The sequence below is a fragment of the Schistocerca serialis genome, chromosome 1 (genome assembly GCF_023864345.2).
Source record: "Schistocerca serialis cubense isolate TAMUIC-IGC-003099 chromosome 1, iqSchSeri2.2, whole genome shotgun sequence".
NCBI classification, from domain to species: domain Eukaryota; kingdom Metazoa; phylum Arthropoda; class Insecta; order Orthoptera; family Acrididae; genus Schistocerca; species Schistocerca serialis.
The window spans coordinates 523,080,114-523,202,009 of record NC_064638.1 but is presented as its reverse complement, the minus strand read 5'-3'; the positions used below and the strand labels follow the sequence as shown (position 1 = coordinate 523,202,009).

The following is a 121,896-nucleotide window of genomic DNA, read 5'->3' as shown; positions in this document are numbered from 1 at the left end:
ATCAGCTTCATCAAAACAGAGATCACAGACTGCAACTTAATTGGTGAAATGATAATAGTTAATTCTATAAATACGGTAACATTTATAAAAAAAATTAACATCAACAAAACAATTGGCTGGAAATGAAGAGACAGGAGGGAGGGTTTAGGGGGCAGGCCCGTACTCAGGCGGTGCGCCACGCCCCCGGCCGCGCCCACGCCCCCGGCCTCTGCCCCGCCCCCTCCCCCGCCCCCGTCACCTCCGTCCTTCCGACAGCCCTATGTTGCTCGTCGTCTTTTCGAGGTAGGCCAGTGGACCCTGCAACGGACCCTGAGGGGGGAAAGGTGGCCCTCCCCCTTGTGGGAGAAACACCAGAGGGCCTGCACCTGCCATGCCCTGCAAGCACACACAAACAGTTCCAGTGAGAAACCCACAGGGGGCTCACTGAAACACACAAAAACCAAATGAAAACAGAACTTAAAGAAAATAAAAAAGAACTGATAAAATTAACATGGATTACAAAATTAAAATAATAAAAAAAGCTTTAAAAATAGAGAACAAATGAAGAAGGAAAAACCATAGCGTTCAATAGATGTATAATTACAGAAATAAAATCTCTAATTACTGGAAAATATTTCTGTGTACTTTAAATTCATGCAAGGATATACCTGTAACAATGAATATATAACTGTAATAGTATCATCAAACCATACTGAATGCATGTAGGCTAATTTATTTAAAGGGGAAAGCACGCCCAATCTGCTCAATTAAGAATTTGAATAAACTACATAAGCTTTACATGAAAATAAAATAGTTCAATACATCATACTCTCAAAGTCATCCATAGAAGTGAATGTGTTAAACATGAAAACAACTGACTAAGACCTATGTGCTGCCTTTATATTTACTGCAAACTAATCTCCAGATGCGATTAAACAAGCTGAATTTAACTGCAGCTATTCAGAAGCATGAAAACATTTATGATAAAAATGTACTCTAACAATAGTCAGAAAAGCAACTTCACCAAATATGCTTCACAGACATCTGGGACACTTAGGAAATCCATTGGCACAGCTGTCTTCCAGATATGCACTGAAGATTTGATGGCCACACTTCTATTTAATATTAAAAACATTATTTATAACATGCCATCAAGTATGTAGTTTTTCTTATTTATTTAGCTTTGCATTTCTGAACAGTAACAGAATAGCTTATATGAATCTAGTTAGTGCTTATTTATAATAATAAATGTTTAAAAGGTACCTGTCATGTAAGATGCTGACTTTTCAACAATGTTTCCATTGTCTTAAACAGGTTAAACCCTCAAACTTACAAAATTTATTACTGTGTTTAGTTCAATGAACATTAACATACAAGAAGCTACAACTGAGTTTATGAGAAGCCAACTCTGATGAAGTCAATAAATATCTAACATCAAGAATATGTATTTCTTTTGTATATACTGTATGCATTCTATAATAAGATCCCTGTCTATTAAGTAATTAATAATATTTCCATCTAGAAATTTACCATTTGTGCTATTAGATGTACGTAACAAAACTACCGCCAATAACAAATTTTATTAGATTTGTAGTTATATATCTGATTCTTCACGTGAACTATACATGTGCATTTTCTTTCATGATACAAATGGCAGGTTGGATAAGTGTTTTTTTTTTCAGTTTCTATAGGTAGCATGCTCTTATCAAGGACTATTTTCCCACAGTGAACTCATATTTCCAAATTTCTCTTATTTTCAAGATGATAACCAGAATATCACTGCCTGAAATCTCCATATTCCTGTATCATATCCTTCGCCATTTCCCATTCCCTTCACACCTCACAGTAAGTGATGCCAATATTGTGCAACAAACATGGAAGTAATAGTAAAAAAAGGAAGCTGTCATCAATCCGAAGATTTGTTTGAAGACCACAATGCTGTACTAGGCATGGTCCTGTCGGAGGCGGTATGCCGTTACCTACCTTCAAACTTACTTACCCTACCAGTTACAGGGGGCCAAAGTTTCACAAGGGATCCATACCATGGTATAACTCAGTCTTTTTCACATAAAAAAAACCTCCCAGAGGTGGAATAAGTGATAAAAAAAAAAGGATAAAAATCCTACAATTAGCCTGGGGTCAAACCCAAGACCTTTGGATCTATGGTAACACCAATATAATCCTTTTTCTTAATTTTCACCAAGAATGATAATAAGTAATGAGTATTCTCTTCCATGATACTGCACTGGATCCTGGATATTCTACAAAGGGCAATGCCAACTAAGCAGAATATACCTGAGCAGCAGGACATTTCATGTCAATTTCATGGGTACAATAGTCATGCAATATGCTGAATCATAGGTAAGCACAATTCAATGCAGGAACAGTTTGCTAACTTGAAACAAAAGTCAGCATATGAGATTTAGGTGGCACAAATTTATTAAAGGCAACAGCAAGGAGCTGTTTTAAGAGATATGCATGATTGTAGAGAGAGTTTGGAAGTATATCTTAATAAAAGCAATTTTAAATACAAACAGTTTCAACAGAAGTTCTTCAGAAGTTATTGTCATGCCTTTTGTGATACATTTATTCTTCATAAAACTTTCAGTAAATGTGATTGTTAATTACTAGATGGATTTGTTACGACATGTGCACAGATTGAGGAATAATATAAAACATACCTGTTGCTGCATCTGTTGCTGAAGTTGCTGTTGCTGCTGCTGCTGCATTTGTTGCAACTGCTGCTGCTGCAACTGCTGCTGTTGGTGTAACTGCTGCTGCAATTGTTGCTGCTGCTGTTGCTGTTGTTGTTGTTGTTGTTGTTGTTGCTGCTGCTGCTGCTGTTGTTGCTGTTGCTGGAGATTAGGGGCTGCTGGAGGTTGTGGTGGTTGTTGTGCTGTACCATTGGGTATTCCTGAGGATGCTGGAGACTTGCCCCAACCTTGCAGGTCAGCCAGCATATTCTGCCAGACAGTGATTTTCTCGTAGTGCCTTTTTATGAGTTCTTCTTTGCGCATTAACTCCACACGCAGTTCTGTAACATCCTTGAAAAATAAAAAGGTTGATTAATTTTGAGTTTAGGATTATTAATTTCCTAAGAAAGGTAAGAATCAGTCAATGATAGCTGGGCAAAGAAGCAACCAAAGGTTTTTGTGGAACTTTGCTACTACTGCACTGCACACCACTATATGAGCATATGCAACATTTCTTGACAAAGCATTGCAGACATTTTCAAAGATACAAACGCCATTAAATTTAACACATTTTAGAGAACAAGGGCAAAGACAGAGTTAAAATTATATTGTGTCTAACATTTTACAATCACATTAAGCTTCCAAGTTGCACAGCTCTGAAATGGGGAACTTCAGTACCCTGGGAGAAGAATTAGATAACTATTGTTCAGAAAAAAATGGGTGATGATACTTAAATGTTTTTACGCAGCTAAATGTACAGTTTTGATACAAAGAAAAGAAAATAATATACAATCAAGTTTTTGCAATAACGAAGGAAGATTATGGTTTAAATCCTATTGACAACAAGATGATTAGGGACTGGAGTGTGAGGTTGAATTGGGAAAGGAAATTGTCAGTGTGCTTTTCAGAAGATCTATTCCATCACTTGCTTTAAACAGTTTAGGGAGACCAAAGAAAATATAAACCTGGATGACTGGATGGGGATATAAGATGTTCCCTCCCAAATGCAGCTCCAGTGCCGTAACTACTGCACCATTTTGCTGGTAATAAAATACATAATAAATTGATTAGAAACAGGCTTTTGAACCATCAATTTCACCAATACTACTAAAGAGACAGCAAATTAACTTTAACGGCATGCAGCTAACTATCCCCCTCTCATTCACCCTTATCAGGATATTGCTAGACTGAAGGCACCACTTAACATCCTTTCCACACTGACTGTTTCTCACCATTTCCACTGGAAGAAATAATAAAAGCAGAGACTAACTGGTGTTGGGAAAAAATAAGAAAAAAAAAGTTTGATAACAACCCTGTATGATGCATTGCAGTGGCTCGTGGATATTTACTCACTTCTGCAGCAATAATCCACATGTATTTTCTGAAGAATCCAAAAATCTGTTACTGTTACTCAAAAGTGTGTCTACCAGTACCAGTCCTGCGATATCTTTTGGCAATGGTTATAATGTATACAGTCATCACCATTATACATCACCTACAGTAATTCATATTTCCTAGAAATAAACTGCTTTCAGCTGTATGTGAAGTTTTCTTTTTATTTACAGGCCCTCAATCAGTTTTGTGATATGAAATCTCATCTTCAGGTGTAAATCTACAAGACAGGAAACAACATTGACATTATGATAAAAAGCTGGATACCTATCCCATTAATCAATGCTCTATGGCAACCAATAAAATAATTACACATCTATCAAACATTAAGCCCATGTAAATGTAAATGTCGTGTGACTGGGGCCTCCCGTCAGGTAGACCAGTCGTCGGGTGCAAGTCTTTCGATTTGATGCCACATCGGCGACTTGCACGTCGATGGGGATGAAATGATGATTAGGACAACAGAACACCCAGTCCCTGAGCGGAGAAAATCTCCGACCCAGCAGGGAATCGAACCCGGGCCCTTAGTATTGACATTCTGTCGCGCTGACCACTCAGCTACCAGGGGCAGACATTAAGCCCATGATACAGGTGGAGTGGACTCTATCTTTTCAAAATGAAATACTGTTACCTGCAACAAGTAGGACATCATAGATCAATCAATATAGGTATACTGCATATACACGAATTCGCTAAAAATAGGGAGAAGTCTAACGGTAATGAAACCACGCAGCAGGTGTTCGACGAGGCGAAAGACGAGTTCATTGGTTAGCACAGGATTCCAAACTTTGGCGCAATATCACAGAAAGTAGGTGAAAAACTAAGGACAAACAAGATAAAGCCAGCAATCTTTATTCCACAGAATGAAGGCCAAAGACTTGTACATAAACAGAGGAGGCTTGCGAAAAACATGATGCTTCTGGTGTATATTACATAAGTTGCAACAACTGTCCTGTCAGACATGTGGGGCAGACTGCAAGAAGGTTTGGAATTAGGTTCCGAGAACACCTAAGTATGAGGAATTCAAAGTTTACCTCAAGTAACCACTTATGTGATTCTGGCCACTCCATACAGGGTTGCCACAAGTTTACCCAAGTGAAATTCCCTTATATTTCCCTGATTTCCAGACAATTTTTAGCATTTTTCCCCAACAAATTTTGACATCAAGGGCAAGTTAAGACATAAGTTAACACACTGTCTTTGCAGCTATGGTACAAGATACAATAGCGCAAATAAGGAAATATCTAACAAAAACTTGCAAGCACATGATGTTTACTGATACGAGAGAAAGTATTATGTACTAACATAACATCTTTTGTAATGAACTGTTTTTAGATGGAGAAAGCAAGACAAATGGTAATGTTTTCCATTTAGACCACTGATGTTATTTTATTTCAATAAAGTGAAACACATTTGGTGACAAAAATTTCCTTGGATTTGCAAGTCAGATTTAAAATACTTTCACTGAGGCCTCTTGAAAGAAGGGTATAAGTTGGGGAAGAATTGTGTAAACCAACACTGTAGGTGACTGCACTATATATTGGTTCTACTATGTTCATTATCGTTGGTTATTACCCACTGTGTTATACCTATTATTTACCATGTATCTTGTGATCTTCCTTTCGAGAAATCTATGAGTCACCGACTGACAATCTTCTTCTTCTTCTTCTTCTTCTTCTTATCGCCCATACTTTCCAACATATAAAGTACTTTTGAAGTGCCAAAATATACTAGAACAAATAAAATGTCCAGAAAATGCCATACTGTAGAACGTACTTGTGGTGAGACAGTCGCATGTCCTGAAATCCATCACCCATGGCCTCTGGCATGCTGATGAGCACCGCAGTCCTGGGTCCATGGATAAACCATGAAAATCTGCTGATTTACGCCACACCAAACAGATCCGGCCTGCAGGGAGATCGGTGAGACTACATCCAATGGGCAGGGTCTGCACATTAGTGGGAAATGAATGGCTTCAGATCAGTTACAGATACCCACAGAAACGGTCTGTTGTTTTGGCCTGTTGTGGAAATCCACTCATGTGGCCAGATATTCACGAGCCAAAGACAACATGTTGTTGAAATGAGAGCACGGTGGTCAATCTATGCAACTGATAACTTGTTCAAATACTCTGAGAATCAATAATAATGAGGATAGGTAGCAACTCACTATAAAGACGATTGCTGAGCCACAGGCAGGCACATACAAAAGACAATTACACTCTCTCAACTAAATTTTGAGCCATAGCTTTTGTAAGTAAGTGACAGCATACGTACATTCACACAATCACTCAGACACAACTCATCCACACAGGACGAGCATCTCCGGCTGCTGCGTCTACAGTATCGGAGAATCAGATCCAAACAAACCAATCCTCATGCCTCCCTGCCTCTTGTCAGCAGCTGCTAAGCTAGTGGCAAGAAGTGGTGGCAGCACTGACTGCAAGCTGAGGGGAGTGGTAGGAATGAGAGAAGCAGTAGTAATGAGGAAGTAGGGAAGTAGTGCACATACTCAGCTGCACCTAGCCAACAATGATGCATGTCTCAGTAAACAAACCATTTCAGCTACTAAGACACAAATGAGATTTTTTTTTTTTTTTTTTTTTTTCCAAAGTTCCTGACGTGTTTGAAATTTCTTGATATTACCTGACTTTCAGAACCTGTGGCAGCCCTGCCATAACAGGTATAGCCAATAATTTAAAAGTCTTACACAGAGAAGTAAAGGGGTAGACAAACATTCTGGAGGCAACAAATTATGTGGTGTCCAACGCTGTACCCCTAATATGTCCTCAATACGGACGTGGAGTTAAGACGTTACAATATACTATCTAACTTTGATTGCCTTTCAAGGACATGTCATAGTTTTTTGGCTGTTTGTTTATTGATCCTGAGCATGTTGTATGATTTTGTGTCTGGTCTATTTGGTTTCAATTTTTTTATGCTGAGATATTTTATAGTGTATACTGTTGTACTGTGTAACAGGGGCCTCAATCAATGCCATATATTTTGATAAGCATGAAAACATTTATAACTTTCCCTGTTATGTATGTGGTGGCACTAGTGCCCATGAGCATGCTGACTTGCAGTGCGGTCCTGCTCAGTGAGATGGTTGGAGGGTTGCTGTTCACTGCTTCCTGGTATGAAGCAAGTTCTCTTAACCATGAGCTTTCAGCTTCGCTAACTGGGACTTTTCACCTTTTTTGTTTTCTTATTTTGCTCTTGTCATTGTACGTAAATTCACTTTTAACAAGTCAATTTGATCTGATGCCCTGCTTGTCGTGGGTAACAGTATTTATTTTGAGAAGGTCGAGCCCCCCTTCTTCCCATATGATGGGCTTAATGTTTTACTGACGTGCGAATATTTCGCATTGTTTGTCATAGACCATAGATCATTAGGATAGGTATTCAGTTACTCATCTCAATGTCTCAATGTCAATTGTTTCCTATCTTGTACGTGTACACCAGAAGATGTGATCTGAAATCATGAAACTGGTTATGCTCCTGTAACTAAAAAGGAAAGTTCATATACAGCTGCAAGCAGTTTATTTCTGAAATATTGCTGCAGTTACCCTCAAGAAAAAATTATTTCTAACGGACTGCCTCATGAGGCTAACACGATACATTCAGGACATATTTTCATCTCCTGAACTAGGAGAAATCATTAGTTAAAGTGCATGCTAATACTATTTTTTTTTTTTAAAAAAAAAAAAAGACATGTTTAACAAAGAGGGTTTTACCTACATATAATAGATATCCATTTAAAAACCGAGTTGCATGGCCTGCGAACTGCATAAGAGGTGCTATGTTCTACTGTATCAGGAAAGAGATGTGTCACTTGTTTTTTGTTAGGGGCATACATCTGTTACATTTAGAACTTGCAAAGATAATAAATACTAAAAAGTGGCTCTGGGCCTGTGAGCATATGTTGCCAATAGTCTTTAAGAGCAAAATAGCTTGCACTCTTGTCAATAAGTTGGGTGGAATGGGTATACATGATAAAAAGGATGAGGAGCATTTGCTTACAGGATGTGATTTTTAACTTTTATCCTCTGATATGTAACTATACAAACATTATGTTTAGTGGCAAGGAAAACAATTGATTGAGAACAGGATTGGAGTGTAATGTACATTGCACTAGCCTGCAACTGCAGGTAATAACACAAAGTGCTCACACAAATGTGGCATTGGATAGTATAAAATTCACCACTGTGGAACACAATGTAGTCACTGTTGGAGTTAGTGATAGTATCAAGGGCATATGAAGGAAATCACAAGGACTGGATAGGGCAATATATTATGAGCAAAGTGTGGAGGTAACTCTCAAGAATACTAAAAATGAGTTAGCAGAAAATCAAATACTAATTGTCCCAGCTGATAAGGGCAAAGATATAGTTATTTTAGAAGAGGGTCACAGAATGTTGAGAAAGTCCATCAATTCTTCACAAACAACCAGAATGATGAGTGTTTTAGGGATTCTATGCTGAAATATTAGAAGATATTTTCAAGGACACTAAGATCTTCCATGAGAAGTTTCAAATTAAGAACTCAGCTCCCATGTACTCTAGACCACTTAGGCTGAGAGCCACGATTAAGGTACACAAGATAGGGCACCAGAGAGACCTATTGTTAATGCAAGAGAGGGTTGGGTATCAGACTGAGCAAGCACTGGAAAAATATCTAAAAGAGCATTATTCTCACACAAGTAACTTCTTCAGTATTTGTAATAGAGAATGGTTAGTTAATAAGCTATCCGATTTGAATATTCCGCAGGGCACACATCTGGTATCGTTAGATATAAAAAAATGTATATTGATGTTCTGGTCGACACTGTACAGGATAAGATTGATCACAACTTGAGGCATTGCAGTGGATGGCCCACAAATGAGATTGATGACACCCTGACACCCTCAAGCTCCTCAGTACAGTGCTCAGCTACAATTATTTCAGGTTTGGTAGTCATACCAACATTCAAAAGCACGGCCTGGCCATGGGCTCCCTGTTGTCATATTGCATTGCTAATATGTTTATGACTAAGCATGAAATTGATATTGGTGCTCTGCTTCCCATCTATGCAAGTAAAATTGTAGTATGGTGCAGATGTGTTGATGGTTAATGATCCCAGTATATTGTGCAGTGTAACAGGGCATCAATCATTTCCATGATATTTGGATATGCGTGAAAAGTTTGTAACCTTTCCCACTAAGTGTGGTGAAAATAGTGCCCTCCATGACACACAAGCATGTTGACTTGCAGTGTGGTCTTGCTCGGTGAGGCGAAGGTGAGTTACTGTCCGCTATTTAGTAGTATGAAAGTAGTTTTCTTAAGCCTAGGCTTTCAATGTTGCTACCTGGGACTTTTACCTTTTTTTGTTTTCTTATTTTGCACATGTCATTTTTCGGTAAATTCACTTGTCAGTTTTTCAACTGGTCAATTTCATCTGATGCTCTGCTTGTTGCGGGTAACAGTATTTTATTTTCAGTTGGCTGAGTCCCACTCCCTTCCATATCATGGGCTTAATGTTTTACTAACATGTGAGTATTTCATATCAGCTGTCATATAGCATATATTACCAGGATAAGTATCCAGTTTTTTTTTTATAACAACCTCAATTGTTGTTTCCTATAATGTAAATGTACATCAGAAAATGTGAGCTGGTATCATGAAACATGTCTTCCTGCAAATAAAAAGGAAAGTTCACAGCCAGCTGAAAGTGGTTTATTTCTGAAACATGGATTACTTCAGCTGTGGCTGCCCTAAAAAAAAAAAAACTGCGTGTACAGTAATTCACTACTGGAATGCAAGATGAAAATTGTAGGGAGTTGCACAGCAAACATAAAAGATTTTTTGTGGAGAAAACCTATGCTCTTGTTCTCAACATGTCATACTACTTCAGCAATGGACGTGACAGAGACTTGCAAGTGCAGTACTCAGTGATACGGAGGGGCGGTTGACACAATCTACGTTTAAATTGCAGTAACGACTGAGATGAGGTGGGTAAATCATAGAAAATAAAATAAGTGTCTTTTATACTTTCACCAGAATGTAATTCAAATATTAGCAAAAACTGTTCTTTTGCTTATTTCTGTTGGATGTTATCAACTCATTTGTGCTTTATCAGGAGATAAAGGACACATGCAAAAGACCAGCAAATGTAGCCTCACTCAATTTCTTGGTATGTTTATAAATTTCTTTGCAACAAGGCAAGAAATTTCAAAAATTGTCTTCTTGTTTTAGTCCAAGACAATGTAATGAAAGACATTTTAACATAAAGGCAGCACCTAACCAGAAAACAAACCCAGTGCATCCACAAACTTTGTATCAGTTATGAGTGCAAAGAAAAAAATGTTCCAAAAAAAAAAAAAATGTCCTGGTTGTGTTTTGACTGTGGTATTGGTCTGTGTGTTCCAAAGCATACCATACTATGCAAGAGGTAAGAACTATTTTTACAAGTTCTTTTTTCCTTCTTCAGGATAAAATACTGTGTATTCTGTTATTTATAATATACAACAAAGAGACCAAGTTTGAACATTTAGAAACACATCCCTAAAATTGATAGCTTTTTAAAAACTTTGAAGAGAAATACTAGTTGTTAATACTGCACCTTCCCTTATGCTTGTCTACACAGGATATAATTATATAATGGGTGTAAGTGTGAAAACTTTAAGTGATACCTTAATTTGTTCACATATTAATGTGTGAGGGGGGGGGGGGGCGGTTAGTTGTTTTTTTCTCTGCGTCAGGCAGTCTTCCCACAAGCATGTGACAAATGTTATGACGTTCTCTGCATGGTCATAACTGCACCACTAAGTGGCCTACAACTGTCAGTGAAGACTAACCATTTCATGTCCATGTTCCTACACTTCTACACCTGACCTGCTAGCTGGGGGCAAAACAGCTATTAATGGCTTGCTCTTGCCCCACATACTTGGAGGTACTATTAAATGACCTGTTTGTAAATATGAATATTTATGTGTGTGTTTGGAGTGAGAGAGAGAGAGATTGATTTTTGATTGAGATTTTTACTTTAAGTCTTAACTGGTATCTGAATTTTGGCTGCTGCCTCCTTGAATGATCAGCTTCTGCACCAGTTGTTGACGTATTGCAATTTGGAGGAAGTTATTGTTCTTTAAGGTTTAAAATACAACTGTTAGTTACTTGGCCGTATAGCTTTGAGCCCAAGTTTTCGTAGCTTTTCATACCAAAGGGACCACTGTTGTAAGTAAATAAGATCAAACAGCAATCTGCTTTTCGTGAGAAAAGGAGATTGCTTAGCACACAAACTTCCTTCAAACTACACATCCTGCTACATCAAAATTGGTCAGTGGAGTTTATCACCACACTATTGGACAAGAACATAAACCAATTACTGTAATTAAGAAATTATGGGAGGGTGTTACTTATTGAATGAAAACTATACAGAATGCATTTCTTTTCCTGTATTTTAGTGAACTTTGTACACTTACAATTCTGTCGATTGATAGACTGCGACGACAACGAAGTTCACCTCCTTTTCCAGAAACAAGATATTTCTATTCTTCACTTCCAGAAAATTTGTATACATAAATGTTTGGCAACTCTTACGCATATTTCACTCGGTTTTATCACTAAAATATCAATTTTAATTAAATGTAACAATTCGTTCTCAGCGACGGCCTAGCAACACATCCTCTTTCCACAAGATACAGATTAACAGTTCTCTTTTTTTTTATAAATCAATTGTCTTTTTTTTTTTTTTAGTCCATACTTAAAGATTCACAGCTACTATTGTTGCGGGGATTGCATGCTAAAGAGTTTGTTGCTGTCCAGCTGCGCTTCGCTTCACTTCAAGCACTTTTTGAATCAAATTTACATTTACGGTATTTACATACATTACTGAGCTTCTCAGAATAAAATCAGCCACAAATTAGTTTAAAAAAAGGGGCAGTGAGGCTCACATAACATTACAGTACCAACAAACCTAAAAACATACAACTTGCAATATCTATAATTATTAGTCTACAAATGACATGACTACTGATTAATGTTGTTCAGTACATCGTCCTCAGTCACTGGCAGAAATATTTGCTTTCATTCCTGTTACACCATCTCCAATCAAACAAATATCCAACAACTAAAAATTAATATGTATTTTTTCATGAATTCAAGACGCCATCAGATTTTTTGTTTTATGTTCATCATTCTTCTCCCAGGTGTGTGTGTGTGTGTGAGAGAGAGAGAGAGAGAGAGAGAGAGAGAGAGAGAGAGAGAGAGAGAGATTAGGTGCTCTAAAATTACAAAATTACAATAAAAAGAAAGGCTGTGACCCTTTCTGGATAGGGCACTACTAATTGTCAGCAATGATTACCCTATGAAAGAAGTATTATCAGCCATCTGTCAAAAAGAACCAACAATGAGTATTACAGGCAATGGTACTGATATTTTCAAGAGTAGGGGCAAGCAGTATCCAGGTCACATGAGAGCTGCCTAGAGGCCCTTGCCATATCTGGGAGGAATCTCTTCCTTATAAGAATGCGAAAAGTATATAGAATAAATTTTAAAGTCTGAACCAAATATCCTAACACACAACTCTATTCCCTATTTAGTGTTGGATCTCAGAGTAAGTGACACCCATCTAACCCTTGCAGCCAACACTTGCAGTGCCATAATTTTTACTCAAGAACTATACTTCTGCTATACTGTAAATCAACATTTTAATGGTTTAGTCTCACTAGGGCCTTCACAGACTGAGAACCATCACCACCTTGTCCAGAAGCATATCCCATGACTCACCTACTAGTCTCTACACACCTACTGTCTGGCCACAAAGGAGCAATCCTCTTGTGAGTCAGTACCACCCAGAACTGGAGCAAATGAATCGCATTCCCTGTCAGGGTTTCAATTAACTCTCATTGTGTCCTGAAATGAGGAATATCCTCCCCACCCTTCAATCCAGCCAATGCATAATCCTTGCTTCCAAGCCCCTTGACACATGGCTCATATCCCTGACCTAGATGCAAGGCATACCCCATACCTCCTCCTGCAACCACCTACTCCAGTCCTGTCAATGCCATCTCCTACCCCTCAAAAGGAAGCATCACTTGTGGAAGTAGCCATGTGATTTACAAACTTAGCTGTAACCACTGTGCCACATTCTGTTTGTGCCTGACTACTAACAAGTTGTCTTTCCACATAAACAGCCAAACTATGGCCAAGAGATAGCCCAAACACCCAGTTACATGATGTGCTTTGCTTTAAGGGGACCATGCCGTGGTTCAGGTAAAAAAAAAAAAAAAAAATCGATTTTCGGTTTTCATCATATTTTGAAAGATTAAGGTTTTATCCAAGTACTCTTTTCTTCTGAGCATTTAAAGAGCATTTTCCTACCACATGTGTTTATGTGCCACGCCAACTTTTCTGCATATATTTTAGATCTTTATATTCCCTACATTGCACATCAGGGATTTTTTTCTCTACTCTTGAGTGTGTTAGCTATCCTTGGTATGCAATGGTTGGTATTCTTTTGTTTCTGCTGTTTGTAAACAACACGCTTTCAAACACACGTTTAGTTTTGGTCAAGTGTGATTGCAAGTAGTAGATATACTTACGTTTGCAGTGCTTGTTTGTGTGTGTTTTGTTGTGTTTATTGAAGATGGCGAAACGTAAAGGCATTTTCAAGAAACGACAATTTGGAGGAAAAAAGTTTAGAAAGCTTTCTGCACAAGAGGTTATGTCACTGTCACCTGGCAACAATGTTTCTAATTGTAATTCTTCAACAAGTGCATCATCAAAGAAGCTCTCACCATTTCAAGAGAGTTACAATGAATTTACTGTTAAGTGACAAGGGGTGCAGTAACATTATTATAAATTTCAGAATATTATCAGATGTAATTTCTAAATTTGTACAATGTAGACAGTGTGGTAAGTCACAGAGTGTGAAAATTAGTGAGAGTGCCAGTGGGAGAAAAGGCCAATTGCTTTGGATTTAATTTGCACTAAATGCTCAGCTGTGATTTCATTTATGAGTTCTTCAAAACCAGATGCAAGTGGCCCTTATGAAATCAATACTAGATTAGTTTATGCCTAACGATCTATTGGCAAGGGCATGGCTGCAGGCAGAACATTTTGTTCAGTTGGATGTTCAGATACTGCAGTTGCACTTGATGGAAGTTGGCAGAAAAGAGGACATACTTCTCTGAATGGAGTAGTGACTGCCACGAGTGTAGACCCTGGTGAAGTGTTAGATGTGGAGATAATGTCTAAATATTGAAAATGTTGTAAAGTCAATGAACATAAAGAACACAACTGTGTGGCTAATTTTAGAGGAACAAGTGGTGTTATGGAAGTTTATGGAGTACAACAAATATTTCATCGCTCCGTAGAAACAAGAGGCGTACAGTAGGGCTCAGGCAACTGGAGAATCTTATCACCAGCATTGTCTTCCTGCTGCTGTTATTACAGCAATTAAACCTATTTTCAGAGACTTGGCTCATCCAGACCTTCTAAGAAAATGTCTGCATGGGCGGACACAGAACCCAAGTGAATGTTTCAACAGCATAATTTGGAACCGCCTTCCTAAAACTGTATTTGTAGACATGCATACAATGAAACTAGGAGTTCATGATGCTGTTATTACATTCAATTGTGGTAATATTGGAAAGTATTGGGTACTGAAAAAGCTGGGACTTAATCCTGGTGAAAATATGATCACTGGGCTGCAACATTGCGATAAAATGAGGATAGCCAATGCAGACAGGTCTGCACATAATATGTGCCAAGAGAGCAAGACAAACATCCAGGAAGGTGAAAAAGAAGCTGGAAGATCCGCTAGAGGCCAAAGAAGGGCTATCATATGCAGCAGGGCAGTTTTAATTAACTGTAAGTAACAAATTTCAAAAGTGTTTTCTTTAAAGTCAATTTCCCGCAAACTAAAATTTTCACTACATATGCCCCATAATATCAGAAATTATCACAGGTAAATGAATGAAATTTTCAAAGACACTGCATAACATAAAAAGCCACCTCTGGTACTACATTCATTTATATTCTCCCATTAGGAAGTTCACAAAAAATACTGTTGCAGAAAAAACTTAATATTTTTTGTTAAGAAATTTAAAAAAGTATTTCTTAAAAACTATACAATGGATAAAGTAGATTTTAGTATACAGTTGACTATTAGCATCATCTAACATACAGTAAAAATATTAAGGTCCTGCATCAAATAGTTTTTTCAGAAATGGGTCAAATACTTGCCTAAATTAACATGGGTTAGATAGGCAGGTGGTGGTCCCCTTAATGACAGCTTCAGTGCCTATGCCATCTGGATACTCCTCATCAACACCAGTTTCTCTGAATTGTGCAGGTGGAAACTCTCCTTGCAACACATCCTTCCCCATCACCTCCCAGGCCTCTACCTTCACAAGTTCCTATCTTCCACTTGCTATCCCCTTCCCTGCCCCCATGCCAGTACTACAGGCAACTTCTATATAGCAAAAACACATGCAAGTTCTTTGTCATTCTCTTCTTCTCTCCTATCACCTTCCCCACACTCCCCTCCTCTCTTAGCATAGCAACCTGATGCTGAACCTGGCAGCCCTATCTTGCCCTCATGACATCCCTGCATGCTCCCACAGGCATCACAAGTATCTTCCCCATCCCTACCCTGCTATCCTTCCTCCTCCCTGCCACACACCTCTTCCATATCCCCACTTCCTGCCCCAGCTAGACTAGTGCTCACCTCAGACGCAATGCAGTCGGTCAGAGATGAAAGTAGTTTTGCGTGCATGAGTTGTGCTTGTGTTTCTTTTCTATTTCTGATGACTCCACGCTTTCTGTGTGTGGTGAATAGCAGTCTATCCTTTCCATATTGTTATCCTATCCTGGAATTTCCATTGTATGTCATAGTCAGATTTACACATAACATGTTTTACTGCAAAGCTTCATTTGAGCAGAATGATTGTATTTAATGGCAGTGTCAACATTTAGATCTTTTTGTGTATGGCTAGTGTGTCTATATTACAGTAAAAATAGCACCACTTCATTGCTAACAAATGCTAAATGTATCCTGTTCCAAAAATAACTAAGTTCAAAAGTAAAATAAAACACTTCTTGTATTTTATCAACTGTTTATCTGTCGTCTCTTTCACACCTAATTGTCTCTATAATTAATGAGATGCTGAAATTATTTTGACCATGTCACATACTAGACATAAGCTATATAACTCCAGCGAAGAAAGTAATGTTTGTTATGCTTACCAAATAAAACACCCCCACCCAGCACTTACGTAAATCAGCACGGAAATGCACTCTGATCTTTGATGAAAAGGATCCTCTATGATTTAGTGGGAAACATTTTCCAAATACCGAGAGTAACACTCAAAGAAATGCATAGTCATCAAAAAAGAAGTCCGAAGGCAGAACATGAAATATACTGCTATGTGTTGTGCCATGTTTTGAGGTTTAACATATAAAAACCATCAACAACTTCACAGGAAAGATGATGTTACATTGATACTGTTCTAAAACTAAATGGGGAAAAAAATCAGGCCAAATCAAAAATAAAACAAAAGTGTACATCTTCAACTTAGCCAGTGCAAGTCCACAGCACAGATGGAAAATACAGGGTGTTAGGGATGTAAGTGCAGATCAGAGCTGCCTCCAAGGTGTTGTCATATCTAGGACGAGTGTTTTCGTCATTAGACTGAGGACAGTGTACTGAACAACATTACATCAGTATTTACTACATTTGCGGACTAATAATTATAGCTATTAGGAGTACTCTGTATTTAGGTTGTTAGTACATTCAAGAACTCGAGGCGAGAGCAAGCCATTAATGTTTATTTTCCCCTTGTTAGCAGGTAAGGTATTGATTTTTTTTTTTTTTTTTTTTTTTTTTTTGTGGTTTTTAGGGCGCAAAACTTCTATGGTCATTAGCGCCCAGCCCGTGACGTAGAAAACAGGAAAAAAACGAAATTTAAAATCAGCAGCAATGGGAACAAAGTCATAAAATTTGAGAAACTAAAGGCAGAAGGAATGCTTAAAAATCCACTATAGAAAGGGGTTGGTTGTCCCCAAAGAAAGCTTCAAATGACTGACGTCATTTCACTGTCACTAATAAACCGTAGAACGCGGTCAGCTGAGCGCGTGTCATCTGCTAAAATCGACGAAAGATCAGGCGATAGCTGTAGACGGGAGCGTAACGGATTAAAATAGGGGCATTCAATTAAAAGGTGTCTGACCGTCCACAGCTGAGAGCAGTGGGGGCAGAGTGGGGGAGGATCACCGCTTAAAAGATGTCGATGACTAAAAAGACAGTGCCCTATCCGGAGTCTAGCTAAAATTACCTCCTCCCGACAACGCGTTCGGAAGGAAGAGGTCCAAGCGCAAGGAAGGGCTTTCACTTCCCGCAATTTATTATGGGGAAGTGTTGACCAATGCGCATGCCATAAATGAGCAACTTGGCGACATAAACCGCTCCGTAGATCGGTAAACGGCAGAGACTGAATAGCTGGCCGAGGAAGAGAGACTGCAGCCTTGGCCGCTATATCGGCCGCCTCATTCCCACAGATACCAGCGTGTCCCGGGAGCCAGAGGAACGCCACTGAGACGCCCCCCAGGTGGAGCAAGCGCAGACAGTCCTGAATCCAGTGGACCAGAGGGTGCACAGGGTAAAGAGCTTGGAGACTTAGGAGAGAGTTGAGAGAATCTGAGCAGATTACGTACTATATCCGCTGATGGCGGTGGATGTAGTGGACAGCCTGGAGAACAGCGTAAAGCTCCGCAGTATAAACCGAACACTGGTCGGGAAGCCGAAAGTGATTTGGGGTGTCGCCAACAATATAGGCACTCCCTACACCTAACGATGTTTTCGAGCCGTCGGTGTAAATAAATGTGGCTTCCGTCATTTGCGCACATAGAGCAGCAAATGCCCGACGGTAAACAAGTGTAGGGGTACCATCCTTGGGAAATTGACATAGGTCTCTGAGCAAGTCGATCCGGGGACGGAGCCAAGGCGGTGCTGTACCCCAAGTTGTCAAGAAGGTTTTAGGAAAGCGGAAGGAAAGAGAATGGAGCAGTTGACGGAAGCGGACTCCCGGGGGTAGTAGGGAGGAGGAGCGGCCTGCATACCGAACATCAAAGGAGGCGTCGAAAAAAAGGTCATGGGCTGGATTAGCAGGCATGGAAGACAGATGGCTAGCATAACGACTCAGAAGGACTGCCCGCCGATTGGACAGCGGAGGTTCAGCAGTCTCAGCATAAAGGCTTTCCGCAGGGCTGGTGTAAAAAGCTCCAGACACTAAATGTAATCCACGGTGGTGGATAGAGTCGAGACGCCGAAGAATAGACGGCCGAGCAGAGGAGTAGACTATGCTTCCATAATCCAATTTCGAGCGCACTAAGGCGCGATAGAGGCGGAGAAGGACCACTCGGTCCGCTCCCCAGGAGGTACCATTCAGGACACGGAGGGTGTTAAGGGAACGCAGACAGCGAGCCGAAAGATAGGAAACGTGGGAGGACCAGCACAGTTTTCTGTCAAACATAAGACCCAAGAATTTAGCGACGTCGGAAAACGGAAGGTTGACAGGACCTAGATGTAAGGAGGGCAGAAGGAACTCCTTACGTCGCCAAAAATTAACACAAACGGTCTTACTGGGTGAGAAACGGAAGCCGGTTTCGATGCTCCACGAGTGGAGGCGATCGAGACATCCTTGAAGACGTCTTTCAAGAAGGCTGGTCCGTTGAGAGCTGTAGTAGATCGCAAAATCGTCCACAAAGAGGGAGCCCGAGACATCAGGAAGGAGACAATCCATAATTGGATTTATGGCGATGGCAAACAGTACAACACTCAGCACGGAGCCCTGGGGTACCCCGTTTTCTTGGGAGAAAGTACGGGAGAGAGTAGTGTTCACCCGCACCCTAAATGTGCGCTCTGCCATAAATTCGCGAAGAAAAAGGGGCAGCCGGCCTCGAAAGCCCCAAGAGAACAGTGTGCGGAGGATACCTGTCCTCCAACAGGTATCGTATGCTCTCTCCAGATCAAAAAATATTGCTACCGTTTGGCGTTTCCGGAGAAAATTGTTCATGATATAAGTGGAGAGAGCAACAAGATGGTCAACGGCAGAACGATGCTTTCGGAATCCGCATTGGGCTGGTGTTAAAAGACTGCGGGATTCCAGCCACCAAGCTAAACGGTAATTCACCATACGCTCCAAAACCTTACAGACACTACTCGTAAGAGAAATGGGGCGATAGCTAGAGGGGAGATGTTTGTCCTTTCCAGGTTTCGGAACGGGAACGACAATAGCTTCCCGCCATCGCCTGGGAAAGGTACTGTCGGTCCAAATTCGATTATAAAGGCGAAGGAGGTAATGCAGGCTATGGGTTGATAAGTGCAGCAACATTTGGACATGGATACCATCCGGTCCTGGGGCGGAGGAGCGAGAAGAAGAGAGGGCATGTCGGAGTTCCCGCATGGAGAAAACAGTATTGTACCTTTGTGATTTTGAGAGGAGAAAACAAGATGTCGCACTTCCGCTGCACGTTTCTTCGGGAGAAACGCTGGCGGGTAATTTGAAGAGCTCGAAATCTCAGCAAAGTGCTGACCCAATGAGTTAGAAATTGCGACGGGGTCCACTAAGGTATCATGCGCGACAGTGAGCCCAGAGACCGTGGAGAAACTAGGCGTGCCTGAGAACCGTCGAAGCCGACTCCAAACTTCCGAGGAGGGAGTGAAGGTGTTAAATGAGCTAATAAAGAATTTCCAGCTTGCCTTCTTGCTATCGCGGATGACGCGACGGCATCGCGCACGGAGCTGCTTATATCGGATACAGTTGGCCAAAGTTGTATGGTGACGGAAAATGCGAAGAGCACGTCGCCGCTCGCGTATTGCGTCACGGCATGTCTCGTTCCACCAAGGAACTGGGGGGCGCCAGGGCAATTCGGAGGTGCGTGATATTGAACGTTCCGCAGCTGTGAGAATAACGTTGGTAACATGTGTGACCTCATCGTCGACGCTGGGAAAGCGACGGTCATCGAATGTCGCTAGAGATGAAAAAAGTGTCCAATCGGCTTGGGCAAACTTCCAGCGTCGCGAGCGCATATATATGGCAGTTGAGGCTGCAGTCTAAGAACACATGGAAAGTGGTCACTCGAGTGTGCATCATCAAGGGTGAACCATTCGAAGCGCCGAGCTAGCGGAACAGTACCGACCGCAAGGTCCAAATGAGATAAATTTGCCGTGGAGGCAGACAAAAATGTGGGGACCCCAGTGTTGAGGCAGACTAGATCCGCTTGGTGGAAGACGTCTAGCAATAGTGAGCCATGTGGACAAGGATGTGGAGATCCCCAAAGCGGGTGGTGGGCATTGAAGTCCCCAACCAGCAAATAGGGGGGTGGAAGCTGATCAAGAAGATGAAGGAGATCAGCTCGTGCCATTGGTGTAGACGATGGAATGTATACCGTACAAAGAGAGAACGTGTATCCAGAAAGGGAAAGACGGACGGCGACAGCTTGGAAGGAACTGTTTAAGGGGATTGGGTGATAATGGAGAGTATCATGGAGCAGAATCATGAGTCCTCCATGGGCTGGAGTGCCTTCAACAGAGGGGAGGTCATATCGGACGGATTGAAAATGAGGGAGAACAAAGCGGTCATGGGGACGCAGCTTTGTTTCCTGAAGACAGAAGATGACCAGCGAGTAGGATCGTAAGAGGATCGACAATTCATCCCGATTGGCGCGAATGCCGCGGATATTCCAGTGGATAATGGACATAGGGTGAACAGAAAATGGAGGAACGTGACCAAGGGTGCTGTCAACTCAGCGACTGCTCAGAGCTTGCGACCGACAGCATGGAATGGCATTCAGTCGAAGGCAGAAGATCCTGATCCATAGGTTGGTCAGGAGCAGCTCCTGCCACCAACGATTGGCCAGTTGACTGGCCACCAGCAGTGCGCCTCGGCGACACAGGAGATGGCCGAGGGCGATTTCCGCCAGGTGGTGCTGTAGATGGGACACGCCTTGGCGGAGAAGGAGAGGAACTGTGTTTCTTCGAAGCCTTCTTGGAAGTATGATGTTTAGATGATGGAGGAACCGATGGTTGTGAAGTTGCAGTACGTAAAAACTCTTCACGAGAATGCTCTTTTTTCGAAGACTTGGCGTCTGACTTTTGGGCTCGAGATTTAGCAGAACCCGACGAAGGGTGAGCCATAGAGTGGGCAGGCGAAAGTGGTGAGGTTGAACGGGCGATCTTTGCGCTGGCCGATCTGACGACCGTGGTACTAAATGTGAGGTCGCAAGTCTGCGTGGCCGCCTCCTTTGTTGGCCGAGGAGAAGCAACGACAGTGCTGTATTTTCCTTTCTGAGACACGGTGGGCTGTCGACTGGCGAGTAACTTTCGAGCAGCAAAGGTCGACACCTTTTCCTTCACTCTTATTTCCTGGATGAGCTTTTCGTCCTTAAAAACGGGGCAATCTCGAGAGGAAGCAGCGTGGTCACCCATACAGTTGATGCAGCGAGGGGATGGAGGTGGACAAGCACCCTCATGGGCATCCTGGCCACACGTAACACATTTGGCCGGATTGGAACAGGACTGGCTGGTGTGATTGAACCGCTGACATCGATAGCAACGCGTAGGGTTTGGGACATAAGGACGAACGGAAATTATCTCATAGCCTGCTTTGATTTTTGATGGGAGTTGAACTTTGTCAAATGTCAAGAAGACAGTGCGGGTTGGAATGATGTTCGAGTCAACCCTTTTCATAACCCGATGAACAGCCGTGACGCCCTGGTCAGACAGGTAGTGCTGAATTTCTTCGTCAGACAATCCATCGAGGGAGCGTGTATAAACGACTCCACGCGAGGAATTTAAAGTACGGTGCGGTTCCACCCGGACAGGGAAGGTGTGGAGCAGGGAAGTACGCAGCAATTTTTGAGCCTGGAGGGCACTGTGTGTTTCTAACAACAGGGTGCCATTCCGTAATCTGGAACAAGACTTTACAGGACCCGCAATTGCCTCGACACCTTTCTGAATAATGAAAGGGTTGACCGTGGAAAAGTCGTGACCTTCGTCAGACCGAGAAACAACAAGGAACTGTGGCAACGATGGAAGAACCGTCTGTGGTTGAGACTCAGTGAACTTACGTTTGTGAGCAGACATAGTGGAAGGTGAGGAAACCATTGCGGAAGAATCCCCCATGATTACCGGCGTCTCCGATGGCGCGCTCCTCCCTTGTGGGGGCCCTCACCGAGGGCACACCCGCCTTAGGTGATTGTTCACACCTCAGGTCACACCTCCCGACAAACGGACGGAGGGACCAATCGGCACTTTCGGAAGGTATCAGCTCGGGTAATCACCCCTCCCTGGGCCTGGCCGTTACCAGGGGGTACGTACGTGTCCTACCTGTCTACCCGGGGCGGGGAATTACGCGTTACCCCGTCACCGGCTACGCATGGAAGTGCGTGGGCCGGCCTTCAGACACGCACAGGGAGGAAAAAAGAGAAAGGGAAAGGAAAGAAGAGGGGGTCTCAAACGCCGCAGCGGAGAAAAGGGCAAGGAGAAGAGGGAAGGAAAAGAGAAGGACAGAGGAAGGACGAGGACTTTTAAGTGTAGAAAGCAAGTAATTTGGAAAAGTTTCGAGCGTCCGTCTCCGGACGTAGGCACAAACCATACTCCCAGAGGGGGAGAAAGGGAAGGAAAGAGTCAGAGGTGAGGGGGGGGGGGGGGCGAAGATGGGGGACGGGGAGGGATGCGGAAAGGGAAGGGAAGGTATGCAGCCCGGAAAAGAAGGAGGGCCACATTAGCTCGGGGTCCCGTGCTCGCTACGCACGTGTCCACAAAAGAGTTGTGGACCCCCTGGGGGGGAGGTAAGGTATTGAAATGTTGATGCACAGACACAACATTGAGAGTCAATACTGAGAGGTGTAATCCACTTGGTGGTGCAGTTATGACTATGCAGAAAACATCAGGTTGTAAATTATGTTATGTGCCTGTGGGAAGACTGGTATACGCAGAGAAAAAAATAACTAACACTACAGTGGATAAATATTAAGGTATCAATGAGCACAATATCTGTACCTATACCCCTAACACCCTGTATACATGTGGTGTAAAAGGAATTCAAACACCCGTGATCCTAACTTTGAACATTCTCTCTGAATGAATTACTGTCCTGATAAATGTACAAAACTCACAGACTACAGATACAGTAATGTCTATTTTATATGTGAAGTACAAAAATTAAAAACACAGCATACACTTTATCACTAGAACAATATTATATGCAATTTCCTGTTACCAATTTGCAACTACGTATTACTATATTATTGAAGTATTCAGAAACCTTTATTATGTGGTTTAAAAGGAAAACTAAGTGAAATAATCTGGAGTTGTGCTCAAAATATAATCGTGGCTGATAGTGTGTTCTCTGGCACACAGACTTCTTCCTTTCCAAGTTGTTTGCAGAAGAGTTTTTGGCTGACACAGACTAACAGGAAATGAACAATAACTTTGAATCCTACAGTGTATACTTCCAAAGTTACATAGAAAAACAAACAAGTTAAGAATTGTTGTGCCAAATAAAGCTCAGTTGGAGATAGGCAACAACTTCACGTTCACAAGAAATGATTCAAAATTACAGCAATCCTTTGATTAGCTACTACATAAGACTGATGCATCTGTTCGTTACCAACACTGTTTACACAATGTACTTATTACAGGTAGCCTGTGATTAAGCCTTCTGTTTTCTACAGTCTAACGAATAAAATACACATGAAATTACCAAACAGCTCTCATGTAACGTATTCAACAAAGTGAAACAAAGACATCTAGTATATAATTTTCTTCTTCAAATGATATAGTAGGAAGTTTTAACCTACAAAACAAGCTTAAAATTAGCTGTGGTTTGTTTATTGTTTCTTGTATTTCAACTAAAAGGGATGCATGCAGAAAGGCAGTTACTGCAGGCAAGGAACTAAGACAGGTCACTTTCATCATAAGCTACTGAAATTGTGTATTAAGCTTCTGAAAATGTTTTCGAGAAAACACATTTAATGACTGAGTATGTCAAGCAACCCATCTGTAGGGATTGGAAAAAATCATTTTATTTCATGGGCAAATTTGGTGTTAATTTTTGCTAAATTTAATGTGTTATTTTTTCTGTCAAATTTTGTGTTGGTTTCTGCCAAATTCTGTGTTTCTTGCCAAGTTCGGTGTTGTTTGTTTGTTCTTGCCAAATTTCATTGTGTTTTTTGCTGATTTTTGTGCTATTTGTCAAATCACAGTTTGTTACCAGGAATTGAACTGATCACACATGGACCCCCAGCCTTGAGGAGATTAAAAACCACAATGCAGTTTTAACATGCACTATCAGTTACGAAAATTAGTAAACTGCCATCTTTATTTGTATAACATTTTTATACACTGCAAAATCACAAATCCCCAATATGTCATAACCACACCCTTTCACAGGGACCATCCTGGCATTTGCCTGAAGCGATTTAGGGAAATCATGGAAAACCTAAAAGAGGAGGGCCGGACACAGCTTAGAACCATTGTCGTCCTGAAAGTGAGGCCAGTGTGCTAACCACTGCACCACCTTTCTCGGTTTTCATTCTCCTGATCTGCAGGGCCAGCAGATGTGGCCGAGTGGTTCTAGGCGGGGTCTGGAACCGCGCGACCGCTACGGTTGCGGGTTCGAATCTTGCCTCGGGCATGGATGTGTGTGATGTCCTTAGATTAGCTAGGCTTAAGTAGTTCTAAGTTTCAGGGGACTGATGACCTCAGAAGTTAAGTCCCATAGTGCTCAGAGTCATTTGAACCATTTGTTTGGCAGGTTTCTCTATTCTTTGATGAAGTTTCTTTTTGTTAAATTTTCTCCTTTCCTTGGAAATCCTTTACATGGTTAATTTAATTTGTGAATTTACCTCTTTTGGTAGTGGTCTTTGTAAGTGTAACACATGTGAAGTTTCTCTGTACAGTAATTTATTTTTTGTTGGTAGAATTTTTGAAGATTTGTTTACTTAAGTGTTTTCTTCCACTTGCTTTGCACACCATCATCCTCCAAGAGTAACACATTCTCAATGATTGTCATTAGTATTACTGATGAAATCCATAGATCAATAGATATAGTGGCTAAGCAGTAAATTGATTCGGGATTAAGAAATGAATAGTACAATATTTGTGGTATATGCATAGATGGTGAAGGGAAGCAGGAACAAGATACAATAAATGTTTAGGAAACAGGAAGAAAAGGACTAACAGTCAAAGTGTTTTCTGTACAGAGAGGAAATCCACCACGAAGCTACAGTGCGACTATCTTGTGGTTCCATCACTACACTCTACATTTGATGTATATCAGTGATTTCTGTATGTACCTCCAAAGACAACAACTTTAACATTTTGTACAGAGAAATGACACTGCAGCTATCCAGATTTGAAACCAGTCCTCTAATAAATAAATCAAACATTGTAGCAGTTTGGTGGTTTCCTTCCTCTATTAAATTATCTGCATAACTGTAGACTGCAATATATCCCACTGTGGGAACACATCAATAAAACAGCCAAGGTTGAGATCCCAGAAAAATGAGCTACCTGTGGTTGATACATCAAAGCTCAAATTTAACCTTGAAGGACACATAGTCAAGAACTGAAATAGAAAAAGTAAAACTGTCATTCACCTAAAGGTTGGTTTGAAAAATGCAGTGCTTTACCTACAGTTGAACGTAGACTCTTAACAAGCTTAGAAATATGGAATGCGGATTTTAGACAACAGATGTCCCACCGATGCTGTTTGTGCTATAAAGATTTAACAATGCACCATGCTGTTGTGTCATCAACAAGTGTCAGAAACACTAGAGTGACAAACTGGAAAAGTGTTGCACAGTGTTGTGTTCAATATGCTGAAATTTCTACCGAATGAACAGCATAAATTTTTTTTTTCTTTTTTTTTTCCATTTGAAGAAAACTGCTGCTAAATCATACCACCTACTTCGAGAAGCTAACGGTGAATATTCTCTATTGCAAGATACACGTGAACAATGGTTTTGGCATTTCAAAAATGGCGACTTTGATGTTGCAGACAGGAATGGGGGAAAAGAAAAAGGGACAATGTGGAATCGGAAGCATTGTGGAACGAGGATGATTTGCAAACACAAAACCAACTTGCCGAGCAATTGGGTGTCAGTCAACAGCCTGTTTCCAATCAGCTACGAGAGACAGGAAAGATTTAGAAGACCAGTAGACGGGTACCACAAGTTGAGCGACAGGTAAATGGAAAAGCACAAAAACTCATCACATTTTTCTTACTCGGTACAAAAGGAAGTCATTCCTGCGTCATATAGTTACAAGGGATACAAAGTGGACTTATTTAGAGAATCCCAAGTGCAAAAAGTCATGCGTAGATATAGTCACACCATCCACAACAACCACAAGACCGAAATGCTTTAGCAGAAAGACGATGCTCTGTGTTTGGTGGGACCAGAGGGGTGTGCTCTATTATGAACTGCTAAAACTTGGGAAATGATTAATACTAAATGTAACCAACAACAACTGACTAATCGGAACTGTTCACTGCTTGAAAAAAGGCCACAATACCAAAAGAGGCAACAGTCATTTTCCTTCATGACGATGCTACTTCAGATATGGCAAAACCTGTTTGTGACACATTAGAAGCACTTGGCATGGAAGTTCTACACACTGTGGCTTACTCACCACACTTGGCTCCTTCAGATTACCATTTGTTTGCATCAATGTGTCATGCATTCGCTGAGCAACACTTTGGTTCATGCGAAGATGTGAAAAAACGGCTCGAATGTTTTGGAACAAAAGGGGAAAATTTTTACAGGTGTAGTATTCACAAATTGCCCAAAAGATGAGAAAAATGTATAACAAACGATGGAGCATACTTTGAATAAAGCACTGTTTATCATTCTCCTGAATTTGACATGCTCTTAGACAAAAAAAATCTGCATTTCATACTAGTACACTTGATAAACTGTTTGAGCAAATAACCAATTTTCACTTTAACAAACATTGCCAGGGGTGAATGAAGTGAAGAGAGCTAAAAAATCTTAGGGCTGGCTGAGAACTTAACCCTAAGCGTTTGGATCTGTAATCCGGCCTTTGAGCACTGAGCCACAGCAGTGTGTGAAGTATTAGACCGCAAATGTGAAGAAAAGTATATTCATTTATTAGAGGGGGGGGGGGGGGGGAAGAGGAAGAGAGAGAGAGAGAGAGAGAGAGAGAGAGAGAGAGAGACAGACCACTGGAATAGCAATTATGCAGAATATGAAAAGAAATGAAGAAAAGGGAAAGGCATCTTAGGGGCACAAAGAAAGAAAACAAACCAGGTGGATGTTGCCCTGCACAAGTTGGCTCATGATCTGAACAAGCCAGATAACTGTGGTGCTGGAACAGGTACTGGTTTGGGCACAGGTTTCTAGTTTTGTTGTGTGCCTAGTCTACTACACTGTATACACAATATGAAGTGTTTGATTTTCAAATTGTTGTCCCCTCCTAGGAGGCTACAATTGGCAAGCGGTGTTAAATCTGTTTTACTTTGAAGCATCTACTCATCGAGGGATCATGTCACACAGTAGAGTGAAAATTGGGTAACAACTGTGTTGTTAGTGGATTGGTGATGTCAATAGTAACTTACTTGTGTTGAGAGTAGAGTTTTAAAATACTGATTATGCCGTAGTGTGTGCATGCACTGAAATATCGGATAGTGTCATCACCTGACAACACTGGAAGCTAATCCACTCTCATCGCATAGTGCACAAACAACATATATAGATAAAAAACGTTTTTCGATGAAAGTGTTTCAACATTGAAAACATCAGCTCTATTGAAGGAGAGAAATGGTTTTAGATCAAACCAATACCAAATGCATAAAGCAAAAAAGGTGGTGTGCACCTTCTAAAAATAGTTTAATGACTATATATGTGTGCAGGATTACATATTTTCCTGAACAATGAAATAGTTGATGTTTTAAAATGTTTGGACAAGCCTTTCTTTGTTCCTACAGTCTGAATCAGGTAGTAGAATTCATGACATGAATTTTGTCAAGAACAACAACTACAAATTTTGTTTCGTCATTAATTAACAATACTACTAGCTAGTTTATTAATGTTATACATTCTGTCTTTTTGTAAGGAGGACAGTTCCCACAAGTCCCCTTTTAACAATCAGTAAAGGTAGTGGTCCAAGTGATTCTACATTAAGCACATACTTCATCTAATCTAAACACACCAATGATTATTTAAAGGTGACGTTTCCTTCTGTCCAGAGACAAACCATATATGCTCATTGTAAATCATCCTAATACACTACAAACTTATGCACAAAACACAGCAAACAGCACTGTACACACACAACTAAGGGGGAAATGTGTAAACATACATGAACATCTGTGAAGCATGGCTAGTTAACTGAGACAAGAGAACCACCTGTGTAAAAGGGGCTGATAAACGAAGATGTTTGATATCACTTTTCCAACTCGGAACCAAACTCTCACCTTTCAAAGTAATCTAGACCAACAGATATGTTAAATATGAGGACGCCATCATATCTAAGATTCTGTATTCACATTTGTTTGACTTCACTAATTCAGATCCAAAATGTCACCTTACAACCCAACTCAAACCTCAGTCTATGCTACAATTCAGTCTATAGCCACAATCTACATTACAAAAATTAATATAATGGAAAAAATATAGTATGTATTTTGTTTGCCCACACACAGAAACATTCGTTTCAGGAGAAAGCTGTATCTAGCTTCAGTATGTTTAGTTCACCCAAATGGACTTCCGTGGGTCGAGTAACAAACTAAAGAGTAGATAATTGAAGAATGAATGTTTTCAATGACTGTGACTGGTTCTCAGGGAACAAACACACTACCCTCCAATCAGTTTGAAAACCTAACCAAGTACACCCAATTATTCTAAGAAAAATCACTACTGCAAACAAAATATTTGTTGCAGTATTCACAAAATAAAGGAATATAGAAATAAATTCCAAGCTGATACTGTAACAGCTGCTGGGTGTTCTGAATACCTTCAATTCAATGTGTATTGCAATTAGAATGACTGTAGATTATACACATGGTAACACATCGTAAATACACGATTCTGCAGCTTGAAGAATAGAAGTACACTAGCAGAAGCCATTTCGGGACAACTGTTATTATGTGTAAACAGACCCTACAGAAAACACTCATTCCACCACATCTACCACCCAAACTGAAAACATTCCTTAATACTGAATTAATTTTCTAGAATTTGATCTAACAGATTTAAAATACTTACATTTGTCTTGAAAAGTATCATTGTTTACAAAGTACAAGTCGAGTATTATTTAAGAGATGTGGTGATCTGTCAAATGTATTATATATTACCTCTTTCACAACTAATTCTGGCTTCAAGGCTGAGAGTAAAAACCGTTTCTGTAGAAAAAATGCTTCCATCTGACGGGCCAGATCGATAAAACGCAGGATTGTGTGATCAACTTCAACTTTAATCTCATCTTTCTCCATAGCCGGCACGGTCTCCTCTTTCGTAAGTACATTCAAACATGACTGAAACAATTGGAGGGAAATGAAGCCAGCACTTAAATGAAGCAAATACAAGGTAATTAAATTACATAAGGCTCACAAACCTGAAAAGCTTCTTCGAATTCATCAACTAAGTTGCCATTACCATTTGTTGTCGCCGCCATTTTGCGCTCAGCAAACACTTCGGTAACCGAAGATATGCCAACTTGCACTGTTCTTCACAAGAAGCGTCTCGCGGGCCCCGAGGAATCATGACATCGTATCATGGCGTGACGTCGTCTCTCATGCTAGCCAATATCGCTGGTAGTTTTCGAAACGCGGATATTCTTTGAGCAAGATATGCTGATGCCTTGTGGATTTGTGTATGATGGCGGGATTTGTGTGCGTTAAAGCTTTTCAATCACGGAAAAAATTGATAATACTTGCTGCAAAAGCACATGTTCGCAGAGGAGAAAGGATAGTTTACATCTACATCTACTACATCTACATCTATACTCCGCGAGCCACCTTGCGGTGTGTGGCGGAGGGTACTTATTGTACCACTATCTGATCCCCCCTTCCCTGTTCCATTCACGAATTGTGCGTGGGAAGAACGACTGCTTGTAAGTCTCCGTATTTGCTCTAATTTCTCGGATCTTTTCGTTGTGATCATTACGCGAGATATATGTGGGCGGTAGTAATATGTTGCCCATCTCTTCCCGGACAATGGACGGTAAGTAATTTCCATTAGTAATCTTATCATGCGCAAGAAAAGGGACTAGTGCAGCAGGGGATACAACCCGTCGGCTTTGAACAATGACGTCACAAGTCGCCAGAGAGCATGTATTACAGAGATGAAAGAGCTGAGGAGAATGTTGAGAAACAAAGGAATGCGAGAGAGATAAACATTGATCTTGTCAAAAGCGTAAGTGTTTTTTGACTTTTTAAAAAAAAAATCTCATGAGATAGAATAAACTGATCCTACTTTATTAAGCAATATCTTGTCAAAAGCCGAGAAGCGATTGTTCTTAATGTTCTAGCTCCCTTCAGTAATCTTGTGCACCATACACAACAGATTCAATGCAATCTCTCCTCTCCACAAATTTGCACCTCGGATGTGTTATATGTCATTCCAGACTGTAGCGCCTAGAACCGCTCGGCCACCCCGGCCGGCGAACGCAGTCATTTCACACTTCTTATTCACTGCATATTTGTGTGCTATATCTAATACAGTCACCTTTTATTTTCTCATCTTTGATCTGGAACACGTGTCACATCTTACTTGTTTTCCTAGAGCAACTCTAGGTTTACAAGATCCACATTTCAGAATTCTGGTAATTGCTAGTCCTACCTCATGCTTAAAGTGTGGGTTGATAGCTGTCTTTTCAGATATGATCTCATCAACTGCCATTTCAGAAACTTGAAGCAAAAATGTGATTATTCAATTTTCTGTCAGTGATGAATATATCACTAATGTATAGGTATGTTCATGATGGTATAGAACAGTGCAGGGCCATCTTCTGGAACACCTGCTGGGTAGACTAAACTGTGCACTTCACATCCAGTGCATCAATTTCTTCATAGATCTAACATTACTGATAGGTAATACAGGGTTCCCAGGACTTTGTACTGGGACAATTTCTTTTGTTGATTTGTGTAAATGACAAAATACTGCTGCTCAAATTCAAGGATCGTTCTGTATGCTGAGGCTACACCCATTGCATGCAAGTGTAAAGATCATGAGCAACTACAAAAACTATGAAACTGTATTACAAATGAAATAATTCAGTATTTCTATGAAAGTCATCTCATTGTCAGCACAAGATAGCAGCAGTAACAGATTTTCACCCCACAAGAGAGATTTTGAAATTCAGTTGTGCACTGGAACTGATATTGTCATCAAAGAAAACTACTGCTTGGTTAAAGTTAAACTTTCTATATTTAACATGTTATAACATGGAAACTAATTACCGTACAAGAACATAATTTGGTAGCATCAATGACGAGGACATGTGGAAGAGAAATAATGCAGAATCAATTCAATTGAAACACTTTTAATGGGCTGCTACAGTACACCATACCATTACATACCAGTACCATTACTGGTGACGGTGATGGAGGCTGTTATGAAAAGCTAGCGATATCATTCAAATCTGATATGGCAAGTTAACAGAACTTTTGATCCATGTGAGTAAAATTATTGTGTAAAATCGATAGTGCAGCTTCTTACAGAAATCTCTTCAGGGCCTTCGGAGTCTTTCATTTACATGTCAACATATTTACTCCCTAATAGTATTTGTTGTTCATAATAGGGGTAATTTTACTCTGTTCAGTGAAATGAACTGGCAAAATACGGGAAGGAAAAACAATGTCCACGTAGACTATACATCCCTGCCTACGATTCACAATGGAATTTCAAATGCTGATCAAAAGTCTTTAACAGGTTGCTGCTAGACATCAAGCAGAAAACTGAAAATCCTAAGATATTAAAAAAATACAGAGTAAAATAATTATTTTATTAGCCTCTCCTCAAGGATGCATATGCTAGTTAACATTAAGGTTCAAATTAACAGTGTTTTAATGTTACCATTATATGTCGGGCTGTCAGTACTCATTGTAAAATTCTGAAATGCTTTGCACGAAGTATGAGAGAAAAACAGCACTTGAATAAAAAAACCATTTCTAGCTTTCAGGGTCAATACTTCCTTCCTCTGGGAAGATGAACATGTTTTGTGACTGGAAATGAGGGGAAGATCACTTAGACCACCCGTATAGAACACTTAAGTGACACATTCATGAGTACTGCTCCAAAAATTTGAGATCCAGGTCAGATTTAAGCAACACATTGAAGCAACTCAGAGGCTAGATGCTAGATAGGGTACCAGTAGTTTCAAACTGTGTGCGAGTATTATTTTGTATAACACTATTGAGAAAATTTAGAAGGCATGAGAAATCAGGGCTCTGATAATAGACAGCATTTCTTCCCTCTCTCTATTTGCAAGTGGAACAGGAAAGAAAATGATTTGTAGTGGTACAAGTTACTCTCCACCAGGTACCATCTGGTTGCTTGTGTAGTATGTATATACACAAAAATACGGAAGAAAATTGTGACTGCCTACTACATTAAGAAGTAATAGTTGAACTAACCTAAAGCTTCGTGATTTACTTCAAATGTTTTGTCTCACTGACACACTCTGACAATCAGTGACTTGCATCTATAGCAGTCTTACAATTGGGAGATTTTTGAGAAACTACATACAGGAAGATGTGATTGGCATATTGCTGTTTGTTTACAGGAAAACAACGATCAAAATTTAAGCAAATCGGTAACACACACATGGCAAGAGCATATATCTGGGCTAGAGCACTATACTGGATTTTGCCCCCTCCCCCCCTTTTCCCTAGAAACCTTGACTGGAGTAATAACTTTATTTGTAGCATAGTCTGAGGTCTACATTAGGTTGAAAAGCGATAATTTCGTTGGCAATTGTGGAACACAGCGAATGAGAAATAAAGGTTGTGGTAACAGACAGACATGTGTCTTTGCCTAATATTTGTTTGCGGCATATTTAAATGCACTTTCCCACATTTAACGCATTTCTCATAATAAAAAAAAATAAAACTACTAGGTCATCCCCAAAAAACATATATTAGAAAATGAACAAGCATCCGACGCGTTTTGATGCATATTACGTACAGATATCGTACACAAACTGGAAAAATGCAATGGGTGTTCCACTAAGCATCCTTTACCATATTTGATTCGTTTTTCAGCATTTGCTACTCCTGGTATGGGTTCAAAGATAAATTCGTGCTCAAACGTCTCAGTGGTAGTTAGCCTACATTAGTAAGCTGCAGTTAATGCGTTAAAAACATTTAGACACATTGTCCGCATTGCGTATGTGTTATGCTATAAATCATTCTGCCTTTCGACCAATAATTTGTAATCAGTTGGCTTCAATCAATTACGTACGACTCTAATATGTAACTTTGACTACGCTGCGGATTTATCATGTCACCATAATCCAGATTATTCGCATTTAAACCTTCTTTCTACATTTTATTCTGTTAAAGGAAGCTTCATTCAAACAATCTGGATTGCTTTGACATTCCAAAACAACAGCTGAAGGCAGGTCTGTATAAACCATGGAGGTAATTCTTACCTCCATGGTATAAACGCTGTAGCCAACATGTGACGTCACTTACGTCAACAGCGTTGTTTACAGGTCTAGTCAGGAGGCAGCGCTGTCACGCTTTCAGCCTTTCTGATGACATCATGAAGCGATTCCTCGGGGCCCGCGAGACGCACGTGTTCTTCACAGGGCTGGAAATGTAAGACACACAATTTGCCTTGTGGACGATTAATTATGGGTGTTTATTGTTCTGTTTAATGGCCTAGTGAGTTTATTAGCAGATAGGGCGAAGCCTCAATTCTATCATATAAGCTACATGATTGTTCTGTAATGATAACGTCATAGTTTAACATAACAGTCGTGACACTCACTGCTGTTAAAGTTGTTACCGTCTGACAGCTGGTGCGACACTAGCGCTCCAAGCGGTGAGAAAGGAGAACTTCAGATCCGTCTAATGTTTGTTTTGCTTCCCTTTCCTACGTGATTTAAGAAATATTTGAATTACTTTTTTGGCTTCGAGAGTTTGTGTAAATGTCGGAAGGCATAGATGTTTCTAAAAATGATTCTAAAATAAGCGCAAGTAGGCATAAAAATAATGAATCTAGTCGCAAGTTACAATACATTCGTGAAGAAACACTTGTGACTTTGGATAGAACTGCAGCTTACCGCGTAGATATCAACGTAATATAAGTACATAGATTCACACATAAGAAACCACCCCAGCTAAGATTGTGTTACCTATCACCATCTCAAACACTGCCCTCCCTCCTTCCTTTCAGTCCTTGCCGCCCTCTACAACATAATCCTTGCCACTGGCTTCTACCCCAACCTGAGGAAAACCTCCCATATCCTGATGTTCTCCAAACGCAACAAGCCTTCTTCTGATGCCTCTTCCTATCACCCTATATGTCTCGTTGTTCAGCAAGCTCTTGGAATCCATCCTTACCTGGCACATCCACCGCCTCCTCCACCAACACCACCTCCTCTCCAACACTCAGTGTGGCTTTCGACCTTCCTTCTCTGCTGATGACCAACTCCTATGCCTCACTCATCTCATCTCCCTCCAGCTTAACTCTTGTCGCTCCACCATTTTCGTTTCCCTTGACCTCAAAAAGGCCTACGACCAAGTATGGCATCCCAGTCTCCTGTTTAAACTCCAGACCTGCGCCCTTCCTGTCAACTATGTCCGTCTTATTGCCTCCTTCCTCTCCTGCTGCCTCTCCTACGTTACCATCCACAACGTCGATTCTCACACCTTCTAACCCTCCACGGGTGTGCCCAAGGGCTCTGTCCTCTCCCCTCTCCTCAACCTCCAGTACACAGCAGATATGCCCCAACCCCCCACCCCCCTCTGGTCCACCTCCTGCAGTATGCCCATAACATCGCCTTCCTCGCCCTTGCTCCTACCCTTCAACAGTCCCAACACCTTCTTCAGAATCATCTTGATCCTTTTACCACATGGTGTAACCAATTGCTCCTTAAAATCAATCCCTCTAAGACCCAGGCAATCATTGTAGGTTGTACCTCTTGCTCCTTCTGGCTCCCTGATTTTTTTCCCCTTACCATCTGTGCCCATCCTGTCCGCCTCTCCCCCACCCTAACCTTCCTTGGACTCATCGTTGATGGTCACCTCATCTGGATCCCTCATCTCCACTCTATCTAATCTGAAGCCCACAACTGCCTCTGACACTCTAAACTCCTCTCTGGCCGGACTTGGGAGCGGAACCCCTCTACCATCCTGCACACCTACAAATCCTTAATCTGTCCCATCCTCCCCATCCTCTGTTATGCTAGTCCTGCCTGGAACCCCCCCCCCCCCCAAATTCTATAAGTCCCTCCAGATTCTCTAGTGCCATGCACTCTGCCTCGCCTTCCATATATGCCTCCTGTCCCCCACGTGGATCCTCTATGATCTGATTCCTTTCCCCAATCTGCTCCTTGTCCTCGAATATGTCCGCATCCTCTACATCTCCCACTGACTTGACCCCCTCATCCTCTGGTTGCTCGTCTCCAACCCCACCCACTGCCGTGCCTTCACTGTTGTGTCCCCCCTACCCTTCACCTCTACACCATCTCCTTTCCCAAGGTGGCTTCCATCAACTCCCCCTCCCGGATGATGCCCTCTATCCCTCCATTTATCCCTCCTATCAGCTCTGATCCTCACCTTCCCCTCCATCCCTCTGTCCTTTGTGTGAGCTCCCTCTCCCTCCCTTCCATCCTGTTTTTTCCCCACCTACCCTTTCTCTGACTCCCTTCTATCCCCTGAGTCCTTTTGCCTTATCCTCCACTGCCTTCCCCACTCCTTCTTGTGTCCGCCTTGCCGCCCTTTTTCTATGTCCTCTCCCTCCATCGGCTCACCCACTCTTTTTTCCTCTCCTCCCCCCTTTTTCACTCACTGGTCTGGGTCCTCCCACTGCCCCCATCTGCCGCTGTGTCGCCTCTATAGTGCTGTTTTAAGTGAATGTTCATTGTTGTGCGTCCCCTGTCAGTGTTGCGAACAGCCACCATACTGTTGCTAGTTGTGTTTTTTTTATCTCGTGCAAACAGAAACCAGACTGTCACCGTGTTTTTTTAATTGTGCCTGTCTACTTACCGTGTGTCTTCATCCGCATCGTCAGCACTGTGTTTTTATATTTCAACTTCCGCCTTTTTATAGTTTTTTACAATGTCACCATTTTATCATCTGTTTTTATTGTTTTTTATATTCTCATTATGTTTTTTAAACTTTTCTGTAGGGTGTAGAGCGGCCTATTATGCTGCTGCGAAATGCAATAAAGGGAAAAAAAAACACATAAGAAGCACAGACATGTACTCTACACGCAAAAGGGATTGAAGCCCCATTTGTGGTTCTGTAGACTGCTGTGTTTCAGTCACTGTCGCCTGTTGCCACAAGTAAGACCTTTATCTTTATATTATTCTAAGTGGGGCAAGCAACTGCAAAGTTTATCAGTATCAGAGAAATGCTGTACCTTCTGCATTGAAAGGTGGAACATATTGTCACTGATCCCAAATTTAATTTGTATCCCTTCCGCATACCTCTGTAATGAACACACTGATGGAAACATAAAACAGCATGCAGCTTATTTTTGTCTTTCCATCGTGCAAATGGTATGCTAATTTGGCGTAACAACAAGTCAAGGGCATCTTTTTTTAAATATCAGGGCCCTATAGTCTTCAAAATTTGTTTGTCCTTCTTCACTTGATCCTTGTGATACAGTTTCTGTGGCTGTCTCTACTTAAAATGAGAGGTAATTTCCTTGTCCCATAATAGATTTACATGAAGTCTAGCGATCTGCACATTCTGATACTCCACACACATTTTCTAGACAGATATAATTACACCTTAATTTTACCACATCATCGTCAAAGCAGGTCTGTGTTGACGATTCAGGTGAATCTGGTACTGATATATGGAGAGCTGAACTGGCTTCTTCTGTGCCACAGGAGTGTTTTAAAGCTTTAGAGAGATTGTCGTATCTTTGTAGCAGGTTCCTTTTATCGTCTGTTGAAGTGACTTATTTGCAATGTCAAACAATTTGGTTAACTGCATTCCACATTGTCTGCATTAATGAACTGGTTTTGTTCGACGTGTATAGGGCAAAACTATACATTATTATATAGGTAAAAAGGGTCATTTTTCATAAGATGTTCTCATCTGCTATTCATTATCCATTTTCTACTTCTAAAATGGAACATCAATCATCAATATACATGTAGTTTGCAAGCGAATCCTGACGATACAGTTTAATAACATGATATATACCTCTCAGAGTACTTAGGAAACCTAAAAAAGACAGATGTTATCTTCTTTTTGTTGTTTCTGCAATTTATTGCCCTACACTTTGTTCCCATTCATAAAAACCATTGTACATACCAAAATAAACACCTATTCGCTCTCGCTTTCACGATCGCGCCGAACTCAACAGTTTAATTAACTTCTCATGATTGGGATTCACAGTCATATAATAGTTCTTAAAAGACATCATAGTCGCCGTTGACTGTATAAAATATTTATTATTACTATTGCAATTTCGGCCTTATGGCCATTTTCAATTAACACTGCAAAAGTTACATAAACACAAAAATACAAAAGTGAAGCACAGGGTGTATATAAATAATAAAGCAAACATTTCATTAAGAAAGTAGTTCAATTACAAAAATTGGAGAGAAATTTACATTACTTACATTATTATCCGACATGAGTACATGTCGTCGTCAAAATGCAGCCTTTTGACTGTGAGAGTCCCACAAGATCCGATGAGTAATGCAGTAATATCCCATATGCCTGGCTAGGCATACATTTGATTAACTTCTCACGGTTGGGATTCACAGTCATAAGGTCATAAGGCCGAAATTGCAATAGTAATAATAAATATTTTATACAGTCAATGGCGACTATGATATATTTTAGGAAATATTATATGACTGTGAAATCCCAGGTAACTTTTGCAGTGTTACTTGAAAATAGTCATAAGGCCGAAATTACAATAGTAATAACAAATATTTTATACAGTCAACGGCGACTATGATGTCTTTCAACAGTTTAACTTAATGGCCGCTTGGCGCACTGCTGGCGCACTAGGCAACAAAATCGAGGCGAAGTGTCGCGACTGTTATGTTTTTTACTAGAGTGGCAATATCGTATTATACAGTATCATTGGTGTCACTGTAGCCAGTAGTTTAGAATGGTAATATGGCAGTGAGTGCAAAGGACTTGTGAACGGCTGTTTATTCAATAATAAAACACTCGTAAGAAATGGGAATAAACTGATACAACTACGTTATCTTCAGAATTTTGACGCAATGGTCAATACATGCATCGTGTTTGACTGTAATTTTTCATACAGCAGACGGAAGATAATGAAATTGTCAAGTCTCAATGCATAACTACGCATTTTTGCTGTTTGCTGTATTTAAACCTAATCAATCTCATTACAGTTTGTCTTACCCGAAATTCCTTTAGCATTTAACTTAAATAGTGTATGTCTACTTTACATGGCTTACGCAGCTTAATGATGTGCTTTTAACCAGTTTTGATCAAATTCGGCTTTTCTCCGAATTGTATGCTCGTTATGAAAGTGTTCATATAAGTAGAACGTATTATTCGTCGTTGATAACAAGCGTCTTTATTCATTTGAGTGTTCCTACAAAAACTACAGTCTGCTTTAAACGTGCATATATGTAAATCGATGTTCTTCTCGTAACACGATTCTACGTCGTATGTGTTAAACTGAACTAGTACGCAAATATTTGCTCAACTCAAGAAATTCTTTAAGCTACCTCATAAAGCTTAAAATGCCGTTTCATTTCGTATGGTGGCATTCACACAGGCCAGTACGGAACGGAAGGGGCCTCATCACCGATGTTTCTCAGGAAGAAAGTTTTGTTGTTGGCGTTGGAGTTGTTAATGGTTTGAGGAGGGGGGAAGGAACCTGTATCATCGTCTGCCAACATCGAAAGTTACGGTAATCTAATTTTGGAATGCACCTTCAGTAGTGGATTTATGATTTAGCATCTTCTTATTCATTATTTTATAATTTTGCTACGTTTTAGTGACAAATTGCAAATGTTACATAACGAAATGGATATTTTTTCCATTGAATGTTCTTCTGCATGAGAGACCAGATTTTTGGAAGCGGAAGTTGATTTAGGTTTTACAATAACTGGATGCACTGCATACGTGAAAATATAAACTGATGAAGCACTTTTCAGTAAATAAGCTTTTATTAAGTGAAGAAGTAAGCTCTCTTTGAAGCAAAAACTACAGTTGCATATGACTTTATTTGCTACACAGTGGGGAGAAAATGGATAAAGTGAACAGGCTCTATGTATTCTGTATAAATATTGTTTTCATTTCTCAGCAGTTTACCTTAAAAACAGAGCATCTGTTATGAAGTTTGCTTTGGTCATTGGTGAGTGCACTATCAACAACAAGAAGAGTATGTACATGTTAACAGTAAATATTGCAGTTAATTATTGCTAGTTTTCAGATACATAAAACCTGAGATAATACAGAGTATCAACCAGAAGGAAGTAACAAAAAAGTCGGGTAGACAAATAAAATATAAGAAAAGATAGTCCACACTTCAGTCCTTCAATGACTGCTTCGAACATTCGATTAATTGTGCTGGCACAAAGACACCCCCCCCCCCCCCCTCATCCCCTTCCTCCCGACCCACCCCAGATAGAGTGGACTTTCTGGTCTAAAGGGATATTTGTAGTATACAATTGTACCAACACTAGGCTGGGCTGGAGCTCATACAGGAGGTTGAGCACCTGATTGCAGTGGAGGCTGGTCATTGGCACCATGCTCTCAATCTCGTCCACATCGTGTGGTGTAGAAGTCAGGCAATGATTGGAAACCTGACCCAAAGCAATATCATCTTTCTAGCAGATAGAGACGTCTAACTTGTTCCAAGGACATCATTACATACACGCATCAAAAAAATTTTTCATCATGCGGGTTCTCAGAACTCCTGATGTAAATGTAAATGTCGTGTGACTATGGCCTTCCATCGGGTAGACCATTCGCTGGGTGCAAGTCTTTCGATTGCGCGTCGATGGGTCTGAAATGATGATGATTAGTACAACACAACACCCAGTCTGTGAGTGGAGAAATCTCCGAGCCAGCCGGGAATCGAACACAGGCCCTTAGGATTGACATTCTGTCATGCTGACGACTCAGCTACCGGGGGCGGACAAAACTCCTGATGGTAGACGTTGACTGTGGATATTGTATCACAGACACAGTCCTTTGACTGTTCAGAGATGTCACTAAACCCACCCAAAGACGTAAACAACCACGCATGAGCAGCGCCTATCAGATGGAGGGGGGGGGGTCTGACAGCCAATCAGTTCCAATCATTCCATCAGGAAGGAGGTTCACGGCTCATGTTGTCTGTAGCTCAACCATTCCTAGATGGTCAATACCGCGGTTCGATCGCGTCCGCGTTTTTACTTCGTCCTACGAAGGGACCTCAACAATTGAAGTGTGCAGGCATCTCGAAGTGAACCAAAGCAATGTTGTTCGGTCATGGAGGAGATACAGAGAGACAGGAACTGTCGATCACATGCCTCGCTCAGGCCGCCCAAGGGCTATGACTGCAGTGGATGACCACTATCTACGGATTATGGCTCGGAGGAACTCTGACAGCAACGCCACCATGTTGAATAATGCTTTTTGTTCAGCCAAAGGACGTCTTGTTACAATTCAAACTGTGTGAAACAGGCTGCATGATGCGCAGCTTCACTCTCAACGTCCATGGCGAGGTCCATCTTTGCAGATGGGCCCAAAAACATGCCAAATGGACCGCTCAGGATTGGCATCATGTTCTCTTCACCGATGAGTGTTGCATATGCCTTCAACCAGACACACTGTCCAGCGAGTGCAACAAGGTGGAGGTTCCCTGATGTTTTGGGGTGGCATTATGTGGGGCCAATGTACACCACTGATGGTCATAGAAGGCGCCGTAATGGCTGTATGATACCATCCTCTGACCAGTAGTGCAACCATATTGGCAGCATATTGGCGAGGCATTCATCTTCATGGACAACAATTCGCTCCCCCATCATGCACATTTTGTGAATGACTTCCTTCAGGATAATGATGTAGCTCAGCTAGAGTGGCCAGCATGCTCTCCAGACATGAACCCTATCAAACATGCCTGGGATAGATTGAAAGGTGCTGTTTATGGACGACGTGACCCACCAACCACTCTGAGGGATCTACACCTAATCGCTGTTGAGGAGTGGGACAATCTGGACCAACAGTGCCTTGATGAACTTGTGGATAGTATACCATGATGAATACAGGCATGCATGAATGCAAGAGGATGTGCTACTGGGTAATAGAGGTATCGGTGTATACAGCAATCTGGACCACCGCCTTTGAGGGTCTTGCTGTATGGTGGTACAAAATGCAGTGTTTGGGTTTCATGAGCAATAAAAACCGCGGAAATGGTGTTTATGTTGATCTCTATTCCAATTTTCTGTGCAGGTTCCGGAACTCTCGGAACCGAAGTGATGCAAAACTTTTTTTGATGTGTATATAGCATCACTAATATCTTCAAAGAGTGTTCATCCCATGATAATACAAGATCAGGGCTTATGCACAGTTTTTGTAACACTGACTGGACAGCAGTGGTTCATATTTAGGCATTGTGGTACTGCAGCACCCCTTATTTCCACTTGTTATTATCGATAACATTTAGTATAATCATTCCTTTCTTTAATTCTTTATTTATAGTTTTACAATAGGTAGTATGATCCTTAACCTTAATGTCAGTAGCTATCGTCCAGTTCATCAAAAAGATACAAAACTCTTTGCATGGGATGGTGTGCTTTGGAGTTACAGTGGCATAGTGTTTGGCTATTGTGTGCATTTGCACATAGGAAGCTGCACACGAAGCTGTGAGGGATAGAGAACACTGTTGCTCCTGCAGTGCTGACCCTGGCGTATATTTAATTCATTCTTTATGTTTTTTTATTTTACAGAAAACTTTAATCATGACCTTAAATTACCAATAAATAAGTTACATGATTGATTGTTAGTGAACTCTAACAGCTTAAGTTTTCACAGCTGTCTCTATATGAGTTTCAGTTAAGAAAAAAGGACCTTCAACACCAGGTATTCTCGTTTCTCAGCTTGGCATAAGCAGCAACAAGAAATGTATTTGTAGCTCTATTTTTGAATGGTACCAACGAAAAGGTTGGCTTTGTGGCTGTGAAGTAAAAAATCTACTGTTTTGCTTTCTGTGGTTGTACCTGGAGGTGATGTAACATGGACAAAAGATGGTTTTAGGAATATAAACAACATGAAAGAAAAGAAGTTAAAGATGCATGCAAATGATGTAGTTACACTATGACTTTTAGGAACTGTAAGTATGAAGCAGAAACTTAGGCATACAGACAAAAAGTAAAAATTTGATGGAGCGGCTCACCCAATATTTCCAGCTATGAGCTACCACTGATCTCATTGGTATCTGTATGCAGTTTAACATGAAAACACATCTGTACATCCTAGTGTTAAAAGACATCTGAGTCTGTATGTTAGAATGCTGGTGGCAGACGAAATTTAGAGATGCAATACTTGACTTGCTGCAGAAGATATGAAGACTCTCATGGATGATATCCGTTGCTTTAAAAATTCCAAAGGAAGTCTGACAAGTTCACCAAACATGAATTCTGCTGCAGAAACTCCAATTTCAGGATGTGGTACACCATGGGGCTGGGTGCTGAGAGCTGTTTGTTGTACCTAGATTTCTACACTATGTCACCATCTATGCAGATTTATGCTTGTCAGATGGACAAGTCATTGTTGAAATAATGCAAGAAATCAGTGCCAAAATTGAGTTCTGTGATATCAACTATTAGGAAAGCCGCCTATAATGATTTCTTGAAACCTATGTTCACCACCCTGGTGTGTTTACCAAACGTAAATATTCTGGTGTTGTTAGCAGTTGTTAACCAATAGTTGGCCAAAGATTTTTTTGTCCTGATATGCTGGAAGTAAACTAACATCTGATCCAGAATCAACTAGATGTGCGTGCAAAACACTTGTGACAGTGATATACAAGTGATACACATACAAGTGATGCACTGTACCCTACATACTGCACCTGGTGTGGAGGTAGCCTGTGTCAAGGATGGGAGAGGGGGCTCTGGAAAGGAGGCAGTTGGAAATGAAAGAGAGCAATAAAATTAACTTTTGATTATATTCTGACAATACAGTGTGCATTCTGGCTCATCCAGGCTGGACTGTAGGGTCGTTCTCCAGTACGAGTGATAAGGCCCCTGTACACAGGCAGATGTAGCTGCTAACCTGCCTGCCAAGTGGATCTGCCCTGACCCATCTGCCTGTGTGAATGTGATTGGTCCAGGTGTGTTGGATTGACCAGTGGACCTCTACCTGCTAGCCTCAACTGCTACCCACCAACCAACACTCCACTGGTGCAGCCAGGTAGGATCTGCCAAGCAGTCACCAGTGTCCACACAAGGTCGGACTGATTGGAGAGTGTTTTCATGGACCAATCAGGCGTGAAGAGGCATTTTCAGCGAAATAAAGTGATAGGAAGGGGATAAAAAGGTGGCTTACCTTCGAACTAGCCAGTGGGCAGTTGGGGAGGGCAGGAACAGAGGCAGATGAGCGTCTACTCCATCTGAAAGTCATGAGTAGAAAACAAGAGATCATCTGCTCTGTCTCGAAGCTGGAAACCAAGAGAGTGAGTTCAGTGTTTCTGCTTCCCAAGACATGGCCAGCAGCAGCCAAATGACTCCTCTCTTACGCCTCCCTGTTGATTAGCCTGAAGCATGTGGACTTCAGAGCATTGAACAGAGAGCTGAAAGCATATCAAGGGACAGGCCTGTTGTTCATGTAGGCACTGCAACAACTTATACTGGTTGCAGTTACATGCATGAAAATAAAATTTTAAAATGCTTAATGAAGTATCAGTAAATCGCTCCAATAATCCAAACTACCTTGGCACCCTGTACAGTAGTAACAACACAACTTGGCACTTTTCTGGGAGCAAGGAAGCTGGTGGAAGTCAGATGACTTAGCGGCGGTAGGAGTTGGTTCTACCTGTTGCCAAGCATAGCTAGAAAAAAATATAGAGTGCTGCGGCGATCTTCCATTTTACGGTGTAGCCATTGTGAGATGGGTCCCTCCCAAGGGTACACGTGAAGAAGGGGCGCAGAAAGTAATGGAAAAACAAGCTAGAAATGAAGATGGTTTAATAATTGCTCATAGCACGGCGCGCATTGTCACTAAATTTAAAGGAGAAAGTATGTGAGAGTGCAGTGGAATGAGATGCGTATTTTAGAAAAGCTACACAAAGTCATAATTTCAGTTACATGATTATTTATTTCTCCACAAACTACACACAAATGAAAACTGCTTATAAAATTGTTTAGCAGTCTGTTTATTACAGTTCTGATCCATGTTGGTAGTGTTCTTAGATTCTCCAGTCATGGTACAAAACAAAGTCTCATAAAGAAATTCAAACCAGTGACACACATTTTAATTTCCCACCTGCATAGGATGTGAGATATTCTTGACCTGAGAGAGTATTACGACTGGGCGCCATCGTATGTGGAGAGCAGAATCAAAACCCTGTGAGTCCAGAAAGTGAGGAAGTGGGGTGCACATGGTTGCTAGGCGTGGACAAGAATCAGTTAATACTTTGCCAAAATTATATAACCACATGTGGAATTCATTGTCCTGGTATCAGAGGGAAGGGCCTACAATGAAAAGCTGCCTGAGTTAAAATGGGCAGCTGTACATTCAAGCCATGCCGTTGGGTACACCACTTGTCCTTTTCGGTAAATGAGTGCCTGCAAGTTATTTGCAAAATGCGATGCAAGACCGACTCATTGTAATACGCCCATATATTGCCGCTGGAAAGCCATTGGGTTGCATCAGTTATGACTCTGGGTCCTCTTTAGAAAACACTGCACCTTCACTGAATTAGGAAACAAAATACTCATGAAGCCACTGTTACTATTGCTCAGGGCACACACACACACACACACACACACACACACACACACACACACACACACACACACACACACACACACACAAGAATGGTGCCATCTACAGCTAGGAAAAATCTGACGGAAGTGTCTGTTTTCACATGTGGTGGTGAGGGAAAAGACACTGCTGTCAGCAGTTTCCTATTATGCAGAGGCTCTTTGGAGAAAGTTCAGGTGTGGCTGGGCAGATAGAGTCATCTGCTAGGGCAGAGTGTGGGGTATGAAATTTAGAATTTTGAGGCACCACATAGTTTCCCCCTTAGTAGAGATGGATACTGGGGTGGCGATGTATGAGGGAGTCAGTCACAGATATGAATATCCGTGGGAGAGGTGCATGGAGACACTGATCTGACCGCACTTTGTATGGACAATGCTCATCATGTTGGCAGAGTTGTGCAGCATCGTGGCTTGCAGTGGGGAGAAGCAGCTGAGCCACTGCTGGTGGCTGTGACGATGGGACGGTGGCATTGGGTGGGTGGTCATGGTTGACCTTGGCAGCCACTGCATTGATGCACAGTTATGGTGGCATGGTGTGTGGCAGGATAATGCAGCTCGCTGCTTCCACTGGCCATTGTATGACTGCAGTGGCCATGGCGTATGGCTGTGACACGTGGTTGGCAGCAATGGCAGCAAATGTCTACGGCAGATGGGCAGAGTCGGGAGTCAGTCTGGGCTGCATTCTGTGTGTGGCAGCAGGCAGCAGCCAGAGCATGAGATGAACAGCTGGACCTGTACCTCAGGGAAGAAGGTGTTACATGGCGCAGTGATGGTTACAGGAGCACCACAGGCAGCGTGAGGAGCTCTGCTGTGGTGCAGTTTCACTTGATGCGGGGCAGCAGTGAGGAACTAGGCAGGTAGGGTATTGCCAACCACACACAGTGCGACTGGTATGTGTGCCTTAACGTGCATCGGAGTGCTCAGCCATCAGTGAGTGCTACTGCTGACTGCACTGTCTGCTAGATGACCTGATGGGATGCTGGTTCAGAATCAGGGGCACGTGTCGCTTCTTGGGTGTTGGGGGTCATGTTCTGAGCTGCAGAGAGAGCTGCTCAGCTGACAGAGGATTGGTACCTCTGGCTCTATCGGTCGGCAGTAGTGAAGCTTTGGCCTCAGTGTCGCATGTCATGCCTTTGGCGTTGGGTTCACTCAGGAATGACAGTGGGAGGGGTATCCAACAGGAGAAATGCGGCTACATCTGAGTTCCAGGCACTGGTGGTGTCAGGGCAGGCATTACTGTCTGGCAGTGGCGTCTGTGGTGTCGGAGGTTGGCAGGGATATCTCGACTGCCAGTGGTGCATCGGTACTGTTGATGATGAACACATAAGCTGGCTTTAGTCTGTCAATTGTCACTTCACTGCAACACAAGGTGAGGACCGAGTACTTGGGTGGTGCAGGGCCTGACAGTCAATGACACATAGTATCATGAGAGTGCACAATGCAAGGTTGCCACATTTGTGCGGTATTATGGGGATTGAAATGCATAAAGGGACTTTAGAAGAGAACAAAAGGTGTAATAGCGACTGTCTTCTCAGTATTCTCCAATGTGACCTGAATCTGTGTAAAGGCTTTTGTGCAGTCTGCATGTGGTAGGGCCTGAAACGCCATTACTGCACCTGTGTAAAAGGGTGATGCATCAACAGTCAGGAACTGTTCATTTATTCAAATGCCGATAATCACCGCAAAAGCGCCAGGTGTCATCCTTCAAGGGAGATAAATGGAGTGCAGAGGAGCATGGGCTTTTTGAAGATCTCATGATTCCAGCGGTAATGAAGACTTCAATTTCTGCCCATCCAAACTTGCTTCTGACCAGCAAGAGAGGGTGGATGTGTCACTGTACCAGCAGGCCGGGTGTGGTCCCGATATGGTACAATGTGTTGTGGCATGCCCCATGGGGGTCCCTGTAGGGGGAGGGGGGGCCGGGAGTGGAGCGGAAATTTGGAGAGGAGATCAGTGGAAGGCCTAGAGCAGGACAGCTGCTTCTTGAAGGTGAAGTGGGAGACAGGGCGAGTGGTGCATGGTGCAGAGCAATGCCATGCGCTGCTGAGCAGGCGATGTAGTGTGAGGTCGAGGAGGAGATTGAAGTTGGAAAGGAAATCCACACTGAGAATCAGGTCGATGATGTTGGTCACAATGAAATTCCAGAGAAACTCTTCACTGAGGTTAAGGTCAACATGGCGGGTGGGGTGGGGGGGTATAGGAGGTGATGACAGAACTGTTTGTGGCAGCTGGCCAAAGTGGCCGTGCAGTTCTAGGCGCTGCATTCTGGAACCGCAAGACCGCTACGGTCGCAGGTTCGAATCCTGCCTCGGGCATGGATGTGTGTGATGTCCTTAGGTTAGTTAGGTTTAACTAGTTCTAAGTTCTAGGGGACTAATGACCTCAGATGTTGAGTCTCATAGTGCTCAGAGCCATTTGAACCATTTGAACCCGTTTGTGGCAATGAGCAGGAACAAGGGTAGGAGTTAGCTTGGGAAGATGGACGAGTCCAAACCAGTGTCAATGAGATAGGACATGGACAGTGTGGAGGATTGGTGGTATGATAGGAACAAATGGTTCAAATGGCTCTGAGCACTACGGGACTCAACATCTTAGGTCATAAGTCCCCTAGAACTTAGAACTACTTAAACCTAACTAACCTAAGGACATCACACACACCCATGCCCAAGGCAGGATTCGAACCTGCGACCGTAGCAGTCCCGCGGTTCCGGACTGCAGCGCCAGAACCGCTAGACCACTGCGGCCGGCTGATAGGAACAGATACTGTGAAATTGCAGAGCAACTGGGTGCACGTACCACCAGTCGCTGACCGTGTTTGGGCGCTATGAACACAGCGGACGGCAGTTCCCTGCATCACTGCCAAAGCACTTGTGGTACTAGCACACAGGATCAGTGTCATGGGATTCCTTCTGCTGGCCGAAGCAGTGGACGAAGGCATGGAGACTGTCATGCATATGCGGCCATGGGTGCTGGCAGTCGCATGAGCAACATGGGTAGTCGCCTTGGGCTGTGAAGGGGGGCAGTTAAGTTGGACATCTCACTGTTCAAGCGTGTCATGACCTGTGCTAAATCGGATTGTATGTCCTCAAGTGCAGATGGTGGTATCTTCTCTGACTGTATTTTGGAATGGCTGGGAGACTTGTTGACATGGTGGTGGGTGGTCAGAGTGAGGGGAGGCAGGTAAGGAGAATGGGAAGCGGCTTCTGCCGGCGAGAGGTCGAGGCATTTGAACACCTGACCTGCTATCACAGCGGCCACATCTATGTCTGTATGATCCTGCATGGCAAGTGCGGTACAAAGAATGGTTCAAATGGCTCTGAGCACTATGGGATTTAACATCTATGGTCATCAGTCCCCTAGAACTTAGAACTACTTAAACCTAACTAACCTAAGGACATCACACAACACCCAGTCATCACGAGGCAGAGAAAATCCCTGATTCCCGCCGGGAATCGAACCCGGGAACCAGGGCGCGGGAAGCGAGAACGCTACCGCACGTGTGCGGTACAGATGGCTGCAGGCAAGTAAGAACTGTAGTTGTGGAGGAGTAGTTTGTCTGACAAGACATAGGATTTGGCTAAGGTGCAGAGGTGCTGCAGGATCTGGCTGGGTCTCATGCCGGAACATTATCCAAAGAAGAGCGCTGCGTTTCTGATAATTCAAAGCACGTGATAGGTGCTTTTTCAGTTTATCGTAGCTTCTGGATAGTGGGGAATTGGTGATAATGTCATGAGCTTCCTAGCTGAGCTATGTTAAGCGTGAATTTCGTTGTGTCGAATGTGATTTCAGACCCAGCAAAGATTGCCCCAGCAGAGACAAACTGCAGGTGCAGATCACGGGCACTGAATACAGGGAGGTGGATGGAAGTTCTGCTCAGTTGACCTGTCGTCGCCGAGGCCTGTGGAAGGGGCGCAGCTGCGCTCGTGAGTTGGTCAAACTGTGTGAGGAACTTATTAAAACAGGCTGCCTGTGATTGTGGTGGGAAGGACTGTGATTAGAGGAAATGCTTTCTGCCGTGGACGAGGTTCCGGATGTTTGATCTGTGGGACCGTCCCCTAACGTGTGCTGCATCTCAGTAACAAGTGTGGCTGGACAGATGGGAAAAGGGGAAGACAAGAAGCTGCATGGAAAATACAAGAATCGGTGTCACCAGTGTGGCTACGTGTGCTGTGCTGCCAGTGCTCACTGAACGGCGCGCATTGCCACCGAATTTAAAGCGAAAAGTAGGCGGGAGAGAAGTAGCCTATTTTAGAAAAGCACACGAGGTTAGATTTTCACCCATATGATTATTTATTTATCCATAAACTACACAATAATGAAAACTACTTATAAAATTGTTTAGCGGTCTGTTTATTACAGTTCAGATCTATGTTGGTAGTGTTGTTACTTTCTCTAGTCTTGGTACTAAATAAAGTTCCATACAAAAATTCAAAGCACTGACGCACGTTCTAACTTCCGACCTATGTGAGACGTGAGAAACACAGTCTATATTTGGGAGAGTATTACGGCCAGGTGCCAACGTATGGAGAGAGTGAAATCAGAACCCTGTGAGTCCGGAAAGAGAAGATACGTTGTTGCTAAGCGTGGGCGAGAATCAGTTAATACTTTGCAAAAATTATATCGCCACATGAGGGATTTATCGTCCCGTTATCGGTGGAAGGGACCTACAACGACAAGCTGTGTGAGTTAAAATAGGCAGCTGTACATTCGAGCTATGCCGCCGAGTACGTTACGGGTCCTGTTTGGTAAACGAGACGCCTGCAAGTTACTTGCAAAATGCGATGTAAGGTCGACTCACTCAACTATGTCCATGTACTGTCATCGGGAAGCCACTGGCCTGCAGCAATTAAGTGTTTGTACAGCGTCCGGGTCCTCAATAGCAAACGCTGCACACGCACTGAATTAGGAAACGAAACATTCGCGAAGCCGTTTTACTATTGCTCAGTGCTCTCTCTCTCTCTCTCTCTCTCTCTCTCTCTCTCTCTCTCACACACACACACACACACACACACACACACACACACACTCGAGAATGGTGTCGTCTCCAGCTAGGGAAAGTCCGGCGGAACGTCTGTTCAGACGAATTGAAACTTAGTTATTACAACACTAAATAATGCCACGAAAAGTTAAGTACATTACGAGACAAAAATAGGGACAAATAGATAGTTTCAAGGAAGTACATAACATTGAACATCCGTTTTTAAATGTGAACTGGCAATGAAATGTATGTGCTCAGTAACTTAAATTCCTGTCGTACTTAAATTTGTTTTTTCTCGTTCTTGTATGAGCCAAAAGGACTATATTTTTTTAAAAAATCGGTATATAGTGCTTTTTCATATTCTACCTAACTTACACATCTACAGCTTCATTTATACTCTACATTGCCAACGATATTAAATAAGAATAATTTTACTACAGGTAAGAAATATTTTACATAAAAGTGTACAATTCATTTAGTGCCTCAGCAGAGTTGCCATTGCTATGCCCTTTCATTCCAGAACGTTCACTTACCCTGTTGCTACTTATCAGTGTTACCTGATAACATTAATACAATTATTTAAATTGTTCTCCACCGAGAATGTTCATTCCAAGGACTATTTACTTCCTACGCCATGATTCCTAGGTCTGTACACTTCTCACTAAAGGAACGCATAAGTCATCATTGCAGTTTATCCTAGTTTGTACACCTACTTAATGCTCATCCTTTCCCTTTTTAATCTTGATAAGGCCTCACATTATTAGAAAACTGTCTAACACACATCTTACTAACAAAACCATTACTTTGCAAACAAAAAATAAACTTACGATCAACATTACTTCAAAGATTACAGACTAAATAGAAACATGAAGAGAGTAGAACATGGAAAGGAAGAACTGCCTACTCAACTCGAGTGCGCACAATTACCCAACTGCGAAGTTCCCAAAACAATGATGGCCCCTACTCCATTCTAATTAATGTACCTCTTCAAGTCCAATACATTCCTTAACTCAAAAGGCTTCTTTGAGTACAAAAATTCTAATTGGTGTGGATTCAGATGAGGAGAACTTTCCACTAAAATTATCCATGGTAAACCAGTGGAAATTTTTTACTTTCTCGATCTTTCCTCTGTTTTTACCAACACCAAATCTCCTGGCTTAAAACGAGTAGACTTTACTCTCTCGTCATGTCAGTTCGTCCACTCTTTGTCCTTCTTTTGCATTCTTTCTTTGGCCATCTTCTCGATTTTTTCCGTTATGAACTCCTGTTCCAAGGGGAAACTTATTCCTCGACCACCAGGGTAGTCAGTTTGATGCCAAACATCAATTCAATGGAGCACATGCTGTTGCCTCGTGTTAAAGGTTGATGATTGTCTTCTGAAATGATAAAATAAAACTCGCCCACGTAGTATTCCTTCTATTACAGAAGGTTCAGTCCTGTTCAGTTCAACTTGCTCACTGAGATTAGCTTGTGGAAAATAAAAGGAAATTTTAATACACCTAAAGCTTTTCTCTCTAACACTTCTCCAAACTTCTTAGCTACGACCGGTGGGTCATTATGCAAAAGTAGCCACTGAGGTTTCCTTATCTGAACGAAATAATCTTTTTCAAACTTATCTACCAGAACCCCCGATATTGGCCTGTGTGGGATAAAACCTGATATATTTTGGAAAAATATCAAACACAAGTAAAATATAAGTACACTGACCTCTGGAACATGAGCAGTAGCCCAGCGGACCTACTGCTATTAGCTCTCTAGGTTTCGCTGAGTAAGTACTGAAGTAGCTTTCACCTTCTGGCTTAGATCGCATGCCATGACCTGCTTCTGTACTCAACTGTATACATTTTTAAGTAGTCCCGCCTCTTGCAACTTCGCAATACGTTTTCTCTCTATAATGCCTGTAACTGTCATGCATTAAATCATATAGTATATCTACATGGTGATCTGGGAAGCAGTGCTTTCAACCCTCCACACTGGCTTTTCCTCTGTGAAAGAGAGTGCCTCAGTGCAATTTATACACTACGCAAAAGAATTAAGGGGTCACTTTTTTGAAACACAGTCATTTTCCCCCATTTTCCCCGAGGTGTAGCGGCGTGTCTGGGGTTTGTCTGTGCGGGCTGCATATTAAAATTCACCTACTTCAGAACGGCGTCTGCTCGATGTCCCTTCACTCAGCAATGTAGATACTTACAAAATGATGTAAAAGCAGCGTTGATAAAAGCACCATCTAATATCTACAACTCTAGTAATGAAATAAAGTTCTGTAGAAAAACTGTCATTAAAATTTTATAGAGCAGTAAGAAAATGGATTGGCTTCTGGAAAATAATGTCCAAAATTTCCACACAAAAATGTCTATTTTGTCCTTATAGCCAAAGAAACGGTACTATTCAGTCCACATTTAAACTATTGGCTATTACCTTCCCATTCGTGATTCATACATACATTTCACACGCACAGCAGCCAGAAATCTGTCCAAACCTGACCCGATTTAAACCACGTTTTCACAGTCATTAATTCCACCACTAACATGAGTTATTACCTTAGGTCCTTCTTGTGGATTTCTAAAAAAAGAAACTGCTCGCCAAAAATGCTCAGTGGTTGAATACTGAAACATGCCACGCGGATACTATGAAGGTTTCACACTCGAATATCATTCCAACAAAACAATTCCAAGACTTCCAAACTTCACAAAACTGTCAGTAACTACATCAGCGTTAGTTACGACACGTATCAAACGCAAGGAACTCAATATTCCTTCATTTCACACATAATGAGAAACATCGCATTTAACATGTCCTTCCGCGACCGAAGCTGGCGAGCGACTTCCCTTCTTGTCGTCTCACTCCCAGTATAACTATCAGGTAACGAGCGGGAAGCGTCTCAATTCTGACTGGCTGATCATACTAGCTACCAATCACAATGCTCGCTCATGATCATGCTTGCGCCACAGCTGGCCTGCAGCAATCCTTATACATAGACCCATTTGCGTCAATCTGACATGCGAATATTAAAGTAATTTTTAATGAACGAAAATGAAATGGGAATCATTCTGAAAATATTCTTTAGATGCAGATTTTACTCCAGCCGAGTTTCTGGCTGCTCTGTTACAATAGCAATCACACCTAGCCATACGTCATACGCAAGGTGGGTAAATTCCCTAGGATCATTTTCCCACGACAGGCTTGTGTAACTCTCGCTGTTTGAAGCATCGCCGAGCCAAGGTCGACGTCACAGGGCGCAATGATTTTGCACCATTGGCCTAATGGCCTAAATTCACACTTTTGATGCGCATTGTTGGTAAATCACGAGATTTAAAAAAGTGATTCTTTAATTCTTTTGCGTTTTTGCGAACCAAAGATTTGCTTAACAGGCTTCAGTCTCTCGTCGCTATTCTGTTCTCTACGCATCCCACTGCAGATCCAATGACTTCATGTAAAACACCTGCAGGCCATCGTATGTTGGAAACAGCCCTTCTGACTGTCCTCAGGATTTGATTCAGGTATGGATTACCAAATATTTATGAGGAGGATAAGAATCTCCTACAGAAACCAAACAACCCGAAAATCGCACGCAGCTACTTTTTATACTTGAGACTAGAGAGCCCCTGTATAGCCCTTAACTTACTGCCTTCCAGGACTATACTCTGCACACTAATGAACCGTCCCAAGAATTAAATCTCACTCCTGATCAACGTGGTCTTACTCTGCTTTAGTTTCATGTCACATTTCTGCACAGCCACTGAAATCTGCTCCAACAATTCACAGTGTTCTTACCAAGTGGGCACGGCCAGCAGTCTGTCATCGACATACACCATCCATTTATTTATTACTTCTGTTCCCAGTATCTGATGCACTGCCCTCAGGAATGCACATATGGGTGCATTCAACCTAAAAATTATTGCGCAGGACTGATAGCACAGCCCTCCTTTCAAGGACGCAGTACACTTTCTCGATTCGGTTCTAGTCGCAGGTTTCGGTGTCCATAGGTGACATCTGGTGACGATAGGAATTTTGCTCTGTGAAACTTGTGTAGAAATAAAAAAAAAAATCGTGTCAGTCACTTCCTCTCTCCACAGTCTAGTTAAGCGAGAAACAGACTACAATACTGACTCATTTTAGTACGACAAAATGTTGATACACTAGCTTTAAGCCCACTCAGTGATTCCCCAGTCTACCTATTTGTTTCCTTCTGTGCAAAAGGGACTGGTTACATTTTTGCATTGTTATCTGGCTTGATTGGAAAACTATTTTCAAATGTTTTGACTACTTTGGGTGAGGCCAAATGTACTTTTTCTATTTGCAGGGGCTCTTCCCCTAAAGTTGCTAAATTGCTCCTGTTCATCAACCAAGTTCTCTTAGCCCTAAGCTATTAAAATGACTCACTATTGTTCTTCTTCAAATTTTTCCATGTAACTTCCGTCGTAGGCTACGTAAATTCTGTAAAAAGCTGCCATTGCAAAGGCGTTTCACCTACATTAACGTAAGCTGAAATGCTTCAAAATCAAGTTGACAGGCATAATAATTGAGGAAATCAGCAACCGCTATTACGTCAATACTGAGGTGCAGAATAGTTAAGAATTGGTCTTCAGTCTCAACTTTATTTGATTACAAAGACAGTAGCACCACACGCCTAATAACTTTGGACAGTTTATCAGTCACTCCAAAAATTTTCACACCTGACACATGCATTATAACTGTGACAGCGTAAAGTCAAGCCGTGGCACGCCAGTCGGGAACGACAAGGAAGAGAAGGCTGTGAGAAGACGTCAGCCAACTGCGCGCTGATCGGACCTTTTTCCAGGACGACAACGCGACAGCAGCGGCCCCTCTGTGAAGAGGACGCAAGCGGCGCTATCGACTGGTGACAGCCCCAGTTAAATAGCAGCTTCAGTACTAGTGACTTGGTTAGCAGCGTCAACGCTACATCACTTCGCTTGTACTCTCTATGTAGCACAGACTTGAGATGACTGTACTGTAGAAGACTGTTTATTTTTTATGTCGCCCTTTGCTTGTGACACATCTGTGTAATTGACAAAGTTAAGTATTGTAATATTTTCTTATTGTTTTAAAACTCATTAATACGACTATTTGATTGTTTGTCTAGCGAACCGAATATGCAGGCTTCCTAGGCACCATATATTTGGCGTCGAGGTGTAAGAAGAACCCAGAGCCTGGCTGCTACAGTTTTGTTTAGTCGTGGACTTTGGTGTTTTGCTGGCGCCTTAATTCTACCCTGTCTTTTCTCTGAAGAGGTGTGTTTACACGTCTCCTATAGTGTTTTTCTATTTAGTGTTTTCAGGTGGGCGTTGCAGAAATTTTCTACGCTTGTGTGCTTATTTTTATTGCTTGCATTGTCTATTTATTGCATTTTCCTGTTGCGAAATGAGCAACCCACCTCCCCATTGCCGGCCGGGGTGGCCGAGCGGTTCTAGGCACTACAGTCTGGAACCGCGCGACCGCTACGGTCGCAGGTTCGAATCCTGCCTCGGGCATGGGTGTGTGTGATGTCCTTAGGTTAGTTAGGTTTAAGTAGTTATAAGTTCTAGGGGACTGATGACCTTAGAAGTTAAGTCCGAAAGTGCTCAGAGCCATTTGAACCTTTTTTGAACCTCCCCTCCCCCCCCCCCTCCTCCCCTGCTCGGGAGCCACAGCTGAAAGCGATAGATGTGATGCAGCTCACACAGATGTTTCAGTTTCAGACACGGCAGACTGCACACTACTACTAAACACGGTACTGCAGCTCCTGGCGAACCAAGCCACCAATGAAGCGCCACAAGCATCAACTTTAGGTCCGAGTGTCATACTGCCTTTTCGCCAGTTTAATGAAGTAGAAGAGGAATGGCCCGAGTGGTTGCAACAGTATGATGCCCACGTAATTGCTGACAACGTGTCAGGTACTGTGAAACTACGTTACTTTTTGTCAACGGTAGGAAGTGCAGTCTTTCGCCTAATCCAGAAATTGCTCCCTAACGCCACTCTGAGTGAACTTTCCTATGATCGGGTTGTAGATTCTCTAGCTAACTATTATGACTAACAAGTGAATGTGTTGGCAGCTAGGTACCAATTATTTTGTTGCAAGAAAAGGTCAGACCAAACTTATCGCGAGTGGGTAACAAATTTGCAGCGTATGACGAGGAAGTGCAAATTTAGATGTGCTTGTGGTGCTTTATTTTCTGATGAAATGTTGTGTATTGCAATCGTGTACAATTTAACTGATGTCAAACTTAGAGAACAGATTCTGAAACAGTCAGGTCTATTCGTTTCAGCATGTACTGCAAATTCTAGACCAGTGTGATTCAGGTGCCGTAGTGGCCAATAAATCTGAGCAACCACCAGTTTGTCAGGTCGAGTCGTGCCTTGCTCGTGACTGGCCCGGTAGGCAGCAACTGCACACGCGTTCCAAGCCACATAAACAGTTCTCTAAACAGGCGAAAAGAATTAAGTCATGCCCTCAGTGCTATTCACGGCACAAACGCCAAGATTGCCTGTCCAGATAAACACAGTGTTACGCTTGTGGCAATAAAGGTCACGCTCAATCCATATGTTTGCAACGAAACAAACATAAGAATTCAGTTCACTTACAAAAATCTCGTCACAAGGCCCATGTAATCAGTACAGTGTATTCAAAGCCTTGTGCAGGCATTAGCAAAACTAACAAGCAACCAGTTTCTTCAGTGCTGCGCCAGTCCAACAAACTTTTTGTTTATTTGCATATTAGTGGAAATTTCAGTTGTGTACGAGTGCCTCTGTTACATTGCTGAATCATTACAGATATGAATTTTTAGGCTCCCCACGCCTGTCTCAGACCAGCACACACCTGATGGCTTGTAATGGACAAGACATTCCCGTTCTCGGAAAATGTACTTTGCCTGCCAAGTATTACTCGCATACACGAATTATGAATTTCACTGTGCTATAATCGCGCGATTGTGAGAACATATTTTGTCTTAATTCGTTTGATTTGTTTGGCTTAAACATTTAGGAAGATGTGTTGTTACTGAGTGCATTCTCTGAAGGTTTAGGCAAGGCCAACAATTTTGTTGCACATATTACTATGAAAGAAAATGCTCAGCTGAAATTTTGCTGGGCCAGAACTGTTCCCATTGCGTTGCGGGACAAAGTGGCTGCTGAACTTAAAGAATTGCAAGATGGCGGAACTATTGCGCCCATACGAGCTAGTCAGTGGGCAAGTCCACTGGTTTTGCTCCCCAAACCTTCAGGTCGCATTCGCCTCTGTGTTGACTGTAAGTCTACAGTCAACCCACAAACTGCGATTGATATGTGCCCATTGCAACACCCAGAGGATCTCGTAGATAGATTAAGTGCTGGTCGCTACTTTTCAAAAACTGATTTGCTCGGCGCATATCTTCTAATACCACTATATCAAGAATCTCAAACCGTGTATGTTATGAACACTCATTTGGGCTTGTTTAAATATTTCCGTTTGCCTTTTGGCAGTGCTTCCGCATCCGCCTTTTTCCAACGGTATTTGGAACAGCTGACTGCTCAAACACCAAACTGTTGAAACTATTTGGACGGTATTGTCATAGCAGATCGTACACCTCAAGAACACATTGCAAATTTGCCTTCTTTATTTCATGTATTATCCGATTTTTTTTTAAAACCTGAGTTGCAGTATCCTGGTCATGTCATAAAAAGTCAAGGTGTACATCCTCTTCAGTCACATTTGTTAGCCGTACGTGACCTGCCAGTTCCTTGCAGTATCACAGAATTGCAGTCAGTCTTAGGAAAAATGATCTATTATATTCAGTTCATACCGAATTGTGCACAAATCGCAGCTCCACTGTATCGCTTGCGTGTCAAGAACGTCCCCTTTGTTTGGACAGATGAGCACCAAGAAGCTTTTTAAAAACTTAATGATGCATTGTTCAGTGATCGATGCTTGGTTCACTTTAATCCTAACAAATCAGCTGTGTTAAAAGTTGACGCTTCCTCTTACGGAATCGGTGCAGTGCTTGCGCACACATTTGCTGATTAAGACAGGTCTATTGCTTTCGCATCAAAAGTGTTGTCTAGAGCTCAGTGTAACTATTCACAAATAGAGAAAGAGGCATTGGCTATGGTGTATGGTGTCACCAAATTCCACCACTATTTGTATGACAGGAAATTATACTTACGTTATTAACGGATCACAAGCCATTGCAGTCCTTATTTCATCTGATGAAGCCGCTTCCTGTACGAACTGCCCCAAAATTTCAAAGATGGCTTTGTTGTTGTCTCAATACCAGTACGGGATTGTGTACTGTCAGACAACTCAACATGGTAACGGCGACGCACTTTCACGTCTTCCAATTGGCCCTAATACAGACTTTGACGCTTCTGCGGCATATTGTTGTCACGTCAATGCTCAGGATTCTGAATTGCTTCAATCCTTTCCTCTGAACTATAGGGAAATTGCGCAGGCCACGGAAGCTGATGCAGATTTGAACATTTTGCTAAAATACATTCGCACATCTTGGCCTCACTCACTGCATGACATAAGGAACTCTGTACTGCGCCGATACTTTGCACGTCGGTATAGCCTCGCTATACAGTAAGGTGTGATTCTTGTTCAAAATTCCAGTGGATAGTCTCCTGTTTGATCCACAAAGCTTTGCAAAAAGAAGTGTTGCAGTTACTTCACCAAAGACATTGTGGGTTGTTCGTACGAAATAGTTAACGCGTTGGCACTGTACTTGGCAAGGTATGGACACCCTAATGGAACAGGCGAAGTCACAGTGTCACGCATGTACGGAAAATCAGTCCGCTCCGCCACAAAAGTTCTCTGCTTGGCCTAAGTCGCAGTCGCCATGGCAACGTGTGCACATAGACTTCGCGGAACCTTTTTGGAACACTCGTTGGCTGATTGTGGTTGACTCATATAGCAAGTTTCCTTTTGCTGTGCCTATGAACTCGACAACGTCACGTAGCACAATTAAGCCGTTGTCCTCTATTTTTTGCTCCGAAGGTTTGCCTGAAGTCATAGTCTCGGGCAACAGCCGTCAGTTCACGTCAAATGAATTTGAAACATTCTGTGAACGCAATGGTATTAGCATCTAACTGATGCACTGTTCCATCCCCAATTAAACGCCGAAGCGGAACATTTTGTCAGAACCTTCAAGCAACAATGGCCAAACTTCACACCGCGCACATCAAGGATCAAGCAGTGCAACTGTTTCTCGCCTCCTATCCTTCACATCCACGAGATGGACCATCGTCGGCGGAATTGCTTCACGGCCGCCGCCCTCGGACACTGCTCTACCTGCTCCAACCTCCTCAGCATCCGATGCTGAAGGAAGACTGCAAGTATCGCTTTGCGTTGCATGATATTAAGTTTTTCAGGGTTTTTAGCGGCAGCAGACGGTGCACGGAAAGCGAGATCCTTTGTCGACTTGGCGCATACATGTCTCTCATTTCAGGCCCAGATGGATAGCAGCCCCGACATCACAATCAAATTCGCCACTGTCATGTGTACGGTGATCCTTCTTCATCTCTTCCCCCAGATTCATGGATCCCGAGAACAGCGTGGCCACAACAGGTGTCTGAGGGTGTCATGACGACATCGCGGGACGACCCCATGGAGACGGAGCCTTTGCCTCCTCCACGTCCTCTAGTCTTACCGATGGAGCTAGAGCCGCCCACTCAGCAGCAGCTGACGCCTTCTACTTGTTGTTGTGGACCTCTGGAGGTGGACGCGTACCCTTCTGGGCGTTTTCCGGGGGTCGTTTCCACCAGAGTGAAGGCCGGACGACGGGGTACGACAGGGAGCGTGACGACCCCTGCAGCCACAGCTTCCGGTACCTCAGAGCATCTACGCTCCTGTCTCCCCCGCTGTAGTCGTGCTCCCTATACGACGACGGTCCGTCGCTTTGTGGGGGAGGGTGAGGGGGGGGGATGTTACGGCGTAAAGTCAAGCGCCGGCACACTAGTCGGGAACGACAAGGAAGAGAAGGCTGTGAGAAGAAGTCCGTCAATTGCACGCCGATCGGACCTCCTTCTAGGACGACAACGCGACAACAGCAGCCCCTATGTGAAGATATGAAGAAGATATAAGCACTATGACCGACTGGTGACGGCCCCAGTTCAATAGCAACTTCAAGACTCTTGGCTTGGATAGCAGCTTCAACGCTAGATCACTTCGCTTGTACTCTCTATGTAGCACAAACTTGAGATTGTCTATACTGAAGAAAATTGCTTGTTTTTTATGTCGCCCTTTGCTTGCGACACATCTGTGTAATTGACAAAGTTAAGTATTGTAATATTTTCTTATTGTAGTAAAACTCGTTGATACGACTATTTGATTGTTTGTCTAGTGAATCGAGTATGCAGGCTTCCTAGACACCACAACCATTCCTTCTTTACTTGTAAAATCGTCAAAATAATTTTGCACCACAGTAGAGCTCTCCAAACCATGATCTATTAAGAGGATTACACACCCACATGTAACGGCACCTGTGCGAAATATTCTGACACGCAGGACTTTATACACTAAATGCAAGGATACTGAAATAATGTTTGGCACTGTTCACATAGGATTCTCCACTACTACTGCTTTTATCAAGTTAGTCGTGATCCTAAGATCGTCTTTAGTTATCTACAACAGTTCTGTGGGTATGTGCAGCAAGATACTGAGCATGGGCCTACTTGCCAGTGCAGTGGAGAGTAAAAATGAAGTGGAGTGGCGAAAGCTGCAATTATTTGAGCTAACCACATCTAATCTGTAATTATGATCACCATTCAAAAAAGAACGTTTGTGCACCAATCGAAGTAACTTCCTACACGATTGTTCATTGTTTCACTTTGCAACATCAAATAAACCACCAATTCAGCTTAGTGCGCCAGTGAGGCTGGACTGCCTGCAGCGACATGATGTGTTGTCGACCAACTCCTATCATGATTTGCCTCTAGCTAGGGAACACCATCCTATTTCTAAACTTTTCCCTGCATTTGCCATTAGATACGTCATTTTTCATAATATCCATAATTAACATACTTTTCCTAAATCCAAGCGTGACTAGCGCTTATACTCACTGGAGACAATTGTGAGAATTTGAGGATGTGTATGTCATAACCAAATTCAATTTTTACTGACGGACAGTTTAGTGTACCCCTCATTTCGGGAACGGCCAACGGCCTTGCCGCAGTGGTAACACCGGTTCCCGTCATGTCACCGAAATTAAGCGCTGTCGGACTTGGCTAGCACTTGAATGGGTGACCATCCGGTACGCCGAACGCTATTGGTAAGTAGGGCACACTCAGCCCTCGTGAGGCGAACTGAGGAGCTACTTGATTGAGAAGTAGCGGTTCCGGTCTCGTAAACTGACATACTGTCGGGAGAGCGGTGTGCTGACCACATGCCCCTCCATATCCGCATCCGGTGACGCATGTGGACTGAGGATGACACGGCGGCCGGTTGGTACCGTTGGGCCTTCCAAGGCCTGTTCTGACGGTGTTTTCATTCCGGGAATAAGGACCAGCCCATCTCTCTGGAATAAGTAGCGCAACCCGTTTCAAACTGCATCTTACTTTTTAGTGTCGCTGTAAGTTTCCCTACGCCACAGTTCGAGAACATTCGAGATGCCACTTTTGCTGCTCATCACGATATTATTTTCGAACATTTTATCGTCCTCACTTCTTACGAAGTCGTCACTGCGGAACAATCGTCAAACACGGATGCCTGGCACCTCCCTGGATTCTACTGTCCTTCTAGATTGAAAATTACATAACAAGCAAACCAATAGCTGGATTTGTATGCGGAATGCATCACATAATTGCAAATTTCTTATAGCATATTTTATACCTATTATACATTAGTTTATGCTTTCCTTCAACTTAATGTTATATTCAGTTCAGAAGATGTGACTGGCACACATCAAGGTGACTGCCTCTCCCATAATTTTCAAGAGATTTTCAGTGACTCGCAGTCGACCTGACATATAGTTTCAACCTCTGTCCTCCCATTCTTTTGAGGAGCCTACATTGTGAGCAGAAAGGCTTATGATATAGTGTAATAATTCATTATTCCCCCCCCCCCCCCCCCACACACACACACACGCACACACGCACACACACGAGAACACGAAGAGATGCCACATCTGAAAGCAACAATTCTACACATGTATAGAAATAATGATATGTCCTGATGTCGGTGGTCTCTGATGTGGGAGGTCTCTGTTAGATAAACTAGAACATTAGGTAGCTTTTCCTCCTGCACAATCAACACGGCCATGTAACTTTCCGAGATGCGTCGGGTACTCTGCAAACAGTTCCGAGAAATACTCCAGGCAATAAAGGAAATTGCCGGTGGCAGGAAAAACAAGCAGCGCCGGTGAGTTGTTGCTACAAGGGCAGTGATGTTCCTGCAATAACTTCACTGTAGCTTGCACAAAGTGGTTAGCTAGAAGAAGCTGCAGTTAACTCAAAATGCCTGTAATATAACATGAATGATGTTGAAAAAATCGAGAAAACCATATGTTATTTACAAAGTAGAAAATTCAAAACAAAAATACACGGTTAGCATAGCAAAAAATTGTCAAAAACCATAAAATGATCATCATATTTAGCAAAATACTGCTACTTTTGTAGCTTATATACCGCACGAAGTTTTGAATGTTTTTAAACTCCTTGTTTGAATGTTTATAATCTCCTTACATCAGCCGCTTACTTGTCTAAATAATTCATTTTTCTTTTCAACTGAACTGAATGATGACGTATTCTTAGAAAGTTACGGCACTCTGTAATTAAAGGAGGACTCTTTTTCTATACATACGTGTAAGAGAGCGTGGAAGGCCTTTGAGACTAAGCTTGTGAAATGTATTAGATTACTTTCAAAGAGAAAACATCCTTCCTACAGGTTTTCTGACGTTGCTGTGTCTGGGACAGCTACAATTAATCGTGTCAACTTATAAATATCAGATAGTGCTGTTTCTTAATTGCTACTACTTAACTGACAGACTAGAGGACAGCGGAGGTGGTTAATGAATTCTTCAAATGAATGAATTACGGAAAGACCATTCTTTAGTCGAAAGCCGCGCGGGATTAGCTGAGCGGTCTCAGGCGCTGCAGTCATGGACTGTGCGGCTGTTCCCGGCGGAGGTTCAAATCCTCCCTCGGGCATGGGTGTGTGTGTTTGTCCTTAGGATAATTTAGGTTAAGTAGTGTGTAAGCTTAGGGACTAATGACCTTAGCAGTTAAGTCCCATAAGATGTCACACACATTTTTGATTTTAGTCGAAAAAACAGAACGTAACTGTGAATTTACGCCAATTTTTCAAATACAGAGAAAATAAAACTGTACTTGAAGGAATCTAAGAGAGACATAAAATGCAGAGGGTCTAATGAGCCAAAAATTTCTTGTATTTGTTCAGTTATGTTGGCGAATATCAATCTGTAAAGAGCAGTTCTTCAACGTATAGGTTCATGCTCATCCTCACATTTTAGTTTAGCAAAAAAATGGCTCTGAGCACTATGGGACTTAACATCTGAGGTCATCAATCCCCTAGACTTAGAACTACTTAAACCTAACTAACCATAGGACATCACACACATCCATGCCCGAGGCAGGATTCGAACCTGCGACCGTAGCAGCAGTTTAACAAAAGAATTGTCTTGGAAGTTATGAAGTCCTTGGGCGGTCTCAAGTTAAAATAACGCTCTTCCTTTATATAATGAGGATAATGGGCAAGGAGTACTACATTAGTAGTGTGTGGATAAGCTGAGAGTTTGGATCTGACTGGAGGCGTGCTAGGAGAATCCATGCAGTTGTGACCACCGTGTCCGGAAGGCTCAGTGATGCGGCGCGGTAGTTCAGAGGGTTAGCTGTCCTCTGTAATAATAGTAATAGAAAAAACAATAATAATAATAAAACTGAGTGAACGGATCAACGATGTCATGGAACGTCCGCCCCGAACGAATGCAACGAACAATAACGAATAAAACGAGATACAAAAAAGTGGTCGGGGCATCTGCCTAGTAAGCAGGAGACCCGGGTACGAATTCCAGTGAAGCAAAAATTTTTACCCCCTGATTTCAATCAATTCCCGCTCACAAGCAATGTCTAACTTCTTTGTGTTTTGAATCTTCTTTTAGTTTTAATGTCAGTAAAACTTGGCTACCTGTTAACTACACTAACGGAGCACAAGAAATAAACGCTGCTCGAAGTGCGTATTATGTCAGTAGGGGAAGAACATCACAGTGATTGCTACAAGTATTTACAGTTCCGGGAAGCTCGTGCAGAAACTCCGTAGATATCCACCAGAAGAGAAAGATAGAAGAGGCGACCGAGGTAGTCAAGAAGCTTGTCACCATACCAGCAACTGAAATCACTCAACAGAGTTCGTCCACTGGACCTGACGGGATACCAATTCGATTCTACACAGAGTACGCGAAAGAACTTGCCCCCATTCTAACAGCCGTGTACCGCAAGTCTCTAGAGGAACGGAAGGTTCCAAATGATTGGAAAAGAGCACAGGTAGTCCCAGTTTTCAAGAAGGGTCGTCAAGCAGATGTGCAAAACTATAGGCCTATATCTCTGACATCGATCTGTTGTAGAATTTTAGAACATGTTTTTTGCTCGCGTATCATGTCATTTCTGGAAACTCAGAATCCGCTCTGTAGAAATCAACATGGATTCCGGAAACAGCGATAGTGTGAGACCCAACTCGCTTTATTTGTTCATGAGACCCAGAAAACATTAGATACAGGATCCCAGCTAGATGCCATTTTCCTTGACTGCCGGAAGGCGTTCTATACGGTTCCGCACTGTCGCCTGATAAAGTAAGAGCCTACGGAATATCACACCAGCTGTGTGGCTGGATTGAAGAGTTTTTAGCAAACAGAACACAGCATGTTGTTCTCAACGGAGAGACGTCTACAGACGTTAAAGTAACCTCTGGCGTGCCACAGGGGAGTGTTACGGGACCATTGCTTTTCGAAATATATATAAATGACCTAGTAGATAGTGTCGGAAGTTCCATGCGGCTTTTCGCGGATGATGCTGTAGTATACTGAGTAGCTGCAACACTAGAAAATTGTAGCGAAATGCAGGAAGATCTGCAGCGGATAGGCACTTGGTGCAGGGAGTGGCAACTGACCCTTAACATAGACAAATGTAATGTATTGCGAATACATAGAAAGAAGGATCCTTTATTGTATGATTATATGATAGCGGAACAAACACTGGTAGCAGTTACTTCTGTAAAATATCTGGGAGTATGCGTACGGAACGATTTGAAGTGGAATGATCGTATAAAATTAATTGTTGGTAAGGTGGGTACCAGGTTGAGATTCATTGGGAGAGTCCTTAGAAAATGAAGTCCATCAACAAAGGAGGTGGCTTAAAAAACACTCGTTCGACCTGTACTTGAGTATTGCTCATCAGTGTGGGATCCATACCAGGTCGGGTTGACAGAGGAGATAAGATCCAAAGAAGAGAGGCGCGTTTCGTCACAGGGTTATTTGGTAAGCGTGATAGCGTTACGGAGATGTTTAGCAAACTCAAGTGGGAGACTCTGCAAGACAGGCGCTCTGCATCGCGGTGTAGCTTGCTGTCCAGGTTTCGAGAGGGTGCGTTTCTGGATACGGTATCGAACATATTGCTTCCCCCTACTTATACCTCCCGAGGAGATCACGAATGTAAAATTAGAGAGATTGGAGAGCGCACGGAGGCTTTCCGGCAGTCGTTCTTCCCGCGAACCATACGCAACTGGAACAGGAAAGGGAGGTAATGACAGTGGCACGTAAAGTGCCCTCCGCCACACACCGTTGGGCGGCTTTCGGAGTATAAATGTAGATGTAGATGTATCAGCGATGCGACGAGGGTCGTTCAATAAGAAATGCCACATTTTTTCATTAATATATATAAAGGAAAACGTCCTTGCAAGGGATTAGATTTTGATGTTTCATCTGTGAAGCATCGAACAGTTCCGACAGATGGCAGAGTCGTAATGAACCATGAAAATGGCGTCTGCGTAAGACAGTCGTTACAAGCTGTAACTGACTTCCTGGGTGCGTAAAAAGAAACTGTCATAAACATCCATAAACGTTTGTATGCAGTGTATGGTAACGATGCGGCTGATAAGAATAGTGTTGGATGATGGGTAAAGAGAGTTGAAGTGCCAGGAAGAGCAGAAACTGAGCTCCTCGGCCAGGTCGGCCACGTCCGCGGCGTCCTGTAACAGTCACTTGGCCCGACATAGTGAAATGGGCGGATGCCATCATACGTGCAGACGAGCGGATACATAAGACAGCCGGCTCTGCAGCTTTCGATGACAACTGCAAATAAGCGAGCAATAACCGAGACCCTTGGATATTCAAAGGCGTGTTCAAGGTGGGTCCCACGAACGGTCACAACAGATCACAGGATTCAAAGAAAATACATGTCGTCTGAACTGTTGGAATAATTTGTAGTCCATGGAGAGACCTTTTTGTCACCGATCTTTGCAGGTGACGAAACCTGGGTGCATTATTTTGAGCCTGAAAGTGAAAGGCATTCACTGGAGTGGCACCGCTTCCAGTCAGCAAAAGAAAGAAGAAATTGAAGGCAGATCCCTCTGCTGGCAAAGTAACGATCATAGTCTTTTACGAAACTCTCTTGAACGTGTTGCGAAAAGGGTCAACTATTTAACTGAGAGGCGTTCATGAAGGATCTGAACAAACTCAAGAACCGTTTCCGAAATGTCGATCCGACAGGAATCGAAAATAAATCCTGTCCGAATACGGCAATGCAAGTCCACACACAAATCTTTGAACCCAAGAACACATCTCCATAGTGGGTTGGACACCATTGCCAGATACACTCTATGGCACAGATGTGATATACTCAGACTTCTGTCTCTGCGGACCGCGTAATGAATCTCTACGCGGAGCATATTTTGAAGATGACAATATCGTAATTCATGCAATGAAAACACGGCTACGGCACAGCACAAGAGCTTTCACCTGCAGGAAATACATGCTGTTACACAACTCCGCCATTGTACTGGCTTGCTTCACATTCAGCAATGTCAGCCAATAGTAAAGTAAATTAAAATTACCATGAATAACGGACGTTGGGCCCGTCCTTCCCACTCCTAGTATCCAAACGAAAATCAAATTCAGTAACGTTCCTCAGAAGTGACAACAGGAGATTTATGAAATCTCAGGGAACACTGCACTGGCCCAGTAGTAACCGCACCATCACATACAATAGTGGGGCCGCGGTTGCATATGCAGGACTGTTTTATTGTAGCTATTTTCAATTGTAGGGAAATTTCGAAACCAGATATTTGCTTTTGGGTTTATGGTATCTTTTTATCATGAGTCTTATTTTCTACTGTAAGGCAAGTATGGATGCTATCGTTTTCATGTCAGCGAGATTCTCTAGTGAAAGTGAAAATGCTTATAAGCATTTTGTGTGACATTCGATGAATCTGACTAAAGAACGAGACCAATAAAGCCATATTATTCTCATAAAATAGTTACTTCTAAGTACTATTAAATTTGCTTGTTTACACCGTAGGATAGAATGAATGTGGGTAACGAGGTGGTTCCTGTCAGATCGGCATCAGAACTGAGTGTTCGTTGGACGTTGCCATGACAACTACCGAACAACTACACAAAAGGAAAAACTGTAGTTACGTATGTGGCATGTCTGACAAACCATTACCGGCGCAGCTACGCGAACAGACGCTGCAAACTGAGAAGGAGAGTAGTGGTAGTAGTAGTAGTAGTAGTAGTAGTAGTAAAAGGAGGAGGCAGAGGAGAACGATAACATTTGTCGTTACTGGGAAAACACATTACAGCGGCAGCAGAGTTGTGATCCGAAGAATAGATCTACAAAATGCTCTGTGAGGAGTCATCAGATTGGAAAATACTTTAATCTATTTTATTATACTCTGCCTGCATGAGGCATCCGGAAGTGGAGGAGGAAACTCCACGGATTGTAGGGTATGTGCTGTTATTTCAGTGATCACAATGTTGAGTCAACTCTGCAAAGAGTTTGGCAGTACAAGCCCACCCATTACTACCACGTTACACTCCCTCTGGCCTGAATGCTTGCACTGACTCGATTGGGAAAGATATCATTGACCCGTTGTACCGTCTCCTGAGATAAGCTGGCCCACAACTCTTGTAACCGGTTCTTTGTCATCCTAGATACTGGCATTGAGGCAGAGTTGACAACCAAGCCGGTCAGGGGCTTTTGCTGCCTAAAGGGCTCTCAGTCCCACGCACACAGTTCACAGAGACACGTGCCATGTGTGGAAGATGAAAAATGGCACCACGAGACCGTCCCATGAAAGGAAACGCGCGGCGACGCAGCGTGTTCGTGACGTACCGTTGTGCCACCAAAGTTCACTCAGTCGCTAGCAGCCTGTCTTGGAGTCATAAAAGATGACTCCACACACCATGACACCAGGAAAAACACCGCTGTGCCTCTAGAAAATGAGAACCCTCACAAACTGTATCAGACGAGCACTCGAGGTGTACGTGTCCTTCAGAGGCACCACTCAACGTCTGGCGCTGTCACGCCGCTTATATACGAGGGCTATTCAGAAAGTAGGGACCGTTTTGGCATTAAAAAAACGAAGTACAAGAAATACATTTTATTATACACATCTGAAAGAGCGACTGACATACTACTTCTCCACATAGTCACCAAACGCAGTGAGGCACTTATCATAGCGGTGGACAAACTTTGAAAGACATTCGTCGTAAAATTCTGCCGCCTGAGACTTCAGCAAGTGAATCACGCCCGCCTGGAGTTCCGCGTCGACATCAACGCGCCGCATTGCAAGCCAGTTCTTCGTCTCGGGAAACAGGTGGAAGTCGCTTGGTGCAAGTTCGAGGTTGTAGAGCGGATGAGGGAAATTTTCCCATTTGAATTAATTAAGGAGTTCTTTAGTGCGGTTTGCCGTGTGAGGTCGGGCATTGTCGTGGAAAAACAAAATTTTGAACGTCAGCTTTCCTCGGCGTTTGTTTTGAACTGCTCTTCTAAGGCTGTGCAAAGTTTGACAGTACCAGGCAGAATTTATGGTTGCTCCACGTTAGAGAAAATCAATAAGGAGCACACCTTGCCTATTCCAAAACACTGTCGGCATCAACTTCCTTGCTGACAAGGTTTGCAAACATTTTCTTGCTTTTTGGGGGGACCTTGTGTGCCCCCACTCCATGGACTGTAATTTTGTCTCGCAATTGACATGCTTCACCCAAGTCTCGAACCGGTTACGATTCGATCCAGTAATGAATCACCATGTTTGTGGTACGCTTCCAAAAATGTCAACGTTGCCCCCATTCGCTTTTCTTTAGGGTGCTCTGTAAGCATTTTGGGCACCCATCGTGCACAAAATTTGTTGTAGCCTAGCTTTTGAGTGACAATTTCAAACAACGAAGTCTGTGAAACTCGTGGAAAAGAAAGCAAAGCTCCGTTATTGTGAAGCGACGGTTTTCACGAATCGTTTCATCAACTTTAGCGACAAGATCGTCAGTCACAATGCTCGGGCGTCCATTCTTCTCTTCATCATTTTTAAACCGAATTCACCATTTCTGGACGGAACATTCACTCATTACGTCGTTTCCGTACATTTCGCACAGTTCATGATAAATTTCTATAGGTTTTAGGCTTTTTGCCAACAAAAACCGTATCACAGACCGCACCTCGCAGCTGGCGGGTTTTTCGATTGCAGCGCACATTTCAAATTCGAATATCGAAAAAACCAGGGGCGCAGAGACGTTCCTCGTGTCACGAATGGACGCTGACTGAGCTGCCGAGCACGCACATACCAAAATATATGCGATCGTCGCTCTCATAGCGGCGCCAGACGGAAACGTTCCCTACTTTCTGAATAGCCCTCGTATTTTACGAGACCCGGTAGCAACACCAAACGCGAACAACACTAACGCACTCTGGTGGCCGTTTACTTGTTACAGAGTAGCTGGAGCTTCAAGCTTTTATACATCCGCGGATGGTGTATACGTTTACGAAGTTCTGAAATGTGACACGTCTTCTAGGTGCCACTTTCTTTGTGAGGCACTATATGTGGGTCTATATCTATCACGCAGATTAATCTGCTATTGTCTTCCCTGGGGTTGTCGTCATGAGGAATGTATTTAGTCGCAAGGTTAGATATATCGTTAATAGTTGGATAAACTGGTGCTACGCTTTCAACAGCTATCCTAGTCACCCCACACTCTTCGTATCAGGACGGAACTGAACACACTTTATCTCGTTTGCTCCATACGTCTTCTACAGCATATCCTCTAACCGCTTTGGGATGCATTTCAGTAATGTACCAACATTTAACTGAGTGACTTTTAGCCTCTCTTGCACTGTGGCCATCGTAAATATGTAGACTACTCCGAAAGTACACTAAATATGTTTTTTAGTTGCCTGAGGACCTCCGGTCCTTAATCGAGTGTTCAGAGTAGATGACTACCATGCGGCAAATTTCGGATTCAATTCCCCATACTGCCAAATGTTTTTACTGGATGGTACCATTGGAATGGAGGCCATTCAGCCTTGTGAGAAGAAATGAGTAGATAACTTACAGGAACGAGAAGGAGCGTCTGAGAAGTGGGAAAAGCGGACGTTACACCTGGGAGCGCTTTGTGATAACCATATTAACTTTGTTACTGATATCCAGTAATGTCATAGACAAGATAACCAGCGGCATATGCAACGTATAAAGCACATAGCGTAGAAATAGCATAGTTTGGTAGTACACACTCATAATTTAGTTCGTCGTACAATTTTTTGGTACTGAGCCAGAAGCAAAGATCACCCAGTAAGCACGTAAGGGTAGACTACGAAGATGAAATTTTTCTGAACTGTGAAGTAAAGATCGATGACAACCAAATGAGAAGTAGGGATAACTCCCTCATAATGTTTGTGTATGTGTATGGAGGAGCGGAGAAGAAAAATTTTCATCCGCTTAAACCAGTGTATCCTGTTTTCGGCTTCGGGACGCTAACAAGTGTGTCTCAGTGGCTTTACATAAGAAACCAGCTACAACCAGAGTGGAAATTATTCCCAACCACAATACATAACGGCTTCCATCTGACTGTTCGGACAGTGCGTATACTACAAGCTGAAGACAATCCACTGTACTATATATGACTTACTATTAGTAACAGTGATTACACGCCATTCTCATAAAAAATGATATCAGCTTTTTAAACTAACAGCGAATAGTTTTGGCAGATTATTGATAAAGATTACATATTAAATACGTCTCTCTAAATTCTTAATTTCCTGCAACAGAACAACATCCATTAAGAAGGATTTTAATTTTATTTCTTTTTTTTTATCCTTACTTTTCTTAAATATTGTATGTTACCCATATTTTTCTTTACATTGTGATTCAGATATGTTATTCATCCTTATATCTTTACCGCGAAGAAAAACACGTATAGGACAAGGAGGCAGTGTAGGTTTTATACGTACTCGTACAATAAAATATTCTTGCCTAAGAAGAAGAGGATCTTAATTTTAGTTACCAAAAAGTCTAAGAATAGAAATAAAGAAACAAAATAATTAGAAAATAAAGTTAAAAGAAAAAATAAATAAGATAAATAAATAAGAACAATAAAAAATGACTCGATGGTAAAGTGACAGACTATATATCCAAAGGTCTCATGTTCGATATATGGTCAGTCCTGCATGTTTATCTGTAGTTTTCGCTTCTTTCACCAGCCAACGGCCTTGCCTCGTTGAATACATCCGTTCCCGTCAGATCACAGAAGTTAAGCTCCGCCCCCGGTAGCTGAGTGGTCAGCGCGAGAGAAGGTAAATCCTAAGGGTCCGGGTTCGATTCCCGGCTGGGTCGGAGATTTTCTCCGCTCAGGGACTGGGTGTTGTGTTGTCCTAATCATCGTCATTTCATCCCCATCGACGCGCAAGTCGCCGAAGTGGTGTCAAATCGAAAGACTTGGACCCGGTGAACGGTCTACCCGACGGAAGGCCCTAGTCACACGACATTTACATTTTTACTGAAGTTAAGCAACGCAGGGTCTGACCGGTAGTTGAGTGGACAGCCGCCCGATGTTGGCAATTTGGAGTGGTGGCGTAAAGTTCCTAATGACCAAACATCGCGCCAATGTCCTGGGTTAAATTCCAGCCCTCTCCGCAGAGTCTCATTGAGTAAGGACACGTGACACTGCCGATGGGGACGTTAAGCTCGGTGGTCCCTACAGGCGCTATTCGAGAGAAGTCGGCTACAGGGCGGCACCGGATTTCATCCTCTCCCATTTCATCATACAGCGCAAACATGACACCACACTACCGCACATTCCTTACAGCTTACGTGCATCAGATACACTAAACACACGGATCTTACACTTTGTAAAAGAAAGGTGCCACTGTGCGCGAAGGATAGGAAACACCTCTCCACTTAGACGCTGAACTTGCCCCTCGGTATCTCGCAGCCAGTCGTGCCATATGACTTTGCTTTTTACAAGTGTCATTCCATAAGTCATGGAAGCTATGGTATATCGCGCGAACACGTGACATCACCGTAATCGCAGTAAAAAAAATCGAAAGCCCGTGGCGAACAGTACCGAAATCAATTGACAGATTGCGACCGCATGCGAGGGTGGCTCGGTACAAGCCCCTGAAACATTCAGTGTGAGGTTGGCCGTGCTGCTAGATGGAAGTGGAACGGCGAGCATACGTGAAAATTGCCTTTCTCGCTCGCAGAAATGCCACTCAGTGCTATGGGAAGTGCGATCAGCTGTGGGTGGTAGGGTGACACCCACGAAAGATATGTTCAGTCTGGCGTATGATAGCCACAGTATTCTGGATGTCAACCTGTTAGGGACGACCACACTGTCAATGCCGAATATTACCGTAACTTTCTGCTGCAGCACCTGTCATGTACATTTCGACGAAAACGGCCGCCACTGCTGGGTAATGCTGTCGTACTCCACAATAATGCTACAGTTCACACTGCAGGCATCATCAGTAATTGTGCATAACGGTGGGGGTGGGAAATCCTCCTTCACCCACATTAATCACCGGAACTCAGACCAAGCAATTTCGACCTCATTATACAACTGAAGAAGCCACTGCGTCGGAGGCGCTTTACGAATAGAGCGAATACCCTCACGGCGTTTCGGCGACAAATGGCACATATTGATAGCATTGCCAATGACATTCATCGGCGTCTCCATCGTTAGCAACGCTGTGTAGATGCGCTGGGGGACTATTTTGTAGGAAAGTAGTTGTTTTCGATTCACTTTTGTTCCATTTGTATTCGCGCACAATAAATTTACACAGAGTTCCGATGCATGTGTTTCATTTAAACCGTTACTGTCACCTCCTGTACTGGAACCCTATTTTATGTTGGCATTCATATACACACTACCTTACCGGTTCGATCCACATAGTGGAATTCCGATGTTTTCGCATTGTTACAAGATGTACAGTCGTGCTCAAAAGTATCCGAACGACCTGAATTGCATTTCGCCTGATTCGAATGCAACCCACATAGCGCAGCTGTCTAGCAGGTCATCTAATCGCCCCTCGGTACAGTCGTTTGACTATTGAAAATGGTTCCAACAAGTCACCACTAGAAAACACTGCTCTGTATCGCAATAACTCAAGATGTAAAGTAATACCAAGGTACTACAAATACCAGGGAACATCTTATCACAAATAAGACGGTTCTTCAGGTTTGTAAGCTCACATTTATTACAATAAATGACATACATTAAATGTTACCACTCTCATTATTACGTCAGATAGGTAATTCACGTAGTAAGTTCGTCGTATTCATGATTTCCTCTTCAAAATAACATACCGTGCTTATTATTTAACATAAAATGACATTAAAAATTTAAGTTATGCACGAGCAGCTAGTTGAGAATATGTATGAACTTCAAATGACACGATGAACTGTCTCGTTCTGCATATGGATTCAAACCCAGGTCAAGCAGACTAAGCAAAGATTTTGTGACTGACGGAAACTAACAGTCATTCCTGCCTAGGCATACAGAGAGTGATATACCTCGATTTTAGAGAGTATCAGTTAGCAAATATCAACTTTAAATTACATAAGGTAAACATTGTTAACAGACGCGAATTCCTACCCAGCATCTATTGTCCTTGTTAACGAACTACGAGAGATGTTAAATATTGCTTCTTCACAAGAAACTTACTTGAAATGCCGTGAGGTAAAGCTTTGTGTTGGACAGGGATTCGAACCCAGAACCTAATTAGATTGTCATCGAAGCACAATCAACTGTGACATATCGGATTTTCTCGGCAGTAGCTAGATGTTTTAACTGAAGTGACGAGACGAAACATTAATTTTTTCTTTCCCAGGACTCCAACCTGGCACCTATCGCTGTTATATTCTAGAGAAAACGAACGTTAAAAATGGGTTTGTTACACCAGCAGCGACATGTGATCATGTTTAAACTAGAAATAATATGACGAAGAGTTAAGTGCTGACTGGAAATCGAGTCCCACCCATATCGTTGTTGACTGCACACAAAGAGACGTCAGCTACCGAATTTATCTCCACCAGCAGCTCGGAATAACATCCTTGAATTTACAATGATTTCGCAAACAGTTCAGTGTCTCACAGAGACTAAAAACGTCAGATACCGTTAGTGTTGACAACGAATGAAAATACATTAAAAATCAAAATTAATACCCACCAGCAGATAGGTGTACTCATGTTAGAGCTTGATAATACATAATGAAAGCTTTAGTGACTGGCCAGGATTCAAACCCTTTCACGCGCAATATGTGGAGATGTTGAGGAATCTGCAGTTTTGAACAAACAACAAATTGCAGTTGAGCTGTATTGTCACGAAGGGATCAAATTCCGCGTTAAGGGCGGCCTGAGGTGCATTCCCAGATCAGAACCAATTTTATCGACATACAGAAGCTCAAATAAAAGATGGAATAAGTGTCCTGTGACCCTACATAGCGTTTGTTTCGTCACTAGAAATAAATAACTAGTATAAGAAAGGTTACTGTTGATAGAGTTTCTACGTGTCGCGACTCCTGACTTTATTGTGGTTCAACCTAGCGTCTACTTGGTAGAGAAGGAATATCATGTTCAACATGAATGTCAGACCACAAATGCCGTTATACCTTCTTCACTTGGGGTAGCCGGAAGAGAATGGAATCTGTCTCTCCTTATCAAAAATCATCAGCAAAAGTTGGAAACGAACCCAGACCATAAGTATATGAACCTAGCATCAACCCAAGAGACCACCAAATTCTCTTGTCTAGCACTCATTTTTCTATCATAACGATGTTGCACCACATTGGATGAGAATTCTGACACATAAACTCCCTGTAGTGGTTTGCAGCATATTCAGTACATTTATTTACTTGGTTGACCGAATCGCCATGAACTAGCTGCCTCGGCTACCCAGTGCATACATTCGACTCTATTTTGTAATCACTGAAATAAAATCACGTAACTGACACACAGAATTGCCAACAGTGTAGGATGCAGAAATTTAAACAGGAAGTGTTCCATTCGACTTGAGCTACTCTATTGCGCTATCTGTTTGTTAAAAACGTCGTGCAGTGCAAAAGAAAAGCTGTAACTGTCTGTTTCTCAGAAGTCTAGATCCGGCCATATGCATTATCTCACATCACTGTGCAATGCGCAAGTTCTGAAGGAATTGTTGTCGAGTTCTGGAGGTGTTGCAGTTTGTGTCAGCTGGTAGGGTAACGGTAAGCGTCGCGCACTGTTGATAAGACGTCGCGAGTTTGGATACATTCACTGCTACATTTTTTAAAACGCCATACTGCTGTCTGCTGAAGTTGTCGATCTAATGGAACTTTGAACATAATTCCCTTCACTTCTCAAACCAAAACAGTCGCATGTGGAAAAAGGACTAACTTCTACGACATTTTGTTTTTTTCAGGTTTAATAGATGGCCAGGCTGCAGATGCATCTCGAAACTTTTGTATTATGTATGGGGAGAGCGCATCGTGCCAAAATACGTCAGAAAAATATTTTCTACATTAGCTGTCGTGTGGCAGTGGCATTTTATTCTTCATAAAACCTTGTTTGACAGCTTTAACTCAGAACAAGTTTTCTACATGCATGTAATCAATAAACTGCATGTGCGTTGTCAGACTGTTATAGATAACTTCAGAGAATTCGCATATATCGTTCATCGTTAATTTCTCCCTCATGTTAACTAATGTTTTAACAACACTAAAAGAAACCGTACGAAAATTGTGCACTGTATTATAAGAAATGAAATAAAACTACCCACGATAACCTTACGACGAAAGTCTGTTTCAATAAATCTGAGTACCTGTACACAAGCGTGCCTCTATCGGCACGAATTAGTAAAATACCGATCACTTAGATTTCGATGGGGTCTGTGTTTGATTGGTAGCTGTGTCATACTCAAGTGGTATGCAAATGTGGCATTTCATAAATGAAGTTATGTATTCCTAGAAACCCAGTAGTTGCTAGTTGTTTCTATATATCTTTCGTAAGTGTACTCAAAACTAAGAAAATCATTGACGAACGTTTTCGTGCCTCGTCCATAGTCGAGCACAACAAACAAAATAAAAATAAAAAAAGACTGTGTACCTGTGTGTGTGTGTGTGTGTGTGTGAGAGAGAGAGAGAGAGAGAGAGAGAGAGAGAGAAAAGAGAGAGAGTGAGGGAGAGAGATAAAAATAAAAAAGAATGAGAGAGAGAGAGTAAAAAATTGTTGCAAAGAAACTGAATCATGCTGTGTAAAGAAATCTTTCATTAAAATGACATGTTTTACATCATTACGAAATGTCGTATTCATGATTTATGGAACAAGTATTAATGTAATCTAATCTAATCATACCATATTGCTGACTACTCATGCAGAGGCACGAATTACAGAAGTTTTCGCCAATAACAGTAACTAAATCTAAACTTGAAAAAAAAACGACTGTTTTGTAATAAATCGGGACTCCTGTAAAGACCCTTTCGTCCCTGTTAACTAACCACGAAAGATGTGTGATATACCTCCATTCAGAAGGAACAAAGTGTTCATGCATTTATAGATGAGGCGCATGATGTGAAGTTCTGTGATGGAGATACGAACCCAGCACGCAATCGGATTGTTAACTAAGTAATATCAAATGTTACGTATCGGTTTTCCTTACCAGCTCCTAGATGTTTGAACCTAAAATAAGGATACAAATTTTTATGCCTGAGCGACAATCGAACCGCATATTTATCGTCCTTCTTTATCATCCACGAACATAGCTTAAGTAACACTTGCTTACGCACCAACAGTAAGATGTGTGCGTGTTTGACCAGAAATAATGACACCTATTGCGATTGTTGGCAACATATGAACAGACATTAAAAATGCACGTTAATTATCACTAGCAGACTGGTATGCACGTGATAGGGCTTGAAATGAAATTATGAATATTTTTGTACTGGATCAGGATTCGGACCCACATACTTACCTTTGGAGAAAACTTAGATAAAATTGCAGTCTTGGGAAAAGGAACTAAATGATTGAACTATACTGTTCCGAGAGATTCAGAGCCTCGAAAGATGAGATCCGAATTCGAATCACAGTCCAGCACCAAATTTTTCAACGTCTCTAGTTCAATAAAGTACAAGAAAAATAAGAGCCCTGTTCCTTTAAATGGCTATCGTTTCATCAAATAAAATAAAATTTTCTAATGTAAGTAAGTTTACTGGAGGCAGTATTCCTGTTTACCATGACTTCCGCCTGTGTCATTTCCCAACGTAAACCGGCTCTGCCCAATTGGTAATGAAGGAACGTGATGTTTAATGCGGATTCTGGATTACAACGTCTATCTCTTGAGCTTACCAGAGGTAAAGTAAATCTGTTTGTGCCTCTTAAAAGTAAATGCCTGAACCCACGCATTGCACCTGTGATAGTTCGTTCCACCAGAACATTGTGGCCACATTTCCCAGCCCCAGGAGTGTGCTGTAACGGATGATGTGCTTAGCTTACAAATTTAGTCGCGTTGGAAAAAATGCGAGTCTCTTAAATGGTTAAGTAGAGGCAATCTTCTGACGTGGAGATTATGCTATTCTCATGTCAACAGGATGCAAAGACTCTTCTATCATCATCTCCTCGATGTAAAGCCATTTTGAAATATTCACTAATTCAGCAAATTTCTTAGTTCGAGAAAATCCACTGTGAAGTGTGAAGTTACCGGATAATTCGATTATTACTGTCATTGTTACTATCATTTTCTTCATACCGTTGCTGGAACACATGTGCTTGAAGATCATTTAATGCCTTTTGGTCATTATAGAAGTAGTTACCCAAGAAGAGGTTCTTTCCCTGTCTACAGAGTCCTTTTCATGTTAATATCAAACATTAGCAATTACTCGCAGATTACATTAAAACTAAAGTAATTGATGAAGACGATACTTGATAACAAAAACGCGCTGCCTGTCTTAATTTACTTGCGCCTAGAAATGGCTGTCGAATACTGCCAAACCAAAAGCCAAGGGATCTTACTGCCTTCCGTTACACATCGCTGTCAGTTCTTCCACATGATTTGGTTGACGTGACCTGTTTCAAGTTGTGTATGGCAGAGAACGTTTTAGAAAATCAGTTGTTTTCCTTTGTAATAAACAGAAAGATTTTCATTGTAAGCTATCCAAGTTCAAAATTTTCGCATTATTAGCTCAGATTTAATATTCACTTGTATAATGTAGGAAAGTATTTCACAGCTGCAAAACACGCATACGACTCATTGACCTTATACTTAGTCGCTGACCATAAATTCTAGCTCAGACTGACACCAGTTTAAGTAACCTAATGTAGCGAAGACTGTTTGCCAGTGGTCTTTTTCACAGGAAAATATGCAATTCACTCATTGGATTCCAATAGTATACTGTAACAGTAATTTCTGTGTGTATGCAATGAATGCGGATTGTGGAATTTAGTGCTGCTCTCTCTTCCACTTCTGTATACAATATGTCTGACCTAAACGGGCTCTTTATCATTACAGTCCTGGCAGTGCAACATCATACTGACAACAGTAACGTGCTTATACTGACAGCCTCATTGTTCGTTTTAGCTGATTTTGTAATCATTTAAATAGAACAACATGACCTTCCAGTGGGAGACATTTCGTCCCCCTTTTCCTTGTGCGAAATTTGTCAGTAAGTTTTTTGCCTTCCAACCAGCAAAATGCGGCAGAGTACAGCCAGTAAACGATTCACATAACACGATTTAGGGCCGTTAAGACGATTTCTTTAAACATTGTCATAGCTGAAGGAATTCAGCTTCTTCTTAAATCGTCTTATGCAGCAACGTTCACAGATATTTCAAATAGGAAAAGCTCTTTATCCAGGTACGAAGGTTGTGAGACAAACTTCCCACAGTTTGTGTCAGGTTGATCTTTTCGTCTGGTTGCACTGCATAAGTATTTTGTCGAAGAGGTATCACAAGAAGTGTTCCTGTAGCTGTGGATATCATGGGTTGAAAACGAGTTTAACACCAATGGGTACAGTACTGCCAAATATTGAAAATGATTATCAACGTAAGTCTGAGTTCATCCACAAACTGAGACGTGTTTATAATAATGTAGTTAGACTGTGTATCCTTGTCTTCCTTGAGTGGGCATTACACACACGTATACAATACTATGAATACTTCGAACGCTGTAGCTAACGTTGCTCTAATAAAATATTTTGTTTTGTTAATTTTTCTGGGTGTTCAGCGTGCAAAATGTGTTGTAAATACAGTCTTAAACAAAATAACATTGTCCGTAAGGTGGACAATACAATCGTGCTGCCATCAGAATTCTATGTCCGGCAATATGCTCGATCTGGCTACATTGTAGACTGCGTCACTTCCTGGAGGAAGTCTTGAGTGCAGTCTGAGTGCATCATTTTCCATTACGACTGTAGGCTTGAGGTAAAATGGATGACTAGCTACTACGACATCTGGCAACCGAGAGCACACGTGGACGTAATTTTTATCACCGCTTTTCTCTCGGGGCTGAAGCTATGAGTGTATTTCAAGCGAATCTACAAAATATTTCGCTTTCTGTCACATTGGTTATAACAGTTTGGTTCAACAATATTTTAGCGAGAGATTTCTTGGCCGACCATCTGCCTCTGAACACCGCATGCGTCCGAGTTGTCTGTGACCCGTTTGCCTCCTACCGGCGGGGGCTGAGGCACTGCGCTGCCTTCTGCCGGCAATGTCTGCTCCACTCCTCACTCTAGACGGTGTAAAAGCTTTAATGTTGTTGAATGGTGACACATAAAATCTGTCTACAATTTGTGTTTCAGACTCTATTGCAACGGAGGCACAAAACCGTTTTTATTTGGCGAGTATTTTATTACACTAGTATGCAATACATCAATGTGGCACAGATTTAATTTCATTGTGATCCAGTGCGCTATAATTAAAGTGTCATATCCTGGTATTTTTCTTTCACAAGAGATTCTTCAAATAATTTATTTTTTTCATGGATTCATATGTGTTAGTCAAGGCACAGATAGTAAATGCAGTGTAATATGTTTGCTTCCTTTCTTTGATTCCCTCTGGTAAATGGATGCAAAACATAGTGTCAATACCTTTCAGAACCTGCTACATAGCTACTCAGACATATTGCTTGTTTTGAGGTCTATACATTAATTAATGGAGAAGTGAACGCTGTTCAGAAGTGATATTTAAATTATTCAATTGGATTTAAGGCGACAAAATTGCCCATGTTTGAAACTACCAAGAGAAAAAGTAAGTCGCTAAAGCCGCTGTTAGTAAATGTCTGCAGAGAGTTCCTAACTGCTTCTGTGGAAATTTAGCATAGAGGCCCTACAGTAATCAAGAGGTTCATTCCCTTCATACTTATCACCACGGCGTATGAGTCTTATGTGAAGAACAAGATTGAAATTCGTATCGTTGACGGTCGATTCGAATTTCTTCAGGGACGCTTGTATTGTGAAGCAGCTTGACAGTCAGAAAGCCAAGATCTATGACCATTAACACAACTTACTGAGTCGAGCTAGCAAGAGGACGTGAAGTGTAAAGGTTTTTCTTCCGATTTCGTTACAGAATTTTTTCTGGAAATTTATAGCTCCACAAAATAAATCAGAAAAAAAGCTACCATATACTGGCTCCTACCACGGTTAGAACTGACGATTCATTGAGCCGTTGCGACACGAGACACGGGCTGTACCACGTGGCTACGGACACACTGCTGCGAGCACTCCACTCTTATCATGGTATTGGTCGCTCAGCCTCCTAAAACATCGTGAAAGATAATAAAACTTGTCACTTATGTGAAGAACAGCATTTCTTTAGCCAAAAAATTGAATTTTCAGTCTCAGTGTCTTAGTTTACATGAGGATTATATAGCACGAGTCATTCAAATGGAAGGGGAATATCAAGCGAATTTAGCGAGTCAATTCAGTACCATACGTGGAAGTGATTGCACTGTAACAGTGTTGCCAAATGTTTGCGACGGTGTTGCCAATTCTCAGCTGTGCTAGGAACAGCTCTCTAGCGGTATGTGAGGAGAGTCCGATGCTCATGTCATAGCATGATACGGAGAGGAGGCGTGTGGTTTGGTTAATATGCAGCGTTTTCTCCTACCAGTTGTGTCAAACATTCAGGTGTGTAATCTTCCATAACGATTGCAGTTTCCCACAAAATATAAACAAATAAAACACTTACCTTGTTATTTTGTGACAAAAGATTATTTCAGTACAATAAAAAGTTTTTGGAAATTAACTTTGCCCACCTGTCACAAAAAGTAAGATAACAGACACTATGCACCTCGAAATCGATTGCATCTATGTACAGTCTTGTGATCATACAGGCAGAATTTCATGAATTGAAATGTAGAAAAATGTTGGTGCGAATGGAAGCTGTAAGAAACACAGTTAACTAATTATTCTGTGCCATGTAATAATCAATTCATTTGAAAATTCGGAAGAGAAGAAACTAAAAATCATGCCCATTAAAACAGAAAGTAAAGTGCAGATCTGCGCTTTTTCATCTTCCGATCTATACAACTAATGTATACTAATCAGTGTATTCATTGCTTTCGTAATGTTTCCCTCTTGTTTAGTCTTCTAATGATGAAGTGGATCCACACCCATGAGTCTGATTGTTTCTTTGTATCCTTCCATCTACTATCTTTGTGTGTTACTGCTCGGTGTTCAAAAAGCAAAATATTATACATGCTCCCACGAGACATTAGAACGAGGTCGCAAGAAGGCTAACGAATTATAATCAAAATACACCGAGACGCCAATTTGTCTGTCGTCATGGTGTTAAGTCGACAGAAATAGTAGGATATTATTGCCTGTATCCCGTTGTCGTCTGCTCTAACTGAGATTTTCATATTACCCTGAACATAAGACGCCGAGAGAAATGTGTATATTCTCCGTGACGAATCATCCCACATTCCATTCATCCTGATCCATTCGTAACGTTCATCGGCAGCAGTGAGTGATAGGAAATCTGTTGTGAGGTGACGAATAACAATGACAATGGTAGTAATAAAAAAATCAGTAATCAAAGGTGTTTACTGCATTACAGACGATTGTTAAGGATTAACAAAATAACCAAGAAAGACTGAGTGTTTAATTGTCGCACTGCATAGGTCTTCTTAACTCTTTGTTACTAAATTCTGTTCTGATTGTTTGCAGAGAGAAAAGAAAGACCCCTGTAGCCATACATATCGCTAGTACAACGAGATACTACCTATCAACTATCCTTGCTTTACATCACGAGACGAACATGGCGTCACCGAGCTGATATTTGAAATACGTTTCTGTTTTCTCTCTCTGTCACTCTCTCTCTCTTTATTTTTCTTTTGCTTTTCCGGGGAAAGCATCGAGAAGCGCGAGTAATAAGCAAGTAGGCATATAATCTATTTACAGCTATTTTCATCAAGATACATAATGCAAAAATACACATTTTAAGTGTGTTATTGCATAATTCCAATTATTGACAGTCTATTCGTGAGCTTGATCGCATTCAGTGGGCTAAAACCCGTCACAGAAGCAAGCAAAACACAAATATTTCTTGCACCAAGCGCAATACACAAACGAAAGAGAGGACGGCAATGGGATGCTGGTGATGCAGGCAATAATACCCATCTATTTCTACCGACTTAACACCATGACGACGGACAAATTAGCGTCTCAGTGTATTTTGATTATAATTCGTTAGCCTTCTTGCGACCTCGTTCTAATACCTCGTGGGAGCAGGCATAATTTATTGCTTTTTGAACACCGAGCAGAAACACACAAAGATAGTAGATGGAAGGATGCAAAGAAACAATCAGACTCATGGGTGTGGATCCACTTCATCATTAGAAGACTAAACAAGAGGGAAACATTATGAAAACAATGCATACGCTGATTTGTATACATTATTTGTATAGATCGGAAGAAGAAAAAGCGCAGATCTGCACAGTGCCCGCATCTGCCCTTTAGCTTCTCTCCACACCCATGAGTCTGATTGTTTCTTTGTATTCTCCCATCTGTTAAAATTAGATTTGAGAGCAACGATAGCTACAGCGTTCGAAGTATTCATAGTATTGTATACGTGTGTGTAATGCCCACTCAAGGAAGACGAGGATACACAGTCTAACTACAGTATTATAAACACGTCTCAGTTTGTGGATGAACTCAGACTTAGGTTGATAATCATTTTCAATATTTGGCAGTACTGTACCCATTGGGGTTAAACTCGTTTTCAACCCATGATATCCACAGCTACAGGAACACTACTTGTGATACCTCTTCGACAAAATACTTATGCAGTGCTACCAGACGAAAAGATCAACCTGACACAAACTGTGGGAAGTTTGTCTCACAACCTTCGTACCTGGATAAAGAGCTTTTCCTATTTGAAATACACTCCTGGAAATTGAAATAAGAACACCGTGAATTCATTGTCCCAGGAAGGGGAAACTTTATTGACACATTCCTGGGATAAGATACATCACATGATCACACTGACAGAACCACAGGCACATAGACACAGGCAACAGAGCATGCACAATGTCGGCACTAGTACAGTGTATATCCACCTTTCGCAGCAATGCAGGCTGCTATTCTCCCATGGAGACGATCGTAGAGATGCTGGATGTAGTCCTGTGGAACGGCTTGCCATGCCATTTCCACCTGGCGCCTCAGTTGGACCAGCGTTCGTGCTGGACGTGCAGACCGCGTGAGACGACGCTTCATCCAGTCCCAAACATGCTCAATGGGGGACAGATCCGGAGATCTTGCTGGCCAGGGTAGTTGACTTACACCTTCTAGAGCACGTTGGGTGGCACGGGATACATGCGGACGTGCATTGTCCTGTTGGAACAGCAAGTTCCCTTGCCGGTCTAGGAATGGTAGAACGATGGGTTCGATGACGGTTTGGATGTACCGTGCACTATTCAGTGTCCCCTCGACGATCACCAGTGGTGTACGGCCAGTGTAGGAGATCGCTCCCCACACCATGATGCCGGGTGTTGGCCCTGTGTGCCTCGGTCGTATGCAGTCCTGATTGTGGCACTCACCTGCACGGCGCCAAACACGCATACGACCATCATTGGCACCAAGGCAGAAGCGACTCTCATCGCTGAAGACGACACGTCTCCATTCGTCCCTCCATTCACGCCTGTCGCGACACCACTGGAGGCGGGCTGCACGATGTTGGGGTGTGAGCGGAAGACGGCCTAACGGTGTGCGGGGCCGTAGCCCAGCTTCATGGAGACGGTTGCGAATGGTCCTCGCCGATACCCCAGGAGCAATAGTGTCCCTAATTTGCTGGGAAGTGGCGGTGCGGTCCCCTACGGCACTGCGTAGGATCCTACGGTCTTGGCGTGCATCCGTGCGTCGCTGCGGTCCGGTCCCAGGTCGACGAGCACGTGCACCTTCCGCCGACCACTGGCGACAACATCGATGTACTGTGGAGACCTCACGCCCCACGTGTTGAGCAATTCGGCGGTACGTCCACCCGGCCTCCCGCATGCCCACTATACGCCCTCGCTCAAAGTCCGTCAACTGCACATACGGTTCACGTCCACGCTGTCGCGGCACGCTACCAGTGTTAAAGACTGCGATGGAGCTCCGTATGCCACGGCAAACTGGCTGACACTGACGGCGGCGGTGCACAAATGCTGCGCAGCTAGCGCCATTCTACGGCCAACACCGCGGTTCCTGGTGTGTCCGCTGTGCCGTGCGTGTGATCATTGCTTGTACAGCCCGCTCGCAGTGTCCGGAGCAAGTTTGGTGGGTCTGACACACCGGTGTCAATGTGTTCTTTTTTCCATTTCCAGGAGTGTATCTGTGAACGTTGCTGCATAAGACGATTTAAGAAGAAGCTGAATTCCTTCAGCTATGACAATGTTTAAAGAAATCGTCTTAACGGCCCTAAATCGTGTTATGTGAATCGTTTACTGGCTGTACTCTGCCGCATTTTGCTGGTTGGAAGGCAAAAAGCTTACTGACAAATTTCGCACAAGGAAAAGGGGTACGAAATGTCTCCCACTGGAAGGTCATGTTGTTCTGTTTAAATGATTACAAAATCAGCTACAACGAACAGTGAGGCTGTCAGTATAAGCACATTACTGTTGTCAGTATGATGTTGCACTGCCAGGACTGTAATGATAAAGAGCCCGTTTAGGTCAGACATATTGTATACAGAAGTGGAAGAGAGAGCAGCACTAAATTCCACAATCCGCATTCATTGCATACACACAGAAATTACTGTTACAGTATACTATTGGAATCCAATGAGTGAATTGCATATTTTCCTGTGAAAAAGACCACTGGCAAACAGTCTTCGCTACATTAGGTTACTGAAACTGGTGTCACTCTGAGCTAGAATTTATGGTCAGAGACTAAGTATAAGGTCAATGAGTCGTATGCGTGTTTTGCAGCTGTGAAATACTTTCCTATATTATACAAGTGAATATTAAATCTGAGCTAATAATGCGAAAATTTTGAACTTGGATAGCTTACAATGAAAATCTTTCTGTTTATTGCAAAGGAAAACAATTGATTTTCTAAAACTTTTTCTGCCATACACAACTTGAAACAGGTCACGTCAACCAAATCTTGTGGAAGAACTGACAGCGATGTGTAACGGAAGGCAGTAAGATCCCTTGGCTTTTGGTTTGGCAGTATTCGACAGCCATTTCTAGGCGCAAGTAAATTAAGGAAGGCAGCGCGTTTTTGTTATCAAGTAACGTCTTCATCAATTACTTTAGTTTTAATGTAATCTGCGAGTAATTGCTAATGTTTGATATTAACATGAAAAGGACTCTGTAGACAGGGAAAGAACCTCTTCTTGGGTAACTACTTCTATAATGACCAAAAGGCATTAAATGATCTTCAAGCACATGTGTTCCAGCAACGGTATGAAGAAAATGATAGTAACAATGACAGTAATAATCGAATTATCCGGTAACTTCACACTTCACAGTGGATTTTCTCGAACTAAGAAATTTGCTGAATTAGTGAATATTTCAGAATGGCTTTACATCGAGGAGATGATGATAGAAGAGTCTTTACATCCTGTTGACATGAGAATAGCATAATCTCCACGTCAGAAGATTGCCTCTACTTAATCATTTAAGAGACTCGCATTTTTTCCAACGCGACTAAATTTGTAAGCTAAGCACATCATCCGTTACAGCACACTCCTGGGGCTGGGAAATGTGGCCACAATGTTCTGGTGGAACGAACTATCACAGGTGCAATGCGTGGGTTCAGGCATTTACTTTTAAGAGGCACAAACAGATTTACTTTACCTCTGGTAAGCTCAAGAGATAGACGTTGTAATCCAGAATCCGCATTAAACATCACGTTCCTTCATTACCAATTGGGCAGAGCCGGTTTACGTTGGGAAATGACACAGGCGGAAGTCATGGTAAACAGAAATACTGCCTCCAGTAAACTTACTTACATTAGAAAATTTTATTTTATTTGATGAAACGATAGCCATTTAAAGGAACAAGGCTCTTATTTTTCTTGTACTTGATTGAACTAGAGACGTTGAAAAATTTGGTGCTGGACTGTGATTCGAATTCGGATCTCATCTTTCGAGGTTCTGAATCTCTCGGAACAGTATAGTTCAATCATTTCGTTCCTTTTCCCAAGACTGCAATCTTCTCTAGGTCTTCTCCAAAGGTAAGTATGTGGGTCCGAATCCTGATCCAGTACAAAAATATTCATAATTTCATTTCAAGCCCTATCACTTGCATACCAGTCTGCTAGTGAAAATTAACGTGCATTTTTAATGTCTGTTCATGTGTTGCCAACAGTCGCAATAGGTGTCATTATTTCTGGTCAAACACGCACACACCTTACTGTTGGTGAGTAAGCAAGTGTTACTTAAGCTATGTTCGTGGATGATAAAGAAGGACGGTAAATATGCTGTTCGATTGTCGCTCAGGCATAAAAATTTGTATCCTTATTTTAGGTTCAAACATCTAGCAGCTGGTAAGAAAAACCGATACGTAACATTTGATTTTACTTAGTTAACAATCCGATTGCGTGCTGGGTTCGTATCTCCATCACAGAACTTCACATCATGCGCCTCATCTTTAAATGTATGAACACTTTGTTCCTTCTGAATGGAGGTATATCACACATCTTTCGTGGTTAGTTAACAGGGACGAAAGGGTCTTTACAGGAGTCCCGATTTATTACAAAACAGTCGTCTTTTTTTTCAAGTTTAGATTTGGTTACTTATATTGGCGAAAATTTCTGTAATTCGTGCCTCTTCATGAGTAGTCAGCAATGTGGTATGATTAGATTAGATTACATTAATACTTGTTCTATACATCATGAATACGACATTTCGTAATGATGCAGAACATGTCATTTTAATGAAAGATTTCTTTATGTAGCATGATTCAGTTTCTTTGCAACAATTTTTTACTCGCTCTCTCTCATTCTTTTTTATTTTTATCTCTCTCCCTCACTCTCTCTCTTTTCTCTCTCTCTCTCTCTCTCTCTCTCTCTCTCTCACACACACACACACACACACACACAGGTACACAGTCTTTTTTTATTTTTATTTTGTTTGTTGTGCTCGACTATGGACGAGGCACGAAAACGTTCGTCAATGATTTTCTTAGTTTTGAGTACACTTACGAAAGATATATAGAAACAACAATGAGAGTTACTGATTTATGAAGCTTAGTTTGCAGTCAGTTCTGAGTATTGTTAGTAACTACGCTCCAGTCACTAAACCCAGTTGCAGAAATAAGAATCAGCCGGATTACGTATTCCAGGCCGTGGCAGCCGCGTCTTTGAGACGTCAGCTATGGTCACTTCCCAGCCCACTGTAGGATCACATCTGATTTGGCAACAAGGCGAAGTATATTTGGCAACTCTGTGATCGGCGAGTTACTTCCTGGTGGGCACGGAATTAAGCCTCAACGTTCACTTGATTTTTCCTGTCATTTCCATTGAATAATCTGAGTTATTATTAACGCTTGAGCTGTAACAAAAGATGGTAAATTTACGGTTTTCAGCCCAGCAAGGTCGTTTCTCGTGAAAATCGCATCTAATCTCGTCCTTTAAATAGCGGTTTACGAGTTCTAGCCACTACTGGGTTTCTAGGAATACATAACTTCATTTATGAAATGCCACATTTGCATACCACTTGAGTATGACACAGCTACCAATCAAACAGAGACCCCATCGAAATCTAAGTGATTGGTATTTTACTAATTCGTGCCGATAGACGCACGCTTGTGTACAGGTACTCAGTTTTATTGAAACAGACTTTCGTCGTAAGATTATCGTGGGTAGTTTTATTTCATTTCTTATAATACAGTGCACAATTTTCGTACGGTTTCTTTTAGTGTTGTTAAAACATTAGTTAACATGAGGGAGAAATTAACCATGAACGATATATGCGAATTCTCTGAAGTTATCTATAACAGTCTGACAATGCACATGCAGTTTATTGATTACATGCATGTAGAAAACTTGTTCTGAGTTAAAGCTTTCAAACAAGGTTTTATGCAGAATAAAGTGCCACTGCCACACGACAGCTAATGTAGAAAATACTTTTCTGACGTATTTTGGCACGATGCGCTCTCCCCATACATAATACAAAAGTTTCGAGATGCATCTGCAGCCTGGCCATCTATTAAACCTGAAAAAAACAAAATGTCGCAGAAGTTAGCCCTTTTTCCACATGCGACTGTTTTGGTTTGAGAAGTGAAGGGAATTATGTTCAAAGTTCCATTAGATCGACAACTTCAGCAGACAGCAGTATGGCGTTTTAAAAAATGTAGCAGTGAATGTATCCAAACTCGCGACGTCTTATCAACAGTGCGCGACGCTTACCGTTACCCTACCAGCTGACACATAGCTGCAACACCTCCAGAACTCAACAACAATTCCTTCAGAACTTGCGCATTGCACAGTGATGTGAGATAATGCATATGGCCGGATCTAGACTTCTGAGAAACAGACAGTTACAGCTTTTCTTTTGCACTGCACGACGCTTTTAACAAACAGATAGCGCAATAGAGTAGCTCAAGTAGAATGGAACACTTCCTGTTTAAATTTCTGCATCCTACACTGTTGGCAGTTCCGTGTAGGTGTCAGTTAAATGATTTTATTTCAGTGATTACAAAATAGAGTCGAATGTATGCACTGGGTAGCCGAGGCAGCTAGTTCATGGCGATTCGGTCAACCAAGTAAATAAATGTACTGAATATGCTGCAAACCACTACAGGGAGTCTGTGTGTCAGAATTCTCATCCAGTGTGGTGCAACATCATTATGATAGAAAAATGAGTGCTAGAGAAGAGAATTTGATGGCATCTTGGATTGATGCTAGGTTCATATACTTACGGTCTGGGTTCGTTTCCAATTTCTGCTGATGATTTTTGATAAGGAGAGACAGATTCTGTTCTCTTCCGGCTACCCCAAGTGAAGAAGGTATAATGGCATTTGTGGTCTGACATTCATGTTGAACACGATATTCCTTCTCTACCAAGTAGACGCTAGGTTGAACCACAATAAAGTCAGGAGTCGCAACACGTAGAAACTCTATCAACAGTAACCTTTCTTATAGTAGTTATTTATTTCTAGTGACGAATCAAACGCTATGTAGGGTCACAGGACACTTATTCCATCTTTTATTTGAGCTTCTGTATGTCGATAAAATTGGTTCTGATCTGGGAATGCACCTCAGGCCGCCCTTAACGCGGAATTTGATCCCTTCGTGACAATACAGCTCAACTGCAATTTGTTGTTTGTTCAAAACTGCAGATTCCTCAACATCTCCACATATTGCGCGTGAAAGGGTTCGAATCCTGGCCAGTCACTAAAGCTTTCATTATGTATTATCAAGCTCTAACATGAGTACACCTATCTGCTGGTGGGTATTAATTTTGATTTTTAATGTATTTTCATTCGTTGTCAACACTAACGGTATCTGACGTTTTTAGTCTCTGTGAGACACTGAACTGTTTGCGAAATCATTGTAAATTCAAGGATGTTATTCCGAGCTGCTGGTGGAGATAAATTCGGTAGCTGACGTCTCTTTGTGTGCAGTCAACAACGATATGGGTGGGACTCGATTTCCAGTCAGCACTTAACTCTTCGTCATATTATTTCTAGTTTAAACATGATCACATGTCGCTGCTGGTGTAACAAACCCATTTTTAACGTTCGTTTTCTCTAGAATATAACAGCGATAGGTGCCAGGTTGGAGTCCTGGGAAAGCTACTGCCGAGAAAATCCGATATGTCACAGTTGATTGTGCCTCGATGACAATCTAATTAGGTTCTGGGTTCGAATCCCTGTCCAACACAAAGCTTTACCTCACGGCATTTCAAGTAAGTTATTTGTGAAGAAGTAATATTTAACATCTCTCGTAGTTCGTTAGCAAGGACAATAGATGCTGGGTAGGAATTCGCGTCCGTTTACAATGTTTACCTTATGTAATTTAAAGTTGATATTTGCTAACTGATACTCTCTAAAATCGAGGTATATCACTCTCTGTATGCCTAGTCAGGAATGACTGTTAGTTTCCGTCAGTCACGAAGTCACTGCTTAGTCTGCATGACCTGGGTTTGAATCCATATGCAGAACGAGACGGTTCATCGTGTCATTTGAAGTTCATACATATTCTCAACTAGCTGCTCGTGCATAACTTAAATTTTTAATGTCATTTTATGTTAAATAATAAGCACGGTATGTTATTTTGAAGAGGAAATCATGAATACGACGAACTTACTACGTGAATTACCTATCTGACGTAATAATGAGTGTGGTAACATTTAATGTATGTCATTTATTGTAATAAATGTGAGCTTACAAACCTGAAGAACCGTCTTATCTGTGATAAGATGTTCCCTGGTATTTGTAGTACCTTGGTATTACTTTACATCTTGATTTATTGCGATAGAGAGCAGTGTTTTCTAGTGGTGACTTGTTGGAACCATTTTCAATTGTCAAACGACTGTACCGAGGGGCGATTAGATGACCTGCTAGACAGCTGCGCTATGTGGGTTGTATTCGAATCAGGCGAAATGCAATTCAGGTCGTTCGGATACTTTAGAGCACGACTGTATCATAGTAGTCACAATTCATGGAGTGACCTCGTACTTCCTTCACTTCTGGCAATGTTTGTTAGTGCGAGAAATGTGTAGTGCCATCATTTGGGATCAACGTTAAACTGCAGGTCTTCCTGTAACTGGCTATTTAAGTCAGTTCAAAGATTGGAGAAAGGCAACAGCATACCGCCTTCAATAAGACCACGCTTAGTAAAATACTGTTGTGTTCAAACCAACCTTCACCAGATGACAGCTTTACCTTCTCTCGTTAAAAATTGCCTTGCTACAGAATTCCACGCCCCATTTGGGGGAAACCTTCAGTAATACAAATGTTGACAGTTTAAACTGGTTTTCACGCCGCGTCAATAACGTCTGAAGACTAGTCACTGTGAGTGTACAGTGTCTCACTTCCTATGACTCTTTTAACCTCGTGAACGAGACGATACTGTACTACCGTATGGGTATCCGTGATACTTTTTGTGGCTTTTGTTGTGGCCGTGTTGTACTAGCCAAACAGTAATACTGCAGTACTGACTGAAGCTAATTATCTTCGCTCTGACAAACTGCTCCTACAGTCTGTTTCAAACGTGGTTCCCCTCCTGTATAGTGGCAACCGAATTTTGTCTGTGAGCTGAGCGCAGATCTCGCCAAGCACTTTGTCACAAGGCAAGCGAAAGTACTTCTGTGAATGATTACGCTCCTTGTCGGTGAAAGACTGCTACGAGAAATACGCGTCTATTACATGTCTCATCAAATTTTTCAACCCATAGTTGCTCATAGTACTATGCTAAGTATGATTATGTTAGTGGTACTTTTCAATGGAAAATTTTTTCCTGCTTTCACAAATATTTACATTTGTCTATTCTTTCCAGAAGAAACAGTAACAATCAATTACAGTTACAAATAAACAAATCCGTAACAATGGGGCAACTAAATGTGATAGTGAAATTTAGGGCTTTGAATAAAGGGTAAACAAAGTTTCCCAAATCGACGTCACTTGACAATGCCAGACTGACGTTGAGAAAGCGCACAGAAAGCTATACTCACGAAAGAGATATTGCTGGTATATGCGCTGCTCCCAGTAATCTTAACATGGAGCTTGCAGCTACCATGGTTTTTATCAAATTTACTTGAAATTTATTACTGTTCGTTCCAGTAGTGACGAGACATACAGATTCCAGAACATTCGGTCGCTATGCTAATATAATAAGCTGTGTAATGACGTGTATTATAACAAGAGACAACGTAATAGCGTAAGGACCACGGTTTTACATAATTTCTAAAGACTGTGAATTGTATTTGTCTCTTCGTTTCGATAATACATTGCCATACAAACTGCATGAAACTAACTGGCTGAAAAATAATACTTTAACCACTTTTTCCAGTCGTAACGTCCAATCAATATAGAAGCCAGACCGGAACGTGACAGATATTTTTTGCCACTACAGCGTACTACTATACTATCAGTTGCTCTATGTTCAAGATATAGGTATCAAACAGTTAATTTGATAAACTCATACAAAACATATTAAATCAAAATTCGGTACAGCGTTCATAAATCTGGTTTGGGGAAGAGGGGTCGTCGTCTCACTCAGAAAAGGAATGTAGTCGAATGGTTCCGCCGGAGACTGTCACTCTGAAAAATTTCGTATGCCATCTCAGGAAAGAAATCAGCCATAGAAGAATTAAGTTCTGGCTTTTCATTTAGATGCCTGGTGCAAGCCTTTTAATCAGATTCCGTCGCAGCGGCTAGGGTTCCTACGCGTCAGGTGTAAATAACTGGTCAACAACTGTGATGGGAAAGATTATGGTGTCGTGTACATTTTGTGGATACTCATGAGAGGAGAGGTCGAAGGAGTTACCTGTTGCCAGCAGATAGCTTACTCCTCCCGAGTAGTACCAAGAGCGTAGCATCATCATCCGACGAACGGGTCACCATGAATAGTCTTGTCCAACAGACATTACGGAGTTATCTGGAATGGAGCCCGGGATATTTATGAAATGCCAGGTAATCAGGGACGTACGCTACGTTCTGGTTTTTTCCCAAGTCGGCTAAATATTGAAATACAAATTTCTACCACTACAAGTATTCGAACTAGACATCTCCCAGATAAACAGCATCGTAAATTAGGAATCTCTTCCAAGGATATAGCCAGGGTTCCCCCTAAAGTCCTCTACAGTGTTGACTACAGTACGTTCAAGATGTCGAGCACGTAATCGATTTGTGAACGGAGTGTTATGACAAGGTCATCGACGTGATGTAAAGGAACTATGATCAAAAATGTCGATGAACGCACCATATATAAAAGAAATTAAAATAGAAACCTGTGAAACCTAATTCTGGGACAGAGCTCTGGCGTCCCGACATCATGGCAATACTACGTGCCTGAAATTCAGGCAAGCACACCGCAGCTCTGTAATGTTGGTAGTCTATCGTCTCTGGAGCTGCTCTGTAATATTCAAGAGGAACAATTGTTCTTAAGTTACCGTAGACGGCCTAGCAGTTCTCATATCTACAAACACATAACAAATGAGATATGTTTCCGCAGTCGAACAATCAATGGGTCTGCCTGCCACGCTGACGAACCACGTTAGACGCTAGTGCGGTTAAGGACACTTTCATCGCCGCAGGATTGGAGTTACATTCACTTAAACCTGTATACATCTGTGGACCTACTTCAAACTAGAAGATAACTCTCGGTACGGAAAAGCGAAGTTAACGCAGCTGCAGTATCCATTACCCATGCAGCACTGCTGTGAAAAATGTAGGAGAATGTGTGGGCTTGTCCTATAATTGTTTTGTACTACACTGCTATTGTTTCAAGCATGTGAGTGAACTCCGAACGCACACGGCCTTCCAGTAACGTCTTTCACAAATCCGTTTAGGATTTTATGTGTTTGAGAAAGTACAAAAATCTGCCCACATATAATTCGTCACGGATACGTGTCTCTGTTGAAATACTACAGTCCTGAAGGCTGCCTGCCGACCGTTGTGGCCGAGCGGTTGTAGACGCTTCAGTCTGGAACCGCGCGACCGCTACTGCCGCAGGTTCGAATCCTGCCTCGGGCATGGATGTGTGTGATGTCCTTAGGTTAGTTAGGTTTAAGTAGTTCTAAGTTCTAGGGGACTGATGACCTCAGATGTTAAGTCCCATAGTGCTCAGAGCAAAATTTTTTGAAGGCTATTGTTGGAAGTAGAGAAAACAGCCTGTTTGGCCACAATTTATGACACTCGTCACGCGCTGTCTGCAGCAAGCATGTAGGCAACTCTCCACGATAGCACTTTTGATTTCCCTCTTTAACGGTGTCGGGTTGAAGAATTACAGCTTCTCTTTTCAGGTTCATCTGTAAGTAGAGGTATCGTCCTCAAAAAGTACAAGCAAAAAGACCTAAGGCCGCACACGAAGCAACTGCCTCAGACTCCCAGCTGGCTAACAGCCAGGAGCAAGTGACATCTGCTGGATTACTGAGGAGCCCGAGGTCAGGACAAAGGACGGTTCTGAATCACGAGAAGGAAATCGCACTGCCTGAGCATCTAGAAGGGATACGGAGAGTAAATGATACTTCACGGGTTGAGAACGTATGCGCTGGTATTTCAGTAATTACAATTTGGAGTCAAATTTACAAAGAACTTGGTAGTAAGAGCCTACTTATCAGCATGACGTTGCACCCTCTCTGGTCTGGATTTATGCACTCATTCGGTTGGGAAGGGGTCATCAAGCAGTTGTCTCCTCTCCTGAGGCAAGCTGGTCCACAACTGTTGTAACTGACATCCTAGATGCTGGCACTGGGACGGAGTTAACATCCGTGCTGGCCGCACACATGTTCTTCTGGGTAAAGGGCTGAACATCTTGCTGGCCACAGGAGTACTTCAATATAACACAGACAGTTCATAGAGACATGTACCATGAATTAACGAACATTATACAGTCGAAGAATGGCAGGACGATTCAGTTGCATGCAGTGGCGGATGCATATGGGGGACGCTTCCCTTCCCCCCCCCCCCCCCCCCCCCCGTCTTGCGGGGCCCGGGGCCACCACCTTTGCACTTTTGCCACCCGCGCCGCCCCCCGCGTCAGCCCTCACGCTATCCTTTCGTCAGTCGACTCGACTGAATGGAGTTATCGAGTAGTTGCACTTTCTTAAGTAGCAAGCGAATCTACATAGGACTATCCTACTTTGCACACTCTGTACAAAATATTTGTTTGTCTACCTGCATCTGTTGCTACAGTAGAAAGAAGTTTTTCAATATTGCGGTGCACAAAGACATGGTTGAGGTCTCACAATGAAGGAGGAATCCTCCTGGAGGATTGACTTAATGGCCTAGCTCTGCTGACCACTCACCCTGACATTGATTGTCCTATTGACGTTGTAATTAATCAATTTGCCAGGAAGAATACGCCCACAGAATTCAGCATTTAAGGAAGAGAACGACAAATGTAACTTTTTTATATCATAAGATGGCATTATATTGTATATGTGTATAATAAGTTTAAATAAAACTTTCTTAAACTTTGCATGTGACTTGATTATTTTTTATTACGGTAAAAGTAAAGGTAGATCGAGATATAATTAGCGCCCCCTGCTTGAGGTTTTTCTGTATCCGTCACTGGTTGTATGACAGGTAACACATGAGGACGCAGGATGTGTGAGGCGTATCGTTCTGCCGCGTGAGTATCCTCGGTCCCTACCAGCCGAGACCTAAAGTCATACCTGATGTCTCTCCACACTAGAACGCCAGGACTAGCACCGCTGTGCCTCTCCGAAATATTGGAAAGAGAGATCGCCAGCATACTCGCTAAAGACGGACATCTGGGATAGTGCAGAATCGCGATGCATCGCTGAACTTAAAGCGACGTCATTTATCACCTGTCCATGCTTCCCGTTACGGAACCATCCAAACCAGCCGCTTGTGTTGTGGTGTCAACGGCAGCCTACACATAAGACCTCAAATGCCGAGTCCAGCTGCTGCTGATCTTCGACTAATGAAATGATCGTGTGGCATTGTTGGCCGGGAGGCCCCATTCGGGGAATTTCGGCCGTAAGTCTTATTTCAGACGACGCCACAGGAGGCGACTTGCGCGTCGGTTCTGGTGCAGGATGATCCAAAATGTTGTGGGGAATCGGTCACGAATCCTCAGACGGCACGCGTACTTATGAAGCGTTTACGATGTGCTTGTGCACATACGGCGTTCCCCCCATTGTGGTGGTTATATATGTTTTCGATGGATCCTTCACGGCTAGTGTGTCTGCCCTCAGGTTCCCATGAAGTGCAAGCATCGACTCAGAGTCACATCTGAATGCCGCAAAGAATCTTGATATTGCCCGGTTCCACCAGCCAGCCGAACGGAGATGCACAATGACGCCCATTTCAAACTCTGTCAGGTTCTGATTTCGCTGTCACATCACACGAACTACACAGCATCTCCGTGCCCTTCACAGTGACCACTCAAAATCTGAAGCTGTTCACACCCCTTTAATATCGCAGCAGGCCTGGTAAAAGCACTAAACACGAACAACACTAATGCACTCTAATGGCTGTTCTACCTGTCACAAAAAATTGCAATTCTTATCATTTATATACCGCCGATGGTATTCACGTGTACGACGAGCTTCACTTTCTCTGTCGGCATTGTATGTCCAGACAAAAAAGTTTTGTACCACCTACACACCTGCGAGAGTTTGTGTCTTTAGATTCAAAGAGAATACAGAATAAAAGAATAGACATTATGGACTATAAAAATCCGGTCTACAAAAAGGTCAGTCAAAAAGCAATTCTTTTGTGCATGTATGAAATAAAAACCTGCTGCTGGGAGCACTCAATACTGTTCACTGTAAGATGCATAGAGTATCCTTCGCACTCTCTTCACAAGGTAGACGTTGCTGCTCAAGTCTACCGCAGTCTCCGACGGCGGCCATTCTGAGGTCATCAAATTCCATCTCGTGCCAAGCATATTTAGTTTAAGCCAAGTCAGCATATAACGCTGGGCGCTCCGTTCGGTTGACTCCTACCTCCTGGAGGAAGGTGTTCCTAGGTGAGTGCGGTTTGACTGCGCAACATTGTCTCGAAGGAAGGACCCACAGCAGAAATGTTGCCTCTAGGTTTGGAAAATATGATGGCGGAATCTATTCCGATAGTTTAAAGCCTTCAAATTACCCTCGACGGAGATAAGAGTCTCCGATATCCATATACGATACCAGCCAAACGCATGAATGATCTTCAACAAATCACTCGCAATTGACAAATCAATATAATGTTAATCAGACAGAACACCCATATATGTCCACATACACGTCAATGTCATCCTTCCTCAAACCCTCACTTACACTGACAACGTGCACATACCTCTGATTCAAGAATAAAAAAAAATTAAAAAAATTATCTCCCATGTACCTCCCCTCTCCCCCCCCCCCCCCCCAGGCCCGCTCCCCCCTCCCCCACACACGTTTTCACGAAAAGAAAATTCCCCGAATTCTTCACTTTTACCGATCTTACATGCACGTATTACACTGAAGTGCCGAAGAAACTGGTATAGACTTGCGTATTCGAAAACAGAGATATGTGAACAGGTAGAACACGGCGCTGCGGTTGGCAACGCCTATACAAGACAAGTGTCTGGCGCAGTTGTTAGATCGGTTAGTGATACTACAACGGCAGGTTATCAAGATTTAAGTAAGTTTGAACGTGGTGTTATTGTCGGCGCACGTGCGATGGGACACTGCATCTCCGAGGTAGCGATGAAGTGGGGATTTTGCCGTGAGATCATTTCACGAGTGTATCGTGAATATCAGGAATTCGGTAAAACATCAAATCTCAGACGTCGTTGCGGCCGGAAAAAGACCCTGCACAAACGGGACCAACGACGACTGAAGAGAATCGTTCAACGTGACAGAAGTGTAAACCTTCCTCAAATTGCTGCATATTTAAATGCTGCGACATCAACAAGTGTCAGCGTGCGAACCATTCAACGAAACATCATTGATATGGGCTTTCCGATGTGAAGGCCCACTCGTCTACCCCTGATTGCTGCACGACACCAAGCTTTACGCCTCGCCTGAGCCCGTTAAAACTGACTTTGTTGATGAATGGAAACATGTTGCCTGGTCGGACGAGTCTCGTTTCAAATTGTACCGAGCGGATGAACGTGCACGGGTATGGACGCAATCTCATGAATCCATGGACTCTGCATAACAGCAGGGGACTGTTCAAACTGGTGGATGCTCTGCAATTGTATGGGGCGTGTGCAGTTGGAATGATATGAGATCCTGATACGTCTAGATACGACTATGACAGGTGACACGTACCAAAACATCCTGTCTGATCACCTGCGTCTACTCATGTCCACTGTGCATTCCGATGGGCTTGGGAAATTCCAACAGGACAGTGCGACACCCCACACGTTGATAATTGCTACAGAGTAGCTCCAGGAACACTCTTCTGAGTTTAGACACTTTCGCTGGCCACTGAAGTCCCCAGACATGAACGTTATTAAGCATATCTGGGATGCCTTGCAACATGCTGTTCAGAGGAGGTCTCCACCCCTCGTGCTCTTACGGATTTATGGACAGCCCTGCAGGATTCATGGTATCATTTCCTTCCAGCACTACTTCAGACATTAGTCAAGTCCATGCCACATCCTGGGTCCTTCTGCCTGCTTGCGGGGATATTAGTCAGGTGTACCAGTTTCTTTGGCTCTTCAGTGTATTATGCAAACTGAATTATTTGGCTCACAATATGCTTTCCATTCTCACACAAAGAAAGTTTCTCACATTTTCATTCCAGCTATGCACATGGCATCACACAACATACGTACGGACTTAACTACACTTATGAAAAACCCCAAAATAATTACAACTACACAGGGCAAAATTCATAAATAACACTTCCATTACAACAACCAGTTCCACTTCACTCGTACATTCAACACTAACACAATAGTTACAACCTACTACACCCACTGGCAGGCCATAACCTTAATACTCGAAGAATACCCACGTCATCTTCTGCATCATCACCAACAATACAGTATCAAGCATTATGATACCTTAGAGCAGGCCCATTTAATACTATTGGAAGAACTCTCGTATCTTCTGTTGCAAACAATAAAACCTCAGTCAGGCATATGCTCTCTTTGAGCAGGTCCATACAACCTAATTCACTATTAATATCTTATTTGCCCCTAGCTAAACTGCCCCTTGGCTCCATATCAGCACCTGTTCCCACTTCTGGCATCATCACTGCCTCTATGACAGACACCAGAATACTTGCAACAAACGTTAACTTACTGATGGCACTAGCCCCCTTTTCAATCTCATTACATCTACCATTCAAGTTAAGATAATAATTGCATATACTCCATTTCCTTATTGCTACTATACACATTACACATATTCTTCCTATTCATCTGGCACACTTCGATCATCCTTCCCACAGTCTTCTCACTCTCTTATATTAGACTCCCTCTGACACATCCAAATATTCTTTTCTTCCTCACCTTTGCTACATCCATTATACTCATATTAGCAGTAAAACTGTTCCTGTAACAGCCAAGGAAGTAACATTGTAACACAGTCTCCCTCCATTATAAATCTTATCACTGGTGCAAAACGTATACCCCACGACATATTCCATTAGGAAATTTCCTTGCTCAGTTATTACACTGGAAATGGATTTCTTAAATTATACATCGCCCTTTGATTGGTGCTCGCCATCTTTCCTAACTGTTTACTGTTACAGCTAAATCCTCATGTCACTCAGTTATATTCAAACACTTTACTCTGCCTCTATTTGGGTTTTATACTTCACACATTTCTTTTCTTACTACTTAGTTCATCCAAGATTGCTAAACACAGTTTTAACATGTCCTATCGATCCCTCTGCTATATTTTTCTTTTATAAATAGCTCCACTTACATGTTTACCTTCAACTTCAGCTACTTTGTACTCATTGTTATTGATTTCTTCATTGAAGACCTCTGTGTCTTTGTTGTTCTTTGAATCTACTTCCACAATCATTCCAAATTTTGAAATTTTAAATAAAAACCATCAGCTTCATGTCTCCAGGCAACGGCCTTGCCACAGTGGATACACTAGTTCCCGTCAGATCACTGAAGTTAAGTGCTGTTGGGCGTGGCCGGCACTTGGATGGGTGACCATCCAGGCTGCCACGCGCTGTTGCCATTTTTCGGGGTGCACTCGGCCTCGTGATGCCAATTGAGGAGCTACTCGACCGAACAGTAGCTGCTCCAGTCAAAGAAAACCATCATAACGACCGGGAGAGCGGTGTGCTGACCACACGCCCCTCTATCTGCGTCCTCAGCTGAGGATGATATGGCGGTCGGATGGTCAGAATGGGCCACTTGTGGCCCGAAGACGGAGTGCTTCATATCTCCAAGTTCACACTCAATTTGAATATATTCATCAGTAATACAATCTGAATCCCTAAAGCCAATGTAATTTCCATATTTATTTCTTTTTGAAATTTATTTAGCTAAATCACATCCCTCATACCCTACCACCCTACAGTGCTTGCAGATTTTATAATGTTGTTGGTCATGGCTCACAATTGCAAATATAAATTACAATGGAATTTTTCACACGGTGCCCCTGCTGCCGCAATGTGGTGATGCAGTAGTGTGACAACTGTAGTGTGGAGGCGTTGCAGCATGGAGACATGGAGACGTGGTAGATGGAGATGTGGCGGCATGGATACACAGTGGCAGGGGGACCGCAGTCCTGAGACTGCAATGCTGAATGAATGTGGTGTAAACATGCAATGGCATGGGGACGCAACAGCATGGCCACTGTGGCACTGAGACTGCAGCAAATAACGACTTTGGCTTGGAGATACAGTGTCGTGTAGATGTGGCAGCACGGAGGCTGCAGTGTGAGACTGCAGCACAGAAGTCTGTGGCACGGAGACATGACAGTGTGGAGACATTGTGGTATGCAGACATGGTGGCTGGAGATGTGATGGCATGGCGACTCAACGGCGTGGAGACTGCGGCAATGAGACTGCAGCATGGAGATATTGTCGTGTGGAGATGCTGCGGCATGGCCACATGGTGGCATGAACACGCAGCAGCATGGACACTGTGGTACTGAGACTTTCAATGGAAATGATCAATGCTCCTCTCTCTCTCTCTCTCTCTCTCAATCTCTCTCCCCCCCTCCCCCCCTCTCTCTCCCTCTCTCTCTCTCTCTCATATCGTAGAATACGATATGTTAAATTTATGACACAGTTCAACAAAATCAAAGCTGTAAATTCAAAAACCAAAATTAATCTCATATTTTCTCAAACAGAACCGACATATAAAAATAAATGAGGTTTATCTCCAATGATGTGAAATTTTAATTACACATATCAAAAACGTTTCTGTTCCAAGAGTTTCGCAACCTGTACAGAAAACTGGAATAGAGATCAACATAAACATCATTTCCGCGGTTTTTATTGCTCATGAAAACCACACATTCTTTGTTGTACCAACATACAGCGAGACCTTCAGAGGTGGTGGTCCAGATTGCTGTGCACACGTCCTCTTTCATTGATGCATGCCTGTATTCGTCGTGGCACACTATCCATAAGTTCATTAAGGCACTGTTGATCCAGATTTACCCACTCCTCAACGGCGATTCGGCGTCCCTCTGAGTGGTTGGTGGGTCCCGTCGTTCATTAACAGCCCTTTTCAATCTATCCCAGGCATGTTCGATAGAGTTCATGTCTGGAGAACATGCTGGCCACTCTAGTCGAGTGATGTCGTTGTCCTGAAGAAAATCATTCATAAGATATGCACGATGGGGCGCGAATTGTCGACCATGAAGACGAGTGCCACCTCAACTTGCTGCCAATATGGTTGCACTATCGGTCGCAGGATGGCATTCACGTATCGTACAGCCGTTACAGCGCCTTCCATGACCACCAGCGGCCTACATCGGCCCCACATAATGCCACCTCAAAACATCAGGGAACCTCCGCTTGCTGCACTCGCTGGACAGTGTGTCTAAGGCGTTCATGAACGAGCTGCCTCCAAACACGTCTCCGACGATTGTCTGGTTGAAGGCATATGCGACACTCATCGGTCAAGAGAAAGTGATGCCAATCCTGAGCGGTCCATTCGGCATCTTGTTGGGCCCATCTGTACCGCGCTTCATGGTGTAGTGGTTGCAAAGATTGACCTCGCCATGACCGTCGGGTTGGAGTTGCGCGTCATGCACCCTATTTCGCACAGTTTGAGTCGTAAGAAGACGTCCTGTAGCTGCACGAAAATCATTATTCAACATGGTAGCTTTGCTCTCAGGGTTCCTCCGAGCCATAATCCGTGGGTAGCGTTCATCCACTGCAGTAGCAGCCCTTGGGTGGCCTGAGCGAGGCAAGTCATCGATAGTTCCTGTCTCTCTGTATCTCCTCCATGACCGAACTACATCGCTTTGTTTCACTCCGAGATGCCTGAACACTTCCCAATGTTGAGAGCCCTTCCCGGGATAAAGTGACAATGCGGACGCGATCGAACCGCGGTATTGACAGTCTAGGCATGGTTGAACTTCAGACAACATGAACCATGTACCTCCTTTCTGGTGAAATGACTGGAACTGATCGGCTGTCGGACCCCTCCGCTGCTCATGCACGGTTGTTTATATCTTTGGGCGGGTTTAGTGACATCTCTGAATCGTCAAAGGTACTGTGTCTGTGATACAATGTCTTCAGTCAACGTCTAACTTCAGGAGTTCCGGGGACTGAGATGATTCAAAACTTTTTTTGATGTGTGTATAATAAAGTTATTGTCACTATTCGTATTTGTATGATTTATTCTGAGAAGATTTGATAAGAAACAGTAAACTGTGTAAGACTCTCTGGATGTATAAAGTTGATGTATTTTATGATCGCGTAACTGCAAGGTCATGTGTCTTTGTTGTTGACCATTGTGTAACTAGTTCTATAATTTAATCCAGTGCCTGTCGGCAGCTGACAGTCCTGATTTCTCTTAGTCTTATCGTTATATAGAGGTTGTCAGTAAGGGGGAAGTGAGCTGAAAGTTATTGTGAGCTGTAGACTGGAAATTCGTTTGGTTTTGGTTGGAAAAGATTTTGTCAAATATTTTATTATAATGGAAGTTTAATTAGTGAAATACTGTAGAAATGTAAATAATATGAAGAGACTGAAACAGTTCATTAAGAAAGCGACAGAAGCACTGTATAAATTGTATTATTAAACCTACTTACACCCAGTAGATACGATCATTATTTTTTTAGAATGAGCCACAATACTTTATAAGATGTTGATCAAGGAACGGTAAGAAACAGATAGTGAGCACTTATCCTTCTCTCCTAATAGTTAGTTTACATGCATAGCTATGTAAGCTACAAAAGTGTGCTTGCTTTGAATTTTATCTTTATCTATTATTCATTCGGCGTTAGAGAGGAGGGTGTCTCAGACTCCAAAGTGGAAGCACTGCAGCATATAGTGCAGTGGTGTGTAGGCGCGATGGCATGAAGACTGCTGTGCCAAGACTGTGCCAAAGAAGTGCTGTAGCTTGGAGAGGTGGTGGTACTAAGAATAGTGTCATGGAGACTGCAGTGCTGAGATCGTGGCGCCAAAGTGCTGCAGCATGGACACGTAGTGGCATGGAGACACAGTGGCGTGGATATGTGGTGGTATGGAGGCTGCAGTGCTGAGACTGCAGCATGGGAGCATTGTGATGGGGAGATATGGTGTTGTGTAGACTGTGGCGGCATGGAGATGCGAAGGTGTGGAGACTGTAGCGGCATGGATATGTGGGATGGAAATGACCACATACACTGCAGCAGGAGGCACAGCAGACTTATAGACGCAGCAGTACTGATACAGTGTCATGAATGAGCTACAGTGTGAAGAACGCAGTGCAAAAGTGGGACAATATAGAAACTGTGGTTTGGAGGCACTGTACTTTAGAGATTTAGTGGCATGGAGATGTGGCAGATGGAGATGCAGCGCCATGAAGACACAGTGGCATGGAGAGTGCAGCACGGAGATTGCAGTGTGGAAGCACTCCACTGGGTAAATGTAGTGGCATGGACACTGTGGCAGTGAGACTCTGGTGTGGAAATGTTGCAGGTGGAGATTTGATGGCGTATAGGAGTGGCAGCATGAAGGTTGTGGCGCTGAGTCTGTGGTGCAGCAGCGCTGCTGTGCAGAGAAATGACAATGTGTGGAGGTAGTGTATGTAATCATGGCGGTGCAGAGACTGCAGTACTGAGACTGTGCATGGAAGCACTACAGTGTGGAAATACAGCAGTCTGGAGACATGATAGCGTAGACACGGTGACGTGGTGAATGTGCTGGCTGGGAGATGTGGCACGAAAATTCTGCAGCATGTTGATCCTGTGGCATAGAGATGCAGTGGTGCAGTGTTGCTGATACCGCATCGCAAATGTGCTATGTTGCAGAGACTACAGTTGAAATCAAATGTGCTGTATAGATGTGCTGTAACACTGAAACTGCGGTGAGGAAACACAGTGGCATGGAGACACAGCGGGATGGAGATATGGTGGTGTGGAGATGCGGTTATAAGTAGAACGTGGCAGTGTGGAGATGCGACATGGAAATGCTGCGTTACAGAGATACGGCAGCATGGAAATAATGTTGTGTGTAAACACAGTGATGCTCATAGTGTGGTGCAGACGTGATGCATTTACAGAAACTGCAGCACAGGAGCTCTGTAGCATGGAAATGCTTTGGTGAAAAAATTGGTGGTGTGTGGGTGTTGCGGCGAGAAGATACTGTAGTGAGACGATTGAGGTGGAGGAGGGCAGCGGTACACATACGCTGCAGTGTGGAGACAGGTGCATGGACGCATTGCAGCACAGAGAATAGGGCGTGGGTATACTGTGCCACAGAGACTGTGGCGCAGATTTGCTATGGAGAATGTGGCGTGGATGCACTGCAACTTATAGACTGTGGCACAGAGACTATGGCAGGGAGATGTAATGGTACAGAGACGTAGCTGCACTGAGGTACTCCAGCACAGAGATGATGTGGCATGTAGACGCTGTGGCACAGAGACCGTTTGGGGTGGACTGCTGTCATGATGATGGCGGTGTGGACACTATGGCTTCGTGCAGACCGTTGCCTGTTGCTACATAAAACGAAAAAGAAAAACGCGCATTACCTAAAGCACACAAGAGAAGCTTCCCATCGCACCCCCCTCAGATTTAGTGATAAGAGGGCCCAGTGGATAGCCCATCAAAAACTGAACTCATACCAAGCATGAAACCAGAAAGAAGGTGTACTGAACTGTGGAAAAAAGAAGGCAAATAGAAACAGTAAACTGTCCAAGATCAACATAAGCAACACTGTGGAATCGCGGTCATGTGAGCACGGTGCTGGACTTTTTTCACGAAATTACCAACCGTCCGTCCGGCCACTGACGTGTCTGTTCGCTATATTCAAATTTGTGTCTGTGGTCATGGTGTAACGTCCGTTTTCGACAGTGACGTGTAGCGAAGGGATCTCAAGATGTACATTACTCCAATTCGTCCTACACAAGTACCTCATATTATGCCTCTTTCATACCTTTTTGAAAGTTTTGATTCTCGAATTCCTCTGTTGTAACAAGTTCGCACCCGTTTATTTGTTGTTTTCATTTCTGTGAGAGGTCTATGCGACATCTCGCCTGCTTTCACTATTCATCACATTTACTTGCGACGATAATATATTGTTACCACATGACTAATATTCTATAACCTGTGTATACTATGAGAATTGCCAAGACTATAGAAGGAGAACAGACATATAAGTGACTGGACGGACACTTCATAAATTTGAGAAGAAAAAAAAAAGTGGGGGGGGGGGGGGGCACGAAGGAAGTTTGTACACGGATCTCTCGCTGTCCAGTCCAATACTGTGACCACACAATAACCACACTGTGGTTCTCACAAGTCGCTCGATGTTGCATACCTTGAGCCTGGACCGCTCACTGTTTCCATGTTGCTCCTTCTTTTTACAGTGCATTGCACTTTCTTCTTGTTTTCACGCTCGATCTGTTTTCAGATTTTGACGAGCCGTCCACTGGGCCATTTTACGACTAAATCTCAGAGGGGTGCGATGGGGAGCTTCCCTTGTCTGAAGCCCTGTACTAACATAACAGTCTATATCTAAGTCTCGAAACATTTACTGGGATATATGATCCTGAAATAACTCTTAGAACGAATTGCAAATTCAGCGCTATCACAGACAGACCTCAAGTGGCAATCTCAGTCTTGCTCAGGCAACAATAATGTCAAATTAATCACCATTCAGTACCAATTCGTTGCTTCCTGCTGATCAACAGAGCGCGAGCACACACAGATAGATTTTAGTATGGCTTATCTGGTCAGTAGTGGTTAGGTCATGCACTGTTGCTTATGGTCTTAAAGAAGTATGTATTATTCATGATGGACCTTAGTTAGCAACTAAAAATAGTAATATAATTAAAGACATAAATACGTAAATAGTGAGAATTAAAAGAAACACATTAAGGAAAATCCAATAGGATAATACTGTGCCGGCCGGAGTGGCCGTGCGGTTCTAGGCGCTACAGTCTGGAGCCGAGCGACCGCTACGGTCACAGGTTCGAATCCTGCCTCGGGCATGGATGTGTGTGATATCCTTAGGTTAGTTAGGTTTAATTAGTTCTAAGTTCTAGGCGACTGATGACCTCAGAAGTTAAGTCGAATAGTGCTCAGAGCCATCTGAACCATTTTTTTGACAATACTGTCGATTGCAACAGACAGGTTATCCTCTATCCGAATAAGCGCGCACAAGCTGTAATCGGAATGGTGGCCTCACACAGATTGTTATCACAGTAGAATCAAAATCCCACTGAATGTCTGATTGATGGTGTAAGCAGAGCATTTTTCTGTCGGTAGTAAGTGTGGACTAAACGCTTGGCAGAACAACAACCCCCACCAAAAACAAAAAAAAAATAAAAGAAAAACAACATCTGCAGCGATAATCACATATTTCGACAGATACACACAAGTCTTTAAACATTAACAAATTTTCCTGCAGTCGGAAAAAGTCAATCACTGATAATCGTTCTGTAAGTAAGTGCACCAGCATTTAAAGTTCCAAATTATTATAAGCGCTGAACTCGCGGATATCGAAATATTTCTAAGTCAAAACTATCACACTTAGACTCAAGCTGGTCTGTGGGCATATATACCTTCCACATGTGTTACCAGTTCAACGACACACCGACGAAAGACATTATCCAAACGAACAACGTGGACCAAAAGACCTCCAGCCCCAGCTCGCATGCCTACTCGAAACCTTGGTCACCTGACCAGTATTTTACTCAACACAGCAACTTACAACTTGGCCACCGTTCATGAACTCTGTCATATTACGAAATTTATATATTTTAAAAATGTACGACAAATGCTCTTGGTTAAATAGCAATCCCATATCTCACTATTCAGTTCTAAACATGGTAACAACAAATGACTTTATACAATTTTATACGCAACAGGAGGAAATGCAGTAAGACTAGTCAACATGGAGAGTTTATTCACATTGGAGTTGCAGTACTACATTAGTGAAATGACCATCGTGTGTGTGTGTGTGTGTGGATGTGGGTGTGTGTGTGTGTGTGTGTGGGTGGGTGGGTGTGTGGTTGAATCAATAAATAAATTGCAGACTCTAGTGCCTTTACGTATCTAGAAGGTGGCTGCACATATCACGTGGAAGGCAGCCATGTACGGTATTCGGTGCCCATTGGTTCATGATCTCAGTCAGACTAAGAGGGCAGTTTGCTGTAAGTATGTATTAGATTAGAAAAAAAGCGACTTTTGTGAACCAAAGGACTGCCCACAGAGCACATCCATTGCGAAATTCGTCCCGTGTTTCTTTAGAACTGTATTTTATAGACATTAATGTTCGGCTGGATACCAGATTTCAGCAAACGACAAGAAAAAGTCACAAAGAGGAGCGCCCCAGCCGCCCTGGTTGTCCAGTGACGGCCCCTTCCCCGTCTAGCGGTATTTCGCTACCCCCAGGACACATCGGTCTTATGGGTTGCAGCAATGTAAGGAACCAAATAAACTTGTATCTCGAGAGGTAGCTCGTTAGATGCGAACTTTACTCTAAGAATTCTATGCTACAAGCTTTTAACGACTTGTCGAACGATGGGATAGGTGTTGAAGTTTAGAAGGAGAGTATGTTGAAAAGGAAAACAAATTTCAGGCTGGTACACATGGCTCTGATGCCTCTATCTCAGTTTGCGACTTATTTAGTGACGTACCCCCGTATATACAGTGTGAATCACTAACTATTGCCGCTTAGAATAACCCCGAAAGTATGATAGTAGGTGAATAGTTTGTGGGACAAATGTAGGATGGGACAACGGGGACCATAATATGATGTTGGTTTTTTGTTGCTAGATGGGGTGGCGTCAGAGATATGAAGGTCCGCTTTGTTTTTATAAATGGGATGCTATGGTTTGGTACTTATTTTCTGATAGAGGATATCGAGACGAATCCAATGACGTGTAACAGTAAGGTCTTTGAAGGTCAATGAAGGTCAAACGATGGTATGAACGTCCATTTGCAGAAACTTATCACTTCGGCACTTATCGAAGCACATGCTCTGACAATTCTCTCTCGTATATCGTGCAATAGTAAATATTCGCCGAATACGGCTTATCCATCTAACGTGCCATTGACATGTAAACACCATTCGACGGTTTCGCAATACAACACTAATAGGACGGGTAAGACTAGTGTCGTCGAATCAAGAGAATGTGCATGATGTATTCTTTCGAAGAACAAGTCGATATGCTTCTCTATTACGGTGAATGTCAACGAAATTCAGTGAGAGCTAGAGACGTATGCGCTGAAAGATATCCTTAACGTACTCACCCAACACGTCGCACATTTAAATATGTGTATGATAAATTGAGAACAACTAGATCTTTAACGCATCGGAAACATATCCGGTAAAGGAATGTTACCAACGAGGAAACGGAAATTGGTACTCTTGCTACTGTGGTTCGAGATCCTTGTGTTAGTTCGCGTCAAATCGCAAGGGAATCTGGCATGAGCCAGAGTATTGTTGATCGTGTTCTACATCGCCATAAATATCATCCTTACCACATCAGTCTCCACCAAGAATTAACTGGTACGGATTGTATGCGTCGCATTGAATTCTGGCGATGCGCTCAACTTCAGGTTCATAGGTGTGTAGAATATATGAGTCTGGCGATATACCATCTGACTTTCGGAAAAGCATCATCCACACAATTCCGAAGACGGCAAGAGCTGACAAGTGCGAGAATTATCGCACAATCAGCTTAACAGCTCATGCATCGAAGCTGCTTACAAGAATAATATACAGAAGAATGGAAAAGAAAATTGAGAATGCGCTAGGTGACGATCAGTTTGGCTTTAGGAAAAGTAAAGGGATGAGAGAGGCAATTCTGACGTTACGGCTAATAATGGAAGCAAGGCTAAAGAAAAATCAAGACACTTTCATATGATTTGTCGACCTGGAAAAAGCGTTCGACAATATAAAGTGGTGCAAGCTGTTCGAGATTCTGAAAAAAGTAGGGGTAAGCTATAGGGAGAGACGGGTCATATACAATATGTACAACAACCAAGAGGGAATAACAAGAGTGGACGATCAAGAACGAAGTGCTCGTATTAAGAAGGGTGTAAGACAAGGCTGTAGCCTTTCGCCCCTACTCTTCAATCTGTACATCGAGGAAGCAATGATGGAAATAAAAGAAAGGTTCAGGAGTGGAATTAAAATACAAGGTGAAAGGATATAAATGATACGATTCGCTGATGACATTGCTATCCTGTGTGAAAGTGAAGAAGAATTAAATGATCTGATGAACGGAATGAACAGTCTAATGAGTACACAGTATGGTTTGAGAGTAAATCGGAGAAAGACGAAGGTAATGAGAAGTAGTAGAAATGAGAACAGCGAGAAACTTAACATCAGGATTGATGGTCACGAAGTCAATGAAGTTAAGGAATTCTGCTACCTAGGCAGTAAAATAACCAATGACGGACGGAGCAAGAAGGACATCAAAAGCAGACTCGCTATGGCAAAAAAGGTATTTCTGGCCAAGAGAAGTCTACTAATATCAAATACCGGCCTTAATTTGAGGAAGAAATTTCTGAGGATGTACGTCTGGAGTGCAGCATTGTATGGTAGTGAAACATGGACTGTGGGAAAACCGGAACAGAAGAGAATCGAAGCATTTGAGATGTGGTGCTATAGACGAATGTTGAAAATTAGGTGGACTGATAAGGTAAGGAATGAGGAGGTTCTACGCAGAATCGGAGAGGAAAGGAATATGTGGAAATCACTGATAAGAAGAAGGGACAGGATGATAGGACATCTGCTAAGACATGAGGGAATGACTTCTATGGTACTAGAGGGAGCTGTAGAGGGCAAAAACTGTAGAGGAAGACAGAGATTGGAATACGTCAAGCAAGTAATTGAGGACGTAGGCTGCAAGTGCTACTCTGAGATGAAGAGGTTAGCACAGGAAAGGAATTCGTGGCGGGCCGCATCAAACCAGTCAGTAGACTGATGACCAAAAAAAAAAAAAAAAGGGATACACATTTATTAATTTGATTTTAGTTATTGACGAGGCTACATTCACGAACCATGGAAATGTTAATTTGCATAGCATGCGTTATTGGGCAACTGAAAATCCATGTTGGCTGCGGAAAGTTGCTTACCAAAAACCATGATCGGTGAATGTATGGTATGGGATTCTAGAGGACAGAATTATAGGCCCCTATTTCATCGAAAGAAATCTTGATGGTAGGACGTACACCACACTCCTGCAAGAAACATTAGGTCTGTTATTGGAAGAAATACCTTTAGCAACAAGGAACAGAATGTGGTATCAACACGATGGGTGTCCGACACATTTTTCGCTGATGGCTAGAAATGAGTTGTAGAGACAATTCCCAAATCGTTGGATTGAACGCGGAGGAGGCGTATCGTGGGCGGCTCGTTCGCCAGACTTGACGTCTCAGGATTTTTTCTTGTGGGGTTTGGTAAAAGACATTGTTTGTAAAGACGTTCCAAATATACCTGAAGATATGCGAGGGAGAACCGTCAGAACATGTTCTTCGATAATTGCCGATGTGATAAGGAATACCACTCAATCCATGATAAGAAGATTGCAGCACTGCATTGATACCAATGGTCGACACTTCGATCACTTTCTGTAAATGGACGTTCATGCCACCTTTGTAACCTTCGTTGACCTTCAAACAACTTGTATTGTATTGCATTGTGTGTTAACCGGGCGAATAGAAACGACGGAGAAGCTCCATCCCCACCGCAGCCGCAGTGATCCACAAGCCCACGACGACTACCGCAGTCCACTTTACCCCTCCGCCACCCCACACCGAACCACTCTTTCTGGGTTATGGTGCGGTTCGGCCCCCGGTGTACACCCCCCCCCCTACCCCCCTCCAGTGTGGTAGAGTAGTGGTGGTGTACCCGTACCTGGAGAACTTGTTTGTGCAGCAATCGCCCACATAGTGTAGTTGAGGCAGAATAAGGGGGACCAGCCCACATTCGCGGAGGCAGACGGAAAACCCCCGAAAAACCATCCACAGTCTGGCTGGCTCACCGGACCTCGACCAAGTCCGCCGGGCGGATTCGTGCCGGGGACCAGGCGCTCCTTCCCAATGCGGAAAGCCGTGTGTTAGACCGAACGGCTAACAGGGCGGGCTTCAGAGACCTCCTGTTACATATTATTGGATTCGCCTCAATAGCTGCTATCAGAAAGCAAGTACCAAACTATAGCATCCCATTGAAAAAAAAAAAAAAAGTTGACCTTCACAACCAACGTCATACTATGATCCCCGCTGTCCCATGCAACTTTTGTCCCACAAACTTTTCAGCTCCTATCATACTTTCGGAGTTATTATTGGTGGCAATAGTTAGTGACTCACCCTGTATATAAAGTTATCAGAATCTCTTTAAGTAAACATATGGACTGATAGGTCAATAAGACGGGATTCTCATGCTGGGGTAAACAATGGTGTACACGTGGGAAAGTCGTGGTTTTTGCATTCGTCTTCAGATTATTCATGGAATATTTTGTAACTATTTACTTGTTTGTTTAACAGTATTAGATACTAGATCATTCCTTGCCTGACAGCAGGAGGTATCTGACAGTGCGTCACATGACTATGCTGAGTGTCTGTATAATTTTATATTGATTTTTACAAACAATTGTAACGCGAAAAGCTGATAACTTTGTTAATCATAATTTTATACACATTGCAACGATTTTAATGAATTGATCTCACTATTGGGAATCAAACGTTGTCTTTATATTTTTTGTAGCGTGTCTGTAACCAGTTCTGGTATTTTCAGTGAACCATCTTTTCAGTTTTAGTAGACTCGGGGCACAGTGCCTCGCTTCTGCATGCGCGCAGCAGTACAGTGTCTCTCCATACGGTTCGGAATTTCCAAGTCGCCGAGCCACCGTGGCCTGGCGACCAACCCTCCAGCTGGTCACAGCTCGCCGCAGTAGCACGGCTGCCCTGCCCTGCGCCAAGCGTGACTTACCTGGCCCAGCCACAACGCGCCATCTTGCCAGCTACACGTGGACCAACTAAATATTCTCCATACACTAACAATTGTTAGCAGACGTGCTGCTCATCTCCCTGATGAGTCTGTCGGACTATATTCCTGCTGGCACCTGCTGGCTGTCGCACCTGCTTGCTGTCTCCAAACGCACCTGCTGGCTGTCTCCAAACTCTTCTGCGATGATCATTAGGAGTCATATAAACTCTACGTTCATCACTAAAAAGAACACAGTGTCATTGAATTCCATTACCGGTATTATGTTGTCTGTCTTATTCGCTAATAACGGATTTTGGTGCTTTGTACTGTTGTTATGCAGGCCTGAATACGAAATGAATCTTTTGACAACGGTTCTATATTATCTGGGTTGACACAACCCTCACAATTGTCTCCAAAAAAGCTTTCTGCAAGTCTGCTGCATACCCTTGCAGCGACCTACAAACCTTTATTTGTAGATGATGGTCATCGAGTGATATTACTGATCACGGGCAACCCGCAAGAAGCAGACTTCCTATGTTTTGTGTCTCACAATAGTAGTTAAATTTTCAACTGACTTAACTTTCGTGTTCGCTAATTCGACAGTCTGTTTTCTGACTGACAATTCTTCTTCTTGTAACGTTATAACGGGCGCATTGTATAAGCTTTAAGTGATCTTCCAATGTACACCCGCGAATTGAACAGTGTACAAAAGGCTTCTTGTCCAGTTCATCACAGGAGACATACACTAAGGTGACAAAAGTCAAAAAAATGTTCAAATGTGTATGAAATCTTACGGGACCTAACTGCTAAGGTAATCAGTCCCCAAGCTTACACACTCCTTAATCTAAATTACCCTAAGGACAAACACAAACACCCATGCCAAAGGGAGGACTCGAACCTCCGCCGGTACCTGCCGCACAGTCCACGACTGCAGCGCCCAAGACCGCTCGGGTAATCCCGCGCGGCAAAAGTCATAAGATACCTCCTAATATCGTGTCGGACCCCCTTCTGTCCGGCGTAGAGCAGCAACTCGACGTGGCTTCGACTCAACAAGTCTTAGGAGGAATACTGAGCCATGCTGCCTCTACGACCGTCCATAATTGTGAAAGTATTGCCGCTACATCGTTTTGTGCACAAACTGACCTCTCGATTAAGTCTCATGAATGTTCGATGGGATTCACTGGAGTGGCCTGAGCGGTCTGTGTGGCCAAATCATTCGCTCGAATTGTCCAGAATGTAATTCAAACAAGTCGCGACCAGCTGTGGCCCGGTGACATGGCGCACTGTCCCCATAAACGTTACACCGTTGAATGGCTGAAAAAGGTCTCCAGGTAGCCGAATACAACCATTTCCTGTCAATATCGGTTCAGTTGGACTAGAGGACCAGTCCATTCCATGTAACCACAGTCCACGCAATTATGGAACTACCACCGGCTTACACAGTGCCTTGTTAACGAATTGGGTCCATAGCTTCGTGGGGTCTTCACCATACTCTAATCGTACCATCAGCTGTTACCAACTTAAATCGGGACTTATTTGACCAGCCGAGGTTTTCCAATTGTATAGGGTCCAGCCGATATGATCACGAGCGCAGGAGAAGCACGGCAGACGATGCCGTGCTGTTAGCAGAGGCACTCGCGTCGGTCGACTGCTGCCATAGCCTACACTACTGGCCATTAAAATTGCTACACCAAGAAGAAATGCAGATCATAAACGGGTATTCATTGGACAAATATATTATACTAGAACTGACATGTGATTACATTTTCACGCAATTTGGGTGCATAGATCCTGAGAAATCAGGATCCAGAACAACCACCTCTGGCCATAATAACGGCCTTGATACGCCTGGGCATTGAGTCCAACAGAGCTTGGATGGCGTATGTAGGAACAGCTACCCATGCAGCTTCAACACGGTACCCCAGTACTTCAAGAGTAGTGACTGGCGTATTGTGACGAGTCAGTTGCTCGGCCACCATTGACCAGACGTTTTCAGTTGGTGAGAGATCTGGAGAATGTGCTGGCCAGGGCAGCAGTCGAACATTTTCTGTATCCAGAAGGGCCCGTACAGGACCTGCAACATGCGTCGTGCATTATCCTGCTGAAATGTAGGGTTTCGCAGGGATCGAATGAAGGGTAGAGCCACGGGTCGTAACACATCTGAAATGTAACGTCCACTGTTCAAAGTGCCTTCAGTGCGTACAAGAGGTGACCGAGACGCGTAACCAATGGCACCCCACAGCATCACGCCGGCTGATACCCCAGTATGTTGATGACGAATACACGCTTCCAATGTGCATTAACCGCGATGTCACCAAACACGGCTGCGACCATCATGATGCTGTAAGCAGAACCTGGATTCATCCGAAAAAATGACGTTTTGCCATTCATGCACCCAGGTTCGTCGTTGAGTACACCATCGCAGGCGCTCCTGTCTGTGATGCAGCGTCAAGGGTAACCGCTGCCATGGTCTCCGAGCTGATAGTCCATGCTGCTGCAAACGTAGTCGAACAGTTCGTGCAGATGGTTGTTGTCTTGCAAACGTCCCCATCTGTTGACTCAGGGATCGAGACGTGGCTGCACGATCCGTTACAGCCATGCGGATAAGATGCCTGTCATCTCGACTGCTAGTGATACGAGGCAGTTGGGATCCAGCGCGGCGTTCCGTATTACCCTCCTGAACCCACCGATTCCATATTCTGCTAACAGTCATTGGATCTCGACCAACGCGAGCAGCAATGTCGCGATACGGTAAACCGCAATCGCGATAGGCTACAATCTATCAAAGTCGGGAACGTGATGGTACGCATTTCTCCTCCTTACACGAGGCATCACAACAACGTTTCACCAGGCAACGCCGGTCAACTGCTGTTTGTGTATGAGAAATCGGTTAGGAACTTTCCTCACATCAGCAGGTTTTAGGTGTCGGCACCGGCGCCAACCTTGTGTAAATGCTCTGAAAAGCTAACCATTTGCATATCAGAGCATTTTGTTCCTGTCGGTTAAATTTCGCGTCTGTAGCACGTCATCTTCGTGGTGTAGCAATTTTAATGGCCAGTAGTGTAGTTTCGCTGCACTGTCCCAATGGATATATTCTCCATACGTCTCACATTGATTTCTGAGGTTTTTTTTTTTTGTTTTTTTCACGCTATGTTGCTTGTCTGTTAGCACTGGTAAGTCTATACAGACGCCGCTGCTCTCGATCATTAAGTGAAGGCCATTGGCCATTGAATTGTCCGTGGTGAGAGTCAATGCCTAAAATTTGGTATTTTCGGTACATTCTTGACACTGTGGATCTATGAACACTGAATTCCCTAAGACCTGAAGATATCAGTAATGGAATGTCCCATGCGTCTAGTTCCAACTAGCATTCCGCATTCAAAGTATGTTATTTCCCGTTGTGCGGCGATAATCCCGTCAGAAACCTTTACACATGAACCACCTGAATACAAATGACAGCTCCGCCAATGCACTGCGCTTTTATACCTTTTCTGTGCGATACTCCCGCCATCTGTATACGTGCGTATTGCTATGGCATTTCTTTTGCCACCTCAGTGTAGGGCGCTCCACTAACGTCAGCTGAGAATGCAGCTCTGCCTACGGGTGGTGGGCTAAAATGTGGAACACCAAAAACACAACACATTACCATGGCTAATACGGTGTGGGAAACCATTTGGCACTTAAAACAGCCTTCATTTGTATCGGAGTGTATGAATTTAGGCCCTGTATCGTTTACGAGGGAATCTCATATCGTTCTTCCTGTAAAATAGTGGCAAGTTCAAGAACAATGATGAGATGCATAGCGATCATGGATGGTTCTCTCTAAAGGTGACCACAAAGGCTCGATAATGATGAGAACTAGAGACTATGTTGGCCAAGGGATATGCGACAGGCCGCTGTGGCCGAGCGGTTCTAGGCGCTTCAGTCTGGAACCCCGCTGCTGCTACTGTCGCAGGTTCAAATCCTGCTTCGGGCATGGATGTGTGTGGTGTCCTTAGGTTAGTTAGGTTTAAGTAGTTCTAAGTCTAGGGGACTGGTGACCTCAGATGTTAAGTCCCATAGTGCTTAGAGCCATTTGAACCATTTGGATATGCGACAAATCATCCTTCTGCTCACTAAACCAATACTGGACATTGTGAGCTGTGTGGACAGGTGCCCTGTCGTCTTGGAACACATCATCACCATTGGGGAATAAACATTGTACCATAGGACGGACCTGATCGGTCAAAATGGTAACATAATCCCTGTGAGTAATGCGAAGTTGCAGAGTATCCAGGTGGACCATGGAATTCTGTGATAGGGATGCCCAATTCATCTACGGGCCTCTGCCATGTTTCAACCTTGAGACGTAAACTCTGCCAGAAGTAGGAAACTGTGTGAAATAAGACTCATCCGACCAAATGATATTCTTCCATTATTCTATCTCTTATCGCTTCGACACCTCGTTTTCTTTTACTGTCATTTGCATAGTGATGAGTGATTTTGGAACTCCACCTCGCGCGTTGGTTTTGTTTTGGTGACGAGAGGATTCGCGAGTACGAGATTAGTTTTGCAGTGACTGTTTCAGCTGTTGTCCTCTTATTTTTCGTCACAATCCTCTACAATGACTGCTCGTTACGATCACTCAACATACACTTTGTCCACGTTCTGACTTAGTGGATAATGTTTTCCCACTTTCTCTGTATGGGGTATAAATCTTCGATACGGTACCTCTTGAAGTACCAAAGATTTCGAATATCTTGGTTACGGAAATATTCATCATACGAGCACCAACAATTTGTCCACGATAGAGGACACTTGGCTCTGATAGAATGTACAAACAACTACACTGAACAGTGTTCTGATCACTGACATATTGATGCCATTGTACAGGTGCCGTTCCTGGTCAAATAAAACACCGCCACCGGCGGGCTTGGCTAGCACCTGCATTTAACTTCAAGCACGCTCTTCTTGTGCTGTTTACGCATTTTTGTCAAACCCTGTACAGGTAGCTGCATGTAACGATATTCTGTGGTCAAATCGAGAGAATGATGCAAAACCTTTTTCGAATAGTTTATGGCCTTAGGGACTGAAAAATATAGTACCAATTACAGCGAATTTTCATACGCTAACCTACTACGTATAATATAAATGGAATCATATTAAGCAAAAATTTTAAAAAAGTGAAATGCCAAGAATTGTGTTTGGAAATATTATTACAGTATTACTTTTAGTTGAAATACGTAACACTTACTTCATTATACTGCTGGACAGAATTCATGGTCTTCCTCCGAGTTATAAGTTGGTACCAGACTATAAATTAGAAGAAAAGTTGCCTAAGCCACTATAAGACGATTATTCAAGTGAAACACAGTGTTTCTCACATGTTATTAAACTTAAACAGTTCCGCAAGGCCTTCACAAACAGAAGACTACGTGGAAGCGTTCGTTACCTTTGGCCACAGTCGGCTCCGAGGTGCCGTTTTGTAATTAACTCCGGTGGAACGTCCCGGATCCTGTGCTGTTGCCCCCTAGGGTTATGAATCTGAGGTTAAATGTGACTAATGATGATTATACAGACGTAACTTCTCCACGAACCCATTTTGTTGAGTAGCAGCTGGTAGTCGTGATGCCGCCGACAGTTAGAGGTGCACTTCGGGAAACCCGCGCCGGAAGAGAGACATACCCCAGCAGTTCTCTCGTGGTTTTTATTTCGTCCCGATTATAATAAAAATAAAGCAATAACTACGCCAAAATAAAAAAGTTGTAAAGTACATAGAATAATTGTACGAGTTCTTCCCTGTACGTATAAATTCTGTGTATTTACATATTTGGAAGGAGGACTAGCTTCAATGTTAAACAACGACGGGATTAGTTTGAAGATTTTTGTAGCAGACGTAAGTCATATACTGTACATGGTGTCCTACTTATCCTGACCACCCAAAATAGCTCTTCGTTTTGAAGCAAGACAAAAAACATGCGTCGAGCAAATACTGTTTAGCTATGGGATGAAATCCTAAAGGCAGCAGAGGATCAAGAAGGTAAAAAGACGAGGGCTAATAGAAATCCTTGGGTAACAAGAGATATACTGAATTTAACTGATGAAAGGAGAAAATATAAAAATGCACTAAATGATGTGGGCAAAAGGGAATAGAAACGTCTCAAAAATGAGATCGACAGTAAGTGCAAAACGGCTAAGCAGGAATGGCTAGAGGACAAATGTAAGGATGTAGAATCAAATATCACTAGGGCTAAGATAGATGCCGCCCACAGGAAAATTAAAGAGACCTTTGGAGAAAAGAGAACCACCTGTATGAATATCAAGAGCTCAGATGGAAAACCAGTCCAAAAGAAACAAGGGAAAGCAGAAAGGTGGAAGGAGTATATAGTAGTTCTATACAAGGGGGATGTACTTGGGGACAATATTACGTAAACGGATGAGGACGTAGATGAAGTCGAGATGGGAGATATGCTGCGTGAAGAATTTGACAGAACGCTGAAAGACCTAAGTCGAAACAAGGCTCCGGGAATAGGCAACATTCCGTTAGAACCACTGACAGCCTTGGGAGAGCCAGCCATGACAGAACACTTCCATCTGGTGAAAAAGATGTATGAGACAGGCAAACTACCCTGTGACTTCAAGAATAATATAATAATCCAATTCCAAAGAAATCAGGCGCTGACAGATGTGAAAATTACCGAACTATCAGTTTAATAAGTCATGCTTGCGAAATACTAGCACTAATTTCTTGCAGACGAATGGAAAAACTCGTAGAAGCCAACCTCGGGGAAGCTAAATTTAGATTCGGGAGAAATGTAGGAACACGCGAGGCAATACTAACGCTACGACTTCTAATAGAAGATAGGTTAAGGAAAGGCAAACTAACGTCTACAGCATTTGCAGACTTAGAGAAAGCTTTTGACAATGTTGAATGGAATACTCTCTTTCAAATTGTAAAGGTGGCAGGAGTAAAATACAGGCAGAGAAAGGCTATTTACAATTTATACGGAGAGCAGACGGCAGTTATAAAGAGTCTAGGGGCGGGAAAGGGAAGCAGTTATTGGAAAGAGAGGGAGACAGGGTTGTAGCCTATCCCAGATGCTATTCAATCTGTATAATAAGCAAGCAGTAAAGGAAACAAAAGAGAAATTCGGAGTAGGAATTAAAATCCAGGAGGAAAGAAAAACCTTGAGGTTTCCCGACGACATTGTAATTCTGTAGGAGACAGCAAAGGACTTGGAAGGACAATTGAACGGAATAGACAGTGTCTTGAAAGGAGGATATAAGATGAACATCAACAAAAGCAAAATGAAGATAATGGAGTGTAGTGAATTAAATCAGATGATGCTGAGGGAATTAGATTAGGAAATGAGACACTTAAAGCAATAGATGAGTTTAGCTATTTGGGGAGCAAATTAACTGATGATGATCGAAGTAGAGAGGATTTAAAATATAGACTGGCGATGGCAAGAAAAGCGTTTCCGAAGAAGAGAAATTTGTTAACGTCGAGTGTAGATTTAAGTGTGAGGAAGTCTTTTATGAAAGTAATTGTATGGAGTGCAGTAATGCATGGAAGTGAAACATGGACGATAAACAGTTTAGACAAGAAGAGAATAGAAGATTTTGAAATGTGGTGCTACAGAAGAATGCTGAAGGTTAGGTGAGTAGATCACGTAACATGAGGAAGTATTGAACAGACTTGGAGAGAAGAGATAAAGGAAGGGATCGGTTGGCAGGACACATTTGAGGCATCAAGGGATCAGCGATGTAGTACTGGAGGGAAGCGTGGAGAGTAAGAATTGTAGAGAGAAGAATACAGTAAACAGATTCAGAAGGATGTAGGTTGCAGTAGTTACTCGGAGATGAAGATGCTTGCACAGCATAGAGTACACGAAGATCTGCGTCAAACCAGTCTTTAGACTGAAGACCACAACAACAGCAACATCAGAGGGGCATTAAACTGCCTGATTGCCTTTCCTGTAACTTCGTTAGTTACTAAGACGTACTGCTGTACTGAAGTACGTCTTCTTAAACAGCATCCAATATTTTTTATTTGTTAATCCATTTCCTCTCCTCAGGACCTGTCCAAGAATTATCACAACGGAGAACTCACGTAAACGTAATGTTATTAAAAACGTAACATGAAACTGACTTTCACTTTTTTGTACTAACACACGGTGTAGGTACCCAGAGTAACGTAACCCCGGAACAGTCAAAGTCAGTTTCGTGTTACATTTCCAATAAGGTTATGTTTACATGAGCGCTACATTGTGACATGTTTTTGACCGATTTTGAGGAGAAGCAGTGAATTACCGAATATAAATTTAAGGTGCTATTTAAGAAAGACGTACTGCTGTTCTCATCTTTGTAACAAACAAAGGCACAAGAAAGGCAACGGCTAGAGGACGAATAGAAGGCTTTATAAGTATATATGACTAGGGGATAGACAAATACCGACCACAGGAAAATCATAGATTTTGGAGGAAACAGAAGCTTCTATATGAGTATCAAAACTACTGGCAAGCCAATATTAAACGCAGAAAGGAAAATTGAGAGATGGGAGGAACATAAAAGGAAAGCTGTACAGGGTAAATGAACTTGAAGACAGCATCATGGGAAGGGAAGAGGAAGTAAATAGAGATGAGAAATGTGATATTGCAAGAAGAATTCGACG

At 42.6% G+C, this 121,896-nt stretch overlaps 1 protein-coding gene, 1 long non-coding RNA gene and 1 pseudogene across 4 annotated transcripts; 2 read left to right on the top strand and 1 right to left on the bottom strand.

Moving 5' to 3' along the window:
- Positions 1 to 219: 219 nt before the first annotated feature.
- LOC126474474 (mediator of RNA polymerase II transcription subunit 28-like) lies at positions 220 to 34,049 on the bottom strand. Of its 2 annotated transcripts, none has more exons than XM_050101950.1 (5): positions 33,872 to 34,049; positions 29,688 to 29,794; positions 29,428 to 29,607; positions 2,661 to 3,023; positions 220 to 375 (listed from the first exon to the last, which is right to left on the bottom strand). In XM_050101950.1, exons 2-5 carry the CDS (start codon positions 29,745 to 29,747, stop codon positions 235 to 237), a joined length of 744 nt encoding a protein of 247 aa, XP_049957907.1. In that variant the 5' UTR covers positions 29,748 to 29,794; positions 33,872 to 34,049; the 3' UTR covers positions 220 to 234. The 2 variants fall into 2 exon arrangements, with proteins under 2 accessions (XP_049957907.1, XP_049957914.1); XM_050101957.1 differs by having other exon boundaries at positions 233 to 423; positions 33,872 to 34,039.
- LOC126474493 (uncharacterized) lies at positions 33,708 to 60,062 on the top strand. Of its 2 annotated transcripts, XR_007586587.1 has the most exons (4): positions 33,708 to 33,894; positions 36,431 to 36,587; positions 55,896 to 56,096; positions 59,706 to 60,062. It is a non-coding gene; the product is annotated as an uncharacterized LOC126474493 (long non-coding RNA). The 2 variants fall into 2 exon arrangements; XR_007586586.1 differs by lacking the exon at positions 36,431 to 36,587.
- Positions 60,063 to 100,749: 40,687 nt separating this feature from the next.
- Positions 100,750 to 100,867, top strand: LOC126427145 (5S ribosomal RNA; annotated as a pseudogene).
- Positions 100,868 to 121,896: the final 21,029 nt, after the last annotated feature.

What these genes read in the sequence shown, in the direction of transcription:
- LOC126474474 (XM_050101950.1), bottom strand. Translation starts at nt 29,747, where the DNA reads ATGGCGGCGACAACAAATGGTAATGGCAACTTAGTTGATGAATTCGAA. An exon ending in AATTCGAAGAAGCTTTTCAG is followed by an intron (nt 29,608 to 29,687) that starts GTTTGTGAGCCT and finishes CAATTGTTTCAG; the next exon opens with TCATGTTTGAATGTACTTAC. An exon ending in AGCAACAGATGCAGCAACAG is followed by an intron (nt 376 to 2,660) that starts GTATGTTTTATA and finishes GTGTGCTTGCAG; the next exon opens with GGCATGGCAGGTGCAGGCCC.